Source organism: Dendrobates tinctorius, unplaced genomic scaffold (assembly GCF_039654945.1).
Source record: "Dendrobates tinctorius isolate UK_male_01 unplaced genomic scaffold, ASM3965494v1 ptg000274l, whole genome shotgun sequence".
Taxonomy (NCBI): domain Eukaryota; kingdom Metazoa; phylum Chordata; class Amphibia; order Anura; family Dendrobatidae; genus Dendrobates; species Dendrobates tinctorius.
In genome coordinates, this window is record NW_027361941.1 from 1,629,888 (window position 1) to 1,774,066 (window position 144,179).

The 144,179-nt window shown below is 45.3% G+C and overlaps 1 protein-coding gene and 1 pseudogene across 1 annotated transcript; one reads left to right on the forward strand and one right to left on the reverse strand.

The window, feature by feature from the left end:
• Window positions 1–16,642: 16,642 nt before the first annotated feature.
• LOC141072535 (uncharacterized) lies at window positions 16,643–24,239 on the reverse strand. The gene is made up of 6 exons (XM_073559806.1): window positions 23,738–24,239; window positions 23,434–23,613; window positions 23,228–23,351; window positions 23,047–23,144; window positions 20,971–21,061; window positions 16,643–18,218 (listed from the first exon to the last, which is right to left on the reverse strand). The coding sequence occupies exons 1-6, from the start codon at window positions 23,813–23,815 to the stop codon at window positions 16,696–16,698; spliced, it is 2,094 nt and encodes a 697-aa protein (XP_073415907.1). The 5' UTR covers window positions 23,816–24,239; the 3' UTR covers window positions 16,643–16,695.
• Window positions 24,240–51,673: 27,434 nt separating this feature from the next.
• Window positions 51,674–111,462, forward strand: LOC141072536 (uncharacterized; annotated as a pseudogene).
• The last annotated feature ends 32,717 nt before the right edge of the window (window positions 111,463–144,179 follow it).

Sequence of the window (144,179 nt, forward strand, 5' to 3'; positions counted from 1 at the left end):
AACTGCCCATAATAATATATGTTATTCACCATAAATACTGGACGTGAAGCACCATGTATCTTATCAATGGTATCTAGTGGAGCAGAAGCTATCCTCCAGGAACACAGACCAATATAGTATATCATTAATCTGCAGAGAGTTTATCACTATAGTCGGATGGTAGATATATATCTAGATGGGAAAAGATGGCTGGGGGGGAAAGGGGGAGGATGGAAGTAAGATGGGGAATTGTGGCCAGGGAGAGAGCACAGTAGGTGCTCATCCGCCTTGATTCTACCGGCAAGAATCTTCTTATGGGAGAGAAAGAAGGGGGAACGAACATATATTTGATCATATATGTTATATTTATACCTAATTTATAACCCACTTGCTGATTGTCTCTCTTAGGCCAGACACATCACACAATCACAGGGAGTGAGTGTGAGGACAAAATAGTATTGTGACCCGGTCACTGCTTCACATAGAGTCTATGGTGCCTGCAGTTTAGGTGCTTCCTATGTGGGCTACGGGATCTGGCAATAAAGGCTGGTTCCGTAGTGCCAATAGGACAAGCACCCCCTTTAGGACTGTGGGTTTCGGTAACTGTGGCCGGCTCGCGGCCTTGCAACATTGTTTTTCAGGGGTACTTTCTGCTCCCCATCCGGGTTCCAGCATTGTCAGCAGGTTCTTGGCAGTGCCATTTGCTCTTGTTCCTTCTGCTGCCCCTCCGGGTTCCAGCACCATCAGCTGGTTCTCGGCAGTGCCTTTGGCTTAGGTACCTCCATCTCGGTATCTGAGGTCCAGCAACATCTGCTGGTCCTTGGTAGTGCTTTCTAGCACAGGTACCTCCTGCTTAGTAACGGTGTTCCAGTACCCTCAGCTGGTCCTCGGTAGTGCCATTGGCTCTTGTTCCTTCTGCTGCCCCTCCGGGTTCCAGCACCGTCAGCTGGTTCTCAGCAGTGTCTTTGGCACGGGTACTCCCTCCTGCCCAGCCTGGTTCCAGCACGCCAGCTGTTTCCGGGAAGTGTCAACGTCACTTTGGCACCAATACATTGTCCTGTCATGTTGCGGTCGGGTTAGCCGAATCTATGGTGCCTGCAGTTTAGGTGCTTCCTATGTGGGCTGCGGGATCTGGCAATAAAGGCTGGTTCCGTAATGCCAATAGGACATGCACCCCCTGTAGGACTGTGGGTTTCGGTAACTGCGGCCGGCTCGCAGCCTTGCAACGTTGTTTTTCAGGGGTACTTTCTGCTCCCCATCCGGGTTCCAGCATTGTCAGCAGGTTCTTGGCAGTGCCATTGGCTCTTGTTCCTTCTGCTGCCCCTCCAGGTTCCAGCACCATCAGCTGGTTCTCGGCAGTGCCTTTGGCTTAGGTACCTCCATCCCGGTATCTGAGGTCCAGCAACATCTGCTGGTCCTTGGTAGTGCTTTCTAGCACAGGTACCTCCTGCTTAGTAACGGTGTTCCAGTACCCTCAGCTGGTCCTCGGTAGTGCCATTGGCTCTTGTTCCTTCTGCTGCCCCTCCGGGTTCCAGCACCGTCAGCTGGTTCTCAGCAGTGTCTTTGGCACGGGTACTCCCTCCTGCCCAGCCTGGTTCCAGCACGCCAGCTGTTTCCGGGAAGTGTCAACGTCACTTTGGCACCAATACATTGTCCTGTCATGTTGCGGTCGGGTTAGCCGAATCTATGGTGCCTGCAGTTTAGGTGCTTCCTATGTGGGCTGCGGGATCTGGCAATAAAGGCTGGTTCCGTAATGCCAATAGGACATGCACCCCCTGTAGGACTGTGGGTTTCGGTAACTGCGGCCGGCTCGCAGCCTTGCAACGTTGTTTTTCAGGGGTACCTTCTGCTGCCCCTCTGGGTTCCAGCACCGTCAGCAGGTTCTCGGCAGTGCCTTTGGCTTAGGTGCTTCTATCTCGGTATCCAAGTTACAGCAACATCTGCTGGTCCTTGGTAGTGCTTTCTAGCACAGGTACCTCCTGCTTAGTAACTGGGTTCCAGTACCGTCAGCTGGTCCTCGGTAGTGCCATTGGCTCTTGTTCCTTCTACTGCCCCTCCGGGTTCCAGCACCGTCAGCAGGTTCTCCGCAGTGCCTTTGGCTTAGGTGCTTCCATCTCGGTATCCGAGTTCCAGCAACGTCTGCTGGTCCTTGGTAGTGCTTTCTAGCACAGGTACCTCCTGATTAGTAACTGGGTTCCAGTACCGTCAGCTGGTCCTTGGTAGTGCCATTGGCTCTTGTTCTTTCTGCTGCCCCTCCGGGTTCCAGCACCGTCAGCTGGTTCTCGGCAGTGCCTTTGGCTTAGGTGCCTCCATCTCGGTATCCGAGTTCCAGCAACGTCTGCTGGTCCTTGGTAGTGCTTTCTAGCACAGGTACCTCCTGATTAGTAACTGGGTTCCAGTACCGTCAGCTGGTCCTTGGTAGTGCCATTGGCTCTTGTTCTTTCTGCTGCCCCTCCGGGTTCCAGCACCATCAGCTGGTTCTCGGCAGTGCCTTTGGCTTAGGTGCCTCCATCTCGGTATCCGAATTCCAGCAACGTCTGCTGGTCCTTGGTAGTGCTTTCTAGCACAGGTACCTCCTGCTTAGTAACTGGGGTCCAGTACCATCAGCTGGTCCTCTCTTGTTCCTTCTGCTGCCCCTCCGGGTTCCTGCACCGTCAGCTGGTTCTCGGCAGTGCCTTTGGCTTAGGTGCCTCCATCTCGGTATATGAGTTCCAGCAACGTCTGCTGGTCCTTGGTAGTTCTTTCTAGCACAGGTACCTCCTGCTTAGTAACCGGGTTCCAGTACCGTCAGCTGGTCCTCGGTAGTGCCGTTGGCTCTTGTTCCTTCTGCTGCCCTTCCGGGTTCCAGCACCGTCCCGTCAGCTGGTTCTCGGCAGTGCCTTTGGCTTAGGTGTCTCCATCTCGGTATCCGAGTTCCAGCAACGTCTGCTGGTCCTTGGTAATGCTTTCTAGCACAGGTACCTCCTGCTTAGTAACCAGGTTCCAGTACCGCCAGCTGGTCCTCGGTAGTGCCATTGGCTCTTGTTCCTTCTGCTGCCCATCCGGGTTCCAGTACCGTCAGCTGGTTCTCAGCCTTCTTGTACCTTCTGCTACATTTCCAAGTTCAAGCTTTTACCACCATAGAGTCTATGGTGCCTGCAGTTTAGGTGCTTCCTATGTGGGCTACGGGATCTGGCAATAAAGGCTGGTTCCGTAGTGCCAATAGGACAAGCACCCCCTGTAGGACTGTGGGTTTCGGTAACTGCGGCCGGCTCGCGGCCTTGCAACGTTGTTTTTCAGGGGTACTTTCTGCTCCCCATCCGGGTTCCAGCATTGTCAGCAGGTTCTTGGCAGTGCCATTGGCTCTTGTTCCTTCTGCTGCCCCTCCGGGTTCCAGCACCATCAGCTGGTTCTCGGCAGTGCCTTTGGCTTAGGTACCTCCATCTCGGTATCTGAGGTCCAGCAACATCTGCTGGTCCTTGGTAGTGCTTTCTAGCACAGGTACCTCCTGCTTAGTAACGGTGTTCCAGTACCCTCAGCTGGTCCTCGGTAGTGCCATTGGCTCTTGTTCCTTCTGCTGCCCCTCCGGGTTCCAGCACCGTCAGCTGGTTCTCAGCAGTGTCTTTGGCACGAGTACTCCCTCCTGCCCAGCCTGGTTCCAGCACGCCAGCTGTTTCCGGGAAGTGTCAACGTCACTTTGGCACCAATACATTGTCCTGTCATGTTGCGGTCGGGTTAGCCGAATCTATGGTGCCTGCAGTTTAGGTGCTTCCTATGTGGGCTGCGGGTTCTGGCAATAAAGGCTGGTTCCGTAATGCCAATAGGACATGCACCCCCTGTAGGACTGTGGGTTTCGGTAACTGCGGCCGGCTCGCAGCCTTGCAACGTTGTTTTTCAGGGGTACCTTCTGCTGCCCCTTCGGGTTCCAGCACCGTCAGCTGGTTCTCGGCAGTGCCTTTGGCTTAGGTGCTTCCATCTCGGTATCCGAGTTCCAGCAACGTCTGCTGGTCCTTGGTAGTGCTTTCTAGCACAGGTACCTCCTGCTTAGTAACTGGGTTCCAGTACCGTCAGCTGGTCCTCGGTAGTGCCATTGGCTCTTGTTCCTTCTACTGCCCCTCCGGGTTCCAGCACCGTCAGCAGGTTCTCGGCAGTGCCTTTGGCTTAGGTGCTTCCATCTCGGTATCCGAGTTCCAGCAACGTCTGCTGGTCCTTGGTAGTGCTTTCTAGCACAGGTACCTCCTGATTAGTAACTGGGTTCCAGTACCGTCAGCTGGTCCTTGGTAGTGCCATTGGCTCTTGTTCTTTCTGCTGCCCCTCCGGGTTCCAGCACCGTCAGCTGGTTCTCGGCAGTGCCTTTGGCTTAGGTGCCTCCATCTCGGTATCCGAGTTCCAGCAACGTCTGCTGGTCCTTGGTAGTGTTTTCTAGCACAGGTACCTCCTGATTAGTAACTGGGTTCCAGTGCCGTCAGCTGGTCCTTGGTAGTGCCATTGGCTCTTGTTCTTTCTGCTGCCCCTCCGGGTTCCAGCACCATCAGCTGGTTCTCGGCAGTGCCTTTGGCTTAGGTGCCTCCATCTCGGTATCCGAGTTCCAGCAACATCTGCTGGTCCTTGGTAGTGCTTTCTAGCACAGGTACCTCCTGCTTAGTAACTGGGGTCCAGTACCGTCAGCTGGTCCTCTCTTGTTCCTTCTGCTGCCCCTCCGGGTTCCTGCACCGTCAGCTGGTTCTTGGCAGTGCCTTTGGCTTAGGTGCTTCCATCTCGGTATATGAGTTCCAGCAACGTCTGCTGGTCCTTGGTAGTGCTTTCTAGCACAGGTACCTCCTGCTTAGTAACCGGGTTCCAGTACCGTCAGCTGGTCCTCGGTAGTGCCGTTGGCTCTTGTTCCTTCTGCTGCCCTTCCGGGTTCCAGCACCGTCCCGTCAGCTGGTTCTCGGCAGTGCCTTTGGCTTAGGTGTCTCCATCTCGGTATCCGAGTTCCAGCAACGTCTGCTGGTCCTTGGTAGTGCTTTCTAGCACAGGTACCTCCTGCTTAGTAACCAGGTTCCAGTACCGCCAGCTGATCCTCGGTAGTGCCATTGGCTCTTGTTCCTTCTGCTGCCCATCCGGGTTCCAGTACCGTCAGCTGGTTCTCAGCCTTCTTGTACCTTCTGCTACATTTCCAAGTTCAAGCTTTTTGAAATGGTTTTTGGTAATCACTCTGGATCTCCCTGACGACGACCCTGAAGACCACCCCAAAGAAGACCAAAAAGATGACCCTGAAGAAGATGACCAAGAGGACAAAGAACATGAAGACAACCACCAAGATACAGAACAACAAGAGACAGAAGACCAAGAAGCAGAAGAAAAAAAAGCAGAAGAACATTAAGCATAAGACTAAAAATCAGAGCAAAAGATATTATCTAAATTATAAGCAGAAGAAGACTAAACAGTGTATGGGGGTGAGTCCATTCTTCCTCGTGGTGCCCCTGGAAAATGCATGCTGCTGCAGGCCAAATTGAACGCGGACAAATCCTGTTGTAAATCTTTTGTGACAGGCAGAATGGAAGGTGTAATCTTCAAACTTTTATAGATAACAACTACAGGAATGCCTGTCACAAATAAGAATATGATGAAGAAGAAAAATAGGAAGAAGATGAAGAAATAGAAAATGAAGAAGAATAATAGTTGAATAAGAAGAATATGAAGAATGTAAAAAAAAGAATAATTGGAAAAAGGTGAAGAAGAAGAAGAAGATGAATAAGGTGAAGAAGAAGTTGATGAAAACGATGAAGAGAGAAGGAAGATCCGGCACTGGAGACTTGATAAAATCCACGATAAGTTTTATTCACATAATTTCATGATAAAACCATAAAGGGGAAAACAGACCCCCCACGCCTGATGCGTTTCGAACCTTACACCAGGTTCTTCCTCAGAGACATGTCTCTGAGGAAGAATAAAACTTATCGTGGATTTTATCAAGTCTCCAGTGCCGGATCTTCCTTCTCTCTTCATGTTTGCAACACATGGTGGTCAGCCATTTGATCCCTAGGCACGACCGGCTTACAGGACTATTTTGGTGAGCACAAATTTCCCTTTCCCCTTCCTAATTTTCCAAATATGATGAAAACGATGCTGCTGCTGCTGCTGCTGCTGAGGATCATGAAGGAGAAAGTGTGGGAGAGTAAAAAAGAAGGTGAAGAGCATGGAAGTAGTGAAACATACATATCTGACAAAATATAAAAAAGGTTAACATAGTCAATATCTTTGTAACTCCGAACGTCTTAAAAAAAAAAATTATTTCTGCTATTCCATTTGATTGGGCTAAACCTCTATGCCTTTAATGTCTCCTCCACCTCCCCCAATACATTCTACATTATTCTTAGTTGTTTTTCTTTATGTAGAATTAACCTACAAGGAAGGAAAGGGTTTATTTTAATTCCGATATTTCTGTCCCATTGACTTGCATTGGTTTCCTGTATCGGAATCGGCGATATACGATACTTTTTGGGTATCGGTCCGATCTAATCCGATCCGATATTTCACGATATCGGAAGGTATCGCTCAACACTACCAACTACTACAGACAATTCATTCCTAACTTTTCCACCTGAGTGGCGCCCATCTCAGCCCTGACCCGGAAAGGTAAAATTCCCAAGGATTGGCCTCCTGATGCAGAGGAGGCTTTTGTTTCTCTCAAGAAGGCCTTTGCTGTCGCACCTGTCCTCCATCGTCCTAAATCTAATGAGCAATTTTTTCTTGAGGATGATGCTTCCTCCGTCGGTGCGGGAGCAGTACTTACCCTGAAATCGTCCACTGGTCGAATGAACTCATGTGTTTTTTTTCCAAGGTTTTTTCTTCCGCAGAGAGGAATTATTCCGTTGGAGATCGGGAATTGCTGGCTATCAAATTGGCTCTGCAGGAGTGGAGGCATCTTCTTGAAGGAGCTCTTCATCAGGTAGTCATATACACCGATGACAAAAGCCTTGCTTACCTTCAAACTGCACAGAGGCTGAAACTACATCAAGCCCGCTTGGCTTTGTTTTTTGCTTGATTTAATTTTGTTCTTCATTTTCGTCCAGCTGACAAAAATGTCAAGGCAGACACACTTTCCAGAGCCTTTTTGCCTCCTGATCAAGAGGAAGAACCTCAGCACATCACTGAACTCTCAAGGTTAGTTGCTGTCGCTTCTGCTGATCTTACCCGGCTACCCCCTGGGAAAACTTTCGTGTCTGCTCCTGAACGTACTCGTGTCTTTCGGTGGGGTCACGCTTCCAAGTCGGCTGATCATGCCGGTCAGAGGAAGACTCTGCAACTAATCACCCGATACTACTGGTGGCCTGCTATGGCTAAGGATATCCAGGAGTACGTCGTAGCCTGTCCTTCCTGTGCCCGTAACAAGACTGTCAAACGTCTACCTGCTGGTAGGCTTCAGCCTCTACCAATTCCATCCGCCCCCTGGCAGCACATCGCAATGGACTTCATCACCATCCCAGATCTTCCAATCTCATCTGGCTGTTCTGTGGTGTGGGTAGTGGTGGACCGCTTTTCTAAGATGGCTCACTTCATTCCGCTACCCGGTCTTCCTACTGCTTCTGAACTGGCAGATCTGTTCATCCGACACATCTTCGGTCTCCATGGTTTCCCTTTCCACATTGTGTCCGACAGAGGAGTCCATTTCGCCTCAAAATTCTGGAGAGCAGTTTGTAAACTGGTAAGAATTGAACGGGATTTTTCCTCGGCATACTATCCCAAATCCAATGGTCAAGTGGAGAGGACTAATCAGATCCTGGCTGGATTCCTGCGTCATTTCGTCAACGAGCTTCACGACGACTGTGTAGACTTACTGTCCTGGGCTGAATTTTCCTACAACAACCAAGTAAGTGAATCTTCTGGAAAGTCTCCCTTTCAGATTGTCTTTGGACTGCAACCCGGAATACCTCTTCCCATCTCCGGATCATCTGGTGTTCCGGCTGCCAATCCTTTCTCTGAAGACTTTTCTAAGGTTTGGAATGACACCAAAACTGCTCTGGAGAAAACCTCCCTGTGCATGAAGAGGCATGCGGACAAGAGACGTTTGGATGCGCCTATCTTTTGCCCCGGAGATGAGGTATGGCTCTCCTCCAAGTATATCCGTCCGAAGTTGCCATCCTACAAATTGGGTCCCCCGTTGATTGGACCATTTCAAGTCTTGAAACAAATCAATCCAGTCTCTTATAAGCTGAAGTTGCCTTCTTCTTTACGTGTGCCTAACTCCATTCATGTTTCTCTCCTCAAACCAGTAGTTTTGAGCCCCTTCTTTAAGGATCCGGGTACCACTCCTGACCCTGTCTCGGAGGATAATGTTTTTGAGGTAAAACATATTCTGGCCATTAAGAAAGTAAGGGGTAAGATATATTACCTGGTGGACTGGAAGGGCTTTGGTCCTGAGGAGAGATCTTGGGAGTCTAGGGAGAACATCCAGGCTCCTCTTCTTAAAAGATTTCACACAGGCTTGAAAAAGAGGAGGCGTAAAGAGGGGGATACTGTTACACCCGGTCCCTGTCCTGGCTCTGCTCCCCGGTCTGCCGCTGCTCCCCATTCAGGGCACTCACCTCATGCCTTCCACGCTGTCCCTGTGCAGCAGCCAACTCCCTGTATGTCCCATCCTGCTTCTCAGCGTTCAGTTCTCTCCCCTTCCCCCACCTCCTGGCGTCCCGTCGGCAGATCTTCAGCCAGAGCTATTAGGGCAAGCGCACACGCCCCCCTGGCTTCTTAAAGGGACAGCGTGCATTTTTCAAAATTTGTAATTATCCAATGGCAATGCACTGGCTGCTATTTCTGGCCTCTCCTTCATAGGGAGAGCGCCAGCGCAACGAGTATCAGTCATTTCTACATCCGGTTCTGTTGCTAACCTGTCTGTGCTGCGTTAGCAGTCTCTGTGCATTTTCTCATGCTATCTGTCTCCACAGAAATATCCGTATCCTGATAACCCTGGTTATATCTGCAACCATCTGAGCGAAAGCCATCCCGTTCCTCCAACAGCCATCCGAGTCCAAGGACTGTGTCAAGGTTAGCGGAGCCAGCTATTCACCAACTACCCGGATCCAGGACCCGTCTCATTATGGACTCTGCTGTCACTTGTTATCCCTTTTGGTCCCGCTGGGAGAGCTGCCACGTGTCCGGGGTCTAACTGGAGGTAGCACCTGTGTCCTCCGGGTATTCCATTCTGGTCCTGTCTGAGGGGCTTTACTACAGGTACCCGGGGCTCACTAGTTACGCCCCCTTTGGAGCCCCCCGGTCTGTGGTCCCGAGATTCCACTTTAAAAATAAATCTCTGCCTCCGCTTCCATTTGTTACAGCTATTTACCATACGGCAGAGACCTTACACCTGAGATATGTAACGATATAGGATGATATGCTATATACAGTGCCTTGCAAAAGTATTCAGCTCCCTGGAACTTTTCAACCTTTTCCCACATATCATGCTTCAAACATAAAGATACCAAATGTTAATTTTTGGTGAAGAATCAACAACAAGTGGGACACAATTGTGAAGCTGAACGAAATTTATTGGTTATTTTAAATTTTTGTGGAAATACAAAAACTGAAAAGTGGGACGTGCAATGTTATTCAGCCCCTTTAACTTAATACCTTGTTGCGCCACCTTTTGCTGCGATTACTCTGCAAGTGGCTTGGGGTATGTCTCTATCAGTTTTGCTCATTGAGAGACTGAAATTCTTGCCCATTCTTCCTTGGCAAACAGCTCGAGCTCAGTGAGGTTGGATGGAGATCGTTTGTGAATAGCAGTTTTCATCTCTTTCCACAGATTCTCGATTGGATTCAGATCTGGACTTTGACTTGGCCATTCTAACACCTGGATACATTTATTTGTGAACCATTCCATTGTAGATTTTTCTTTATGTTTGGGATCATTGTCTTGTTGGAAGACTAATCTCCATCCCAGTCTCAGGTCTTTTGCAAACTTCAACAGGTTTTCTTCAAGAATGGTCCCATATTTGACTCCATCCATCGTCCCATCAATTTTAACCATCTTCCCTGTCCCTGCTGAAGAAAAGCAGGCCCAAACCATGATGCTGCCACCACCATGTTTGACAGTTGGGATCGTGTGTTCATGGTGATGAGTTGTGTTGCCTTTACGCCAAACATATCGTTTGGCATTATTGCCAAAAAGTTCGATTTTGGTTTTATATGACCAGAGCACCTTCTTCCACATGTTTGGTGTGTCTCCCAGGTGGCTTGTTGCAAACTTTAAACGACACTTTTTATGGATAACTTTGAGAAATGGCTTTCTTCTTGCCACTCTTCCATAAAGGCCAGATTTGTGCAGGGTACGACTGATTGTTGTCCAATGGACAGACTATCCCACCTCAGCTGTAGATCTCTGCAGTTCATCCAGAGTGATCATGGGCATCTTGGCTGCATCTCTGATCAGTCTTCTCTTTGCTTGAGATGAAAGTTTAGAGAGACGGCCGGGTCTTGGTAGATTTGCAGTGGTATGATACTCCTTCTATTTCAATATGATTGCTTGCACAGTGCTCCTTGGGATGTTTAAAGGGAACCTGTCACCCCCCAGGCGTTTTTAAGTAAAAGAGCCACCTTGTGCAGCACTAATGCTGCATTCTGTCAAGGTGGCTCTTTTATTTAACGTCCCTTCCACCGCAGAAATAATTGTTTTAAAAATTGGTCAGACATACCTGATATTTGACAGAGGGGCAGGTCTTTCCCCTCTGGACACAGACGCCTCACATAAGTCATAAGAGAAAAAAGGAACAGCATCCAATCCAGGTGATAGCCGTATCAAAGGTTTATTCTGCCAGTATAAAATACAATGTTTTGGCCATATTGTGGCCTTCTTATTCATCTGGGTTCATGAACTTTGAGCTTGCATCCACTTAGTCCCTGCTGTGCAGTCGGCTGCTTTTTTGCCTCACATAAGTCAGTCATGTCATGCTTTTGAATTTGGCGCCAACTCCTCAGCGTATTCTGACGTCACCACACGTCTTGCTGCACTGCTGCCCTGCTCAGCTCTGCCCCTACAGGTCACATGGTGCTGACATCATCACAGGTCCTGCTGCACCACTGCTTTGCTGAGCTCCGCCCCTATTGGTCACATGGGGCTGACGTCATCACAGGTCCTGCTGCACCACTGCTCTGGTGAGCTCCGCCCCTACTGGTCACATGGTGCTGATGTCATCACAGGTCCTGCTGCACCACTGCTCTGGTGAGCTCCGCTCCTACTGGTCACATGGTGCTGATGTCATCACAGGTCCTGCTGCACCACTGAAAGAATATTACAGCGTAGGCTTGAAAAAAAGAAATGAATGCTGAGGAGGCTGCGCCAAATTCAAAAGCTGGACATGACTGACGTATGTGAGGCGTCTGTGTCCAGGGGGGAAAGACCTGCTCCCCTGTCAAATATCAGGTATGTCTGACCAATTTTAAAAACGATTATTTCAGCGGTGGAAGGGACGCTAAATAAAAGCGCCACCTTGACAGAATGCAGCATTAGTGCTGCACAAGGTGGCTCTTTTACTTAAAAATGCCTGGGAGGTGACAGGTTCCCTTTAAAGTTTTGGAAATCATTTTGTATCCAAATCCGGCTTTAAACTTCTCCACAACAGTATCACAGACCTGCCTGTTATGTTCCTTGGTCTTCATGATGCTCTCTGTGCTTCAAACAGAACCCTGAGACTATCACAGAGCAGGTGCATTTATACGGAGACTGGATTACACACAGGTGGATTATATTTATCATCATTAGTCATTTGGGACAACATTGGATCATTCAGAGATCCTCAATGAACTTCTGGAGTGAGTTTGCTGCACTGAAAGTAAAGGGGCCAAATAATATTGTATGTCTCACTTTTTAGTAAATTTCATTCAACTTCACAATTGTCTCCTACTTGTTGTTGATTCTTCACCAAAAATTTACATTTGGTATCTTTATGTTTGAAGCATGATATGTGGGAAAAGGTTGAAAAGTTCCAGGGAGCTGAATACTTTCGTGAGGCCCTGTAATTGTTATACTTCTTCCATATGGTCTTTCAACTTATATACAGTATATATATATACTGTATATACTGTAGAATCATAGAATCGTAGAGTTGGAAGGGACCTCCTGGGCCATCTGGTCCAACCCCCTGCTCAAAGCAGGATTCGCTAAATCATCCCAGTCAGATGTCTGTCCAGCCTCTGTTTGAAGACTTCCATTGAAGGAGAACTCACCACTTCTCGTGGCAGCCTGTTCCACTCATTGATCACTCTAACTGTCAAAAAGTTTTTTCTAATATCTAATCTGTGTCTCCTCCCATTCAGTTTCATCCCATTGCTTCTAGTCTTTCCTTGTGCAAATGAGAATAAAGTTGATCCTTCTACAATGTGACAGCCCTTTAGATATTTGTAGACAGCTATTAAGTCTCCTCTCAGTCTTCTCTTTTGCAAACTAAACATTCCCAAATCCTGCAACCTTTCCTCATAAGACAGGGTTTGCAGACCGGTCACCATTCTGGTCGCTCTTTTCTGAACTTGCTCCAGTTTGTTGATGTCTTTTTTAAAATGTGGTGCCCAAAACTGGACACAATATTCCAGATGAGGTCTGACCAAAGAGGAGTAGAGGGAAATAATGACTTCACGTGATCTAGACTGTATGCTTCTGTTAATACATCCTAGAATTGCATTTGCCTTTTTTGCTGCTGCATCACACTGTTGACTCATATTCAGTCTGTGATCTATTAGTATACCCAAGTCTTTTTCACATGTGCTGTCACTTAGCCCTATTCCTCCCATTCTATATATGTTTTTTCCATTTTTATTGCCCAGATGTAGTACTTTGCATTTCTCCCTGTTAAAAACCATTCTGTTAGTTGCTGCCCACTTCTCCAGTTTATTTAAATCTTTTTGAATCCTCTCTCTCTCTTCTCTAGTATTAGCTATCCCTCCTAGCTTTGTGTCATCAGCAAATTTAATCAGTTTACCCTCAATTCCTTCATCTAAATCGTTGATAAAGATGTTGAACAATACAGGGCCCAGGACAGAGCCCTGTGGTACCCCACTTGAGACATTCTTCCAACTGGATGTGCAGCCATTTACGACCACTCTTTGGGTCCGATCACTAAGCCAGTTATGAATCCACCTAACAGTTGCCTTGTCCATTCCATACTTAATCATTTTTTCAATAAGGATTGTATGAGAGACTTTGTCAAATGCTTTGCTGAAGTCAAGATATACTATATCTACAGCATTTCCTTGATCCACCCAATCAGTGATACCGTCATAGAAGGAAATTAAGTTAGTCTGACATGACTTATTAGTTACAAACCCATGCTGACTCTGTTTAATCACTTCATTCTTATCCAGGTATTGACATACATGTTGTTTAATAATTTGTTCAAAGATCTTTCCTGGTATAGAAGTCAGACTCACCGGCCTATAGTTACCTGGGTCCACCTTCTTCCCCTTTTTGAAGATAGGAACAACATTTGCTCTTCTCCAGTCTTCTGGCACTTCTCCTGTTCTCCAAGAATTTTCAAAGATTATAGAGAGGGGTTCAAAAATTTCTTCTGCTATCTCCTTCAGTACTCTGGGGTGTAATTCATCTGGACCTGGAGACTTGAATTCATTTAGGCTAGCTAAGTGTTTCCTCACTATCTTTCTGTTTATAGATATCCTGGATTCTTCTATTCCCTTAATAGGACAGTGAATAACAGTTGATGTTACATTTCCTTTCTGAGAGAAAACAGATGCAAAATAGGAATTTAAAAGTTCAGCCTTCTCAACATCCTGTCTTACCATTTCATCATTTTCATCCTGTAAAAATCCTATAGCATCTTTGACTTTTCTTTTACTTTTGACATATCCCCAAAATCCTTTATTATTGCTTTTGACATCTCTTGCAAGCCTCAATTCATTTTCAGCTTTAGTTAATCTGATTTGTGCCCTGCAGGTTCTGCAGACAGCATTATATTCTTCTTTAGATATGCCTCCCTCTTTCCATTTTATAAACATTTTTTTCTTCCTTTTTAGCATGTGCTTAAGTTCTGTGTTCATCCATCCTGGTTTCCTTAACTGCTTCCTATTCTTCCCTCTTTTCGGAATTGTTAACAACTGTGCTTTGAGAATTTCATTTTTCAAGATTTCCCATCCTTCCTGGACATTTTTGTCTTTAAGGATATCCAGCCATTGGATCCCTCCAATTCTCTTTCTGAATCCCTTAAAATCTGCCTTTCTGAAATCTAACCTTGATGTCTGAGTCTTCACAGGTCTTCCGCCTCTAGTTATCCAAAATTCTAAAATAGCATGGTCGCTACCTCCTAGGGTCCCAGCCACTTTTACCTCCTCAACCATTTCCTCCCTGTTTATAAGGATTAGATCCAAGGTAGCAGTTCCCCTTGTTTTCTCCCTTACCTTTTGGAAGATAAAGTTGTCAGCAAGAGAGGATAAGAATTTCCTTGACCTGATAGTTTTGCCTGAGAGAGATTCCCAACAAATGTCTGGATAGTTGAAATCTCCCATGACAACTATGTCATATTTTTTGGAGAACTTGGCCATTTGATGCATAAAGAGTTCATCCATAGCTTCAGCTTGCACAGGCGGCCTGTAGTAAATGCCTACAATGGTGTCCTTTCCATTGTTCTGTCCTTGTATTCTTACCCAAACAGTTTCCACAGAACTCCCAGTCTCTGAAGCTTCAATCTCTGTGCAGATATACGCGTTTCTAACATACAATGCGACACCCCCTCCTCGTTTATCAAGTCTGTTTCTTGCAAATAAGTTGTATCCTTCTAGTCTTGTATTCCAATCATGTGTATTGTCCCACCAAGTTTCAGTGATTCCAATGACATCATATTTCTTTTCCTGTGTTAGTAGTTCCAATTCTCCTTGTTTGTTGCCCATGCTTTGTGCATTAGTATAGAAACATTTTAGTTTGTGATTGGTTTCTCTTTCTCCAATATTTTTATTAATTAGATTCTTTCGTCTTTGTTCTTCCTTTCCACTTCTAATAGCAGAGTTCTCAATAGCATTTGTCAGGTGTATGGCTTTTTCTGGTCTTTTGCTTCCCTTCCCATGTTGTTCTAGTTTAAAGCTCTCCTTACAAGTGTAGCAAGGCGACTTCCAAATACATGTTTTCCAGTCTTCGTAAGGTGCACCCCATCTCTAGCAAGTAGTCCATCGTATAAGTAGTTCACTCCGTGATCCAGAAATCCAAATCGTTGCTGACGGCACCATCGACGTAGCCAGTTATTCACCTGCAGAATCTTATTCCACCTCCTTGGTCCATGGCCATCCACTGGGAGGATGGAAGAGAAGACCACCTGCGCTCCCAGTTCTTTCACTTTCTTGCCTAAGTCTTCAAAGTCTCTGCAGATGGTTTCCAGGTCGTTTCTTGCGGTGTCATTTACTGTATGTAAAGGATTTTTCTAAACTATATTTTGGGACAGATTTAGATATGTTTTATATACATACCTGATGATTTCTCTCTACATAATCTCTTGTCTTTACATTTTTTTATGTGTTTTGTTGAAATAAATATTTATTTCATACTGAAATGTTGTTTATGGGAGTAATGTTTGTAGGCTGTGTTGTTGATTTCTACTTCTGAATATATAGAGGACCTCATTTGGGCTTTTTATATATATGGTTAGACAAACGAAGTACATAGAGCGGTAAAAGGTGTATACATGATAACCTCATACTGCAGGGAAAGACATGTATTCTAGAATACTAAAGAAAGTGATAATACAAAATGACAATATTTAGGAGTATTTCACCAAACTCCATTACAGTCCACAAATCCCCATGTCCCTTTTATCTAATGTCATTACTCACATAACTCTTCACATATTGACTACTGTATTGTCCTCATCACAGACACTACTTACTACCATGTGACACCATTATTTACTCTCACAATGCCCTGCAGCTACTCCTATTAACCTTTGTGTATGCCAACCATACCTGATAATTAGGGATGAGCGACTTTGCCTTTTTTAGGGTCGAGTCAGGTTTCATGAAACCCGACATTCTCAAAAGTCGAGTCGAACTAAATTGGCCGACTATCGTGAAACACGAAACCCAATGCAACTCAATGGGGAATAAAAGTCAGCAGTGAGTGGAGGACAGTAAACACACCTACATGCCGAACCGCTTTTTTAAAGTGCGCATGCCCGGAAGATTTTCGCCGGCATGAATTTTAACCCTAGAGGCGGTGAAATCTCTCTCTCTCCCCCCGGATGCTGCACATGTCATCTCATTGCCCACAGTTTACGTCCTTGCTCATTGGCTGAAAAAAGTCACATGCTGGCATTCTGGGAAAACCGACTTTGGCGCTTGGGTTGACGACCGCATGGCCAACTTTTGCATAAGTCGGCGACTTATGAATCTGGTCGACCTGTTTCGCTCAACTCTACTGCTAATGGCTCTGATGTCATTTTATGTCTAAATTCTGGCTAGAGCTCCCATAAGGTCATCTCATTAGCTGCAATGTTTAGTTGGCAAAAGTTTTTCTAACATGGCAGCTCAGTCTGACATGGCTGTTCAATATATTTAGTACTGATCATTCTCGCACAATGAGTGTTTTTATTTTAACATTGCCAAACATGAGTAATGACAAGGGGTTGTCCTAGTAGTGGTCAACACCTTTAAGAACATACAATTTTGAGTTAAAATATTTCCAACATTTTGAACATGAAAAAAGCTTCTCCCCGTATGACTTCCCTGACGTTTATTAAGAGTTGATTTAGATAGAAAACATTTCCCACATTAAGGACATGAAAAAGGTTTCTCCCCTGTGTGAGTTTTTTGGTGACTAAGAAGAGATGATTTCCTCACAAAACATTTCCCACATTCTGAACAGGAAAAAGGCTTCTCCCCTGTGTGAGTTCTTAGGTGCTTAATCAAATATGATTTCTGGGTAAAACATTTCCCACATTCTGAACAGGAAAAAGGCTTCTCCCCTGTGTGAGTTGTTTGGTGCTTAACCATATCTGATTTCTTTGTAAAACATTTCCCACATTCTGAACAGGAAAAAGGCTTCTCCCCTGTGTGAGTTTTATGGTGAGTAACGAAATGTGATTTATCTGCAAAGCATTTCCCACATTCTGAACAGGAAAAAGGCTTCTCCCCTGTATGAATTTTTTGGTGCCTAACCAAATCTGACTTCTTTGTAAAACATTTCCCACATTCTGAACAGGAAAAAGGCTTCTCCCCTGTGTGAGTTCTATGGTGAGTAACAAAATGTGATTTATGTGCAAAACAGTTCCCACATTCTGAACAGGAAAAAGGCTTCTCCCCCGTGTGAGTTCTTTGGTGCTTAAACAAATCTGATTTCCAGTTAAAACTTTTCCCACATTCTGAACAGGAAAAAGGCTTCTCCCCCGTGTGAGTTCTATGGTGATAAACCAATTGTGATTTCCAGTTAAAACATTTCCCACATTCTGAACAGGAAAAAGGGTTCTCCCCTGTGTGAGTTCGTTGGTGCTTAACCAAATCTGATTTCTTCATAAAACATTTCCCACATTCTGAACAGGAAAAAAGCTTCTCCCCTGTGTGGATTCTCTGGTGCTTAACACAATCTGATTTATTGCTAAAACATTTCCCACATTCTGAACAGGAAAAAGGCTTCTCCCCTCTGTGAGTTCTCTGGTGCTTAACACAATTTGATTTTTTGCTAAAACATTTCCCACATTGTGAACAGGAAAAAGGCTTCTCCCCAGTGTGAGTTCTATGGTGCTTAACCAAATCTGATTTCTGGCTAAAACATTTCCCACATTCTGAACATGAATATGGCTTCTCCCCTGTGTGAATTCTCTCATGTGCAACAAGATGTGAATTCTGAGTAAAACATTTCCCACATTCTGAGCATGAATATGGCTTCATTGCTGTGTGAATTCTCTCATGTGTAACAAGATGTGAATTCTGAGTAAAATATTTCCCACATTCTGAACAGGAAAATCTATTCTCTGTTATATGAATTTTTTCATGTTTAAGAACAGTCTTTTCAAGAAAACTATTTCCATATTCTGAGTATGAAAATGTCTCCTTTCCTTTAGAATCAATTAATTTTTTAATGCCTATATTGTGACTTTGATTTTCCTTAGTAGTTGGTAATGAACCAAAAGATGGGACCTGTTTCATAGGATCAGATGACAGATCTTTGCTATGAAGGGATGATGGTATATCTGGAGTAATGTCATTAACTTCAATTGGGTCCTGTGAGATCTCAAGATCATCAGATATAAAAATTGAAGATGTCAGCGTTCCCTCTGATCTCCTGGTGCAGTCATCTGCTAAAAATAAAACCAATTAATAATTTTGAATAAAATATCTTCACATTTTATACTTTTGAACATTTCTACTTAAGCTGTCCATAAAAAATAGAAGCTTTTTATAAATATTGAATTATTCTCCAAGACAATGACAGTTCACAGTCTAATCGAAAGCCTCATAGCATGACCAGTGCATCATGGTGTTCAGTGGTTTGTTCATTCTGCCTCCCAAACATGGAATAAAAAGCCACCAAACAATGTTATATAGGTAAAAATTATACCAATAAAACTTCTACTCATCTCACGGAAACACAAGACACCACTAAGGTCCATCATCTGTCAGAGGAAAACCAAAAGGTTTCCACAATATTTGTGGCTCAAAAGCTCTTGAAAAGCAACATGGCTTCCATAAACCAATCCAGCAACATCCGCTCTCCCAAAGTCAAATATCCACTCTCTTCTGAGCCTTGTAGTGCGCCCAAACCATATTTCGCATCCATATATTTGGCATTACTATAGTGAGAAGAACCCACTGAATTTACGGTGTGTGTTTCCTGGAGCACAATCTGGGCATTATGTGTTGGATAATAAAATGGCAAATGTGCAATTTTCATGTTGCAACATCCAGTGCGAGCTAATTTCCGTAAAGTGTCACTACTCCCATAGATTAATTCACTGAGGGTTATAATTTCCATAATGGAGCCACTTTATGGGGATTTCTACTGCTTTAGTTTCCTGTAATTGTGTTATATTAGGGCATCTGCAGATGGTGTGTCCCCTCTCCACTGGAATCTGCTCCTGTGATGTTTGATTCCATCACCAAGCAGCGCCTTATTTATTGTGCAGGCGTTGCTGGTAATAGAAGATACGTCGAAACCAGAAGCTCTGGGTGGCGCTGGCTCTGTCCAGCCAATAAGATTAGGGAGCCTGAGACCAGTAGTTTCATCCAGCCTGGCAGTATGGGTTTGTGTGCTGTCCAGCAATCTGGTAGTAATCTGCTACCTGCTTAAGCCAATTAGAAAGCACCAAACCCTACTAAAGCTTGAAGCCTATTCCCGGAATCTGCCAGATACAGCCTTGTTCTCCTCTGCTTCAGTCCTCTGTGCTCAGCTGGTGTATTTGTTTCCTGGTGTAATCCCAGCCCGCTTACTGACTACACTTGTGTCTTCTGATTTTGTACTTTCTCTGCCCTCCTGGTTATGACCAGCTACCTGACTATTCTTCTTGCCATCTCACTCCACAGAATAGCAGGTAACACCTTGGCCCAAGCCTAGGGGTCTCTGTGTAAGTCCAGATCCATGAAGAGGGGTTAAAGGATGATGAGCAAGGCAATCACTGGGATCTGGAAAATAGAGTAGATAGAGCCAAGCCTTCTCGTGGTGGCCATCTTTTCATCTGCCAGGTGATCACTAACAGTGCTCCCAATACATTGTGTCTGCAAAGTATTCCATCAAGATCTGGGTACGAATAGCTAAATGGCGCTCCTTCCTTTCTTACCCTACCATGTGCCCAGAGAGTAGTGTACAAACATATATAGGGGATTGTTGGATTCAAGAGACATTGGGAAATCATTTGTAAGGTCCATTTGTTTCCTATTATCCTGGTGAACACTCTCTGGGTAATTAGAGTATGGGGCTCGGTGGCTCTTGGCAATCTAAACCATCGTAAGGGCCAATATTTTCTGTCAGATGAGTTTCAAGAAATATTAGACATTTACGGATAACTTCTTATAATAGTGCAGAGCTGATGTGTCTTAAATTTAGATCTCAGGCATTTGGCAGAGGTAATGGAGACCTTATTTTAAAGGCTACCAGGTAGTTGCAGACTCACATAAGTGAGGCAGGCCGATCCCACCATCATCAGACTACCATACAAAATGAACCTGTACAAAAAGAACTAGAATAAAAAAACATGTTACCGTATTTTTTGGATTATAAGACGCTCCGAATTATAAGACACACCCCAAATTCTGAGGAGAAAAATAGGAAAAATTATTTTTAATAACACGGTGGTGCTTCTTATAATCCATGCGTCTTATTGCTGTGGTGAAGTGGGGTCCCATAGTTGCTGCTGGAGGAGGCAGGAGTGGGGTGATGCTGCAGGCCACAGGGTGGGATGAGGGGGTGTCCGATGAGTAGTGCGCCACTGAGAGAGTTTGGTGCTGCTGGAGTGCCTGGCACTGCTGCCCAGGGTGTCCGCTGCTGCTGCCTGGTGTGTCCGCCGCTGATGGGGGCTCTGCTGACATTTTGTGAAAGGCCAGAGCCCCCCGCATATCCGTGGTTTCCTCCTGTGCGGAAGACTCCGTGAACATGGCAGCCTGGGGGCGACACATGCGCAGATGGAGATCTCGGTATCAAGATCTCGGGAGATGAGATTTCAGCTCTGAAATTAGATCTTGGGATTCTAGGAAGACAACAGCATCATTACCCTCCGCTTTCTCTTAGAGGCCCATCATAATATTTTTCTTCAAGTGATTTTCTATCTTGTCAGCACATTCTACGTACGCTGTCATTTGGCTTTATAGTTACAGAACTGGGCAGGTAACGGTCAGCATTTTGAGGTGGATGGATCCTCCAGGTTCTAAGTTCTATAGAAAAGGGCTTTCAATGCCCAAAGTCATTTGAACAGTTTTGGGTGGAGGAGAATGTTGTGGTCTAGAGGCAAAATGGTGACCATGGTAATACGGCCGGACTACACCACCGATAAAACAGCCACAGCCGGTGACTGAGAGGAATCTGTGACTTCTCTGCATTCAGTGGTTACTACTCACCTGGGTAGTCATATGTGGGAATCTCCTCTTTACACCGCTCATCACCCCTCACATATGTCTCTGTAGTATTAATATGGGTCAGATCTTCACCCTGAAACAAATATTGTAAAAGTCACCGACAGATGGAGAAGTACCATCTATGATCAGCTCTAATCCTACCATCTCCACCGTTCTCATTACACAAGTTGTTGAAATATGTTTAGTGCAACAACTCCATTCCTGTCAATGAGTGTTTTGTTTCTAGATTTGTATGCTGTTTATAAAGTTTAAAAAAAAAACTCCCAGAGGCTCACACGGGAAGAGCATGTGACTGTATTTCCTGTTTACCTGCTGGATGTAGAAGGACATAGATCTGGGGATTTATTCTGACGGAATATAGGCTGAACTGGATGGACACATGGCTTTTTTCGGCCTTGCTAACTATGTTATTATGTTTAAGAGCACCTTGTTTGTAAAATGCAAAAATCTCTCTATGGACTTAAGCAGTCGGCAAGAGCTTGGAACTCGAAAATGAACAAGGATTTGAGGGATGAAGGATTTAAGAGATCTCAAGCTGATCCATGTTTGTATACGAAAAATGTAGCGAAGGAGTGGATGTATGTTCTCCTATATGTAGACGATGTAATCATGTCTTATCAAGATGAAAAGGAAATTGCAAAGCTAGGAGAAATTCTCAACCAGCACTTCTGAGACTAAGGACCTTAGAAATATGACGTATTATTTGGGAATCCAAATCCATAGAGATGAAGATGGGAGTTTTCTTCTTGACCAAAGTTCTAAAATTTCCGCAATCCTAAACCAGTTTGGAATGTCAGAAAGCAAAGGTGCGTCAACACCAATGGATCCATCCTACTTAAAGTTAGAAGGAGATCTGCTACCCAGCAATGAGAGTTAAAGACAAGCAGTGGGGGCGCTTCTGTACATAGCAACCGCAACTCGTTCGGATATCACAGCCACAGACGGAATTATCTGTCGTCGTGTAAGCAAGCCACGCCAAAGAGAGTGGAATGCAATTAGGAGAATTCTTCAATATCTTAAAGAAACTCAAAGGCTAAATCTTAGGATTTCTGTATCAGGAGATCTCACTCTCAGAGGTTATGTGGATGCAGATTGGGCTGGAGATTCAAGCGATCGGAAATCAACAAGTGGTTACTTGTTCTAATCAGGAGAAAATTTAATTTCTTGGTCCAACAGAAGAAAAGTGCCAGTCGCATTATCTTCTACAGAAGCAGAATATATGTCTGCTTCTTATGCAAGTCAAGAAATAATTTGGTTGAAACAACTTTTGGAAGATTTCGGCAAGCCATTAGCTCAACCAACAGTTACCTTGCCAGCAGTAAGATGATTAGTGCAAGGACTAAGCACATTGATGTAAAACATCACCACTTACGTGACTTAGTAGAACGTGGTTTACTCCAGTTTGTTTATTGCGAGTCTGACAAGATGATAGCTGATGGTATGACAAAGCCATTATCAAGAGCCAAGTTTGTGGACTTCAGAACCGCAATGGGACTAACAGGGTAAGTCGTTGTTGCGTGGGGTGTATGAATGTTTAGTTGACAGTTTTGTATGATGTTTTAAAAGTTAAAAAAAACCTCCCAGAGGCTCACACAGGGAAAGCATGTGATTGTATTTCTTGTTTTCCTGTGTTTGTGTATGAGAGAAGCAGCCTGCTGTAGATGCTGCATAGATAGAGACACACAAATGATTTATTCCTGATCTATTAAGCTGATCATATATTGTTCCTGATTGTTCTCGAATAAACAAGTTCTGTTGTCACACGCTTGGAGAGAATCATGGGTAATCCGCTGCCAACATAAGTTCTGTGACGTATTTAGAGAAGTATAGAGTCTACATCACGTCAAATAATTATTCTCGTCTACTCCTTCTTGGTCAGATCTCTTCTGAAACACTGTGTCCAGTTCTGGGCACCACATTTTAAAAAAGCATTGAAAAGCGAGATCAAGTTCAGAGAAGAGCTACCAGGATGGTGAGATAAAACAAGACTGAGCACAAGACCTTCACAGCCGTCTACACATCATAGGGGGGATCTCCTGACACCTTATCTCCACCTACCTGATGATCCTGAGGAACATTAGGATCTTCTTGGTTACAGTCCTGTGGAAGAAGAGGACGGGGACATCTCTCTGGTGTTGTCCTCTTACTGGATAGATCTGGAGGAAACACATACAGGGACTGAATTCATTCTCTACATACAGATAATTATAGGCCGTGTGTATTTAGTCCTGTCTATTACCTGGAGATGTGAGGGGCTGGGGAACCTCCATTATGACGTCCTTGTACAGATCTCTGTGTCCTTCTAAATACTCCCACTCCTCCATGGAGAAATAGACAGCGACATCCTGACACCTTATAGGAACCTGACACATACAATGATACCGTCATCCCCCGATCCCTTCATAGTGTTACTGTATAATGTCCCAGCATTCCCAGCAGTGTCACCTCTCCAGTCAGCAGCTCAATCATCTTGTGGATGAGTTCTAGGACCTTCTGGTCATTCATGTCCTCATGGATCAGGGGGTGAGGTGGAGGCCCCGTGATTGGGCTCAGGGGTCTTCCCCATCCCTCAGACACAGGGTCCTGACAGCGATCACTAGAGGTCTTCTTCACCACTGTGTAATCCTGGTTATGGAGACACATTAATAAATCTCACTACAGACATTTCCAGAGTCCTCACCTCTCCAGTTCTGTCCATCTGTTATTCCCATAGATAATGATGTAATGTGACGTCATCAGAATCTCTCACCTCTCCAGTGAGACGGAAGAGGATCTCTAGGGTGAGGTGTAACATCCTCTCCGCCATCTTGTCTCTGTCCATATCCATCCTTGATGGGTAAATCAGGAAAACTTTCTTTTGTAGAAGATCTTCACTGAGAGGAAGATATGGAGGTTTCCCGTCTTCCCCGCACTGGAATCTTCTCTCCCGTTAGATCTCAGCTCTGAGTCACACACAGAAGTTTGAGGCTTTTCTGGAAGAACAGGACAGGAGAGATCTGAGGCCGATGTCTCCATGTACAGGGTTTCCCCTCGGGATAAGAGGCTTTTCTATCCCTTTCCCCCAATTAGAGGGGACACCTGTGGATATCGGGGTCTTTACCGGCTGCAGTCCTGGGGGGATTTACTCGGTAACGTGGACGTTGGACAATCGTCACCATCAATTCCCATCAGAGTGAAGGAACATCGCTCCTCTATTCAGCTCTATGGATCCCGGATGAAATCCACTGCGGCCCCTGAAAGAAAAGAGCGAAGTCTGGTGAGACCCCCGAGGCCGGAGATTTCTACAGCTGCTCTGTGCGCACAGGACCTGTGATGAGGTCACAGGAGGGGAGGAGTCAGGAGTCACATGATCAGGGGCCTCAGTGTGTGCAGGACTCTGCTGTGCTGGTTGTCATGGTGCTGGATGAGGGGAAGTTTCTGTGTGGAGTCACGAGGGGTTTATAGGGTGGATGTAGCAGAGCCGTGTGTGTACAAGGTGTACGGAGCGGAGCCCTGTGTGTACGAGGTGTACGGAGCGGAGCCGTGTATGTACGAGGTGTACGGAGCAGAGCCGCGTGTGTACGAGGTGTACGGAGCATAGCCGCGTGTGTACAAGGTGTACGGAGCGGAGCCGCGTGTGTACGAGGTGTACGGAGCGGGGCCACATGTGTACGGAGCGGGGCCACATGTGTACGAGGTGTACGGAGCGGAGCCGTGTGTGTACGGGGTGTACGGAGCGGGGCCGTGTGTGTACAAGGTGTACAGAGCGGAGGCGTGTGTGTATGAGGTGTATGGAACGGAGCCGTGTGTGTACAAGGTGTACAGAGCGGAGCCACATGTGTACGAGGTGTACGGAGTGGGGCCACATGTGTACGGAGCAGAGCCGCATGTGTACGAGGTGTACGGAGTGGAGCCGCGTGTGTACGAGGTGTACGGAGCGGAGCCGTGTTTGTACGAGGTGTACGGAGCAGAGCTGTGTGTGTACGAGGTGTACGGAGCGGAGCCCTGTGTTTACGAGGTGTACAGAGCAGAATCGCTTGTGTACGAGGTGTACAGAGCAGAACCGTGTGTATGAGGTGTACGGAGTGGAGAAGTGTGTGTGCGAGGTGTACGGAGCGGAGCTGCGTGTGTACGAGGTATACGGAGCGGAGCCCTGTGTGTATGAGGTGTACAGAGCAGAATCGCTTGTGTACGAGGTGTACGGAGCAGAACCGTGTGTATGAGGTGTGCGGAGCAGGGCCGTGCGTACAAGGTGTATGGAGCGGAGCCGTGTGTACGAGGTGTACAGAGCGGAGTCCTGTTTGTACAGGGTGTATGGAGCAGAGCCGTGTGTGTACGAGGTGTACGGAGCGGAGCCGCGTGTGTACGAGGTGTACGGTGCGGAGCCGCATGTGTGTGAGATGTACAGAGCGGAGCCTCATCTGTACGAAGTGTACGGAGCGGAGCCCTGTGTACAGGGTGTATGGAGCGGAGCCGCATTTGTGCCGACCCATCTGTGTACTCTGTATACCCCATCTTCAGTCACAGACCCATCTGTGTATGCTGTATACACCCGTATACCCCAAGCTTTGGTCACAGACCCCTCTGTGTATGCTGTATACACCCAAATACCCCAGCTTTGGTTGCAGACCCCCCTGTGTACACTGTATACACCCGTATATCCCCAGCTTCAGTTGGAGACCCTTCTGTGTATGCTGTATACACCTGTATTCCCCCAGCTTCAGTTGCAGACCCCTCTGTGTACTCTGTATACACCCGCATACCCCCAGGTTCGGTTCCAGACCCCTGTGTGTAAGCTGTTGTGAATTCGCTTTCTGGCCTACCTCTGGTTACTACTGAACATAGTGGAGCTGGTCAAATTGACAGAGGGGTTGTGAGTTCTCTTTCTGGGCTCCCTCTGGTGGTTACTGGAGGTAATGGAGCTGATCTGATTAACAGAGGCTTGCCACCTGATAATGAGGACGACGATTGGAGATCTGGGGTTTCAGACTGAATTTAAGACAGCCAACTCCCTCTATCCCTGCTGGTGATTTTTTCCTGCCTCCTGAGGTCTTATTTTCCAGCTCAGTCCCTGCATGTTCAGCTAAGTGTTCTTTTGCTATTCTGTTCACATTTGATCTGGTTTTGTCTATTTCAGTTTTGTGTGGGTCAGCCAGCTCCGGCTGGGGCTGTGCTGAATCTCCATCCATATGTTACTGCTTGTGCCAGTTTGTTTTCGTCCCTTATTAGATTGGCCTCTTTTTGCTCTGCTTTCAGAATATACCAGAGTGCTGATATAGTGGGTGAAGTCATGCAACTTCAGTATTTTTTGCATCAGACGTGTTGGATTTTTTGGCAGGGTTTTTTGCGTGATCACAGACAGTGTCTTTCCTTTCCTCTCCTGTCTAGTTAGTGTGGGCCCCATCATTTGGTCAGTCTATTTTCCTGCCTACGTTTGTGTTTTCATCTTGTCTCACTGACAATATGTTTGGGGGCTATCTTTCTTTGGGGTCTACTTCGGGGCAGTTTAGATTTCCCCTTTCTTCCTTTAGGCTTAGTTAGCTCTCCGGCTGTGCCAAGGCGTCTAGGATCATCGCAGGCACCCTCCACGGCTACTGCTAGTTGTGTGGATAGGATCAGGGGTCTGCAATCTGTCTAGTTACCAACCTCTCTGGTTTTCTGTGGCTTAGCTTGGGCTTGCTCTCCTCCTCGGTGACCCAATCATAACAGTATGCTGTATTCAACCATATACCCCCAGGTTTGGTTGCAGACCCCTGTGTGTATGCTGTATACATCCGTATGCCCCCAGCTTCGGTCGCAGACCCCTGTGTACACTGTATACACACATATACCCACAGCTTCTGTCGCAGACCCCTGTGTACACTGTATACACCCATATACCCCCAGCTTCGGTCATAAACCCCTCTGTGTATGCTGTATACACCTGTATACCCCCAGCTTTGGACGCAGACACCTGTGTACGCTGTATACACCCGTATACCCCCAGCTTCGGTAGCAGACCCCTCAGTGTACACTGTTTACACCTGTATATCCCCAGCTTCGGTCACAGACCCTGCATATCTCACACTGTAGAACTGACGCCGGACACACACGGTAAAACTGCGGTCGTCGGTCTCTCGTCTCTCGCACTTATACCGATAACATAAGATGGAGTCAGACGAACCCTCCTACAAAACTTGAGAACAAAGTCATTACTATAGGACTGTGTGAGAAAGGGATTTATTCTACAAGAAATGCTGGGGCCACAAATGAGAGAATCCGGGCCCCGTGGCTGGATACTCCGGGCCCCCAGCGTGTTAGGACCAGACGGGGTCTTTGTCTCTGGAGCTTCTCTACTCGGGATAATGAGACTCTGATCTTGGTCATCCGTATGGATAATGGAATTACAAAGCTTCTCATATAATTTCCGTGTTAAACACGAATGGCACATGGACGGCACATGTACAGCACACGGATGGCACACAGACAGCACACGGATGGCACACGTATGGCACATGTACAGCACACGGACGGCACATCTACAGCACACAAACGGCTCATGTACAGCACAGGGACATAACATGTATGGCATATGGATGGCACATGTACAGCACACGGACGGCTCATGTACAGCACACGTACGGCACGTACAGCACACGGACGGCTCATGTACAGCACACGGACAGCACATGTACAGCACACGGACGGCTCATGTACAGCACAGGGACATAACATGTATGGCATATGGATGGCACATGTACAGCACACTGACGGCTCATGTACAGCACACGTACGGCACATGTACAGCACACGGATGACACATGTACGGCACACGGACGGCATGTTTACACGGACTCATAGACTTGTATTGGCCCTTTGTCATCTGTGCTGCTGGGAAAACATGGACATGAGAGCAGCACCATAGGTCAAAAAGGGGACACGTGGCATCTGTGAAAAACATGACAGGTCGTGTGAAGGGGCCGTACAGTCACATAATAGAAAACATTAGCAGAATTACCGTCTTTTTGTACATCCTACCTCACAAACAGCAGAATAAAAAGCGATTAATAACAAGTCCTACATGTCCCCCAAACTACTCTGCTAAATCCCCTCTGGCTCTGTGGATGATGGTTGGAAAAATAAGAATTGAGGGTGAAAAGATCATTTTTGAGGAAAAAATTTCATTTTTTAATTGTACGACTGTACGTTATAAACTTCTGTGAAGCCCATGGCGGATCAAAGTTCTCACCACACATCTACAATTGTGGCCAAAAATATTGACACCCCTGCAATTCTGTCAGATAATACTCAGTTTCTTCCTGAAAATGATTGCAAACACAAATTCTTTGGTATTATCTTCATTTAATTTGTCTTAAATGAAAAAACACAAAAGAGAATGAAGCAAAAAGCAAAACATTGATCATTTCACACAAAACTCCAAAAATGGGCCAGACAAAAGTATTGGCACCCTCAGACTAATACTTGGTTGCACAACCTTTAGCCAAAATAACTGCGACCAACCGCTTCCGGTAACCATCAATGAGTTTCTTACAATGCTCTACTGGAATTTTAGACCATTCTTCTTTGGCAAACTGCTCCAGGTCCCTGATATTTGAAGGATGCCTTCTCCAAACTGCCATTTTTAGATCTCTCCACAGGTATTCTATGGGATTCAGGTCTGGACTCATTGCTGGCCACCTTAGAAGTCTCCAGTGCTTTCTCTCAAACCATTTTCTAGTGCTTTTTGAAATGTGTTTTGGGTCATTGTCCTGCTGGAAGACCCATGACCTCTGAGGGAGACCCAGCTTTCTCACACTGGGCCCTACATTATGCTGCAAAATTTGTTGGTAGTCTTCTGACTTCATAATGCCATGCACACGGTCAAGCAGTCCAGTGCCAGAGGCAGCAAAGCAACCTCAAAACATCAGGGAACCTCTGCCATGTTTGACTGTAGGGACCGTGTTCTTTACTTTGAATGCCTTTGCCAAAAAAGCTCTACTTTTGTCTCATCTGACCAGAGAACATTCTTCCAAAACGTTTTAGGCTTTTTCAGGTAAGTTTTGGCAAACTCCAGCCTGGCTTTTTTATGTCTCGGGGTAAGAAGTGGGGTCTTCCTGGGTCTCCTACCATACAGTAACTTTTCATTCAGACACCGATGGATAGTACGGGTTGACACTGTTGTACCCTCGGACTGCAGGGCAGCTTGAACTTGTTTGGATGTTAGTCGAGGTTCTTTATCCGACATCCACACAATCTTGCGTTGAAATCTCTTGTCAATTTTTCTTTTCCGTCCACATCTAGGGAGGTTAGCCACAGTGCCATGGGCTTTAAACTTCTTGATGACACTGCGCACGGTAGACACGGGAACATTCAGGTCTTTGGAGATGGACTTGTAGCCTTGAGATTGCTCATGCTTCCTCACAATTTGGTTTCTCAAGTCCTCAGACAGTTCTTTGGTCTTCTATCTTTTCTCCATGCTCAATGTGGTGCACACAAGGACACAGGACAGAGGTTGAGTCAACTTTAATCCATGTCAACTGGCTGCAAGTGTGATTTAGTTATTGCCAACACCTGTTAGGTGCCACAGGTAAGTTACAGGTGCTGTTAATTACACAAATTAGAGAAGCATCACATGATTTTTCAAACAGTGCCAATACTTTTGTCCACCCTCTTTTTTATGTTTGGTGTGGAATTATATCCCATTTTGGCTTTAGGACAATTCTTTTTGTGTTTTTTCATTTAAGACAAATTAAATGAAGATAATATACCAAAGAATTTGTGTTTGCAATCATTTTCAGGAAGAAACGGAGTATTATCTGACAGAATTGCAGGGGTGTCAATACTTTTGGCCACAAGTTCCTTGGGGGGGTCTAGTTTCCAAAATGGGGTCACTTGTAGGGGGATTCCACTGTTTAGGTACATCAGGGGCTCTCCAAACGTGACATGGCGTCCAATCTGAATTCCAGCCAATTTTGCAATGAAAAAGTCAAACGGCGCTTCTTCCCTTCTGAGCTCTGCCATGAGTCGAAACAGTGGTTCCCCCCACATATCAGGTATCAGCGTACTCAGGACAAATAGCACAATAACTTTTGCAGTCTAATTTCTCCTTTCACACTTGGTAAAATAAAAAAAATTGAACCTGAAGTTTTTTTTTGTGAAAAAGTTAAATGTTCATTTTTTTTAAATATTCAAAAAATTCCTGTGAAGCACCTGAAGGGTTAATAAACTTATTGAATGTGGTTTTGAGCACCTTAAGGGGTGCAGTTTTTAGAATGGTGTCACTTTTGGGTATTTTCTATCATATAGACCCCTCAAAGTGACTTCAAATGTGATGTGGTCCGTAAAAATAAAATGGTGTAAAAATGAGAAATCGCTGGTCAACTTTTAACCCTTATAACTTCCTAACAAAAAAAAATTTGGTTCCAAAATTGTGCTGATGTAAACATGTGGGAAATGTTACTTATTAAGTTTTTTGTGTGACATATCTGTGATTTAAGGGCATAAAAATTCAAAGTTGGAAAATTGCGAAATTTTCAAAATTTTCACCAAATTTCCATTTTTTTCACAAATAAACTCAAGTTATATGAATGAAATTTTAACACTAACATGAAGTACAATATGTCACGAGAAAACCATGTCAGAATCACCGGGATCCATGGAAGCGTTTCAGAGTTATTACCTCATAAAGGGACAGTGGTCAGAATTCTAAAAATTGGCCCGGGCATGAACGTACAAACCACCTTTGGGGGTTAAGGGGTTAAAACATTTGCTTTTCCCACATCGCTCTCTATGATTTCACCCTCATTGTTCTTTAAAGGGCCGACACCATCAATTTTAATCATTTTACTGTTTATATAATTAAAGAATAGTTTGGGGTTTGTTTTACTTTCCTTAGCAATGAGTCTCTCAGTTTCCACTTTTGCTAAATGTATTTGTTTTTTACACATTTTATTTTTTCTCTATAAGTTTTTAATGCTTCTTCATTGCCTTCTTGTTTAGCTTCCTAAATGCCTTGTTCTTGTTATTTATTGCCCTTTTTACATCCTTATTTAGCCACATTGGTGTTCTCCTGCTCCTAGCCCTTTTATTTCTGTACGGTATGGCTAGCTCGCAGTGGGTGTGTAAAACTGATGTAAATATTTCCCATTTATTTTCTGTGCTCCTATTTTTGAGGACATTGTCCCAATCAATTCGGTGAAGGTCCTCTCTAAGCTGATCAAACTTTGCTTTCCTGAAATTCAGCGTTTTGGTAACCCCCTTCCAGGGCACCTTACTGAAGGACAAGTGGAATTGTGTTATATTGTGGTCACTGTTCCCTCGGTGCCATCGACTCGGACTTCTGTTATTCTATCTGGCCTGTGGCTTAACATTTAGTCCAGAAGGGCCGTCCCTCTAGTTGGGCCCTGCACAAGTGGGGACAGATAATTATCCTTAGTCACTGACAGAAATTGGTTTCCTCTCTGAGATACGGAGGTTTCCGTTTCCCGGTCTATGTCGGGGTAGTTGAAGTCCCCCATAATAATCACCTCATTGGGATTTGCTGCTTTGTCTATTTGTTTCAATAATACATTTTCAGTGGTTTCTGTTATATTTGGTGACTTATAACAAACCCCTATGAGGATTTTATTACTTTTCCCTCCTTGTATCTCCACCCATAGAGACTCCACCTCTTCATTTCCCTCCTGTATATCTTCTCTTAGTGTGGGCTTTAAAGTGGACTTTATATATAGACAGACTCCACCCCCTTTCCTTTTTTTACGATCTCTCCTAAACAAATCATATCTTTGCAAGTTAGCCGCCCAGTCATAGCTGTCGTCTAACCATGTCTGTTATTCCTACTAGGTCGTATTTTTCCTCATACATTACCAACTCCAGATCTTCACTCTTATTGGTCAGGCTTCTTGCGTTGGTCAGCATGCAGGAAAGAAGTTTTGCTTCTTTTTTCTTAGCTTCCTTCTGAGTACCCTGTCTTGGGTCCTCTTTACCACATCTAGTATCCTTGATTAGTTTGTCTATATTCAAGCGAGAATAGACGAAGAAAACCCAAAAATCATGTATCATGTTAACCGAAACAGTCAGAAAACTAGCCACATATTGGCAGATCCCAGACCTCAGACTATATACTGTGTAAGTTTATAAGCCCCTCCAGTGTCAGGAATAGATAGTATGTGATAATCCCGTATATACCGCTCAGGGAACACTTACCTTTCAGAGATAATTTCCATATTCATACTAATTAATGGCACAGATCTCCCAGACATTATGACTGCACATATCCCTAGTCTGTATAACGATATTGCACTCATTCCCTGACAGACCGCAGCATGGCCATTAGTTAGAAGCTGCTAATGATCTTTGGAGCAGGTAAGTTTTCCCTGAGTGGTACGTATTGGGCCGTCTGAAGACTGAGTTTAGTCTAGGACAATTTGTCTGCACTACTAATTAACAGCAGTTACATTACCAAACTAGGGCAGTCCCTATAGGAGAAAACACAAGAATTATACTGTATTGTCACATACTATCTATTCCTGACACTGGAGGGGCTTATAAACTTACACAGTATATAGTCTGAGGTCTGGGATCTGCCAATATGGGGCTAGTTTTCTGTTTCGGATAATATGATACATGATTATAGTTTTTTTTTCGTTTAGTCTCACTTGAATATAGGTCAATATTAAATAGTCTTCTGATGAGTCATCTTTGGTGAGGACGATGAAGCCTGCAGAAATAAGAGGCTTGGACAGTGACTGTCTATACGTCACCTCACACTATATACTGAACTGTGGGGCACATGTTTTTTCTATTAGTCACCTATTGACTAACCTTCAGGGGGTGAATTATGGGTATAGTTTTACATTTGGAATTAATAAAGTTTAGTTTTATCCTTTTGTCAGCAAACATGAGGAATGACAAGAGACAACCCATTTAAAAAGATTCAGTTTTGGTTAAAACTACTCCAACAGTATGAACATAAAAAAGGCTTCTCCCCTATGTGACAGCTCTGATGTTTATTAACAGTTGATTTCCAAGTAAAATATTTCCCACATTAAGAAAATGAAAAAGGCTTCTCTCCTGTGTGAGTTCTTTGGTGTCTAACAAGAAGCGCTTTCCGGTTAAAACATTTCCCACATTCTGAACATGAAAATGGCTTCTCCCCTGTGTGAGTTCTTTGGTGAGTAACAAAATTCCCTTTATGGTTAAAACATTTCCCACATTCTGAACAGGAAAAAAGCTTCTTCCCTGTGTGGGTTCTTTGATGGTGATCAAGATCTATTTTCCATTTAAAACATTTCCCACATTTTGAACATGAATATGGCCTCTCTCCTGGGTGAATTCTCTCATGTCTAACAAGATGTGAATTCTGAGTAAAACATTTGCCACATTCTGAACATGAAAAAGGCTTCTCCCCTGTGTGAGTTCTATGATGTTCATTAAGACACCCTTTCTGGTTAAAACATTTCCCACATTCTGAACAGGAAAAAGGCTTCTCCCCTGTGTGAGTTCTCTGGTGTGTTACAAAATGTGATTTCTTGTTAAAACATTTCCCACATTCTGAACATGAAAATGACTTCTTTGCTTTAGGAGCAGTTTGTTTTTTATTGCCTCTTTTGTGACTTTGATTTTCCTTAGTAGTCGGTAATGAATCAGAAGATGGGACCTGTTTCATATAATCAGATGACAGATCTTTGCTGTGAATGGATGATGATATATCTGGAGTAATAGCAATCACTTCTGTTGTATCTTGTAGGATCTCAAGATCATCAGATTTAAAAATTGAAGATGTCGGCTGTCCCTCTGATCTCCTGGTACGGTCATCTGCTAAGATAAAAAACAATTATTATTTATTAATAAAATATCCTTGAGTTTTATATTTTTGAACATTTCTACTTAAACTGTCCATAAAAATGGCAAGCTATGTAAAAAACTTTATTTACCAAAACAATGACAGTTCACAGTCTAATAGAAAACCTTGCTGGATGAGCCAGTAGTGTGCGGTGTTCAACTGTTTGTTCTTTCTGCCTCCCAAATATCAAATATAAAGAAACCAATCAATGTTATGTAGGCGAAAATAATACCAATTCTCATCTCATAAAAAACAAGTCCCCACTCAGGTCCATCATCTGTCAACGGAAAAACAGATAAGGCAGGTTACAGTTAATGCTATAGTTAGAGTTAGTGTTACTGTTAGGCTAAAGAATTAGGCTTTTCTCAATTGTCTCCCCAATAATTGGGTCCCATCAGTCACGTCAGAGTTTTCTTTTTTCCGAAAAAAAAACAAAAACGAATAAAATGGCCCTTAAATTTTATAGTACAGAGGAGGCTTATGCACTTTTATGTTCTGACAGTGAAGAAAGTGCAGTGTCAGATGGTGATGTGGATTTCGAGGGCTTTAGTAGCAGTGACAGTGATAGCTCAGAAATGAGCAGTGATTCTGGTCCATCCTCACACACAAGGACCAGTACAACAAGAAGGACAAATAGCGCTTCTGGAGAAATGTCTCCAACTCAGAGAACAATGCCCGGTACTAGCGCTGTCCCTAGTGCTCGTGAATTGGCGCACACCAATGTCCAAGGGGCTTTGCCTCTTGATGTAGTATTTCCCAGATGGAAAGATTCGGATTCGGCTACTCCATTCATCCATAATTTTAATGCCATTCCTGGTATAAATGTGGAGGTGGAAAATTTTGCACCAATTAATTTTTTTAATTTGTTTCTGACAGATAGCTTGCTAGAGCATATTGTCCTACAAATTTATATGTGTCCCAATTCATCAGCCAGAATCCACGATCCTATTATGCTAGATCAGATTTATGTCCTAGAAATGAAAACATTTTTAGGACTTACATTCACTATGAGGCTTGTTAAAAAAAATGACCATTCTGTCCTATTGGTCCAACGGCCTTGTTCAAGCCACCCCTATGTTTTCTGCCGTTCTTCCTAGCACCTGCTATGAGATGCTCATGAGATTTTGGCATTTTAACGACAATAGTCAATGCCTGCCCAGAAATGTCCCAGAACATGACAGACTATTCAAAATCAGACCCATCATCGAAGACTTGACAGAAAAGTTCTTAAAGCTCTACACCCCAACAGAAAACATTTCCTTTGATGAGTCCCTTGTAAAATTCAAAGGAAGACTGCACCTCAAGCAATTTATTCCTTCTAAGAGGGCAAGTTTCGGAATAAAGCTCTATAAAATGTGCGAGCGTTCCACCAGATACACATCAGCTTTTCACATTTATGAGGGGAAAGACAGCGAACTAAACCCACCAGGATGCCCCTCTTATCTGGGGACATCTGGAAAAATCGTTTGGGAGCTGATAACTCCATTTTTACAAAAAGGCTACAATCTGTATGTTGACAACTACTACACCAGCATATCTCGATTTATAAGTCTGTTTGAACATTAGGGGCTTCTGGGACCATTCGAAAAAAACATCAGGGGTTTCCAGAATCATTGGTCAGCAAAAAGTTCTGAAAGGGGCAGTCAGGGGCTTCACACAATGGAGAGCTGCTTGTCCTCAAGTATAAGGATAAAAAAGATATATCCTGAGCTCAATCCACACAGATGCCACAAGGGCCATTGCAGACCAACAGGGATCCACCACTCCAAAACCTGTGTCTGTCATTGACTACAACAAATATATGGGGGTGTGGACCTTGCAGATCAGGTTCTACAGCCATACCAGGTATCAAGAAAATCACATACCTGGTATAAAAAGTTAGTCATGTATTGGTTTCAGGTGGCCACATAGAATTCTTTTGTGTTATACAAAAAATCCAGAAATGCAGATACTTTCCTTGATTATTATGAGAAGGTCATGTAAATCTTGTTTTTGAGAATTTTGTCCCCTCCAATCCTTTATAAGCTGAAGATGTCAGAAGACTCACTGAGCGACATTTTATTGCACTCATCCCAGTAACTGAAACAAGAAAGAACCCCCAGAGAAGATGTCGTGTATGCTCCTAGAGAGGAATGAGGCATGATCCCCGCTATTATTACCCACAATGCCCATCATTGCCAGCCTTATGCCTCCATGACTGCTTTATAATCCTCCACACAGAACCACGTTTTTGAACTGTTTTGACATTCAAGCATTTGGTTTATTTAGTGACAGACACATTTGAGTAGAGCTGACTTAACAATTTCCGGGGGTAGGTGGGGGGAGGTCTCCAGAGACACAAGCTGGGCACAATATATTGGGCACTACAATGACATTTTTGCAATTTTTGCTCTAAAACTTCCACTACGTGTTTCTGGAAATCATCCTTGTAGTGAAAATGGTCACTATATCCATAGATTAATTCGCAGAGGGGTGTCATTTCCAAAATGGGGTCACTTCAGGGGGATTCTGTTGTTCTGGCACTTAGTGGCTCTCCAAAGTGCCACAACAGCAGAATCCTCCTGAAGTGACCCCATTTTAGAAATGACACCCCTCTGGGAATTAGAAATGACCCCCCCTCTGTGAATTCATCTATGGGTGTAGTGACCATTTACCTATCTACCTAATTTCCAATGTAATATCTGGGGTTAAAACAACATTTTAGTGATAAAAATGTACCATATTTTTCAGACTATAAGACGCACTTTTTGCCAAAAAATTTAGTGAGGAAATGGGGGTGCGTCTTATAGTAGGAATTTACTTACAAATGCTGTGGCGGCGGCGCTCTGTGCTGCGTGGAGGGCTCCACTGGAATTTTGTCAAAGTCCAGAGACCCCTGCAGTTTCATTGCTACGATGCGGTGGTCTCCAGAAAAATGGCCGCTGTGAACGGCGCATGCTCAGATTCAGATCTCACCCCGAGATCTCGTTGCCGAGATCTAAATCTGAGCATGTGCCGCCCCCACCTGCCATTCTCCCGGAGGCCATCGCATCACAGCAATGGAGCTGCAGGGGCTTTGACAAAATGGCGGCAAAGCCCCCCACGCAGCACAGAGTGCCACTGCCCCAGCACAGAGCGCTGCCGCCGCCACAGGTGGAGCGCTGCCGACCCAACGCAGAGCACTTCCACCCAAGCACAGAGCACCACTGCCACACCAGCCTGGAATGGGAGCTTCCGGAGGCCACCGCACCAGCCTGGACCACCGAACAACGTCTGTGACCACTCTTGCACCTGTGCTGATTCCACCCCCCCGGTAAGCTGAATTCGGATGTAAGATGGACCCCCATTTTGCACATTTTTCTCCCCTATTTTCCTTTTGAAAATTTGGGGTGCGTCTTATAGTCCAAAAAATACAGTAATTATTTTTTCTTCACTGTCAATGGTATAATTTTCTATGGAACAGCTGTGGTGTCAGTATGCTCACTGCACCACTAGAAGAATTCATTCAGGGTAGTATTTTGTAAAATGCAGTCACTTTTGGGGCTTATGCTGTTCTGGCACCTCAGGGGCTCTGACAATGTGACATGTCACCCACAAACACTTCCAGCAAAATCTGCTCTCCAATACAGCGCTCCTTCCCTTCCAAGCCCTGCCATGCGCCCAAACAGTAGTATTCTCCCACATGTGGGGTATCGGCGAGCTCAGGAGAAATTGCACAACAAATTGTATGGAGTAATTTCTCCTGTTACCCTTATGAAAATGCAAAATATGGAGCTAAAAAGATTTGTGAAAAATCGTATTTTTTTTATTTGCATGGCGCCATGTTATAAACTTCTGTGAAGCACCTGTGGGTTGAAGGTGCTCAATACACATCTGGATAAGTTCCCTAAGGGGTCTAGTTTCTAAAATGGTGTCACTTGTTGGTGGTTTCCACTGTTTAGGCACATCAGGGGCTCTCCAAACGAGACATGGCAACCACTAATTATTACAGTATATTTTACATTCATAAAGTCAAATGGCGCGCCTTCCCTTCCGAGCCCTGCCGTGCACCCAAACAGTAGATTTCCCCAACATATGGGGTATCGGCATGCTCAGGAGAAATTGCACAACAAAACATATAGTCCATTTTCTCCTGTTACCCTGGCGAAAGTAAAAAAAAAAATAGGTCTAAAGGAAAATTTTTGTGAAAGAAAATTAAAGTAAATGTTTATTTTTTCCTTCCACATTCCATTCATTCCAGTGAAGCACCTGAAGGGTTAAGTAACTTCTTGAATGTAGTTTTGAGCACCTGGAGGGGTGCAGTTTTTAGAATGGTGTCACTTTTGGGTATTTTCTGTCATATTGACCCCCAAACTCATTTCAAATGTGAGGTGGTCCCTAAAAAAATGGTTTTGTAAATTTTGTTGTAAAAATGAAAAATCGCTGTTTAACTTTTAACCCTTATAACTTCCTAACCAAAAAAATTTGATATAGTTGATATAGAGGCTACTGCGCAGGCGCCGCCATCACCGGTGACATTGTGCTGGATGTAATTTCTTTCTAAGCCTCACAATAGCCACAATATTATAGGCATTATCACCAATAATATCAATGCTATTATATGCATTATGTAATAATGGGGGCAGGTCAGTGAGGGGTCAGCGACCTGTCATAAGCCAATACAGATGAATATGTAATCAGAGCACCACATAAAGCCCCGCCTACAGTCCATCCAAGCCCCACCCACAGCCCCGCCCACAGCCCCGCCTCAGAGCACGAGAATCTCATTAACTGAAAACTACAAATACAGATTACACAACAGTAAACCAGAGTTGCCCTCATTTATGGTGGACCATTGGAGCTACTATGGATCCTGAGCAGAAGATTAGAGAAAATAATATTGCTCCCCATTTCAGGAGAGATTGTGCAGTAATCTGAATTCCTTAGGATCAGAAACAATGTAATTGGTTGTAAGTTCTATAGAAAAGGGCTTTCAATGCCCAAAGTCATTTGAACAGTTTTGGGTGGAGGAGAATGTTGTGGTCTAGAGGCAAAATGGTGATCATGGTAATACGGCCGGACTACACCACCGATAAAGCAGCCACAGCCGGTGACAGAGGAATCTGTGACTTCTCTGCATTCAGTGGTTACTACTCACCTGGGTAGTCATATGTGGGAATCTCCTCTTTACACCACTCATCACCCCTCACATATGTCTCTGTAGTATTAATATGGGTCAGATCTTCACCCTGAAACAAATATTGTAAAGGTCACAGACAGATGGAGAAGTCCCATCTATGATCAGCTCTAATCCTGCCATCTCCACCGTTCTCATCACACAAGTATAAAACATATAATACTGGTGGATAAAACAAGACTGAGCACAAGACCTTCACAGCCGTCTACACATCATAGGGGAGATCTCCTGACACCTTCTCTCCATCTACCTGATGATCCTGAGGAGCACTGGGATCTTCTTGGTTACAGTCCTGTGTAGGAAGAGGACGGGGACATCTCTCTGGTGTTGTCCTCTTACTGGATAGATCTGGAGGAAACACATACAGGGACTGAATTCATTCTCTACATACAGATAATTATAGGCCGTGTGTATTTAGTCCTGTCTATTACCTGGTGATGTGAGGGGCTGGGGAACCTCCATTATGACGTTCTTGTACAGATCTCTGTGTCCTTCTAAATACTCCCACTCCTCCATGGAGAAATAGACAGCGACATCCTGACACCTTATAGGAACCTGACACATACAATGATATCATCATCCCCCCGATCCCTTCATAGTGTTACTGTATAATGTCCCAGCATTCCCAGCAGTGTCACCTCTCCAGTCAGCAGCTCAATCATCTTGTAGATGAGTTCTAGGATCTTCTGGTCATTGATGTCCTCATGGATCAGGGGGTGAGGTGGAGGCCCTGTGATTGGGCTCAGGGGTCTTCCCCATCCCTCAGACACAGGGTCCTGACAGCGATCACTAGAGGTCTTCTTCACCACTGTGTAATCCTGGTTATGGAGAGACACATTAATAAATCTCACTACAGACATTTCCAGAGTCCTCACCTCTCCAGTTCTGTCCATCTGTTATTCCCATAGATAAGAATGATGTAATGTGACGTCATCAGAATCTCTCACCTCTCCAGTGAGACGGAAGAGGATCGCTAGGGTGAGGTGTAACATCCTCTCCGCCATCTTGTCTCTGTCCATATCCATCCTTGGTGGGGAAATCAGGAAAATTCTTTTCTGTAGAAGATCTTCACTGAGAGGATCCGATATTGTAGAGACCTGAATGAGAAGAAGATGATCCGATGTAACATCATAAGAATCCTGTGTAATAATACAATTACTGGAGACAATAAGGGAAACATATGAGGAGATTTATTATCTTACAGGGTTTAGTTTTCTCCCCTGACATCTACTAATAAAACCTATATATTTAGGCCACAGACAACAAGCAGTTTCCTCCTCGGAGTCGGCAGCTGAACACGTTCCTCATAGACTCATCTTCCATAACGCTAATTCTCGTCTCATTACCGACACTGGAATCGGCATTAGCAATACTGCAGGAGATATTCATTACACGCGACATGAGAAATAACTCCTTCATGATGAGGACGACATCTTCATCTTCTACTACGGCTCTAGAGACAGATGTGGCCAGAGTCGGTCACTGCCTCCATCCCCACCGGCCGTCTATATGAAGGTTTCCCGTCTTCCCCGCACTGGAATCTTCTCTCACGTTAGATCTCAGCTCTGAGTCACACACAGAAGTTTGAGGCTTTTCTGGAAGAACAGGACAGGAGAGATCTGAGGCCATGTCTCCATGTACAGGGTTTCCCCTCGGGATAAGAGGCTTTTCTATCCCTTTCCCCCAATTAGAGGGGACACCTGTGGATATCAGGGTCTTTACCGGCTGCAGTCTTGGGGGGATTTACTCGGTAACGTGGACGTTGGACAAACGTCACCATCAATTACCATCAGAGTGAAGGAACATCGCTCCTCTATTCAGCTCTATGGATCCAGGATGAAATCCACTGCGGCCCCTGCAAGAAAGTCTGGTGAGACCCCCGAGGCCGGAGATTTCTACAGCTGCTCTGTGCACACAGGACCTGTGATGAGGTCACAGGAGGGGAGGAGTCAGGGGGTCACATGATCAGGGGCCTCAGTGTGTGCAGGACTCTGCTGTGCTGGTTGTCATGGTGCTGGATGAGGGGAAGTTTCTGTGTGGGGTCAGGAGGGGTTTACAGGGGGGATGTAGCAGAGCCGTGTGTGTACGAGGTGTACGGAGCGGAGCCGTGTGTGTACGAGGTGTACGGAGCGGAGCCGTGTGTGTACGAGGTGTACGGAGCGGAGCCGTGTGTGTACGAGGTGTACGGAGCGGAGCCGTGTGTGTACGAGGTGTACGGAGCGGAGCCGTGTGTGTACGAGGTGTACGGAGCGGAGCCGCGTGTGTACGAGGTGTACGGAGCGGAGCCGTGTGTGTACGAGGTGTACGGAGCGGAGCCGTGTGTGTACGAGGTGTACGGAGCGGAGCCGTGTGTGTACGAGGTGTATGGAGCGGAGCCGTGTGTGTACGAGGTGTACGGAGAGGAGCCGTGTGTGTACAAGGTGTGATATACAATGTCTGCAAAATATGTTTTCTGTTGGACTGTGCTAGAAATCCTCCATCCTAGGACATTGTAAACTGTCAGTAGTAGGAATTCCTTAACCCCAGGTTTTATCAACCCTGCCACTTCCTCTGGCAGAGCAGGAATGTTAATTAGCTAGTACACTTCCTGTCACAACATTTGGCTTCTCTCAGCCTCAGCTGAAAGAGACAAAAAGTGCGGGGAAAAATAAACTCTTTGTTTGAAATCAGGAGTTAGAAGTAAACCTTTAAGAGCCTGCCCTGCGAAAGCCCTATAACATAGAGATATAATAACCATATCTCTGTGATCCGAGCGGTCCCAGCTCCTCTACAGTGTCACTTCCGAAGTCCTAACATGTCGAGAACCTGAGATATGATTTGCGCCCAAATGGACGGTCATATCGCATAGATGTTTGATGTTTTCTTGATGGGCTCATTACGCTGGGAAACATGATACCACTGATGAGTCCATACCAGCTTCTCCCATAAAGTTATAGCTAATGTAAGTTTTGTAGCCAAAACATAACTTGGATGAGAGAGGTGGGATCAACCCAGAATGCATCTCTCCGTGATGTCACAAAGCAAAGCCTATAAGGCATTCCCTTGGCAAAACCAGCTCAGAAGAGCTCCAATCCTCTTGCTGACAAGAACTCCAGATGAGTGGAGATATGTGGCTCTGCCTTCTTTCTCAGCCGCATGGGTTTGCCTAACGAGTCATGAACAACCGTGAGTGTACCTCTGTTTTTAACCCCTTTATTTTATATCTGTACTGTACATAATTAATGTCTCAATTTTATAGCAACTTTTATCTGTAATCACTGTCCTCTTTCGGAAAATAAATGATTTAATATTTAGCCTGTCTCCATGCTCTAAGAATCGAACTATACGCCTTTGATTGATAATCGCTAATAATTCAAGGGGTTTGCCACGGACCCTCTTAATTTAACACTGTGAATTAAGTAACCGTGACTGGTGGCAGCGCGTTGTGTATGGCTATTGCGGCTTGCTGGCAGTACAGAAGAGTCTTATATTGCTGAATAAGGGGCTGCAGCCACAGCATTGATAATTCCCTTACTGCAGAAGCCTAATTGCCGGTTCACAACAGGCAGTCCGTCCGGCGACTAATTATCCTAGGTGCAGTTCCCTGACTGACCTGAGGGTAAGGGGGGCGCCGGAGAGCTGCGAGTTCCAAAGTGGAACTGAGAAAGTGGGATATACATAAATCCCAGCAGTACTTGGAAGATTGATAGCAGTGGTGGGGCATCCAAATTAAACTCCCCCTGCGGCAAATTGTAGAGTGAGATTAGCTTGCTGGATTTTTTTGGTCACATGGTGCCAGTGGTGGGATAACTAAGATAAGCCCCCACTGCGCCTGTGATAGCCGTGTGCCGGCATTGTGTCACGTCCCTCCGTCCGCTGATACACCGGTGTCAGTGGTGGGATTGTGACATAGTGGTGACACAGGGTCCGCTGTCCGTCGCATTTTGGTGGCAGCGGGACCCCCATTAGTCGCCCCGTATTTGGACGAACGGCAATGGGCCGTTCGTCACACGAGGTGTACGGAGCGGAGCCGTGTGTGTATGAGGTATACGGAGCGGTGCCGCATGTGTACGAGGTGTACGGAGCGGAGCCCTGTGTGTACGAGGTGTACGGAGCGGAGACGTGTGTGTACGAGGTGTACGGAGCGGAGCCGTGTGTGTATGAAGTGTACGGAGTGGAGCCGTGTGTGTACAAGGTGTATGGAGCGGAGCCGTGTGTGTATGAGGTGTATGGAGCAGAGCAGCGTGTGTGCGAAGTGTATGGAGCGGAGCCGTGTGTGCGAGGTGTACGGAGCGGAGCCACTGTGTACGGAGCGGAGCCGTGTGTGTACGAGGTGTACGGAACGGAGCCGCGTGTGTACGAGGTGTACGGAGCGGAGCCGTGTGTGTACGAGGTGTACGGAGCGGAGCCGTGTGTGTACGAGGTGTACGGAGCGGAGCCGTGTGTGTACGAGGTGTACGGAGCGGAGCCGTGTGTGTACGAGGTGTACGGAGCGGAGCCGTGTGTGTGCGAGGTGTACGGAGCGGAGCCGTGTGTGTGCGAGGTGTACGGAGCGGAGCCGTGTGTGTGCGAGGTGTACGGAGCGGAGCCGTGTGTGTGCGAGGTGTACGGAGCGGAGCCGTGTGTGTGCGAGGTGTAAGGAGCGGAGCCGTGTGTGTACGAGGTGTATGGAGCGGAGCCGCGTGTTTGAGGTGTACGGAGCGGAGCCCTGTGTGTACGAGGTGTACGGAGCAGAGCCGCGTGTACGAGGTGTACGGAGCGGAGCCGCGTGTGTTTGAGGTGTACGAAGCGGAGCCGCATGCGTACAAGGTGTACGGAGCGGAGCCCTGTGTGTACGAGGTGTACGGACCAGAGCTGCATGTACGAGGTGTAATGTTTTAGAATCCAATTTTTCAATTTCACAGAGTAAAATGGAGGTGTACGGAGCGGAGCCGTGTGTGTACGGAGCGGAGCCGTGTGTGCACGAAGTGTACAGAGCGGAGCCGCGTGTGCACAAGATGTACGGAGAGGAGCTGCGTGTGTACGAGGTGTACGGAGTGGAGCCATGTGTGTATGAGGTGTACGGAGCGGAGCCGTGTGTGTACTCTGTATACCACCATCTTCAGTCACAGACCTCTCCGTGTACACTGTATACACCTATAATCCCCCAGCTTCAGGCGCAGACCCCTCTGTGTACACTGTATATACCCGTATACTCCCACCTTTGGTTGCACACTCCTCTGTGTATGCTTTGTACACCTGTATACCCCCAGCTTCGGTCATAGACCCCTCTATGTACTCTGTGTACACCCGTATACTCCCAGCATCGGCTGCAGACTACTCTGTGTACGCTGTATACCCCTGTATTCCCCCAGCTTCGGTCGCAGACCCCTCAGTGTACGCTGTATACACCCGTATACCCCCAGCTTCGGTCACAGACCCTGCATCTCTCACACAGTAGAACTGACGCCGGACACACACGGTAAAACTGCGGTCGTCAGCCTCTCGTCTCTCGCACTTATACTGATAACATAAGATGGAGTCAGACGAACCCTCCTACAAAACGTGAGAACAAAGTCATAACTACAGGACTGTGTGAGAAAGGGATTTATTCTACAAGAAACGCTGGGGCCACAAATTAGAGAATCCGGGCCCCGTGGCTGGATACTCCGGGCCCCCAGCGTGTTAGGACCAGACGGGGTCTTTGTCCCTGGAGCTTCTCTACTCGGGATAATGAGACTCTGATGTTGGTCATCCATATGGATAATGGAAATGGAATTACAAAGCTTCTCATATACTTTCCATGTTAGACATGGACGGCACATGTACAGCACATGGACGGCACATGTACGGCACACAGACAGCACACGGACGGCACATCTACAGCACATGGACGACACATGTACAACACATGTACAGCACACGGACGACACATGTACAGCACACAGACGGCACATCTACAGCACACGGACAGCACGTTTGCACGGACCCATAGACTTGTATTGGCCCTTTGTCATCTGTGCTGCTGGGAAAACACGGACATGAGAGGAGCACCGTAGGTCAAATAGGGGACACGTGGCATCTGTGAAAAACATGACAGGTCGTGTGAAGGGGCCGTACAGTCACATAATAGAAAACATTAGCAGAATTGCCGTCTTTTTCTACATCCTACCTCACAAACAGCAGAATAAAAAGCGATTAAAAACAAGTCCTACATGACCCCCAAACTACTCTGCTAAATCCCCTCTGGCTCCGTGGCCGATGGTTCGGGGGCCCTGATGGTTATTATTCACTTTGCTGCTATAATATAAGGTGAAGCCACAAGACCCCTGCAGACCAGTGCTGAGGCTGACGGAGACCCCCCGGAGCCACAACACCCCTACAGCCCAGTGCTGAGACTGACGGAGACCACTGCAGCCCAGCGCTGAGACTGGCGGAGAAGCCCAGAGCCACAAGACCACTGCAGCCCAGTGATAAGACTGGCAGAGACTCCTGGAGACACAAGACCCCTACAGCCTAGTGCTGAGACTGATGGAGACCCACCGAGCCACAAGACCACTGCAGCCCAGTGCTGAGACTGGCAGAGACCCCCGGAGCCACAAGACCACTGCAGCCCAGTGCTGAGACTGACGGAGACCCACCAAGCCACAAGACCACTGCAGCCCAGTGCTGAGACTGGCAGAGACCCCCGGAGCCAAAAGACCACTGCAGGCCAGTGCTGAGACTGACGGAGACCCCTTGAGCCGCAAGACCACTGCAGCCCAGCGCTGAGTCTGGCGGAGACCCCCAGAGCCACAAGACCATTACAGCCCAGTGGTAAGACTGGCAGAGACCCCTGGAGGCAAAAGACCACTGCAACCCAGTGCTAAGACTGGCAGAGACCCCCGGAGCCACAAGACCACTGGAGCCCAGTGCTGAGACTGACGGAAACCCCCGGAGCCACAAGACCATTGCAGCCCAGTGCTAAGACTGACGGAGACCCCCGGGAGACATAAGACTATTGCAGTCTAGTGCTCAGACTGGCAGAGACCCCCGGAGCCACAAGACCACTGCACTCCAGTGCTGAGAATAACAGAGACCCCAGGAGCCACAAGACCTCGGCAGCCTAGTGCTAAGACTGACAGAGACCCCCCGGAGCCACAAGACCACTGCAGCCCAGTGATAAGACTGGCAGAGACCCCAGGAGACACAAGACCTCTGCAGCCCAGTGCTGAGACAGACGGAGACCCACCGAGCCACAAGACCACTGCAGCCCAGTGCTGAGACTGGCAGAGACCCCCGGAGCTAAAAGACCACTGCAGCCCAGTGCTGAGACTGATGGAGACCCCTTGAGCCACAAGACCACTGCAACCTAGCGCTGAGTCTGACAGAGAAGCCTGGAGCCACAAGACCATTGCAGTCCAGTGCAAAGACTGGCAGAGACCCCTGGAGCCACAAGACCACTGCAGCCCAGTGCTGAGACTGAGGGAGACCCCAGGAGCCACAAGACCCCTGCAGCCCAGTGCTGAGACTGGCAGAGACCCCCCGGACCCACAAGACCACTGCAGCCCAGTGCTGAGACTGAGGGAGACCCCAGGAGCCACAAGACCCCTGCAGCCCAGTGCTGAGACTGGCAGAGACCCCCCGGACCCACAAGACCACTGCAGCCCAGTGCTGAGACTGAGGGAGACCCCAGGAGCCACAAGACCCCAGCAGCCTCGTGCTAAGACTGAAAGAGACCACCCGGAGCCACAAGACCACTGCAGCCCAGTGATAAGACTGGCATAGACCACCGGAGACACAAGACCTCTGCAGCCCAGTGCTGAGACTGACAGAGACCCCCCCGGAGCCACAAGACCACTGCAGCCCAGTGCTAAGACTGGCAGAGACTTCCAGAGCCACAAGACCACTGGAGCCCAGTGCTGAGACTGACGGAGACCCCCGGGAGACATAAGACCATTGCAGTCTAGTGCTGAGAATAACAGAGACCCCAGGAGCCACAAGACCCCAGCAGCCTAGTGCTAAGACTGACAGAGACCCCCCGGAGACACAAGACCTCTGCAGCCCAGTGCTGAGACAGACGGAGATCCACCGAGCAACAAGAACACTGCAGCCCAGTGCTGAGACTGGCAGAGACCCCCGGAGCCAAAAGACCACTGCAGCCCAGTGCTGAGACTGACAGAGACCCCTTGAGCCACAAGACCACTGAAACCTAGCGCTGAGTCTGACAGAGAAGCCTGGAGCCACAAGACCATTGCAGTCCAGTGCAAAGACTGGCAGAGACCCCTGGAGCCAAAAGACCACTGCAGCCCAGTGCTGAGACTGAGGGAGACCCCAGGAGCAACAAGACCCCTGCAGCCCAGTGCTGAGACTGGCAGAGACCCCCCAGGACCCACAAGACCACTGCAGCCCAGTGCTGAGACTGGCAGAGACCCCCGGAGCCACAAGACCCCTACAGCCCAGTGCTGAGACTGGCAGAGACCCCCAGAGCCACAAGACCCCAACAGCCCAGTGCTAAGACTGGCAGAGACCTCCAGAGCCACAAGACCATTGCAGCCCAGTGCTGAGACTGGCAGAGACCCCCGGAGCCACAAGACCATTGCAGCCCTGTGCTGAGACTGGCAGAGACCCCCAGAGCCACAAGACCACTGGAGCCCAGTGCTGAGACTGACGGAGACCCTCGGGAGACATAAGACCATTGCAGTCTAGTGCTCAGACTGGCAGAAACCTCCGGAGCCACAAGACCACTGCAGTCCAGTGCTGAGACTGAGAGAGACCCCAGAAGCCACAAGACCTCTGCAGCCCAGTGCTGAGACAGACGGAGACCCACCGAGCCACAAGACCACTGCAGCCCAGTGCTGAGACTGTTAGAGACCCCCGGAGCTAAAAGACCACTGCAGCCCAGTGCTGAGACTGACGGAGACCCCTTGAGCCACAAGATCACTGCAACCTAGCGCTGAGTCTGACAGAGAAGCCTGGAGCCACAAGACCTTTGCAGTCCAGTGCAAAGACTGGCAGAGACCCCTGGAGCCACAAGACCACTGCAGCCCAGTGCTGAGACTGAGGGAGACCCCCGGAGACACAAGACCTCTGCAGCCCAGTGCCGAGACAGACGGAGACCCACCGAGCCACAAGACCACTGCAGCCCAGTGCTGAGACTGGCAGAGACCCCCTGAGCCAAAAGACGACTGCAGCCCAGTGCTGAGACTGACGGAGACCCCTTGAGCCACAAGACCACTGCAGCCCAGTGCTGAGACTGGCAGAGACCCCCGGAGCCACAAGACCCCTACAGCCCAGTGCTGAGACTGGCAGAGACCCCCGGAGACACAAGACCACTGCAGCCCAGTGCTGAGACTGGCAGAGATCCCCGGAGCCACAAGACCACTGCAGCCCAGTGCTGAGACTGGCAGAGATCCCTGGAGCCACAAGACCCCTGCAGCCTAGTGCTGAGACTGGCAGAGACCCCCGGAGCCACAAGACCACTGCAGCCCAGTGCTGAGACTGGCTGAGACCCCCAGAGCCACAAGAACACTGCAGCCCAGTGCTGAGAGTAGCAGAGAACCCCAGAGCATCGGTGCTGGAGCCACGGGGAATGTATCAGTTCATGCTAACTAATTTTTACATTCTCAGAAATCCCCTGTAGTGTCTGTTCACACCCACCATTTTTGCTGTGGATTGATCTACAGTGTTGGCAGGAAATATTCTGCTTTTTTGCAGCCTTTTCACTTGCATTTTTGTGTCCCATTCATTTGAACAGGGAAAAAAACGCTGCAGAAATGCTGAATGATGATGTGCAACGGATTTCTAAAAAAAGTATCTTCTGGCCAGTGTCCGTGTCTGCCCGCTGTCCGTGTCTGCCCGCTGTCCGTGTCTGCCCGCTGTCCATGTCTGCCCACTGTCTGTGTCTGGCCGGTGTCCGTGTCTGGATGCTGTCCGTGTCTGGATGCTGTCCATGTCTGGCCGGTGTCCGTGTTTGCCCGGGGTCCGTGTCTGGATGCTGTCCATGTCTGGCCGGTGTCCGTGTTTGCCCGGGGTCCGTGTCTGGATGCTGTCCGTGTCTCGATGCTGTCCGTGTCTGGATGCTGTCCGTGTCTGAATGCTGTCCGTGTCTGGCCGCTGTCCGTGTCTGGCCGCTGTCCGTGTCTGGCCGCTGTCCGTGTCTGGCCGCTGTCCGTGTCTGGCCGCTGTCCGTGTCTGGCCGCTGTCCGTGTCTGGCCGCTGTCCGTGTCTGGCTGCTGTCCGTGTCTGGATGCTGTCCGTGTCTGGATGCTGTCCGTGTCTGGATGCTGTCCGTTTTTGGCCGCTGTCCGTGTCTGCCTGCTGTCTGTGTCCGTGTCTGGCCGCTGCACTGGGACAGGCCGGAATAGTATAGTAGACGGCATTATTCCACACAATAGGATATTAAGCCCTGTTCACACTGCGCTTCTGCAGTGCGTCCGGGGGCTCTGCCTGAATCCCTCTAAAATAGGATTCACATAAATCCCCTGTTGGGGCCACAGACGGCACTGACACCAGCAGAGGTCAAAGGAATTTGCTTTTATCTGAAATTGACTGATTTATTTCCTTAGGCCGGTGCACACGATCAGGAATTGACAGCGCTTTGGATGCAGCACATGTCCGCTGCCGGCTATCGAACGCATGTGACTCCACATGTGATCACTGAACCGTGCGGATTCACTGCATACAATACATTGTACGGTGAGATTTATCGCGTCTCCACAAGATAAATAGACGTGTTGTGATCTGGAAAAACGCGCCGCATGTCCATCTCTAAAGATAGGGAATGTAGATTGTGAGCCTCATTGGGGACAATGCCACTAATGTCTGTAAAGCGCTGTGGAATTAATAGCGCTATATAAATGAGCAAAAATAAATATATAAACTGCGGGGGTTCTGGCCTTTCACAAAATGTCAGCAGAGCCCCCGCAGCACTGCACACCTGCAGGGACACTACACCTATTATGGCGACACTACAATTACAGAACTATACAGTTGTGGCCAAAAGTATTGACACCCCTGCAATTCTGTCAGATAATACTCAGTTTCTTCCTGAAAATGATTGCAAACACAAATTCTTTGGTATTATTATCTTCATTTAATTTGTCTTAAATGAAAAAACACAAAATGAGAATGAAGCAAAACATTGATCATTTCACACAAAACTCCAAAAATGGGCCAGACAAAAGTATTGGCACCCTCAGCCTAATACTTGGTTGCACAACCTTTAGCCAAAATAACTGCGACCAACCGCTTCCGGTAACCATCAATGAGTTTCTTACAATGCTCTGCTGGAATTTTAGACCATTCTTCTTTGGCAAACTGCTCCGGGTCCCTGATATTTGAAGGGTGCCTTCTCCAAACTGCCATTTTTAGATCTCTCCACAGGTGTTCTATGGGATTCAGGTCTGGACTCATTGCTGGCCACCTTAGAAGTCTCCAGTGCTTTCTCTCAAACCATTTTCTAGTGCTTTTTGAAGTGTGCTTTGGGTCATTGTCCTGCTGGAAGACCCATGACCTCTGAGGGAGACCCAGCTTTCTCACTCTGGGCCCTACATTATGTTGCAAAATTTGTTGGTAGTCTTCAGACTTCATAATGCCATGCACATGGTCAAGCAGTCCAGTGCCAGAGGCAGCAAAGCAACCCCAAAACATCAGGGAACCTCCACCATGTTTGACTGTAGGGACCGTGTTTTTTCTTTGAATGCCTCTTTTTTTTCTCCTGTAAACACTATGTTGATGCCTTTGCCCAAAAAGCTCTACTTTTGTCTCATTTGACCAGAGAACATTCTTCCAAAACGTTTTAGGCTTTTTCAGGTAAGTTTTGGCAAACTCCAGCCTGGCTTTTTTATGTCTCGGGGTAAGAAGTGGGGTCTTCCTGGGTCTCCTACCATACAGTCCCTTTTCATTCAGATGTCGACGGATAGTACGGCTTGACACTATTGTACCATCGGACTGCAGGGCAGCTTGAACTTGTTTAGATGTTAGTCGCGATTCTTTATCCAACATCTGCACAATCTTGCGTTGAAATCTCTTGTCAATTTTTCTTTTCCGTTCACATCTAGGGAGGTTAGCCACAGTGCCATGGGCTTTAAACTTCTTGATGACACTGTGCACGGTAGACACAGTAACATTCAAATTGCTTCCTCACAATAGCCCCCTTCCCACTCACTCTCAACTTCTAACCTGACTGTAGGGAGAAAGAGAGAGAAGGGGGGCTGGAGGGGGGTTTGGGAGAGACGCTCCGGGACTAGAGAGGATGCACAGCCTTATTCACTGCTGTACACCCTCTTCCTGGGTCTCCTACCATACAGTCCCTTTAAATTCAGATGCCGACGGATAGTACGGCTTGACACTGTTGTACCATCGGACTGCAGGGCAGCTTGAACTTGTTTGGATGTTAGTCGAGGTTCTTTATCCAACATCTGCACAATCTTGCGTTGAAATCTCTTGTCAATTTTTCTTTTCCATCCACATCTAGGGAGGTTAGCCACAGTGCCATGGGCTTTAAACTTCTTGATGACACGGCTCACGGTAGACACAGGAACATTCAAATTGCTTCCTCACAATTGGCCCCTTCCCACTCACTCTCAACTTCTAACCTGATTGTAGGGAGAAAGAGAGAGAGAAGGGGGCTGGAGGGGGGTTTGGGAGAGACGCTCCGGGACTACAGAGGATGCACAGCCTTATTCACTACTGTACACCCTCTACTATAGAGCAAAATTGGGATTTATATCATTGTAACCGGTTGTTGTATTGTTTACTGGTTTTTATTTTTTTATTGTTTTCTCACAATGTTTGTCCAAGAAAAACAAAATGTTAGTAATTCTTTGTTTTGTTCAATAAAAATGATCTGATTGAAAAAAGAAAGGCGATAAAGTTGCTAATAGATGAAACGTATAGAAAATACCAAGATCACATGAGAAGGTGCTCGTACGAATTCACAGATAAATGTGGTCGCTCATTGGCAAGGAGGTTATATCCATGCATGCAAGGGACATATGTATCCAAAATAAAAGGGGCACCCGGGCCAGAAATGCATAACCCCTCTGACATAGCTGAGGCATGTTGTTGCTATTATAGCTCGCTCTATAATATCCATGGATAATACCACGACATGCCACCTAATATTCTGGAAAGAAAAAATGACAAATATATTATGGACGCTGCTCTTCCTTCCTTACAGACCCCTGAGCAGGAGGAACTAGACAAAGCTGTCACTGAGCAAGAGATCGGAGAGGCCATTACATCATTCCCTATCGGGAAGAGCCCTGGGCCAGATGGAGGCAATAATAGATGTTATAAGATGTTTGCACCCCAGTTATTACCATTTTAGGAAAAGTGTTCAGTAATATCTCAGAAGACTCCCTCTCTGCCCCTTAATTACTTGTGGCTGACATAACATTGTTACTGAAAGCCTGGAGAAGAACCAAATGTCCGCCCTAATTTTCATCCAATATCACTAATTACTGTAGAGGTGAAAATATTCTCTACAGTGATTACAGCCCGGCTCTCCCACTACCTGCCCCCAATTGTTACCAACCATCAGGTTGGCTTTATTAAGGACAGAGAAGCTTGTGAGAAAACATTGTTATTAATGTCATATGCGGAAACCCCGGGGATCCCAATGTGCCTTGTTTCTGCCGACACTGAAGAAGCGTTGGACATAGAGCCCGGACTTTCTTGAAGATCACCCTACGACATATTGGGTTGGGCCTTTTCTTGTTATCTATCATTCTCTCCTTATACACTGACCCTAAACTGATAATTAGGGGAGACGGCCTTCTATCTGACACATCATCTATTAATAATGGGACGAGGAAAAACAGCTCTATACACTCGCTCTATACACAGGTGACTTGTGGCTCTATGTTTCACCCTCAATGGTCTCATTTCCCTCTGTAATAAAGGAATTCGGAGAATTCGGCCATGGAAGGAATTTTATAGTCAACTCCTCTAAATCAGAAGCCATGAACATAACGCTGACCTGACAACTAATTTCTAACTTTCCCTGTAAGTGGCAGAAAGACGCAATTAACCCCTTCATGCTGCGGGACATTTTCGTTCTTTTGTTTCTGTTTTTTCCTTCCCTTCTTCCCAGAGCCATAACTCTTTTCTCTCTGGCCACATAGACATATGAGGCTTGATGTTTGCGGGGCGAGTTGTACTTTTCAATGACTCCCTTAATTTTACCACATAGTGTACTCAAAAATGAGGGAAAAATTCCAAGTGCAGTGAAATTGTGTAAAAAACAATTCTGACATTGTTTATTGTGAATTGTTTTTGTACATTTTGTGGTATAATTGACCGTGTAATATGATTCTCCTCATCACTATGATTACGGCGACACCGAACATGTCCAGTTTTTATTATTTTAATGGAGAAAAAAAATCTGAGGTTTGGAAAGAAACATTTTTGGAGCAGTTTCTCCATTTTCCGAGACCCGTAACATTGTTATTTTCCTCCGGTGGAGCTGTATGATGGATTATTTTTTGCAGGACGAGATAACGTTTTTATTAGTACAATTGTGATCGCTCGTTACAGCATTTTTGGTGGAATTGTGCCATCCATAAATACGTAATTTTGGCAATTCTCACATTTTTTCTATTTCCGGTGTTTACTGATCGGGTTAATTGTTTTTATGTTTTTTTACAGAGGGGTAAAAGACACACAGGCCGTGCTGTACAAAAACAACAGATAATGTAACAAAAAAGAACAGCGAGCACTGAAGGAGATAAAAACTGCCAAGATCCTGTTATTAGAGAAGCCGATAAAGGCAATAATGTAGTGTTAGTAGTAATGGACAATATAGTAAGGAGCAGAAAGACAGCGATCAGAGAGCAGCACAGAGAAAAACAAGCGCTGATCCCACAAATAACGAGAAGGAACAACTAAGATCTTCTCTGAGATTTCACATAGAGAAGGGACGATTGTCTAAGGAATATCAGAGAAACTCTTCCCTGAATTTCCACACAAGCCGCATTGGTGTTATATTCCTAAAGTCCACAAAGACGCAGCGCCCCCACCAGGCCGCCCGATAGTGTGCGGGGTCGGATCAGTAACAGAATCTTTATCTACATTTATAGACCGGTGTCTGAAACCATTACTGATAATAGCACCTGCTCACATCAAGGACACCGGAGATTTATAGAGAATTGTGTCCGGTATAGATTGGCAGGAGGGTTATAAATTGGCTTTGATCGACGTCGGGAGCTTGTACGCACGAATTCCACAAATCACAGGACTGGAAGCAATAAAAAATCTATGAAAAACACTGCTGAAACAGATGACTATATTGGATTCATCCTGGAAAGCCTGAATGTTATATTGTCCCATAAGGCCTTCTCTTTTGGGGGCAGCTGGTACACCCAGATGACGGGGACAGCGATGGGGGCGCCGGATGCTGCAGTCTCACTACTTTGTTCTTGTCAGACTTTGAAAATAAATATATTTATAGTGTAAACCCCCACCTGATACCTCTGTGCGGACCACCGGTATGTGGATGATGTGTTTCTGGTGTGGGCTGGGACAGAAAGGGGTTAATGATTTCATTAAATATATAACAAGGAGAATAAGGTTAATATGAGATTTATTCACAATTTGCACAGAATAACTTAGATTTCTTAGGTGTGAATATTATCTGCCATGGTCTCTCTGAATTCACCCTTATTTCTACTGGTGAAATTTTCCTGATCAAAACTCCCATGTCATGTTCCACCAGTTATGTTACACACGTGATTATATGCTCATACCAGAAATTATATGTGGGAAGGACGACCCAACCCCCCCACAAAAGGCTGAACTCACACCGTCCCAATACTCCATAGGGTTTTCTCCAACATGGGCTTTCACGTCACTGCACCATCAAACACCAGAAAGATTCCACACAACTGAGAATATTCCCCACAGAGGAGATTCCCCCACAGGGTCAGAATCGCATTGGACAAGTACATCGGGAAGAAATCTTCTGGATTTATAAACTAAACCCCCTTACTCCAAATGGCCTCAGTGAGATTACAGATGTTACAGAGGCTCCTGCTGCACCAGCCTGGGATAAGTCAGATCATCACCGGATCACCGAACACCTCCTGTGACCCAGCTCCACCAGCGCTGTCGATCCCCCCCGGGTTTACTGAATTCAGACTGTGGGACAGACCCCCATTTGACACATTAACTTTTGCCCCATTATCCTTCTGAAAATTTGGGGTGCGTCTTATGGTCCAGTGCGGCTTATAGTCCAAACCAATGAAGCGACTGCTGGGACCGTAACGGGGTCCATCTGAGACCCCAATGCAGAAGCCTAATGTCCTGAGAACTGGACCTGCTGGACCACAAATTGTCATTTCTCCAGGTTACCAAATAAATAGTTGTCACGTAGAACCTGGAGAACCTGTCTGACATGCTCAGCATGCTCCTCCAGAGGACGGGAGTAACTCACTATATCATCCAGGAAAATTACCACAAATCTACCAATCAGTGAGAAAAAATATAATTACTGACATTGTCACAGACTGCCGGAGCATTGGTTACCCCGAATGGCAGCATCAGGTTGGGTTTTCTTACAATGAATATTGGATTTATGTTGGGGCCCCCTGTCCCTGACAGCCTGTGTCGTTTCCCCTACAGAGGCTAATCCACAAGGGCACTGAGGAGCGAGACTCGGGCGAGTTTCTCCCAAGTGTGACCCCGACCTCAGCCGGACTCTGGAAGGGGGGAAATAACCGAGATTTGGGCATTTTAGCTCCTGGTGTGGAGTCGATAGCACAATCATATGCCGCCATATAGTAGACGGCCGGTAACTGGTGAGAATTCCCTCCTGTGTGGGGTCTATTTCCCTCCAGAGAAATCACACGTTACATTCCACACATAACACTGTGTAGAGAAGGCGGCGCGGGGTAATTGTGCCAGTAGTGAGGGGCGAATAATGGCGGGAATGTCACTGACTGAGGAGAAGGCTCCATGGAGGTCTGCACTCGGGAGATCATGTGACCCCTGACTCCTCCCCTCCTGTGACCTCATCACAGGTCCTGTGCACAGAGCAGCCATATATGTGGAGTGCGGCTCTGCAGGTTAGTGATGGGCAGTCAGGCTCTTCTGGCTCCTTTCCCCACTTTTCTCCCTCCTGTCCCTTCACTATAAAGCCTGGGCCTCCTTATACAGCTGTACAGGGGTCTAGTGAAGGCTTTTTAGCCCTTTCCTCAGACTGTAACTCCTGGGAACAGGCCCTCACTCCTGTCCCTTCACTATAAAGCCTGGGCCTCATTATACAGCTGTACAGGGGTCTAGTGAAGGCTTTTTAGTCCTTTCCTCAGACTGTAGCTCCTGGGATCAGGCCCTCACTCCTTCCCTTCACTATAAAGCCTTTGCCTCATTATACAGCTGTACAGGGGTCTAGTGAAGGCTTTTTAGCTCTTTCCTCAGACTGTAGCTCCTGGGAACAGGCCCTCACTCCTGTCCCTTCACTATAAAGCCTGGGCCTCATTATACAGCTGTACAGGGGTCTAGTGAAGGCTTTTTAGCCCTTTCCTCAGACTGTAGCTCCTGGGATCAGGCCCTCACTCCTGTCCCTTCACTATAAAGCCTGGGCCTCATTATACAGCTGTACAGGGGTCTAGTGAAGGCTTTTTAGTCCTTTCCTCAGACTGTAGCTCCTGGGATTAGGCCCTCACTCCTGTCCCTTCACTATAAAGCCTGGGCCTCATTATACAGCTGTACAGGGGTCTAGTGAAGGCTTTTTAGCCCTTTCCTCAGACTGTAGCTCCTGGGCACAGACCCTCACTCCTGTTCCTTCACTATAAAGCCTGGGCCTCATTATACAGCTGTACAGGGGTCTAGTGAAGGCTTTTTAGCCCGTTCCTCAGACTGTAGCTCCTGGGCACAGGCCCTCACTCCTGTTCCTTCACTATAAAGCCTGGGCCTCATTATACAGCTGTACAGGAGTCTAGTGAAGGCTTTTTAGTCCTTTCCTCAGACTGTAGCTCCTGGGATCAGGCCCTCACTCCTGTCCCTTCACTATAAAGCCTGAGTCTCATTATACAGCTGTACAGGGGTCTAGTGAAGGCTTTTTAGCCCTTTCCTCAGACTGTAGCTCCTGCGCACAGGCCCTCACTCCTGTTCCTTCACTATAAAGCCTGGGCCTCATTATACAGCTGTACAGGAGTCTCGTGAAGGCTTTTTAGTCCTTTCCTCAGACTGTAGCTCCTGGGCACAGGCCCTCACTCCTGTCCCTTCACTATAAAGCCTGGGCCTCATTATACAGCTGTACAGGGGTCTAGTGAAGGCTTTTTAGCCCGTTCCTCAGACTGTAGCTCCTGGGCACAGGCCCTCACTCCTGTTCCTTCACTATAAAGCCTGGGCCTCATTATACAGCTGTACAGGAGTCTAGTGAAGGCTTTTTAGTCCTTTCCTCAGACTGTAGCTCCTGGGATCAGGCCCTCACTCCTGTCCCTTCACTATAAAGCCTGAGTCTCATTATACAGCTGTACAGGGGTCTAGTGAAGGCTTTTTAGCCCTTTCCTCAGACTGTAGCTCCTGGGCACAGGCCCTCACTCCTGTTCCTTCACTATAAAGCCTGGGCCTCATTATACAGCTGTACAGGAGTCTAGTGAAGGCTTTTTAGTCCTTTCCTCAGACTGTAGCTCCTGGGCACAGGCCCTCACTCCTGTCCCTTCACTATAAAGCCTGGGCCTCATTATACAGCTGTACAGGGGTCTAGTGAAGGCTTTTTAGCTCTTTCCTCAGATTTTAGCTCCTGGGAACAGGCCCTCACTCCAGTCCCTTCACTATAAAGCCTGGGCCTCATTATACAGCTGTACAGGGGTCTAGTGAAGGCTTTTTAGCCCTTTCCTCAGGCTGTTGCTCCTGGGCACAGGCCCTCACTCCTGTCCCTTCACTATAAAGCCTGGGCCTCATTATACAGCTGTACCGGGGTCTAGTGAAGGCTTTTTAGCCCTTTCCTCAGTCTGCAGCTCCTGGGAACAGGCCCTCACTCCTGTCCCTTCACTATAAAGCCTGGGCCTCATTATACAGCTGTACAGGGGTCTAGTGAAGGCTTTTTAGCCCTTTCCTCAGACTGTAGCTCCTGGGCACAGGCCCTCACTCCTGTCCCTTCACTATAAAGCCTGGGCCTCATTATACAGCTGTACAGGGGTCTAGTGAAGGCTTTTAAGCCCTTTCCACTGAAGGTCCTGTCACACTTAGCGATGCACCAGCGATCCCGACCAGCGATATGACGCGGTCAGGATCGCTGGTGCATCGCTAAGTGGTCGCTAGTGAGCTGCCACACAGGCAGATCTCACTAGCGACATTGCTGGGGACGGGGTCACTACTTACCTGTCACACCAAGTGATCCTGTGTCCTCCCGCCCGCATCCACACTCGTCGCTCGTCATCACAGCAGGAAGCGCCGCAGGAAGCAGACGACAAGAAACATTCCAGCCTGTTCTCGCGCGATCAGCGATAACCAGCGGGGGAGCGGGTTGTAGATAAGTATCAGACACAGCGATATCGCTAGCAATATCGCTATAACGTCACAAGTTATAGCGATATTGCTAGCGATATCTCTTAGTGTGACATGCCCTTGACTGTAGCTCCTGGGCACAGGTCCTCACTCCTGTCCCTTCACTATAAAGCCTGGGCCTCATTATACAGCTGTACAGGGGTCTAGTGAAGGCTTTTTAGCCCTTTCCTCAGACTGTAGCTCCAGGGTACAGGCCCTCACTCCTGTTCCTTCACTATAAAGCCTGGGCCTCATTATACAGCTGTACAGGGGTCTAGTGAAGGCTTTTTAGCCCTTTCCTCAGACTGTAGCTCCTGGGAACAGGCCCTCACTCCTGTCCCTTCACTATAAAGCCAGGGCCTCATTATACAGCTGTACAGGGGTCTAGTGAAGGCTTTTTAGCCCTTTCCTTAGACTGTAGCTCCTGGGAACAGGCCCTCACTCCTGTCCCTTCACTTTAAAGCCTGGCCTCATTATTCAGCTGTACAGGGGTCTACTGAAGGCTTTTTAGCCCTTTCCTCAGTCTGTAGCTCCTGGGCACAGGCCCTCTCTCCTGTCCCTTCACTATAAAGCCTGTGCCTCATTATACAGCTGTACAGGGGTCTAGTGAAGGCTTTTTAGCCCTTTCCTCAGACTGTAGCTCCTGGGAACAGGCCCTCTCTCCTGTCCCTTCACTATAAAGCCTGTGCCTCATTATACAGCTGTACAGGGGTCTGTTGTGAATTCACTTTCTGGCCTACCTCTGGTTGCTGGTGAAGGTAGTGGAGATGGTTGTATTGACAGAGGGGTTGCGAATTCTCTTTCGGGCTCCCTCTGGTGGTTACAGAAGGTAATGGAGCTGATCTAATTAACAGAGGCCTGCCACCTGATAATGAGGAGGACAATTGGACATTGGGAGTTTCTGACTGGATTTAAGACAGCCGACTCCCTCTATCCCTGCTGATGATTTTTTCCTGCCTCCTGAGGTCTTAGTTTCCAGCTCAGTCCCTGCATGCTCAATCTAAGTGTTCTTTTGCTATTGTTCACATTTGATTTGGTTTTGTCTATTTCAGTTCTGTTTGGTCAGCTAGCCCCGCCTGGGACTGTGCTGAATTTCCATCCTTATGTTACTGTTTGTGCCAGTTTGTTTTTGTCCCTTATTAGATTGGCCTCTCTTTGCTCTGTTTTCAGAATATACCAGAGTGCTGATATAGTGGGCGAAGTCTAGTGACTCCAGGATTTTTTCTATCAGATGTGTTGGGCATTTTTTGCAGGGTTTTTTGCATGATTGCAGACAGTGTATTTCCTTTCCTGTCCTGTCTAGTTAGTTTCGGCCCCATCGTTTGCTCAGTCTATTTTCCTACCTGTGTTTGTGCTTTCATCTTGTCTCACCGACAATATATGTTTGAGGGCTATCTATTCCTTTGGGGTCTGCTCTGGGGCAGTTTAGATTTCCCCTTTCTTGCTTTAGGCTTATTTAGTTCTCCGGCTGTGTCGAGGCATCTAGAATCATTGTAGGTACGCTCCACGGCTACTGCTAGTTGTGTGGATAGGATCAGGGGTCTGCAATCCGCTTATTTACCAACCTCTCTAGTTTTCTGTGGCTTAGCTTGGTCTTGCTTTCCTCCTCGATGGCCCAATCATAACAGGGGTCTAGTGAAGGCTTTTTAGCCCTTTCCTCAGACTGTAGCTCCTGGGATCAGGCCCTTTAGTCCCTTCGCTATAAAGCCTGGGCCTCATTATACAGCTGTACAGGGGTCTACTGAAGGCTTTTTAGCCCTTTCCTCAGACTGTAGCTCCTGGGAACAGGCTCTCACTCCTGTCTCTTCACTATAAAGCCTGGGCCTCATTATACAGCTGTACAGGGGTCTAGTGAAGGCTTTTTAGCCCTTTCCTCAGACTGTAGCTCCTGGTCACCATGTGATCTCACCATAACCCTAACAAGCTAATTAACGTGTGAAATCTTGGTCAAAATTATCTCAGTACACAAATCTCCCAGGATGCCCAAAGTTTTGCATCGCCCCTTTTTCCTTTTTGCAATTATGAAATTGTAAAAAAGTCTATATATATATATTTTTTTTATTATTGTTGCCTAAAATACAAAGGCCATGTGTCATCTTAGAGGTTCGGCCTTTTAGAGATCATTTCATCTTCATCTTACTACTGCTCACAATAACGGTCATTTTGACCCGGGGCGCCCACACTTTTACATGCCGCTGTCAATGCTTCATCCCGCCGGTGCTCAATATTTAATAGGGTCTTGCTATTAAACTTAATGAAAAGTTTGGTGAATTTCTTTGAGCTGTTATTACTAGAGATGAGCGAATATCGTCGGAGAAGTTGCTATTGGCTAATATCACTTACCGAATAGCTGCATCGGGACCCCGGATCCCTGGAGCGCTCCCGATAATCAGCTGCATGTGTCACCCTCCATGCAGGTGCTGTGACTATCACACAGTGCGACACACGCAGCTGATTATCGGGAGCGCTCCAGCACACTGAGTCCTGCACACACTGAGGCCCCTGATCATGTGACCCCTGACTCCTCCTCTCCTGTGATCTCATCACAGGTCCTGTGTGCACAGAGCGGTCATATATGTGGCAGACACTCCTGGACCTTCTGCTTTCTGGGCCGCTTCCTCCTGTGAGTCCTATTAACCCTTCCGCTCCCTGTATTCTCCTTTCTCGCAGGACAATATCTGAATTCGGATAGTGTGACAGGAATTTAAGCAATGTGGAAGGAAAAAATGACAATTTTACTTTTTTCCTCACAACAATGTGACTTTAGCCCCAAAATTGGCAGCGTAACAAATCCTTATTTCCCCACTGTAGTTTGTAGTCTCCATATACAGATCCCTTAAGTGTGAAAAGAGTTGAATTCCCAACTTAAGTTATTGCATTTTGGAAATTGCCCCCCACTGGGAATTTATCTCCAGGTAAAGGCACAATTGTGTCTCCATGGGGGTTGTGCTCACAGCCCAACATCGTGCGGCCTCCAAAGAAATGCCACCCCACACCATTACTGACCACTGCCAAACCGGTGATGCTGAAGGGTGTTGCAGGCAGCAGATCGCTCTCCACGGCGTCTCCAGACTCTGTCACGGCTGTCACATGTGCTCAGTGTGAACCTGCTTTCATCTAAGAGCACAGGGCGCCAGTGGCAAATTTGCCAATCCTGGTGTTTTGTGGCAAATGCCAAGCATCCTGTACGGTGTTGGGCTGTGAGCGCAACCCCCATCTGTGGATGTCAGGCACTCATACCATCCTCATGGAGTCAGTTTCTAACCGTTTGTGCAGACACATGAACATTTGTGGCCTGCTGAAGATCATTTTGCAGGGCTCTGGCAGTGCTCCTCCTGTTCCTCCTTGCACAAAGGTGGAGGTAGCGATGCTGCTGCTGGGTTGTTACCCTCATACGGCCCCCTCCACATGTCCTGATGTACTGGCCTGTCTCCTGGTAGCACCACCAGCCTCTGGACACTACACTGTCAGACACAGTAAACCTTCTTGCTACAGCTCGCATTGATGTGCCATCCTGGATGAGCTGCACTACCTGAGCCACTTGTGTGGGTTGTAGAAGTCCGTCTCATGCTACCACAAGTGTGAAAGCACAACCAACATTCAAAAGTGACCAAAACATCAGCCAGAAGCATTGTTACTGAGATGTGGTCTGTGGTCCCCACCAGCAGAACCACTCCTTTACTGAGGGTGTCTTGATAATTGCCAATAATTTCCATCTGTTGTCTATTCCATTTGCACAACAGCATGTGAAATTGATTGTCAATCAGTGTTGCTGCCTAAGTGGACAGTTTGATTTCACAGAAGTTTGATTTACTTGGAGTTATATTCTGTTGTTTAAGTGTTCCCTTTATTTTTTGAACAGTGTATATAGATAGAGATATTTTTTTTTCTTTGCGTTGGAGGGTCCAATTCCAGCTATTGCTGTGGGATCTGTGATTTCTATCTACTCCACTGTGTACAGGATAATAGAGTATAATAAAGCAGTTATGGACGTGACGTAACTAACATTGTGCAGTGACTCTGCTTTCCATATAGTGATGGATATTTCTTGTTGCTGAAACTGTGATATTTTCCCCCCTTTAAACCTTTTTTAAACCCCTCTGATCAGTGCGATCATACAACATACAAGCCTCTGATGGCTCCGGTGATGCCCTGTACTACTGTAGTGCCGTGTATCATCACTGCCTGTCAGTGTAATACTAACGGCCCCATACACATGAGATCAGAGTTGGCTGAACGGTCATTTGGCAGACGGCGATCTCTCCCGACTCCCCCATACACACAAATATTCCAGCTTTCCTGTGGTCTGTATGAGAGAGTCGCCTCCAGACTCCTCTAGAGGAGGATTATCTACAGGAAGAACAAACGGATTATCCTTTGAAATTCAGGATGCCGGATCCTTCTCTGCCCTGACATCATCTGTCGGGAGGCCCCCAAATACATTGTATGGTCGGCCAAACCCCCCGAAATCAGTGCTTTCATGGAACTTTAGTCTAATGTGTATGGGGGCGTTATAAGGTAACTTATTGGACGCTGCCTCTGGCCCGGCCTAATAGACCTTCATACATTGCAGCCCAGACCCCATTATTAGGCATGTAAGTATCGGAGTAACTAGGCCGCCCCATACTATCGAGTACTTGGAGGCGGGGGGCATTCAGCCGAACTCTGTCACACCTTCTTAGATGCCATGTTTGCTTTTCACAGCAGCAAGTGGTTAAACTGTCAGGGTTTTTGTTGCAGCCTCATCTGTGCCGTCCCTGCGGTGTACATCTATGTTCTGGGGCCCAAACAGATTAATTTATTTTTAATAAATGTTCAACATGTTAAAAATTATAAAATGTGTCTTCTGCTTTTTTGTTATTTTTTTCTTCTTACAAGAATTGTTGGAGCCAATTTTCTTTAGAAACATTTTAATGTCGGCTTTTTCTGGAGTTTTTCTTGTAATATAGGAAAGTTTAAGGCCAGAAATAAACCCCATAAATCACTGTACATGGAGACTTAGGGATCAGATCATTTCTGTCCGTTGTGTTTGTGGAAACAAAAAATCTTTTCTAAAAGCCTCAAACTTCTGTGTGTGACTCAGAGCTGAGATCTAACGTGATAGAAGATTCCAGTGCGGGGAAGACGGGAAACCTTCATATAGACGGCCAGTGGGGATGGAGGCAGTGACCGACTCTGGCCAAATCTGTCTCTAGAGCCGCAGTAGAAGATGAAGATGTCGTCCTCATCATGAAGGAGTTATTTCTCATGTCGCGTGTAATGAATATCTCCTGCAGTATTGCTAATGCCGATTCCAGTGTCGGTAATGAGACGAGAATTAGCGTTATGGAAGATGAGTCTATGAGGAACGTGTTCAGCTGCCGACTCCGAGGAGGAAACTGCTTGTTGTCTGTGGCCTAAATATATAGGTTTTATTAGTAGATGTCAGGGAAGAAAACTAAACCCTGTAAGATAATAAATCTCCTCATATGTTTCCCTTATTATCTCCAGTAATTGTATTATTACACAGGATTCTTATGATGTTACATCGGCTCATCTTCTTCTCATTCAGGTCTCTACAGTATCGGATCCTCTCAGTGAAGATCTTCTACAGAAGAGAATTTTCCTGATTTACCCATCAAGGATGGATATGGAGAGAGACAAGATGGCGGAGAGGATGTTACACCTCACCCTAGAGATCCTCTTCCGTCTCACTGGAGAGGTGAGAGATTCTGATGATGTCACATTACATCATTCTCATCTATGGGAATAACAGATGGACAGAACTGGAGAGGTGAGGACTCTGGAAATGTCTGTAGTGAGATTTATTAATGTGTCTCTCCATAACCAGGATTACACAGTGGTGAAGAAGACCTCTAGTGATCGCTGTCAGGACCCTGTGTCTGAGGGATGGGGAAGACCCCTGAGCCCAATCACGGGGCCTCCACCTAACCCCCTGATCCATGAGGACATCAACGACCAGAAGATCCTAGAACTCATCTACAAGATGATTGAGCTGCTAACTGGAGAGGTGACACTGCTGGGACTGCTGGGACATTATTACTATTTATTTATAAAGCACCATTGGTTCCATGGTGCTGTACATGAGAAGGGGTTACATAGAGTTACAGATATCATTGACAGTAAGCAAACTAACAATGACAGACTGATACAGAGGGTAGAAAGGACCCTGCCCTTTCGGGCTTACATGCTACAGGATGGTGGGGAAGGAGACAGTAGGTTGGGGGGGTTGCAGCAGTTCCGGTGTTGGTTGAAGTGATATCTCCGGTAGTGGTGAGGAGGTAATGGAGTCATTGCAGGCTGTAGGCTTTTTTGAAGAGGTGGGTTTTCAGGTTCCGTCTGAAGGATCCGAGTGTGGTTGATAGCCGGACGTGTTGGGGCAAAGAATTCCAGAGAATAGGGGCACTTCGGGAGAAGTCTTGGAGGCGGTTGGGTGAGGAGCGAATAAGTGTGGAGGAGAGAAGGAGGTCTTGGGAGGACCAGAAATTACATGAGGGAAGGTATGGGGAGATTAGTTCAGAGACACATGGGGGAGACAGGTTATAGATGGCCTTGTAGGTCAGTATTAGTAATTTAAATTGGATACACTGAGGGAATGGGAGCCAGTGAAGAGATTTGCAGAGGGGAGAAGCGGAGGAGTAGCAAGGAGAGAGATGAATTAATCAGGCGGCAGAGTTGAGGATGGACTGGAGAGGTGCAAGGATGTTAGCAGGGAGGCCATAGAAAAGGATGTTGCAATAGTCGAGGTGGGAGAAGATGAGGGCATGTACAAGCATTTTAGTAGAATGAGGGTTGAGGAAGGGACGGATTCTGGAAATATTGTTGAGCTGGAGGCGGCAGGAGGTGGAGAGAGCTTGAATGTGCGTTTTAAAGGACACGGCAGAGTCAAGGGTTACTCCCAGGCAGCGGACCTTCGGTAGGGGGGAAAGCATGATGTCAATTGTTATAGAAAGGTCGGGTAAGGAAGATCTGTGAGATGGGGGAAAGATGATGAGTTCAGATTTGTCTACATTGAGTTTGAGTAAGCGAGAGGTGAAGAAGGAGGATATGGCTGATAGACACTCTGGGATTCTGGAGAGCAGAGAAGTGACGTCTGGGCCAGAGAGGTAGATCTGAGTATCATCGGCATAAAGGTGGTACTGGAATCCGTGGGACTTTATGAGTTGCCCCTGGCCAAGTGTATAGATTGAGAAGAGTAGGGGTCCTAGAACAGAGCCTTGGGGGACTCCAACAGAGAGAGGGTGGGATGAGGAGGTAGTGTGGGAGTGGGAGACGCTGAATGTGCGGTTGGAAAGGTATGAGGAAATCCAGGATAGGGCAAGATCTTTGATGCCGAAGGAGGAGAGAGGATGTGTAATAGGAGGCAGTGGTCAACTGTGTTGAAAGCAGAGGACAGGTCTAGAAGGAGGAGTATAGAGTGTTGTCCCGTAGATTTGGCTGTAAGTAGGTCATTGGTAATTTTGGTCAGGGCTGTCTCAGTGGAATGATGGGGGCGGAAACCAGATTGTAGATTGTCAAAGAGCAAGTTAGATGAGAGGTGGAAGGAAAGTTCAGCGTGGGAGTGCTGCTCCAGGAGTTTAGAAGCGAATGGGAGCAGCGATATTGGGCGATAGCTGGACGTGGCTGTTAGGTCGAGGGTTGGCTTTTTAAGGATAGGCGTGATTGTGGCATGTTTGAAAGCAGAAGGGAAGGTACCAGAAGTAAATGATAGGTTGAAGAGGTGGTTTAGGGATGGAATAAGAGTGGTGGCGAGGTTGTGGAGGAGGTGGGATGGCATAGGATCAAGTGCACAAGTGGTGAGGTGTGATTTGGAGAGATGAGCAAGCTCCCCTTCAGTGATGTTACATAGGGAGGTTATGGGGTTTGGGCTTTGGTCTGGTGTGTAAAGGGGTTGTGGTGGTTGAGCAATAAAGACATGCCGTGTTTGGGCCATCTTGTTTTTGAAGTGTGCGCAAAGTCCTCGGCAGAGATGAGAGAGGTTGGAGGGGGAAGTGGTGGGTGGAGGAGAGAGTTAAAAGTACTGAACAACTGTTTGGGGTTGTGGGATAAGGAAGATACAAGGGATGTAAAGTAGGCCTGTTTAGCAGAGGTGAGGGCAGATTTGAATGCAAGTGTTGCTTGTTTGAGTGCAGTGAAGTCGTCTTGCGAATGCGTTTTCTTCCAGCGCCGTTCTGCAATTCTGAATGCTTACCGAAGCTTTTTAGTGGTGTTATTGTGCCAGGGTTGTCTATTAATTCGTCGCCGCACTCTGTTATGCATGACAGGGGCGACCGAGTCGATGGCTGATGCAAGAGTGGCAAGTGGCATTGTAGAAACTAGTGGCAGTGTCTGTGTCGTGGAGTGAAGATATGGAGGACAGTGGTAGAATAGAGTCAGAGAGTGTGCGAGTGTCTAGATGTGTGAGGTTTCTGCGGGGGTGCGCATGCTGCTGGCCATGGGTGACAGGTGAGGAGGACAGGGATGAGAAAGTGCGTAGATGGTGGTCAGATAGAGGGGAGGTGGTGAAGTTAGAAAGACAGCAGAGGCAGGTGAAAACCATGTCTAATGTATGTCCGTCTGTCTGGGTGGCTGAGGAGGACCACAGAGTAAGTCCAAAAGATGATGTAAGGGAAAGGAGTATGGAGGCTGCTGAATGGTGGGTGTCAATGGGGATGTTCAAATCACCCATGATCATGGTGGGAATGTCAGCAGAGAGAAAGTGAAGGAACCAGGTGGAGAATTGGTCAATGAAGGCAGTGGTCGGACCTGGAGGTCGGTATAGGACGGCCACTTGGAGGTTGGAGGGAGAGTAGATGCGGACAGAGTGGACTTCAAAAGAGGGGAGGATAAGGGAGGGTAGAGGTTGGATTGGGTTGAAGGTGCAATTGGAAGAAAGGAGAAGGCCCACTCCTCCGCCATGTCTGTTGCCAGGGCGAGGAGTGTAGGTGAAGTGGAGGCCGCCGTAACCTAGCACAGCAGGGGAGGCAGTGTCGGAGGGTGTCAGCCATGTTTCGATGAGGCCAAGGAAGGAAAAATTACGAGAGGTAAAGAGGTCATGAATCACATGGAGTTTATTGCAGACGGAGCTGGCATTCCAGAGTGAGCCAAAGAGTGGGAGCAGGGTGGTGGGTGTTAAGGGCATGGATTTGAGGTGGGAAAGATTTCTGGTGTTTGTGTTGGTTTGGGAATGATAGAAGGGGCAACAATGGGAGGTATGGGCTGTGTGGGTCCAGGGTTGAGAGATATGTCGCCAGCAGTGAGGAGAAGCAGAGAGAGGGAGAGCGTGTGGGAGAAGGAGGGTGGGTGGCTTGTTTTGAATTTTATTAGGAGAGCTCTGAGGTCAAGGAGCAGGTCAGCAGTGGAGGTCAGGTGGGGAGGCAAGAGGAAAGGAGAGATTATTATTTGGTTAGCGGGCGCTGGGGTTTGCGGATAGCGAAGAAGAGTGAGGAGTAGTGGAGCCAAAACTGTTAGAGCGTATGTCAGCATAGTGAGAGTAATTTAGAAGGCAAAAGAAATTTAGTACATGTAAATGCAGCGGTTAGTCGTACCTTCTGGTCACTTCAGGCTCATTTCAGATGTTATCCTTAGAAGACATCCTTGCAATGACGGACCGTGGTCAGACAGATCTCTTAGTCTGAATTTATACTAACTTAACAGCACATGAAAGGGCCCAGGTGTGATCAGAAAGGGAGGAGCAGCAGGGAGACTGGATGCAGACACAGGAGACGATTAATTAAAGTCACAAGAGGAAATGCAAAGGGAGATAGTATTGCAGCCATAATATATACCAGTGATAGCAGACAGATACAGGGGTGATTGGGGTTCAGGAAAGCTGGGTGATGATGGTATTGCAGCCTGAACACATACCAGTGATAGCAGACAGATACAGGGGTGATTGGGGTTCAGGAAAGATGGGTGATGATGGTATTGCAGCCGGGATACATACCATTGATAGCAGACAGATACAGGGGTGATTGGGGGTCAGGAAAGATGGGTGATGATGGTATTGCAGCCAGAACACATACCTGTGGATGAAGCAGATCGATTGTCAGAGTGATAGTAATAGTGAAGCATAGCAATAATAATAATGAAGCATCTATAGCAGGGAGTCATTTTCAGGCATATTTCAGATGTTATCCTTAGAATGACATCCTTGGAATGACAGACCGACATCATACAGTAACACTATGAAGGGATCGGGGGATGACGGTATCATTGTATGTGTCAGGTTCCTATAAGGTGTCAGGATGTCGCTGTCTATTTCTCCATGGAAGAGTGGGAGTATTTAGAAGGACACAGAGATCTGTACAAGAACGTCATAATGGAGGTTCCCCAGCCCCTCACATCACCAGGTAATAGACAGGACTAAATACACACAGCCTATAATTATCTGTATGTAGAGAATGAATTCAGTCCCTGTGTGTGTTTCATCCAGATCTATCCAGTAAGAGGACAACACCAGAGAGATGTCCCCGTCCTCTTCTTCCACAGGACTGTAAACAAGAAGATCCCAGTGCTCCTCAGGATCATCAGGTAGATGGAGAGAAGGTGTCAGGAGATCTCCCCTATGATGTGTAGACGGCTGTGAAGGTCTTGTGCTCAGTCTTGTTTTATCCACCAGTATTATGTGTTTTATACTTGTGTAATGAGAACGGTGGAGATGGCAGGATTACAGCTGACACCAGTGACCGGAGATAAACTTTTTACCTCCAATCACAGCTGGGTGGTCATGCTGTGTTCTGACAGTGTGGGAACCACGGCTCTGTGACCGACGGGGATGATTTTACCGCCAATCAGAAGCACTACACCAGTGTTTACCACACTGCCATACAGCTTGGGAAACTCCGGCTTTTGTGCTGTGCATGTTCGGCTATATTCTGCTATTAAATCAGCAAAAGTGTTGTGCCTGCCATCTGATGTATATACTTCTCATCAAGTTCTTATTAAGTGAAGGAAAGTCTATTTTTTAACTTTGGTCTCCCTCATTCATCTCCATACCATCTGGTCTGGGCGTACAACGACAGCATGCCATCTGCGGAGTCGGGAGATATGACTCTGCTATAATGTGTGTGTATATATAATTATCCTATACTAGATGGTGAAACACAAACAGAAAGCACAGAATGACAAATGTGCAGAAATACCTTGCAGTAAGACATATAACAGTAGTCAGCAAGTGCTGATAAAAAGATGACAACAAATACAGGGTATTTAGTCAATACTTTTTTTGCAAAAAAATGTATCCCAAGCTGCTCCACCTCGTCAAGGTAACCCTTATTGAAGCAGTCCCTATCTAATGTATTTAAAATCTGAACATATGAACAGTGTCTAAATGACACTAGATGGTGGCCCGATTCTAACGCATCGGGTATTCTAGAATATGTATGTAGTTTATTTATGAAGATTTAAGAATAATGCAATGAATGTTCGGGTGGTGTAGAAAATTGCTTTGGAAAGGCTTCTGGGATCGACTTTGGGATTGCCCCTTGCAGACCTGGGGGGCTGGACCCTCATCTGACCTTGTTTTCCCTGGGCACACCGCTGGTAAAGGTTCCCTCTCTGCCTGCTGCACGCGCCATCTTCCTCCTTTGTGGTGACATCACCGCTACCCGGTGTTCGGGCGGTGTGGAGATTTCCTTCTGAACAGCATCTGCGTCCTGCCTTAGGCTTGCCCCTTGCTGACCGGGGTTTTTTCGCCCTCCTCTGCTCAAGTTAAGGCAGGGCACATCGTTGGTGAAGTTCCTGTGGAGGACTGCTGCGGGTGCCATTTTCCTCCACCTTCAGTGTTGTCCCCGGGCGCGACCAATCAGCGACGCGGGATTTCCGTTACAGACAGAATTAGACGATTATATATATGTACACTAGATGGTGGCCCAATTATAACGCATCGGGTATTCTAGAATATGGCCAAATTCGCATGCGTTTTGCCGCAGAAAACATTTTTCACTCGTTTTTCACGTGCGGAATTCAAGCGCATACCAAACGATTTGAAGCATCGCTTGGAATGTGATTGACAGGTTGGTCACACTTGTGAAGCATAGTGTTTTTGACAATTGTGATCAACTTTTTACTATTGATTGAAACCACAATTTTTTGCAAGTATTTAAATAGGCACTTCAACACATGAATCCACACTTGCGGGCAAAAAAGAATATTACTCCTTCTTATCCAAAATGAAGCGAACCACAATTATATTACAAACATGTAACTTTATTAAACAAAATAAAGACATTTAAAATTGGCTACATACTCATTGTTTCCTGATAACCTACCCCAAAAGGGGAAAAAAACAGCAGACAATTATCTCTGTTTTGTTTAATAAAGTTACATGTTTTTAATATAATTGTGGTTCGCTTCATTTTGGATAAGAAGGAGTAATATTCTTTTGTCCGCAAGTGTGGATTTTTACTATTGATGATGCCTATGCAGCATCATTAGTAAAAGATAGCATGTAAAAAAGAATTAAAAAAATTAAAAAAAGGTTATTCTCACCTTCAGACGGTCCCCGGACTCATTCCTTCCTCTCCACGCTCCCGGCATCTTCCGTCACCAGTAATGCTTAGCGCGAATTACCGGAGATGACGTCACTCTCGCGAGAGCGCGATGCTTGCGAGATTGCGACGTCATCAGCGGTCTTTCACGCAAATCATTACTGGGAACGGAAGATGCCGGCTGCGTGGTTAGAGGCGGGAGAGCTCCGGGGGCCGTCGGAGGGTGAGTATATCACTATTTTTTATTTTAATTCTATTTTTACAGGTTTATGGTACCCAAGGTCCGGAGGAGTCTCCCGACTCCTAGCGCCGCTGATCTCCCGACGGTAGCGGTGGCGTGTGTCCTTCAAATTCCGGACTGCGCCTGTCGCTGATTGGTCGCGGCCTGCCGGCCACGACCAATCAGCGACGCGGGATTTCCGTTACAGACAGACAGAGTTAGCCGATTATATAAATAGATATATATATGTTATATATAGCTGACCCGTGGAAGCGCTGTTAGGCCGTCGTTAGAGTTTACTCACTCCTTTCTTCCGCCTCCCGGCCATGAAGTTTTAAACTTTTGCTACAAATAAACTACAGACTTTCAATATGGATCAGTGAGTGCTGCAGTCCTTACTTTCTTTGATGGTGAAATTATATAAATATAGATATATTCTGTATATATGTGTGTGTATGTATATATATCTGTTTGGCAGAGTCATATCTCCCGACTCTGCAAATTGCATGCTGTCATTGTATTATTACACAGGATTCTTATGATGTTACATCGGATCTTCTTCTTTTCATTCAGGTCTCTACAATATCGGATCCTCTCAGTGAAGATCTTCTACAGAAGAGAATTTTCCTGATTTACCCATCAAGGATGGATATGGACAGAGACAAGATGGCGGAGAGGATGTTACACCTCGCCCTAGAGATCCTCTTCCGTCTCACTGGAGAGGTGAGAGATTCTGATGACGTCACATTACATCATTCTTTTCTATGGGAATAACAGATGGACAGAACTGGAGAGGTGAGGACTCTGGAAATGTCTGTAGTGAGATTTATTACTGTGTCTCTCCATAACCAGGATTACACAGTGGTGAAGAAGACCTCTAGTGATCGCTGTCAGGACCCTGTGTCTGAGGGATGGGGAAGAACCCTGAGCCCAATCACGGGGCCTCCACCTCACCCCCTGATCCATGAGGACATCAATGACCAGAAGATCCTAGAACTCATCTACAAGATGATTGAGCTGCTGACTGGAGAGGTGACACTGCTGGGAATGCTGGGACATTATACAGTAACACTATGAAGGGATCGGGGGATGACGGTATCATTGTATGTGTCAGGTTCCTATAAGGTGTCAGGATGTCGCTGTCTATTTCTCCATGGAGGAGTGGGAGTATTTAGAAGGACACAGCGATCTGTACAAGAACGTCATAATGGAGGTTCCCCAGCCCCTCACATCTCCAGGTAATAGACAGGACTAAATACACACGGCCTATAATTATCTGTATGTAGAGAATGAACTCAGTCCCTGTATGTGTTTCCTCCAGATCTATCCAGTAAGAGGACAACACCAGAGAGATGTCCCCGTCCTCTTCTTCCACAGGACTGTAAACAAGAAGATCCCAGTGCTCCTCAGGATCATCAGGTAGATGGAGAGAAGGTGTCAGGAGATCTCCCCTATGATGTGTAGACGGCTGTGAAGGTCTTGTGCTCAGTCTTGTTTTATCCACCAGTATTATATGTTTTATACTTGTGTAATGAGAACGGTGGAGATGGCAGGATTAGAGCTGATCATAGATGGGACTTCTCCATCTGTTGGTGACTTTTACAATATTTGTTTCAGGGTGAAGATCTGACCCATATTAATACTACAGAGACATATGTGAGGGGTGATGAGTGGTGTAAAGAGGAGATTCCCACATATGACTACCCAGGTGAGTAGTAACCACTGAATGCAGAGAAGTCACAGATTCCTCTCAGTCACCGGCTGTGGCTGCTTTATCGGTAGTGTAGTTCGGCCGTATTACCATGATTACCATTTTGCCTCTAGACCACAACATTCTCCTCCACCCAAAACTGTTCAAATGACTTTGGGCAGTGAAAGCCCTTTTCTATAGGACTTACGACCTGGAGGATCCACCTACCCCCTGGGATTAGTGTGAAGGTGATCCCTTAAAGCGAGATCTATATGATTGCTTCCACCTGACCCAATATAGGCCAAGTGAGCGCTTAGAGTCACATGGAACACAGAGTTAGATGTCTACTCCTTTCTCAGCAAAGGCTTGCACACAACTGAAGTTTATTCTCAAGACAAAGAGACAGGAGATGGGTGTCACACAATCTTCTGAGTAGCCAGTGTCAGTCTATGATAGGTCCATTCAGCTTCACTTCCATATATGGTATCCAGTATCTCAGCTTCTGCATTCCAAGGATTCCTTCCAAGGTGTTGTCTGAAGACACAGACGCCATCTTGGTACACCATATCTGAACTGACTTATATAAGGTTTAACCCCTTCATGACCCAGCCTATTTTGACCTTAATGACCTGGCCATTTTTAGCCGTTCTGGCCAGTGTCCCTTTATGAGGTTATAACTCAGGAACGCTTCAACGGATCCTAGCGATTCTGAGACTGTTTTTTCATCACATATTGGGCTTCATGTTAGTGGTAAATTTAGGTCAATAGTTTTTGCGTTTATTTGTGAAAAAATTGGAAATTTCACAATTTTCAAATTTTGAATTTTTATTCTATTAAATCAGAGAGTTATGTGACACAAAATAGTTTAATAAATAAACATTTCCCACATGTCTACTTTACATCAACACAATTTTGGGAAAAAAAAAAATTTTTGTTAGGAAGTTATAAGGGTTAAAAGTTGACCAGCGGTTTCTCATTTTTACAAAAAAATTTACAAAACCATTTTTTTAGCGACCACCTCACATTTGAAGTCATTTTGAGGGTTCAATATGACAGAAAACACCCAAAAGTTACACCATTCCAAAAACTGCACCCCTCAAGGTGCTCAAAACTACATTTAAGAAGATTATTAACCCTTCAGTTGCTTCACAGGACCTAAAGCAATGTGGAAGGAAAAAAATAGACATTTTAATTTTTCCAACAAAAATGTTGTTTTAGCCTCAATTTTTTCATTTTCACATGGGTAACAGGATAAAATGGATCCTAAAATTTGTTGGGCAATTTCTCCTGAGTGCACCGATACCTCATATGTGGTCATAAACCACTGTTTGGGCGCACGGAAGGGAAGGAGCGCCATTTGACTTTTTGAAGGGAAAATTAGCTCCAATCGTTAGCGGACACCATGTCGCGTATGGAAAGTATGTAGTGTATGTTAGATTGGTGTGTGTGGTGTAGTATACGTCAGGTTGGTGTGTGGTATTTACTACACCACACACATCAACCTGACGTACACTACACCACACCACACACCAGCCTAACATACACTACGTCAGGTTGGTGTGTGGTGTAGTGTATGTCAGGTTGGTGTGTGGTGTGGTGTAGTGTACGTCAGATTGGTGTATGGTGTGTTGTAGTGTATGTCAGGTTGGTGTGTGGTGTGCTGTAGTGTACGTCAGGTTGGTGTGTGTGTGTGGTGCAGTATACACCACACACACACACACACAACAACCTGACGTACACTACAACACACACACGAACCTGACGTATACTATACCACACCATACACCAATCTGACGTACACTACGCCACAGACACTATCCTGACATACACTACACCACACACACCAACCTGACGTACTGTATGTTAGGTTGGTGTGTGGTGTGGTGTAGTGTACGTCAGGTTGGTGTGTGTGGTGTTTTGTATGTCAGGTCTGTGTGTGGTGTAGTGTATGTCAGGTTGGTGTGTGTGGTGTTGTGTATGTCAGCCTGGTGTGGGTGAGTTCTGTAGGGGAGTGTCAGGATGTGTTTAGTACACGGACATGTGATGAATTCTGAAGCATTCATTCATACACAGTCCAGGTTTGTCAGGAAATGTTTCCCCCTTTTATAGCATGTTGTCCTGGTACCATATGGGAAACTTGAGTTCCAGGGGGGTTGGGGCATGCTCTGTCCTCCTCTCCAAAAATCAGGGCCTTTATCACCGCCTCCTGGAACTGAAGGAAAGTGTTGTTGGTCTGGCCTGCACATCGTGATAGCACGCATGCGTTATACTGTGCCATTTGTATGATGTGCACAGCCAGTTTTCACAGCCAGTTTTTTATACCACACTTTCGCCTTCCGCATAGCACTATAGGGTTGGAGGACTTGATCACAAAGATCAACTCCCCCATGTGTTTGTTGTACCCCAGGGCACAGTCCGGTTTGTGGGCCTGTGGACCTGGTCTGGGGTACCTCGAACGTTGGTGGCCGTGGTGCCAGTGTGGGGAAGGTGACCTGATGGACGGACTTGGCTGGAGGTAGAAGGGATGGTAGTAATGACAGAAGGGAGACAGCTGGGAAAGATACAAAAGGGAGTGCAATACCTAGTTTTGACCACAAGATGGCAGGGGGAGTGTAGTTCAGGACTTGACATCAGCTTAGGGCTTAGGAAACCGCTTAGTCATGGGGGGCGGGGAGATAGGAACCCAGGAGGGAAATTCCCAGTGAGAGAGGGGATAAATAGGACAGGACAGGGTTCCAGGCTAGACTAGTCCCGGGAGGAGCTCAGGAGGAGAAGACTCAGGACAGAAGACTGACAACGGTGGAGAGCTCGGCCAGGGGACTAACAGGAAGAGACAGTCAGGGGGGTGGCCCTGACACAACGGACCGCAGGACAGACGAGGCCCCGGGGCACCAATTGGACGACGACCTCAGGCAGGTGAAGCGCTGGTGGTAGATTGGTCTAGGACAGCCCCAGCAAAAGATCAGCGAGGAACGTCACTACGACTGAAGGAAAGGTGAAGGTACCCGGGCCTGGATATGGAGAGCTGTTGGGTCGCCCTCCCAGGGCCGTGGGGTACTCGGTACCAGGCCGGTGTCAGGGGGATGTGCTGCGGTGGCGGCGACCCGGTCCGTGGCCCTGGGCGCCCAAATAAAATGGTGGTAGTGGTTAATGAAATAGTTTGTGACGCCACCTGTGGTGTTTGGCAAGTGTGATGTTAAGCCAACGCTGCGTGCAGATCCGCTGGGACTGATGGCATGGTGCAGCAAAGATGGTGTAGCTCCCCACAGGTGGAGCTGTAGTCCCAGGGCAGTGTAGATGCGATGTTAGAGGAGAGGCACGAGCAGTGTGGATGTTGGTACTCAGATGTAGCGGTACTGATGCAAGAATGAATGGAGGACACCAGGGCTTGCAGTTTCAAAGCTTTACTCACAGTTCGTAGTGCACACAGGTGCCTTCCTCAGTACTGTGTCCTCCGGGGTAGAGGCCCAGCCAACCTCCAGGCAAGATAGGACTCTCCCTGCCAACACTCCACCAACATGTGCCTCTCTGAACGACTCCTCCAATGCGCTTGTAATGGTGAAGCACTCCAGTACTTAGTTACCCTGGAATGCCTCCTACAGATGTTCCTAGAACCTCACTTGTATGACAGACAGCTGTAGCCTGCTCGGGGACCTCCTGGATCCCGGCTCTCTAGCAGTTTGCTGTTGTGTCCCAAGTCTTAGATGGGAGTAGTGCATTTACAGCCAACTACTCCACCGGTGTCTGCTGCAGAACCATAAGTGTCCACACAGCCTCGGGGACCGGGCCCCAGCCTTGCACTGAGAACTTATAGGCAGGGTTCCTCTTCCAACCCACAACTCCTCTCTGTTCTCTTCTCCTTCGTTCCATACTTGTCTTTCTCTTACTTATGGAAGTGCAGGTTACAGTTCTACGTCTCTCTCTCTTTCTCTCTCCTTCTTTCCCGTGCCAGCTGGCTCAGATCACTGAGGCAGCTGCAGCACTCCTTTTCCTCAGACCAGTCCTCAGACTCTCCTGACTGACTGTCTTCCTTGTCTCCCCTCCTGAAACTCTCTGAACTCTAAATCCTATCTTTCCCCTTCTTTTATATCTAACTCCACCCACCTCCCAGCACATCTCGTGTTTCGAAGCAAGGAACCACCAGAGGTGCTCTGCTACTCTCTAAGCACTGAGCCGCAGTGTGGCCCTGCTGAACTATCCTGTGTGTGGGGTGCAGGTGGTGGAGTTTGGCAAGGAGTTCCCACCTTACCTGGATGGTGGGGCACCGCACCTCAGGAGAAGGGGCAGTACCTCTGTGGCGACTGAGCCTCAGGGGCGCCACACTGTAAAGGTGCTGTGGTGTATGGCTACGGTCATCAGGAGGATGGCCAATAAACTCGGACCTGTTACAATTGAAATCTGCCTCCGTCTCGTCTTTGCATCGTCTGGCCGCGGTAAGCAGTGGACCACCCCCCAATCTGGGCCCCTACTACACCGGGACCATGGAATGTCAAGAGAAAGATGTCTCTTTTGTCTTTGAGCTTGACCACAACCATGTTGCCGCTACATTGAGCTTGGCTCTCACCCTTTGGGAGAGGCTGCTCAATTAGTGGCAAAGGGAGACCCCTCTGTTTTCTGCGCACGATACCGCAAGCGACGGTAGCTCTAGCAGAAAGGGAGTGAAAGAGTGGGATGCTTATATAAAAGTTATCAACGTACAGGTGGTAACCTTTATCAAACAGAGGGTGGACGAAATCCCACACTATTTTCCCACTCACCCCCAGAGCAGGTGGACATTCTGGGGGCTGGTGTCCTTCCCATGGTAAACTCTAAAGCTGAGCGTGTACCGTGAGGTACTCTCACACAGCTTATAGAGTATTATCCCGTACCTCGCCCTTTTGCTGGGCAGATACTGACAGAACTGAAGTCTCCCTTTGAAGTGGATGAGGGATTCATCCACACAAATTTCCCTTTGAGGAATGTACACTTCAATAAAACTTGTTGCTGAAGTGTTCGATGACCGGCCGAATTTTGAACAGTCTCTCAAAATTGGGGTCATTGCGGGGAAGGCTGTCAGTGTTGTCCCTAAAATGGAGAAACTTATGAATCGCCTCAAAACGTCTGCGACTCATAACCATGCCAAATACTGGAGTTTGATATAAAATTACAGTACTCCAGTATTGACGAATTTCTGGTTTCTTCACAATCCCCATGTAAAGGACCAGTACCCAATATTTCATAATTTCTGCAGAGTCAATGGGACTCCAAGTAGAGCATTTAGGGTTTTCAGCCAAAAATTGCTGGGCGTACAAGTTTGTTTGCTCCACCATAAGACTGACAATGGACTCCGAGAAATAGACTTTGAAAAAGTCTATTTCCCTGAAGTTGGCAGTCTCAAACTGGATTCCTGATTGGGGAATGAAATCAGGAATCCGTGGAGCAAAATTCTCAGGGACAGGGGTCCAGGAGGGGGCACTAGTGCTAGGTTGGGCGTGACTAGCGCTAGGTTAGGGGTTACTCACATTTGGCTGTGGGTCTTCTCCCCCCGGCCTCCGTCTCTTCCTCCCTGGGCTCCAGACGATTTCTCATCCTGCGACATCTTGTGGTGGTAAGTCTGTGTCGCTGGAGGAGGAAGAGTGGGAGGAATAGAGAAAAGTGGGGTCCTCCCCCTCACTATCCGCTTCGGAGGCAGTGAAGGCATATGCCTCCTCAGCTGAGTACACCCTTTGAGACTGGGATGACTGTGACGAGTGGGACATTGTGTGTGTGGTGTGTATGTGTAAAAAAAGATAAACTTTTAGTGTACTTGTGTATGTGCGAGTGCTTGAAACTTTCTACTACAGGAGGGGGCTGTCAGGCGCGGGGGGGCAGGAGGGGGCTGTCAGGCGCGGTGGGTCAGGAGGTAGTAGCAGCAGGGTGGTGATCACCGGGGGTGATGACCGGGGCAGGGGGGCGATCACAGGGCCAGGGGGGGTGGAATCAGGCAGCAGAAGAGAGATCTGCGGCGGCAGCAGCAGGGCGTGATCACTGGGGCAGGGGGGCAATCACAGGGCCGGGGGGTAGAATCAGGCAGCAGAGGGGAGCGGAGGACAGCACAGAGGAGAGATCAGCGGCGGCAGCAGCAGGGGCTGATTACTGGGGCAGGGGGTGATTACAGGGCTGAGGGGTGATCACAGGGGCAGGGGGACGAATTCTGTTGCAGGGGGGTGAACACAGGGCCGGATGGAGTGGAATTGGGCAGCAGAGGGGAGTGGAGGACAGCACAGAGGGGAGATCAGTGGTGGCAGCAGCAGGGGGGTAATTACTGGGCAGGGGGGTGCGATCACCTGGGCGGGGGGGCGATCACCTCGGCAGGGGGGGGTGATCACAGGGGCGGGGGTGTAACCAGGCAACAGAGGGGAGCAGAGCACAGTACCAGAGGGAAGATCGGCGGCAGTGGCAGCAGGCACGGTGACCGGCGACAGCAGCAGCATGCAGAGACCTGTCACGTGTCAGGACAGCTGGCAGCACCTTGCTCTTCACCTTCCACGGACAGGATGAGGCTGAAGAGCGAGGGCAGTCATACCTGACACCCGCCCCACATCTGATTGGAGGGATAGCGTCACGTGGATCTTGGGAGTGACACAGAGGTCACCTAGCTCCAGCCAATGGCTGATGCTATTGCAGCATCAGCCATTGTTGGATTGTAATATTTCACCAAGTTTCATTGGTGAAATATTACAATCGCTCTGATTGGCTGTTTCACTTTCAACAGCCAATCAGAGTGATCGTAACCACGAGGGGGGACAAAGCCACCCCCCTAGGGTTAACTACAGGTCCACCAATACCTGTGGGTTGGGTGTCATTTCGGTGACCTCGGTTACCTGACCCGCAGGAACTCGATTTATACCATGACGCCTACGTAGGCGTCATGGGTCGGGAAGGGGTTAATAATTAATTTCATTAGCCATTCTCTCCTTCACATTAGGAGACGCTGACCGTTACCTGCCCAGATCTGTAACTATAAAGCCAAATGACAGCGTACGTAGAATGTGCTGACAAGATAGAAAATCCCTTGAAGAAAAATCTTATGCTGGGCCTGTAAGAGAAAGCGGAGGGTAATGATGCTGTTGGCTTCCTAGATCCCTGAGATCTTATCGGATGAATCTTCTCTCCCTTCTGTGCTGCTGAATGTCTCATGGTCCCTACAAGACCAGGTCCAGTCTTTCTGGCCAAACTTCCCTTTTATGAGCGACAACAGTAAATGTGCAGTGAGGCCGAGTGTGAATTTCTGTCCAATAACAGCAGAGTTTCCCTTTATCCTGACTTTTCAATTTGTATTAAAACCAACTAACTTCAAGGAGGATTGTGATAATCTCCAGGACAAACATTCCACCTGTGCCATGATAGATCTCTAAGCTGTGCGTGGCTGAGGGCTGTAATATACATTTATTCCCGCCTGCAGGAGATGTGTTGGCTCCAGCCCTGGTGTCATGGAGTCACTCCACGTCATACATTACATTGTTTCTGATCCTAAGGAATTCAGATTACTGCACAATCTCTCCTGAAATGGGGAGCAATATTATTTTCTCTAATCTTCTGCTCAGGATTCATAGTAGCTCCAATGGTCCACCATAAATGAGGGCTACTCTGGTTTACTGTTTAACCCCTTAACGTCCAAGGATGGACACAGTCCGTCATGGCAGGATGTCAGTTCCCGCACCATGGCAGACTGTGTCCGTCCTGCGTTTAAACTGTCACTGCGTGTAAAAAAAAAAAAAAATTAAAAAAATAATAAAAATAATTTAAAAAAAATCCCCTAATACACATTTTTATGTAAAAAATAAACAAAAAAGTACACACGTTTGGTATCGCCACGTCCGTAAAAATCCCATGTATAAAAGTGTCAAAAAAACACAAAAAACTTGCAAATTATACTTTTTCCAAGCGATTTCATCACATTGCTTGGAAAAATTGGAATAAAACGCGATCAGAAAAGCGAATGGTAATAAAAATATCACTGAATGTGCCATCTTGTCCCGCAAAAAATGAGCTGCCATACAGCTCTGCCAGCGGAAAAATATAAAAGTTACAGCTGTCAGAATAAAATGATGCAAAAATAATTATTTTTTCTCTGAAAGTTTTTATTGTGTAAAAAAACGCCAAAACATAAAAAATGATATAAGTGAGGTATCGCTGTAATCGTAGCATAAAACTGCCATACTAATTTTACCACACACGGAACTGAGAAAAAAAAACAATTCCTGAATTGCTAGTTTTTGTTGATTGTGCCCCCACAAAAAGCAGAATAGAAAGCGATCAAAAAATGTTATGTGCCCGAAAATGGTACCAATAAAAACGTCAGCTCGCCCCGCAAAAATCAAAAAACCTCACTTAACTCTGTCGGCCGAAATATGGAAAAATCATAGCTCTCAAAATACGGCGATGCAAAAAATTCTTACAAAACATTCTTTAAAAAAAAGCATCTTTTAGTGTGTGACAGAAGCTAAACACGAAAAAAGGATATAAATCTGATATCGCTGTAATCGCACCGGCCTGAGGAATAAAGTCGCCGAATCACTATTACCGCACAAGGAACGGCGTAAAAAATAACAACAATTCTACACCGTTTGTGGATGTGTGCATTCTGCCTCCCAAAAATCGCAGTAAGGTGATCACAGTGATTTACCCCCACATATGGGGTATTAGCGTACTCAGGACAAATTGCACAACAACTTTTGAGGTCCTATTTCTCCTGTTACCCTTGTGAAAATAAAAATTTGGGGGCAAAAAGATCATTTTTGTGGAAAAAAAATATGATTTTTGATTTTACAGCTCTACGTTATAAACTTCTGTGAAGCCCTTAGGGGTTCAAAGTGCTCACCACACAACTAGATAAGTTCCTTGGAGGGTCTAGTTTCCAAAATGGGGTCACTTGTGGGGGGTTTCCACTGTTTAGGCACATCAGGGGCTCTCCAAACGTGACATGGTGTCCGATCTCAATTCCACTCAATTTTGCGTTGAAAAAGTCAAATGGTGCTACTTCCCTTCCAAGCTCTGCCATGCACCGAAACAGTGATTTATCCCCACATATGGGGTGTCAGCGTACTCAGGACAAATTGCACAATAACTTTTATTTGTCCGGTTACCCTTGGGAAAATAAAAATTGGGGGCAAAAAGGTCATTTTTGTGGAAAAAATATATTTTTTTAATTTTACGGCTCTACGTTATAACCTTCTGTGAAGCCCTTGGGGGTTCAAAGTGCTCAACACACATTTAAATAAGTTTCTTGGGGCTTCTAGTTTCCAAAATGGGGTCACTTATGGGGGGTTTCCACTGTTTAGGTACATCAGGGGCTCTCTAAATGCGACATGGCGTCCAATCTCGATTCCAGTCAATTTGACATTCAAAATCTCAAATTATTATTATTATTAATATTTATTTATAAAGCACCATTGGTTCCATGGTGCTGTACATGACAAGGGGTTACATACAAATTACAGATATCACTTACAGTAAACAAACTAACAATCACAGACTGATAAAGAGGGGAGAGAGGACCCTGCCCTTTCGGGCTTACATAATACAGGATGGTGGGGAAGGAGACAGGAGGTTGGGGGGTTGCAGCAGCTCCAGTGATGGTGAGGCGGTAGCTCCAGTAGTGGTGAGGAGGCAGCGGGGATCATTGTAGGCTGTAGGCTTTCCTGAAGAGGTGGGTTTTCGGGTTCCATCTGAAGGATCCGAGTGTGGTTGATAGCCGGACGTGTTGGGGCAGGGAATTCCAGAGGATGGGGGCTATTCGGAAGAAGTCTTGGAGGCGGTTGGGTGAGGAGCCAATAAGTGTGGAGGAGAGAAAGAGGTCTTGGGAGGACCGGAGTTTACGTGAGGGAAGGTATCGGGAGATTAGTTCAGAGATGTATGGAGGAGACAGGTTGTAGATGGCCTTGTAGGTCAGTATTAGTAATTTAAATTGGATACACTGAGGGAATGGGAGCCAGTGAAGAGATTTGCAGAGGGGAGAAGCGGAGGAGTAGCAAGGAGAGAGATGAATTAATCAGGCGGCAGAGTTGAGGATGGACTGGAGAGGTGCAAGGATGTTAGCAGGGAGGCCACAGAAAAGGATCTTGCAATAGTTGAGGTGGGAGAAGATGAGGGCATGTACAAGCATTTTAGTAGAATGAGGGTTGAGGAAGGGACAGATTCTGGAAATATTTTTGAGCTGGAGGCGACAGGAGGTGGAGAGAGCTTGGATGTGTGGTTTGAAGGACAGGGCAGAGTCAAGGGTTACTCCCAGGCAGTGGACCTCCGATACGGGGGAAAGCGTGATGTTGTCAATTGTTATAGAAAGGTCGGGTAAGGAAGATCTGTGAGATGGGGGAAAGATGATCAGTTCAGATTTGTCCACATTGAGTTTGAAGAAGCGAGAGGAGAAGGAGGATATGGCTGATAGACACTCTGGGATTCTGGAGAGCAGAGAGGTGATGTCTGGGCCAGAGAGGTAGACCTGAGTATCATCGGCATAAAGGTGGTACTGGAATCCGTGGGACTTTAGGAGTTGCCCCAGGCCAAGTGTGTAGATCGAGAAGAGTAGGGGTCCTAGAACAGAGCCTTGGGGGACTCCAACAGAGAGAGGGTGGGAGATGCTGAATGTGCGGTTGGAAAGGTATGAGGAGATCCAGGATAGGGCGAGGTCTTTGATGCCAATGGAGGAGAGGATCTGTAGTAGGAGGCAGTGGTCAACTGTGTCGAAAGCAGAGGATAGGTCTAGAAGCAGGAGTATAGAGTATTGTCCGTTAGCTTTGGCTGTAAGTAGGTCATTGGTAATTTTGGTCAGGGCTGTCTCAGTGGAATGATGGGGCAGAAGCCAGATTGTAGATTTTCAAAGAGCAAGTTAGATGAGAGGTGGGAGGAAAGTTCAGGGGGACATGCTGCTCCAGGAGTTTAGAAGTGAATGGGAACAGCGATATTGGGCGAAAGCTGGACGTGGCTGTTGGATCGAGGGTTGGCTTTTTAAGGATAGGTGTGATTGTGGCATGTTTGAAAGCAGAAGGGAAGGTACCAGAAGTTAGTGATAGGTTAAAGAGGTGGGTTAGGGATGGTATAAGGGTGGTGGTGATGTTGGGGAGGAAGTGGGATGGGATAGGGTCAAGTGCACAAGTGGTGAGGTGTGATTTGGAGAGAAGATGAGCAAGCTCCCCTTCAGTGATGTTAGATAAGGAGGTTATGGGGTTTGGGCATTGGTCTGGTATACAAAGGGGTTGTGGTGGTTGAGCAATAAAGACTTGCCGTGTTTGGTCTATCTTGTTTTTGAAGTGTGCGGCAAAGTCCTCGGCAGAGATAAGGGAAGTCGGAGGGGGCAGTGGTGGGTGGAGGAGGGAGTTAAAAGTATTGAACAACTGTTTGGGGTTGTGGGGTAAGGAAGATACAAGGGATGTAAAGTAGGCCTGTTTAGCAAAGGTGAAGGCAGATTTGAATGGGAGTGTTGCTTGTTTGAGTGCAGTGAAGTCGTCTTGCGAATGTGTTTTCTTCCAGCGCCGTTCTGCAATTCTGGATGCTTGCCGAAGCTTTTTAGTGGTGTTATTGTGCCAGGGTTGTCTATTGATTTGTCGCACTTTGCTATGCATGACAGGGGCGACTGAGTCGATGGCTGATGCAGAGTGGCATTGTAGAAACTAGTGGCTGTGTCTGTGTCGTGGAGTGAAGTTATGGAGGACAATGGTAGAATAGAGTCAGAGAGTGTGCAAGTGTCTAGATGTGCGAGATTTCTGCGGGGGTGCACATGCTGCTGGACATGGGTGACAGGTGAGGAGGACAGGGATGAGAAATGCGTAGATGGTGGTCAGATAGAGGGGAGGTGGTGAAGTTAGAAACAGAGCAGAGGCGGGTGAAGATCTGGTCTAGTGTATGTCCTTCTGCGTGGGTGGCTGAGGAGGACCACTGAGTAATTCCAAAGGATGAAGTAAGGGACAGGAGTTTGGAGGCTGCCAACTGGTGGGTGTCAATGGGGATGTTGAAGTCACCCATGATGATGGTGGGAATGTCAGCAGAGAGAAAGTGAAGGAGCCAGGTAGAGAATTGGTAAATGAAGGCAGTGGTCGGGCCCGGAGGTCGGTATATGACGGCCACTTGGAGGTTGGAGGGAGAATAGATGCGGACGGAATGGACTTCAAAAGAGGGGAGGATAAGGGGGGGTAAGAGGTGGGATTGGGTTGAAGGTGCAGTTGGAAGAAAGGAGAAGGCCCACTTCTCCGCCATGTCTGTTGCCAGGGCGAGTAGTGTGGGTGAAGTGGAGGCCGCCGTAACATAGCGCAGCAGTGGAGGCAGTGTCGGAGGATGTCAGCCATGTTTTGGTGAGGCCAAGGAAGGAAAAGTTACAAGAGGTAAAGAGTTCGTGGATCACATGGAGTTTATTGCAGACGGAGTGAGCATTCCAGAGTGATCCAGAGAGTGGGAGCCAGGTGGTGGTTGTCAGTGGCACAGATTTGAGGTGGGAAAGATTTCTGGTGTTTGTGTTGGTTTGGGAACGATAGAAGGGTGTAGTAATGGGAGGTATGAGCTGTGGGAGTCCAGGGTTGGGAGATGTGTCACCAGCAGTGAGGAAATGCAGAGAGAGGGAGAGCATGTGGGAGAAGGAGAGTGGGTGGCTTGTTTTGCATTTTATTAGGAGTACTGTTATGAATGAGTCACCAAGGAGGAAAAACAAAAAGCAAGCTAAGCCCAGAAAACCAGAGAGGTTGGTAACTAGCGGATTTCAGAACCCTGATCTTATCCACAACAACTAGCAGTAGCCGTGGAGCGTGCCTACGGTCGTCCTAGATGCCTCGACACGGCTGGAGAACTAAATAAGCCTAAAAAAAAGAAAAGGGAAAATCTAAACTGCCCCAAAGCAGACCCAAAAGCAATAGACAACCCCCAACATGTATTGTCGGTGAAACAAGATGAAAACATAAACACAGATAGAAAGATAGGCTGAGCAAACGGTGGGGCCCACACTAACTAGAAAGAATAGGAAAGGAAAGCTGCTGTCTGCAATCCGAAAAAACCCTGCCAAAAAGATGTCCAACACGTCTGATAAGAAAAAAGCCCTGAAGCCGCTAGACTTCAAATCCCTATATCAGCACTCAGGTATATTCTGAAGACAGAGCAAAAGAGATCAACTGATCAGGGACAAAAACAAACTGAAATAATCAGAGACAAAAATGGGAATTCAGCACAGCCCCAGCCCCAGTAACGAGACCAAAACTCATATGAACAATAGCAGAGCAAACTTAGCTTTGAGAAGTCAGGAACAGAACTGGAAACCAGAAGCCACAGGCAGGAGAAATCACCAGCAAGAAAATAGTAAGTCGGCTGCCTTAAATCCAATCGAAGACTCCCGATGTCCAATCGCAGTCCTCCTCCTCAAGTGGCAGGTCTCTGCCATTTAGATCAACTTCATTACCTCCTTTCACCAACAGAGGGAGTCCAGATAGAGAATTCACTACTCCACTGTCAGCATAGCCAGCTCCATCACCCTCACCAGAAGCCAGAGGTGAACCAGAAAATGCATTCACAACAGTACCCCCCTTGAGGAGGGGTCACCGAACCCTCATCCACGCCACCAGGCCGATCAGGATGGGCCCGATGAAAAGCACGAACCAATCTTTCGGCATGAATATCAGAGGCAGAGACCCAAGAATTGTCCTCCTGGCCATAACCCTTCCACTTGACCAAATACTGGAGTCTCCGTCTAGCCAGATGAGAATCCAGTATTTTCTCTGCCTCATATTCCACATTACCTTTAACCAATACAGGGTCAGGAGGTGCCGCAATAGGAACTACTGGCTCAACAAACCTCTTCAACAGCGACTTATGAAACACGTTATGGATCTTAAACGTAACAGGAAGAGCCAATCGAAAAGAAACTGAATTAAGAATCTCCAAAATCTTGTAAGGTCCAATAAATCTTGGCTTGAACTTTGGAGAAGCCACCTTCATGGAGATATTCTTTGATGATAACCAAACCATATCACCCACTTTAAACCGGGGACCAATGGTCCTATGCCGGTTGGAAAACCGCTGGGCCTTTTCCTGGGAGAGAGACAACTTATCCACCACTTGGTCCCAAATCTGCTGCATTCTCTCTACAACAGTGTCAACACCTGGGCAGGCTGAAGATTCCACTTGCCCTGAAGAAAATCGAGGATGAAACCCAAAGTTACAGAAAAAGGGCGACATCAAGGTGGCAGAACTAGCTCTATTATTTAAAGCGAATTCGGCCAAGGGCAAAAATGAGACCCAATCATCCTGATCAGCAGATATAAAACATCTCAAATAGGACTCCAAAGTCTGGTTTGTACTCTCTGTCTGCCCATTAGTCTGAGGGTGAAACGCAGAGGAGAAGGACAACTGAATTTCCAGCTTGGAGCAAAAAGCTTTCCAGAATCTGGAAACAAACTGAACTCCTCTGTCCGATACAATGTTCTCAGGAATCCCATGCAACCGAACCACCTGTTGTAAAAACAAGGGTACCAACTCTGAGGAAGATGGCAACTTTGGGAGTGGTACAAGATGGACCATCTTAAAGAATCTATCACAAATCACCCAGATAGCAGTCATTCTCTGAGAGACAGGAAGATCAGAAATAAAATCCATTGAAATATGGGTCCATGGCCTCTTGGGCACCGGCAAGGGCATCAACAACCCACTAGAGCGAGAACAGGGTTTAGACCGGGAACAAGTCCCACAGGACTGCACAAAATTCCTTACATCACGAGATAAAGCGGGCCACCAAAAAGACCGACTCACCAAATCTCTGGTACCAAAAATACCTGGATGACCAGCCAATGCGGAGCAATGAACTTCAGACATCACTCTCTTCCTCCACTGGTCAGGAACATACAACTTTCCCATAGGACAACGCTCAGGTTTGTCCTCCTGAAATTCTTCCAGAGCACGTCTCAAATCGGGCGAGATGGCAGAAAGAACTACCCCCTCACCTAGGATGGTAGTAGGCTTGGTCACAATAGGAGAATCAGCAAAGAAACTCCTAGAAAGGGCATCTGCCTTAGCATTCTTAGTGTCTGGAAGAAAGGAGACCACAAAATCAAAACGCGTAAAAAACAAGGCCCACCTAGCCTGTCTAGGATTCAAGCGCTTGGCCGACTCAAGGTAAATCAAATTCTTGTGGTCATTGAGGACCAAAACTTGATGTATAGCTCCCTCCAACCAATGTCTCCACTTCTCAAATGCCGATTTCATGGCTAACAATTCCTGATTCCCCACATCATAGTTGCGTTCAGATGGGGAGAACTTTCGGGAAAAGAAGGCACAGGGATTCATTTTAGACGTCACCGGATCTTTTGGGCACAAAACAGCTCCTGCACCAATCTCTGAAGCATCTACCTCCACCTGAAAAGGAAGTGAGACATCAGGTTGCCATAAAACCGGAGCAGAAGTGAACCTCCGCTTCAGCTCCTGAAAGGCTGAAACAGCCTCTGAAGACCAATTCAGCACATCAGCACCCTTCTTAGTTAAATCAGTCAGTGGTTTGGCAATACCAGAAAAATCAGCTATAAATTTACGATAAAAATTAGCAAAACCCAAAAACTTCTGGAGAGCCTTCAAAGAAGTGGGCTGAACCCAATCATATATGGCCTGCACCTTGGCCGGGTCCATTTCAATAGTTGACAGAGACAAAATAAATCCCAAAAATGAAATCCTCTGTACACCAAAAAAGCACTTCGATCCCTTAACATACAGGGAATTCTCCCTCAAAATCCGGAACACAGTCCGTACATGTTCCACATGAGAATCCCAATCACTAGAAAAGATCAAAATATCATCCAAATAGATGATCAAAAACTTATCCACAAAGTGCCGGAAAATATCATTCATAAAGGATTGGAAGACAGAAGGGGCATTAGTGAGCCCAAAAAGCATCACCAAGTACTCAAAATGTCCCTCCGGAGTATTAAGCGCCGTCTTTCACTCATCCCCATGCTTAATGCGAATAAGATTATACGCTCCCCCTGAGGTCAAGCTTAGTAAAGCAGCAAGCACCTTTAACTCTGGAGAATAAATCAGAAATCAGGGGTAACGGATACTGATATTTAACTGTAATTTTGTTGAGGGAACGATAATCAATACAAGGCCTTAATGAACCATCTTTCTTGGCCACAAAAAAAAACAGCACCTAAGGGTGAAGAGGATGGTCTAATATGACCCTTCTCCAACGACTCCTTAATATAAGATCGCATAGCCTCGTGTTCGGGTACAGATAAATTGAAAAGTCGACCCTTGGGAAATTTACACCCAGGCCTCAATTGCACAGTCATAACTCCTATGAGGAGGCAAAGACGCAGACTTACTCTCACTAAATACATCATAAAAATCAGCCAAATAGTTAGGAACATCATGCGACTGGGGAGAGGTGAAGAAAACAGGAGTGTCGCCAAGAGCACACCGACAACCCCAACTCACCACAGACACAGATTTCCAATCCAAAACTGGATTATGAATTTGCAACCAGGGAAAACCCAGAACAATGGTATCATGCAAATTATGCAACACCAAAAATCTGCAATTTTCTTGGTAGTCTGGGGCGACCCACATTATCACCTGGGTCCAAAACTGAGGTTTATTCTTCGCCAAAGGAGTAGCATCAATACCCCTCAAAGGAATAGGCGTCCACAGAGGTGTCATAGGAAAACCACAACGTTTAGCAAAATCCAAGTCCATCAGGTTCAGAGCCGCTCCTGAATCCACAAAAGCCTTAGCGGAAAATGTGGATAAGGAGCAGATCAGAGTAATTGCCAAAAGAAACTTAGGTTGTACACCGCCCACAGCAAATGTGTGTGCAAAACGTTTCTCTTGTTTAGGGCAGACAGAAATACTATGAGAGGCATCTCCACAGAAAAAACACAGCTTATTACGCCTTCTAAACTCCTGACGTTGCGCCCTAGACAAAACTCTATCACATTGCATAGGTTCAGACATTTGTCCAAAAGGTGGCAACACCTCTCGTGTAGTTTTGCGTTCACATAAACGCCGATCAACTTGAATGGCTAATGACATAGAATCGTCAAGAGCAGAGGGAACAGGAAATCCCACCATAGTATCTTTTATGGTTTCTGACAAACCCTTCCGAAAGAGAGCTGCCAAGGCACCATCATTCCATGTGGTAAGGACTGCCCACTTTCGGAATTTTTGACAGTATAACTGCAGGATCCTGACCCTGGTTCAATGCCAATAGGGCTTTCTCAGCTTGATCAATAGCATTAAGTTCATCATATAACAACCCCAAGGCTTGAAAAAATGCATCCACATTAGTCAGAATAGGATTTTCAGGTGTCAGAGAAAAGGCCCAATCCTGGGGATCGCCGTGCAGCAAGGATATGACAATTTTAACCTGCTGCGCAGAGCTCCCCGAAGAATTACGCTTCAAAGCAAGAAATAATTTACAATTATTCTTAAAATTCAAACAAAAATTTAGACCGATCCCCAAAAAACACATCAGGAGTAGGGATCTTTGGTTCAACAGCATGTGAATGAGCGAGATGAGCGGAAATTCCCCACACTTCAGCAGTGAGCTGCTCCACATGATCAGACAATTGCTTAATCTCCATTAAGAAAAAAAGAATCCTCCTACGGCCTCAGAGAAAAAGAGGAAAAAAATATACATATAAAAAAAAATTCTGACACTTTTTTTTTACAATTATTTCCTGCTTTTGAGTACCCTAGAATATGCGGTATGGCTGGTTATTCTGTTATGAATGAGTCACCGAGGAGGAAAAAAAAAAAGCAAGCTAAGCCCAGAAAACCGGAGAGGTTGGTGACTAGCGGATTGCAGACCCCTGATCTTATCCACAACAACTAGTAGTAGCCGTGGAGCGTGCCTACGGTGGTCCTAGATGCCTCGTCACGGCCGGAGAACTAAATAAGCCTAAAGAAAGAAAAGGGAAAATCTAAACTGCCCCAGAGCAGACCCCAAAGAAATAGACAGCCCCCAACATGTATTGTCGGTGAAACAAGATGAAAACACAAACACAGATAGAAAGATAGGCTGAGCAAACGGTGGGGCCCACACTAACTAGAAAGCATAGGAAAGGAAAGCTGCTGTCTGCAATCCGAAAAAACCCTGCCAAAAAGATGTCCAACACGTCTGATAAGAAAAAAGCCCTGTATCAGCACTCAGGTATATTCTGAAGACAGAGCAAAAGAGATCAACTGATCAGGGACAAAAACAAACTGAAATAATCAGAGACAAAAATGGGAATTCAGCACAGCCCCAGCCGGGGCTGGCTGAACACAAAAAACTAAGTAACCAGACCAAAACTCATATGAACAATAGCAGAGCAAACTTAGCTTTGAGAAGGCTTGAACAGAACTGGAAACCAGAAGCCACAGGCAGGAGAAATCACCAGCAAGAAAATAGGGAGTCGGCTGCCTTAAATCCAATCGAAGACTCCCGATGTCCAATCGCAGTCCTCCTCCTCAAGTGGCAGGTCTCTGCCATTAGATCAACTTCATTACCTCATTTCACCAACAGAGGGGGCCAAATAGAGAACTCACTACTCCTCTGTCAGCACAGCCAGCTCCATCACCCTCACCAGAAGCCAGAGGTGAACCAGAAAATGCATTCACAACAGAGTACTCTGAGGTTGAGGAGCAGGTCAGCAGAGGAGGTCAGGTGGGGAGGCAAGAGGGAAGAAGAGATTATTATTTGGTTAGCGGGTGCTGGGGTTTGCAGATAGTGAAGGAGAGTGAGGATTAAAGGACCCAAAACTGTTAGAGCATATGTCAGCATGGTGAGAGTAATTTAGAAGGCAAAAGAAATTTAGTGAATTTAAACGCAGTGGTTAGTCGTACCTTCTGGTTGCTTCAGGCTCATTTCAGATGTTATCCTTAGAAGACATCCTTGGAATGACAGCCAGACCGAGGTCAGACAGACCTCCGAGTCTGAATTTATAATAAGTCTATTGCACATCAAACAAGCCAGGTGTGATCAAAAGGAGGGAGGAGGAGAAGGGAGACTGGACAGACACAGGAGACGATTAATTAGAACTCAGAAAAAAAAACACAAATGCAAATGGTCAGATCTAAAAGGACAAATAAAGCATTGATAGCAGACAGATACAGGGGTGATTGGGGGTTTAGGAAAGATGGGTGATGATGGTATTGCAGCCGGGACACATACCAGTGATAGCAGACAGATACAGGGGTGATTGGGGGTTCAGGAAAGATGGGTGATGATGGTATTGCAGCCAGAACACATACCTGTGATAGCAGACAGATACAGGGGTGATTGGGGGTTCAGGAAAGATGGGTGATGATGGTATTGCAGCCAGAACACATACCTGTGATAGCAGACAGATACAGGGGTGATTGGGAGTTCAGGAAAGATGGGTGATGATGGTATTGCAGCCGGGACACATACCAGTGATAGCAGACAGATACAGGGTGATTGGTGGTTCAGGAAAGATGGGTGATGATGGTATTGCAGCCAGAACACATACCTGTGATAGCAGACAGATACAGGGGTGATTGGGGTTCAGGAACTCAAATGATGCTCCTTCCCTTCTGAGCACCTAAATATTGGTCTTCCTCCACACATGGGGTATCAGTGTACTCAGGAGAAATTACACAACAAATATTGTGGTTCATATTCTCCTGAAACCCTTGACAAAATAAAAAAAAATTGTGTCCGAAGTAAAATCTTTGGGAAAAAAAGTTAAATGTTCATTTTCTCCTCCTCATTGCCTCAATTCTTGTGAAGCACCTGAAGGGTTAATAACCTTCTTGAATGTGGTTTTGAGCCCCTTGAGGGGTGCAGTTTTTACAATGGTGTCCCTTTTGGGTATTTTCTGTCATATTGACCCCCCAAACTCACTTCATATGTGAGGTGGTCCCTAAAAAAATGGTTTTGTATATTTTGTTGTAAAAATGAGAAATCGCTGGTCAACTTTTAACCCTTATAACTTCCTAACCAAAAAAATGTTTCCAAAATTGTGGTGATGTAAAGTAGACATGTGGGAAATGTTAATTATTAACTATTTTGTGTGAAATATCTCTGTGATTTAAGGGCATGAAAATTAAGAGCTTGGAAATTGCAAAATTTTCAAAACTTTTGACAAATCTGTTATTTTCATAAATAAACGCAAGTCATATCGAACAAATTTTACCACTAACATGAAGTACAATATGTCACGAAAAAGCAATGTCCGAATCAGCAGGATCCGTTGAAGCGTTCCAGAGTTATAAACAGTTGTCCGATTTTCAAGATTAAGGCCTGGTGATTAACCTACAAAATGGCTTGGTCCCTAAGGGGTCAATCTTGTAGTTTTCAGTTAATGAGATTCTCGTGCTCTGGGGCGGAGCTGTGAGTGGGCTGTGGGCGGGGCTTTATGTGGTGCTCTGATTACATATTCCTCTGTATTGGGTTATGACAGGTCGTTGATCCCTCACTGACCTGCCCCCATTATTACATAATGCATATAATAGCATTGATGTTATTGGTGATAATGCCTATAATATTGTGGCTATTGTGAGGCTCAGAAAAAAATTACATCCAGTAAAATGACACCAGCGGCGCCTGTCCAGTAGCCTCTGTCTCTTACTTATAGATGCTACTGCGCAGGCGCCGCCATCACCGGTGACATTTTGCTGGATGTAATTTTTTTCTAAGCCTCACAATAGCCACAATATTATAGGCATTATCACCAATAATATCAACACTATTACAGTATATACTCGTGTACAAGCCAAGATTTTCAGCACATTTTTTTTGTGCTGAAAATGCCCCCTCAGTTTACGCATTAGTCATTGCACAGAAACCAGCGGGGGAGGGGAAGCGGCGGCAGGAGCCAGTGGCTGGGAAATTATACTCGCCCTCCTGTGCAATCGCTGAACGTCCCCTGCATCCTCCGTTGTGCCAGGGCTGACAGCTTCTTCCTGTGTTGAGTGGTCACATGGTACCGCTCATTAAGGTCATGATTATGGATGCAACTCCACTCCCACAGGCATGGCGTCCATATTCATGACCTTTATTAGCGGTGCCACGTGACCTCTCAACACAGGAAGAAGCTGCCAGCCCTGAGACAATGTAGGATGCAGGGGACGTTCAGCGATTGCACAGGAGGGTGAGTATGACTGAGGAGGACGAGGGAGCATGGGGGAGGACAGGGAGCTGAGCCATTCATAGAAGAATGGGAAAGGGGAGCTTAGCCATACATACTGGGAGGGGGGAGAACCACACAGAGCAGGACAGGGATGAGGGGACAATGTATACCCGGCTTATACTCGAGTCAATAAGCATACCCAGTTTTCCATGGCAAAATTAGGGGCCTCGGCTTGTACTCGGGTCGGCTTATACTCGAGTATATATGGTATATGCATTATGTAAAAATGGGGGGCAGGTCAGTGAGGGATCAGCGACCTGTCATAAGCCAATACAGATGAATATGAAATCAGTGCACCACATAAAGCCCCACCCACAGCCCCGCCAACAGCCCCGCCCCAGAGCACGAGAATCTCATTAACTGAAAACTACAAATACAGATTAACCCCTTTACCCCCAAGGGTGGTTTGCACGTTAATGACCGGGCCAATTTTTACAATTCTGACCACTGTCCATTTATGAGATCATGACTCTGGAGCGCTTCCATGGATCCTGGTGATTCTGACATTATTTTTCTCGTGACATATTGTACTTCATAATAGTGGTAACATTTCATTCATATAACGCGTTTATTTGTGAAAAAAATGGAAATTTGGCAAAAATGTTGAAAATTTTGCAATTTTCCCAATTTGAATTTTTATGTCCTTAAATCACAGAGATATGGCACACAAAAAACTTAATAAGTAACATTTCCCACATGTTTACTTTACATCAGCACAATTTTGGAACCAACATTTTTTTTGTTAGGAAGTTATAAGGGATAAAAGTTGACCAGCGATTTCTCATTTTTACAACACCATTTTATTTTTATGGATCACATCACATTTGAAGTCACTTTGATGGGTCATATGTAGTGTTGAGCATTCCGATACCGCAAGTATCGGGTATCGGGTATCGGCCGATACTTGCTGTATCGGAATTCCGATACCGACTTCCGATATTTTTTCAATATCGGAAGTCGGCATCGGAATCGGAAGTTCAAAGTTGATTGACAGCCGAAATGACGTCATCATGATGCGCGGTGTGTGCGCATCATGATGCGCCGTCATTTCGGGCCTTCCGGGGGTCTCTGCCGGCCTGCCGGGGGGCTGTGTGGACTGCCCGGGGTATGTACCGGCCTGCCGGGGGGGCTGTGCCGGCCTGCCGGTGGTCTGTGCACCCTGTGGGGGTCTGTACCGGCCTGCCGGGGGGCTGTGCTGATGTCCGGGGGTCTGTGCAAGCATCGTCCGATGGGACTACAAGTCCCATCTGGCGATGCCTGCTACCATGACAGTGATTGACACATTAGCCAATGATGGGACAGTAGTAGTCCCATCATCCGGCTAATGTGTTGAATGTAAAAAAAAAAAAAAAAAAAAGGATACCTACCTTCCGTCATTGGATTCCTGCAGCCCGTAGAGAGCGGCAGCATCAGCTGATGCTGCAGTTCTCTACCCAAGATCGTCGTGGGACACACTCGTGGACTGCTTCGGATCATGGGTGAGTATTTTTGTGGTTTGTTATGTTAATATTTATTCCGTAAAAGACAATGGCTTCGGGGAACAATGTGACAAGTATTGGTAAGTATGTTACTCTATGTTATATGTACTGTATGTCTATGTATGTATTGTATGAATGTATTGTATGTAGCATGCATGTAGTATGTATGTAGTATGTATGTAGCATGTAGTATGTATGTAGCATGCATGTAGTATGTATGTAGCATGCATGCAGTATGTATGTAGTATATATGTAGCATGTAGTATGTATGTAGCATGCATGTAGTATGTATGTAGTATGTATGTAGCATGTAGTATGTATGTAGCATGCATGTAGTATATATGTAGTATGTATGTAGTATGTATGTAGCATGTAGTATATATGTAGCATGCATGTAGTATGTATGTAGCATGCATGTAGCATGCATGTAGTATGTATGTAGCATGCATGTAGTATGTATGTATCATGCATGTAGTATGTAGCATGTATGTAGTATGCATGTAGTATATATGTAGTATGTATGTTACATGTAGTATATATGTAGTATGCATGTTGCATGCATGTAGTATATATGTTGTATGTATGTTGCATGCATGTAGTATATATGTAGTATGTATGTTGCATGCATGTAGTATATATGTAGTATGTATGTTGCATGCATGTAGTATGAATGTAGCATGTATGTAGTATGTAGCATGTATGTAGCATGCATGTAGTATGCATGTTGCATGTAGTATATATGTAGTATGTATGTTACATGTAGTATATATGTAGTATGCATGTTGTATGTATGTAGCATGTATGTAGCATGTAATTTTTTTTTTTTTTTTTTACATTCAACACATTAGCCGGATGATGGGACTACTACTGTCCCATCATTGGCTAATGTGTCAATCACTGTCATGGTAGCAGGCATCGCCCGATGGGACTTGTAGTCCCATCGGACGATGCCTGCACAGACCCCCGAAGCCTGCACAGACCACCGGCAGGCCGGCACAGCCCCCCGGCAGGCCGGCACAGCCCCCCGGAGCCTGCACAGACCACCGGCAGGCCGGCACAGCCCCCCGGCAGGCCGGCACAGCCCACCGGAGCCTGCACAGACCACCGGCAGGCCGTCACAGCCCCCCGGCAGGCCGGCACAGACCACCGGAGCCTGCACAGACCCCCTGGCAGGCCGGCACAGCCCCCCGAAAGGCCCGTACAGACCCCAGAGAGGCTGTACAAGGCAATAATAGGGTTTTTCTTATTCCTATACCGGAAGTCCCATAGACTTGAATGGGACTTCCGGTATCGGAATCGGCGATACCGATACTTTTTTTTAAGATCGTCCGATCCATTCCGATCCGATACTTTGAAGTATCGGACGGTATCGCTCAACTCTAGTCATATGATAGAAAATACCCAAAAGTGACACCATTCTAAAAACTGCAACCCCCAAGGTGCTCAAAACCACATTCAAGAAGTTTACTAACCCTTCAGGTGCTTCACAGGAATTTTTTAAATGTTTAAAAAAAAAAATAGCGCCGTTTTACTTTTTCAATGCAAAATTGTCTGGAATTGAGATCAGACGCCATGTCACAATTGGAGAACCCCTGATGTGCCTAAACAGTGCAAACCCCCCACAAGTGACCCCATTTTGGAAATTAGACAGCCCCCAAGGAACTTATCTAGATGTTTGGTGAGAACCTTGAACCCCCAAGGGCTTCACAGAAGTTTATAACGTACAGTCTTACAATTAAAAATCATATTTTTTCCACAAAATTGATCTTTTCACCCCCATTTTTTATTTTCTCAAGGGTAACAGGACCCTAAAAGTTACTGTGCAATTTGTCCTGAGTACACCGATACCCCATATGTGGGGGTATTGGGCACATGTCAGAGCTCGGAAGGGAGAATTAGCTGGAATTGACATTGGGCACCATATCACATTTGGAGAGCCCCTGATATGCCTGAACAGTAGAAACCCCCCTCAAGTGACCCCATTTTGGAACTATACCTCACAAGGAACTTATCTAGATGTGTGGAGAGCACTTTGAACCCCCAAGGGCTTCACAGAAGTTTATAACACCCGGGCGTGAAAATAAAGAAATCATATTTTTTCCACAAACCTGATATATTAGTCCCCAATTTTTTTATTTTCCTAAGGGTAACAGGACAAATTGTACAACAACTTTTGGGGTCCAATTTGTCCTGAGTATGATGATACCCGATATGTGGGAGAAAACTACTGTATGGGCACACATCGGGGCTCGGAAGGAAAGTAGTGACGTTTTGGAATGCAGACTTTGATGGAATGGTCTGCGTTTTGAGAGCCCCTGATGTGCCTAAACTGTGCAAACCCCCCACAAGTGACCCCATTTTGGAAACTAGACCCCCCAAGGAACTTACCTAGATGTGTGGTGGGCACTTTGAACCCCAAAGTGCTTCACAGAAGTTTATAACATAGAACCATAAAAATAAAAAAATCAAATTTTTTTTCACAAAAATGATATTTTTGCCCCCAATTTTTTATTTTCCCAAGGGTAACAGGAGAAATTGGAACCCAAAAATTGTTGTGCAATTTGTACTGAGTAGGTTGATACCCCATATGTGGGGGTAAACTACTGTTTGGGCACATGGCAGAGCTTGAATTGGCTGAATTGAGATCAGATGCCATGTTGCATTTGGAGAGCACCTGATGTGCCCAAACAGTGGAAACCCCCAATTCTAACTCTAACCCTAACCCCAACACACCCCTAACCCTAATCTCAGCCCTAACCCTAATGGGAATATAGAAATAAAAATACATTTTTTTTTAATTTTATTATTTTTCCCTAAGTAAGGGGGTGATAACAGGGGGTTTGATTTACTATTTATGGCGGTTTTTATGTTTGGCAGCAGTCACACGCTAAAAGACGATTTTTATTGTGAAAATAGTTTTTGCATCACCACATATTGAGAGCTATAATTTTTACATTATTTGACCCACTGAGTCATGTGAGGACTTATGTTTTTTGCGGGACGAGTTGACGTTTTTCTTGGTACCATTTTCAGGCACGTGACATTTTTTGATCTCCTTTTATTCCGATTTTTGGGACGCAGAATGAACAAAAACCAGCGTTTCATGAATTTACCGTTCTGCGTGCGGTAAAATTGATAGAGGTTTTATTCTTCGGGTCAGTACGGTTACATCGATACCTCATTTATGTCTTTTTTTATGTTTTGCAGCTTTCATGCAATGAAAACAATTTTATATAAAAAATAATTATTTTTTCATTGCTTTATTCTGCGAGCTATAACTTTTTTATTTTTTTGCTGATGACGCTGTGTGGCGGCTCGTTTTTTGTGGGACAAGATGATGTTTTCAGCGGTACCATGGTTATTTCTGTCTTTTTGATCGCGTGTTTTTGCACTTTTTGATTGGTGGTATGTTGATAAAGCATTGTTTTTGCTTTGTTCACTTTGCAGAGCACTATGTCAGATCAGCGATCTGACAGGCACTGCACATGCTTTCTAAGCGCCTGCTGTCAGCAGGCACTGAGAAAGCCGCCTCCCTGCAGGACCCTGAAGGCCCCCGCGGCCATATTGGATCCTGGGGCCTGCATGGAGGCGACTCTCGGAGCAGCGCGAGCACATTGCGCTACTCCGAGGGTCTCAGGGAACCACATAGGGAGCCCCCTACCTGTGCAATCTTTCCATATGCCCCTGGTACACTGCGATCATGTTTGATCGCAGTGTGCCAGGGGTTAATGTGCCGGGTGTCAGCTGTGATGATCAGCGGCGCTCCCCCCGAGAGCGCCGCTGATCGCGATGATGTACTATACTGTTGATGGGTATACGGACCAAGGTCACATGGACGGTATAGTACGTCAAATGTCAGAAAGGGGTTAAACAACAGCCACAAGCCGGATTTCATCACCAGGTATCATTATAAAAAGTATTACTGCACCGACCTGACAGTGTCTGTAGGTTACTGAGCACAATCCTGCTGACAGGTTCCCTTTAAGATATCTCAGCTCTGCACTATTATACACAGTTCCCTATAAATGTGTAATATTTCTCCATGAAACTCATCTGACAGAAAATATTGGAGCTTACGATAGATTAGATTGTGACGTCACCGAGCCCCATACTCTAATTACCCCAGAGAGGTTTCACCACTAGCTGCTCATTTATTACTGATGGAGACTGTGGAGTTTGATCATTTCAGTAGATGTTATTGTCTATAGTCACAGTGTTTGATTACAGTAGTGTCCAAAATCCTCTGATTTAACCTCTTCCTGCAGCCAGTTTTGTGTTCCTAACAGGCCCCATTATTAATATCTGACGTGTGTCACTTTATGTGGTGGTAAATGATTCACAAAGGATAATAGAAAACAAATGGATCTTACAAATTATTTTCCAGTTTTGCACTATACCCTACATACGGTTGTACACTACTGTCTGGGCACATGGCAGTGTTCAGAAGGGAAGGAGCGCCATTTAGCTATTTGAATGCAGATCTAGCTGGAATAGTTTGCAGACACAATGTATTGGGAGCACTGTTCATGGTCACCTGGCAGCTCAAAAGATGTCCACCATGAACATGCTTGGCTCTATCTTCTCTGCTTTCCATATCCCAAGGATTGCCTTGCTCATCGCCCTTTAACACCATTCCATGGAATCTGGACTTACACTGGGACCCCTAGGCTTGGACCATGGTGTTACCTGCTATTCTGTGGTGTTAGATGGCGAGAAGAATAGTCAGGTAGCTGGGTCAGAACCAGAAGGACAGAATCAGAAGACACAACAGTCAGTAAACGGGCCACGGTCACAGCAGGAAACAAATACACAAGCCGCAAGCTGAGCACAGAGATTAAAAACACATGTGACATGCACAAATGTGAACAAGTCGGTCGGACAATGTTCACACCACTCACTGACTGAAACACAAACAGAAAGCACAGAACGACAAATGTGCAGAAATACCTTGCAGTAAGACATATGACAGTAGTCAGGTTTTAAATACATTAGATAGGGACTGATTCAATAAGGGTTACCTTGACGAGGTAGAGCAGCTTGGTATACATTTTTTTGCAAAAAAACGTATCGACTAAATACCCTGTATTTGTTGTCATCTTTTTATCAGCACTTGCTGACTACTGTCATATGTCTTACTGCAAGGTATTTCTGCACATTTGTCATTCTGTGCTTTCTGTTTGTGTTTAAGCTGAGCACAGAGGACTGAACCAGAGGAGAACAGCGCTGTATCTGGCAGATTCCGGCCATGTGCTTTGAGCTTTAGTAGGGTGTGGTACTTTCCAATTGGCTGAAGTAGGGAGCAGATTACTCCAGCTGGACAGCAGGAACAGATCCCAGATGAGATTGGACACACCATATGCAGAAGCCCTAATATAACTAAGTGACAGAAAACCAGAATAGTCGAATTCCCCATAAAGTGATTCCATTTTCTAAATTAATTCACTGAGGGCTATAATCTATACATATGTGGTCAAAATTGTTGGTACCCCTCGTTTAATCACAGAAATAACTTGAATCTGACAAAAGTAATAAATAAAACATTTATGAAAATGAACAAATGAAAGTCAGACATTGCTTTTCAGCCATGCTTCCACAGAATTTAAAAAAAATGAAACTCATAAAATAGGCCTGGACAGAAATGATGGCGCCCCTGAAAATAATGTTACAAAAGTGACATGATAAATCGAGGTGTGTCCACTAATTGTCATCACAGGTGTCTACAATCCTGGAATCAGTGAGTGGGCCTGTATAGAGGCTACAGATACTCATTGTGCTGTGTGGTGACATGGTGTGTTTCACACTCAACATGGACCAGAGGAAGCGAAGGAAAGAGTTGTCTCAGGAGATTAGAAAGAAAATTATAGACAAACATGTTACAGGTATAAGTTATAAGACCATCTCCACGCAGCTTGATGTTCCTGTGACTACAGTTGCACATATTCAGAAAATTAAGATCCATGGGACTGTAGCCAATCTCCCTGGATGCGGCCCCAGGAGGAAAATTCATGGGAAATCAAAGAGACGGATAATACGAATGGTAAGAAAAGAGCCCAGAAAAACTTCTAAACAGATTAAAGGTGAACTTCAAGCTCAAGGAACATCAGTGTCAGATCCCACCATCTGTTGTATGAGCCAAAGTGGACTTCATGGGAGGCGACCGAGGAGGACACCATTGTTGAAAAAAAATAAAAAAGCCAGACTGGAATTTGTCAAACTACATGTTGACAAGCCACAAAGCTTCTGGGAGAATGTCCTATGGACAGATGAGACAAAAATGGAACTTTTTGGCATGGCACATCAGCTCTATTTTCACAGATGGAAAAATGAAGCATATCACGAAAAGAACACTGTTCCTACTGTGAAACATGGAGGAGGCTCTGTTATGTTCTCGGGCTGCTTTGCTGCATCTGGCACATGGTGTCTAGAATCTGTGCAGGGTACAATGAAATCTCAAGACTATCAAGGGATTCTAGAGAGAAATGTGCTGCCAGTGTCAGAAAGCTTGGTCTCAGTCGCAGGTCATAGGTCTTGCAACAGGATAATGATCCAAAATACACAGCTAAAAATACCCAAGAATGGCTAAGAGGAAAACATTGGACTACTCTGAAGTGGCCTTCTCTGAGCCCTGACCTAAATCCTACTGAGGAGCATCTTTGAAAAGAGCTGAAATATGCCATCTTGAACCTTCAAACATGAGACAACTGGAGCAGTTTGCTCTTGAGGAGTAGCCAAAATACCTGGTGAGAGGTGCAGAAGTCTAATTGACAGCTACAGGAATCATTTGATTGCAGTGATTGCCTCAAAAGGTTGTGCAACAAAATATTAACCCTTTTGCGCCAGATCCTGTTTTTGCCTTTGTGACGGGCCAATTTTTTCAATTCTGACCAGTGTCACTTTATAAGGTTATAACTCTAAAATGCTTCAACGAATCCTAGAGATTCTGAGTAGAGTTGAACGAAACGGGTTGAAAAAATTCAGAAGTCGCTGACTTTTGGCCAAGTCGGGTTTCATGAAACGAAACCCGACCTTGGGGTCAGGTCGGCCATGTGGTCGGCGACCCTAGAGCCAAAGTCGAGTTTCGCTGAACTGAAGAAGGAGAAGAAGGAGGAGAAGAAGAAGAAGATGAAGTAGAAGTAGTAGAAGATGATGGAGACGATGAAAAAGAAGAAGATGATGAAGGAGAAGAAGGTGGAGAAGAAGATGATGAAGAAGATGGAGAAGATGATGAAGAAGATGAAGAAGAAGATGGAGAAGAAGATGATGAAGATGATGGAGAAGAAGATGAAGAAGATGGAGAAGAAGATGAAGATGATGAAGAAGATGAAGAAGATGGAGAAGAAGATGAAGAAGATGGAGAAGAAGATGAAGAAGATGATGAAGGAGATGGAGAAGATGGAGAAGAAGATGAAGATGGAGAAGAAGAAGATGATGAAGAAGATGGAGAAGAAGATGAAGATGATGAAGATGGAGAAGATGATGAAGAAGATGAAGACGATGGAGAAGTAGATGATGAAGGAGATGGAGAAGATGGAGAAGAAGATGAAGAAGATGGAGAAGAAGATGATGAAGAAGATGGAGAAGATGGAGAAGAAGATGATGAAGAAGATGGAGAAGATGGAGAAGAAGATGATGAAGATGGAGAAGATGAAGAAGAAGATGAGGAAGAAGATGGAGAAGATGATGAAGAAGATGGCGAAGATGATGAAGAAGATGGAAAAGAAGGAGAAGAAGAAGAAGAAGATGAAGAAGATGATGAAGAAGATGGAGAAGATGATGAAGAAGAAGATGAAGAAGGAGAAGAAGATGATGGAGAATATGAAGAAGATGAAGAAGGAGAAGATGATGGAGAAGATGAAGAAGAAGGAGAAGGCTTTTTCATCTTCTTATTCATCTTCTCCATTATCATCTTCTTCATCTTCTCCATCTTCTTCATCATCTTCTTCATCTTCTCCATCTTCATCATCTTCTTCATCTTCTTCTTCTTCATCATCTTCTTCTTCTTATGCCAGGTGTGTTTACAGTCCTGCCGACTTTTCTTCTCCATTGACTTGCATTGGGTTTCGTGTTTCACAACTTGTTTCACCGACTTTTCATGAAAGTCGGCCGATTTTGGTCGAACCGACTATTGAGAAAGTCAGGTTTCATGAAACCCGACTCGACCCTAAAAAGGGAAAAGTCGCTCATCTCTAATTCTGAGAATATTTTTACAACAAAATTTACAAAACCATTTTTTTAGGGACCACCTCACATTTGAAGTGAGTTTGGGGGGTCAATAGGACCGAAAATACCCAAAAGTGACACCATTCTAAAAACTGCACCCCTAAAGGGACTCAAAACCACATTCAAGAAGTTTATTAACCCTTCAGGTGCTTCACAAGAATGAGTGGAATGTGGAAAGAAAAAATAAACATTTACTTTTCTTTCACAAAAATTTTCCTTTAGACCTAATTTTTTTTCACTTTCGCAAGGGTAACATGAGAAAATGGACTATAAATTTTGTTTTGCAATTTCTCCTGAGCATTCCAATACCCCATATGTGGGGGAAATCTACTGTTTGGGCGCACGGAAGGGCTCGGAAGGAAAGGCGCGCCATTTGATTTTTTTAATGTAAAATATGCTGAAATAATTAGCTGTTGCCATGTCATGTTTCAAGAGCCCCTGATGTGCCTATACAGTGGAAACCCCCCAACAAGGGACCCCATTTTAGAAACTAGACCCCTTAGGGAACTTATCCAGATTTGTATTGAGCACCTTGAACCCACAGGTGCTTCACAGAAGTTTATAACGTAGAGCCGTGGAAATAAAAAAATAAAATTTTTCACAAATCTTTTTAGCTCCATATTTTGCATTTTCATAAGGGTAAAAGGAGAAATTTCTCCATACAATTTATTGTGCAATTTCTCCTGAGCACGCCGATACCCCATATGTGGGTGAATACCACTGTTTGGGCGCATGGCAGAGCTTGGAAGGGAAGGAGTGCCATATTGGAGAGTGGATTTTGCTGGAATTGTTTGTAGGTGACATTTCACATTGTCATAGCCCCTGAGGTGCCAGAACAGCATAAGCCCCCAAAAGTGACTGCATTTTACCAAATACTTCCCTGAATGAATTCTTCTTGTGGTGCAGTGAGCATACTGACCCCACAGCTGTTCCATAGACAATTATACCATTGGCCAGTGAAGACAAAATAATTACATTTTTACCACTAAGATGTTGTTTTAACACTAGATTTTACATTGGAAAATAGGTAGATAGGTAAATGGTCACTACACCCATAGGTCAATTCGCAGAGGGGGTCATTTCCAATTCCCAGAGGGGTGTCATTTCCAAAATTAGGTTACTTCAGGGGGGATTCTGCTGTTATGGCACTTTGGAGAGCCGCTAAGTGCCAGAGCAACAGAATCCCCCTGAAGTGACCCCATTTTCATAATGACACCCCTCTAGGAATTCATCAATGAATATAGTGACCATTTTCACTACATGGATGATATCCGTAAACACGTAGTGAAAGTTTTAGAGCAAAATATCATTGTAGTGCCCAATATGTTATGCCCAGCTTGTGTCTCTGGAGACCTCCCCCCACCTTCCCCCGGAAATTAAGTCAGCTCTACTCAAATGTGTCAAATGCTTGAATGTCAAAACAGTTCAAAAACGTGGTTCTGTGTGGAAGATTGTAAAGCAGTCATGGAGGCATGAGGCTGACAATGATGGGCATTGTGGGTAATAATAGCGGATATCATGCCTCATTCCTCTCTCATACACGACATCTTCTCTGGGGGTTCTTTCTTGATTCAGTTATTAGGATGAGTGCAATAAAATGTCGCTCAGTGAGTCTTCTGACATCTTCAGATTCTAAAGGATTGGCGGGGACAAAATTTTCAAAATAAGATTTTCAGTGACCTTTTCCTGATATTTAAGGCAAGTATCTGCATTTCCGGCTCTTTTGTATGACACAAAAGAATTATATGTGTCAGCCTGAAACAAATAAACGACTAACTTTTTATACCAAAACGACAAAAATCTTGGCACTCAATGTGTGAAATATTCAGATACTTTTTATTTCGTGCATCCAAACAGAAAAGGTTAAACGTTTTCGGTCCACTATAGGACCTTCATCAGAACAATCTTGTTTACTGAAACAGATTTAAATGCTAGCCAAAGAGGACAAAGTAGAGAGTCTGGATAGCCTGTGACTGTGTTAAGAAGCTGGCGTCTGGGAAGAGTATATGGACAGAATTGATAATTATCAATTATCCTCCTGATATTCCTCCAGGGCACATCTCAAATCGTGAGAGATGGTGGAAAAAACTACACACTCATTTAGAATGGTAGTAGGCTCGGTCACATCAAGAGAATCCGCAAAGAAACTCCTAGAAAGGGCGTCCGCCTTAACATTCTTAGTGCCCGGAAGAAAGGAGACCACAAAATCAAAACGTGTGAAAAACAAGGCCCACCTAGCCTGTCTAGGATTCAAGCGCTTGGCTGTTTCAAGATAAATCAAATTCTTGTGATCGGTGAGGACCACAACTTGATGTCTAGCTCCCTCCAACCAATGTATCCACTCTTCAAATGCCCACTTCATGGCCAACAATTCCCGATTCCCCACATCATAGTTACGTTCAGATGGAGAAAATTTTCGAGAAAAGAAGGCACAGGGATTCATCTTAGAGGTTACCAGATCTCTTTGAGACAAAACGGCTCCTGCAACAATCTCAGAAGCATCTATCTGCACCTGAAATGGGAGTGAAACATCAGGTTGCTGTAGAACCGGAGCAGAAGTGAATCTCTGCTTAAGCTCCTGAAATGCCGAGACAGCCTCAGGAGACCAATTCAGCACATCAGCGCCCTTTTTGGTCAAATCCGTCAGAGATTTAACAATACCAGAAAAATTTCTTATAAATTTAAGGTTGAAATTAGCAAAACCCAAAAACTTCTGATGAGCCTTCAGAGAAGTGGGCTGAACCCAATCATAAATGGCCTGGACCTTGGCCGGGTCTATTTCAATAGTAGACGGGGACAAAATGAAACCCAAAAACGAAATCCCCTGTACACCAAAAAGACATTTCGATCCCTTAACATACAGAGTATTTCCATTCAAAATCCGGAACACAGTCCGGACATGTTCCACATGAGAATCCCAATCACTGGAAAAATTCAAAATATCATCCAGATAAATGATCAAAAACTTATCCACAAGATCCCGGAAAATATCGTTCATAAAAGATTGGAAGACGGAAGGGGCATTAGTGAGCCCAAAAGGCATCGCCAGGTACTCAAAATGTCCCTCCGGAGTATTAAATGCCGTCTTCCATTCATCCATGTGCTTGATGCGAATAAGATTATACGCCACTCTGAGGTCAAGTTTGGTAAACCAACAGGCACTTTTAACTCTGGAAAATAAATCAGAAATCAGGGGTAACGGGTACTGATATTTAACAGTGATTTTGTTAACGGAACGATAGTCAATACATGGCCTTAATGAGCCATCTTTTTTGGCCACAAAAAAAACCCAGCACCTAAAGGTGAAGAGGATGGTCTAATATGACAATTCTCCAATGATTCCTTGATATAAGATCGCATAGCATCATGTTCAGGTACCAATAAGTTGAAAAGCCGACCCTTGGGAAATTTACAATCGGGCAGTAACTCAATTGTGCAGTCATAACTCCTATGAGGAGGCAAGGATCCAGACTTACTCTCACTAAATACATCAGAAATATCAGCCAAATAGTCAGAAACATCTTGAGACTGGGGAGAGGTGGAGAAAACAGAAGTGTCACTAAGAACACATTGACAACCCCAACTCGCCACAGACACAGATTTCCAATCCAAAACAGGATTATGGGTTTGCAACCAAGGAAAACCCAGCACAATAATATCATGTAAATTGTGCAACACCAAAAATTTACAATTCTCTTGATGGTCCGGGGTGACCCGCATTATCACCTGGGTCCAAAACTGGGGTTTATTCTCCGCCAAAGGGGTAGCATCAATACCCCTCAAGGGAATAGGGGTCCGTAGGGGCACCATGGGGAAACCACAATGTTTGGCAAAGTCAAGATCCATCAGATTCAAAGCTGCTCCTGAATCCATAAAAGCCTTAGCAGAAAATGTAGGCAAGGAGCAGATCACGATAACCACCAACAGGAACTTAGGCTGTACACTGCCCACGGCAAATGAGTGGGCAAAATGTATTTCTCATTTAGGGCAGACAGAAAAAACATGAGAGGCGTCTCCACAAAAGAAGTATAACTTATTATGCCTTCTAAACTCTTGACTTTGCGCCATAGACAAAACCCTATCACATTGCATGGGTTCAGAAGTTTGTTCAAAAGGCAGCACTGCCTCTCGCGCACTTTTACATTCACGTAAACGTTGATCAATTTGAAAGGCTAATGACATGGAGTTGTTAAGACCAGAGGGGACAGGAAATCCCACCATAACATCCTTTACGGTTTCTGCCAGACCTTTCCGAAAGAGAGCTGCTAGGGCATCATCGTTCCATTTAGTAAGGACCGCCCACTTTCGGAATTTCTGGCAATATTACTCCGCAGCATCCTGACCCTGGATCAATGCCAATAAGGTTTTCTCAGCCTGATCAATAGCATTAGGTTCATCATACAACAACCCCAGGGCTTGAAAAAATGCATCCACATTAGCCAGAATAGGATCTCTAGGTGTCAGAGAAGAAGCCCAATCCTGGGGATTGCCACGCAGCAGGGAGATGACAATTTTAACCTGCTGCACCGAGCTCCCCAATGAGTTAGGTTTCAAAGCAAGAAGTAGTTTACAGTTATTCTTAAAATTCAAAAATTTTGATCGATCCCCAGAGTAAAAGAGGAAAAAATATATTACAAAATTCTGACACTTTTTTTTTTTTTTACAATTCTTTCCTTCTTTTGAGTTCCCCTTAGAGTCTACAGTTTTGGCTGGTGATTCTGTTCTGAATGGGTCACCGAGGAGGATGGCAGGAATAGGCTAAGCCACCAGGAAACCAGAGAGGTTGGTAACTTAGCGGATTGCAGACCCCTGATCCTAACAAAACAACTAGCAGTAGCCATGGAGTGTTCCTACAATGCCCTAGAAGCCTCGGTACAGCCGAAGAGCTAATTAAACCTAAAGCCAGAAAGGTGAAATCTAAACTGCCCCGAAGTAGATCCCCAAAGGAATAGATACAAACGCAGGCAGAAAATAGACTGAGCAAATGATGAAGCCCAAACTGTGTAGATAGGACAGGACAGAAAAGATACTGTCTGCAATCACACAAAAACCCTAAAAAATCCAATACATCTGATATACAAAAACACTAAGGCCACACGACCTCTCCCCCGCTAGATCAGCACTCTGGTGTGAACTGGAAGCAAAGCAAAAGATACTAATATAACAGGGGACTGAACTAACTGACACAAGCTGTAACATATGGCGCTGGGCCCAGCGCTGCCCCCAGAAGGGAGCACACTGAACCCTCGCAACAAAGCAAAAAGTAGAAAGCAACCAAATCAGATGCAAAGGAATATCAAAAGAATCGCTTAACTGAACCATGCAGATCAGGCAGGAGACAGAAGAACTCAAAATGCACAAGGAAAAATGATCACCAGCAACCACTAAGGAAAGCCTGCTCACTTATATGCTCCCAGCCAGTAATCCAAAGTTCCCAATCATCGTCGTCATGTGGCAAACTTCCATCAAACTGGCCAGCTCCACTACCCCAGTAACCACCAGAGGGAGCCCCGACTCAGAAGTCCGATCAAGACAATTCACAACAGGTTAAGTTAAGGGTACCATAATTTCTGTCCAGGCCTATTTCATGAGTTTTATTTTTTTAAAATTCTGTGGAAGCATGGTTGAAAAGCAATGTTTGACTTTCATTTGTTCATTTTCATAGATTTTTGATTTATTTTTACTTTTGTCAGATTCAAGTTATTTCTGTGACCATTGTGGGTTTTTCTGTCATTAAATGAAGGGTAACAACACTTTTGACCCACGTGTGTAGGAGGAGTGAATATTTTGACTCCACAGCTTCTTTCCAGAAATTAACACGCAGTGGATGTTGGAGAGTAAAAATTACACATTTGCCATTTTATTACCCAGCACATAGTGCCCAGATTGTGCTCCAGGAGACACACCGCAAATTAAGTGGGTTCTTCTCACTATAATGTTGCTAAATACAGGGATCCTAAATGTTGTTTGCGCACACTGCAAGACTCCGAAGTGAGAGCGGATTTTGCTGGATTGGTTTATGGAAACCTTGTTGCTTTTCAACAGCCTTTGAGCCACTAATAGTGTGGGAACCTATGTTTTTCCATTGACAGATGATGGACCTGAGTGGGGACTTGTTTTTTGTAAGATGAGAATTGGTTTTATTTTCGCCTACATAACATTGATTGGTTTCTTTTTATTCGATATTTGGGAGGCAGAATGAACAAACTGTTGAACACCACACACTACTGGCTCATCCAACAAGGTTTTCTATTAGACTGTGAACTGTCATTGTCTTGGTAAATAATTAAAGTTTTTTACATAGCTTGCCATTTTTATGGACAGTTTAACTAGAAACATTCAAAAATATAAAACTCAAGGATATTTTATTAAAAAAACTGTTTTTTATCTTCACAGATGACTGTACCAGGAGATCAGAGGGACAGTTGACATCTTCAGCTTTTAAATCTGATAATCTTGAGATCCTACAAGATACAACTGAAGTGAATGCCATTACTCCAGATACATCATCATCCATTCACAGCAAAGATCTGTCATCTGATCCTATGAAACAGGTCCCATCTTCTGATGCATTACTGACTACTAAGGAAAATCAAAGTCACAAAAGAGGCATTAAAAAACAGACTGCTCCTAAAGCAAAGAAGTCATTTTCATGTTCAGAATGTGGGAAATGTTTTAACCTGAAACAGAATCTTGTTAAGCACCATAGAACACACACAGGGGAGAAGCCTTTCTCCTGTTCAGAATGTGGGAAATGTTTTAATCAGAAAGGGAATCTTGTTACACACCAAATAACTCACACAGGAGAGAAGTCTTTTTCATGTTCAGAATGTGGGAAATGTTTTAACCAAAAATCATATTTGGTTGATCACCAGAGAAGTCACACAGGAGAGAAGCCTTTTTCCTGTTTAGAATGTTGGAAATGTTTTGCACGTAAATCACTGCTTGTTATTCACCATAGAACTCACACAGGGGAGAAGCTTTTTTCATGTTCAGAATGTGGAAAATGTTTTGCACTTAAATCACAATTTGTTATCCACCAGAGAGCTCACACAGGGGAGAAGCCTTTTTCATGTTCAGAATGTGGGAAATGTTTTAACCTGAAAGGGAATCTTGTTGCACACCAAATAACTCACACAGGAGAGAAGCCATTTTCCTGTTCAGAATGTGGGAAATGTTTTGCACGTAAATCACTGCTTGTTACTCACCATAGAACTCACTCAGGGGAGAAGCCTTTTTCATGTTCAGAATGTGGAAAATGTTTTGCACTTAAACCACACTTTGTTAACCACCAGAGAACTCACACAGGGGAGAAGCCTTTTTCCTGTTCAGAATGTGGGAAATGTTTTAACAATAAATCCAATTGTGTTAAGCACCAGATAATCCACACAGGAGAGAAGCCTTTTTCATGTTCAGAATGTGGGAAATGTTTTGCACGTAAATCACACTTTGTTAACCACCAGAGAGCTCACACAGGAGAGAAGCCTTTTTCATGTTCAGAATGTGGGAAATGTTTTACAAATAAATCAGTGCTTGTTACTCACCAGAGAACTCACACAGGAGAGAAGCCATATTCATGTTCAGAATGTGAGAAATGTTTTACCAAGAAATGGACTCTTGCGAAACACCAAAGAACTCACTCAGGAGAGAAGCCTTTTTGATGTTCAGAATGTGGGAAATGTTTTAAATGGGAAAATAAATCTTGATCGCCATCCAAAAACTCGCACAGGGGAGAAGCCTTTTTCCTGTTCAGAATGTGGGAAATATTTTAATCGGAAAACACTTCTTGATAGACATCAGAGACCTCACACAGAGGAGAAGATGTTTTCATTTTCTTAATGTGGGAAATATTTTACTTGGAAATCAACTGGTAATAAACATCAGAGACGTCACATAGAGGAGAAGCCTTTTTTATGTTCATAGTGTTGGAATAGTTTTAACCAAAATTGAATCTTCTTAAATGGGTTGTCTCTTGTCATTCCTCGTGTTTGCTGACAAAAGGATAAAACTAAACTTTATTAATTCCAAATGTAAAACTATACCCATAATTCAACCACTGAAGGTTAGTCGGAAAGTGACTAATAGAAAAAACATATACCCCACAGGTCAGTATATAGGGTGAGGTGACATATACACACTCACTCTCCAAGCCCTTCATTTCTACGGGCTTCATTGTCCTCACCGAAGGCGTCATCAGGAGACTAATACTAGATGTGTGCCCAATGCTATCACATCAGGAGGGCAGTAACATCACGATAGGGGCAGCTTTGTGGCGCTGGGGGTGGCGGCCCACCCACTTCGGTGCAGTCACAACTGGCAGGAAAGACGGCGTTTTGCTGCCTGTGCTGGAGATGGTGTGTGGCGCCACCAGAGGGTGGCCGCACCCAATCTCCACCACACGCCTCAAGCCGCGGTCTTTCCTGCCGGCTGTAACTGCATGGAGGTTGGTGGGCAGGCAGCGGCGGGATCCAGCACGTGTAGTCAGGTGGTGGGTGCTGGAGGGGTCCAGCGGTGGCATCCCTCATTACTCCCCACTCATTACACCCTCTTGTTACTCCCCTCTCACAGCAGGCTGGAAAGACTTTTTTGGCCTGTGCTGGAGATGGTGTGCGGCGCCACCAGAGAGTGATATAAGAAGGCAAGAAAAAGATCATGCCCATATGAAAAGGAGCACCTCAATTATATGCAAAGAATAATGACACTGTATTAGACAATAATAGTACAAACACCAAAAAAGAAAAAACACAATTCCTATTAAAAACATTTAAAATACAAAAAGGACTGTGATATACAATGTCTGTAAAGTATGATGTTTTTTTCTGTAAGATATGTTTCTAGAAATCTCCCAGTGCTACTCTTCGGATGACAATGTAGACTGCCAGCGTTTGCAGCAGCCCCCGCAACCCCCCTTCAGTCTTATCAGACCTGTGCTGCTGGAAACCTGAAACCGTCTATTTCTTGTGAGCTAGGAATGTTAATTAAGCTGAGTGGAAATAGTGTCTTTGTTCTGAAAACATGTGCTCAGCTACCCTCATAGGAAATAATGGAGATCTAATCATTTGGTCATAGAACGCGGCGCTTCTATGGTAGAAACACGAAACCCACATTTCTGCTAAGGGCACGAAGCCAGCTTTCTGATCCCCTAATTTTCATGAGCCTAATCCTTCCAGAAATTGAGATATGGAGTGTGCCCAAATGGAATGTCCTATTTCGTGCATTCTTGATGTTTTCTCGATGGGCTCATTACGCTGGGAAACATGATACCACCGGTGAGTTCATACGAGCTTCCCCCATTAAGATATGATTATCATAAGTTTTGTAGCCAAATCATAACTTGGAGAGAGGGAGGTTGGACCTCAGCGAACCACCCATTTCGTGAGGTCACAGACCCTAATCTATAAGATACTCCCTACCATTTTCCAGTCAGCTCAGCTCAAATCCTGGTGCCTGAGAGACGTGCCGATGAGTGGCGACGTTTGGTTAAGCGGCCCATCCCCCAACCTCAGCCACATGGTTTTGCCTAAAGAGTCATGAACAACTGTGAGTGTATTTTCTATGTTCATCCATTTTTTGCTTTATATTTGTAACTACATTTAGTGTCTCAATTTTATAACATCTTTTATCTGTATAACCACTGCCCTCATTTTGGGAATAAATGATTAAAAATCTATTAGTTCTGTCTACATGCTCTAAGAAAACAAACTTTATGCCTTGTTTAGATAATTACGCTACTGTGTGGGTTAGCTTCGAACCCCTCCCTTGAGTCTATAACTTAAGCGAGGAAACCAGGAGCTGGTGGCAGCACATTGTGCACGGTTGTTGCAGCTAGCTGGCAGTACAGAAGGGTCTTATATTGCTGAATGAGGGGCTGCGGCCACAGCATTGATAATTCCCTCACTGCAGTAGCCTAACTGCCGTTCACAACAAGCAGCCCGTCTGGCGACTAATTATCCTAGGTGCAGTTCCCTGACTAACATGAGGGTAAGGGGGCGCCGGAGAGCTGCGAGTTCCAAAGTGGAACTGAGAAAGTGGGATATACATAAATCCCCGCAGTTCGCAGAAGATTGTTAGCAGTGGTGAGGCATCCAAAATACCCCCCCTGCGGTAAATTGTTAGAGCGAGAATAGCTTGCTGGATATTTTTGTCACATGGCACCAGAGCGGTGGGATAACTAGAATCATAGAATCGTAGAGTTGGAAGGGACCTCCTGGGCCATATGGTCCAACCCCCTACTCAAAGCAGAATTCGCTAAATCATCCCAGTCAGATGTCTGTCCAGCCTCTGTTTGAAGACTTCCATTGAAGGAGAACTCACCACTTCTCGTGGCAGCTTGTTCCACTCATTGATCACTCTGTCAAAAAGTTTTTTCTAATATCTAATCTGTGTCTCCTCCCATTCAGTTTCATCCCATTGCTTCTAGTCTTTCCTTGTGCAAATGAGAATAAAGTTGATCCTTCTACAATGTGACAGCCCTTGAAATATTTGTAGACAGCTATTAAGTCTCCTCTCAGTCTTCTCTTTTGCAAACTAAACAATCCCAAATCCTGCAACCTTTCCTCATAAGACAGGGTTTGCAGACCGGTCACCATTCTGGTTGCTCTTTTCTGAACTTGCTCCAGTAAGTTGATGTCTTTTTTAAAATGTGATGCCCAAAACTGGACACAATATTCCAGATGAGGTCTGACCAAAGAGGAGTAGAGGGAAATAATGACTTCACGTGATCTAGACTGTATGCTTCTGTTAATACATCCTAGAATTGCATTTGCCTTTTTTGCTGCTGCATCACACTGTTGACTCATATTCAGTCTGTGATCTATTAGTATACCCAAGTCTTTTTCACATGTGCTGTTGCTTAGGCCTATTCCTCCCATTCTGTATATGCTTTTTTATTTTTATTGCCCAGATGTAGTACTTTGCATTTTTCCCTGTTAAAAACCATTCTGTTAGTTGCTGCCCACTTCTCCAGTTTATTTATATCTTTTTGAATCCTCTCTCTCTCTTCTCTAGTATTAGCTATCCCTCCTAGCTTTGTGTCATCAGCAAATTTAATCAGTTTACCCTCAATTCCTTCATCTAAATAGTTGATAAAGATGTTGAACAATACAGGGCCCAGGACAGAGCCCTGTGGTACCCCACTTGAGACATTCTTCCAACTGGATGTGCAGCCATTTACGACCACTCTTTGGGTCCGATCACTAAGCCAGTTATGAATCCATCTAACAGTTGCCTTGTCCATTCCATACTTAGTCATTTTTTCAATAAGGATTGTATGAGATACTTTGTCAAATGCTTTGCTGAAGTCAAGATATACTATAGCTACAGCATTTCCTTGATCCACCCAATCAGTGATTCCGTCATAGAAGGAAATTAAGTTAGTCTGACATGACTTATTAGTTACAAACCCATGCTGACTCTGTTTAATCACTTCATTCTTATCCAGGTACTGACATACATGTTGTTTAATAATTTGTTCAAAGATCTTTCCTGGTATAGAAGTCAGACTCACCTGCCTATAGTTGCCTGGGTCCACCTTCTTCCCCTTTTTGAAGATAGGAACAACATTTGCTCTTCTCCAGTCTTCTGGGATTTCTCCTGTTCTCCAAGAATTTTCAAAGATTATGGAGAGGGGTTCAAAAATTTCTTCTGCTATCTCCTTCAGTACTCTGGGGTGTAATTCATCTGGACCTGGAGACTTAAATTCATTTAGGTTAGCTAAGTGTTTCCTCACTATCTTTCTGTTTATAGATATCCTGGATTCTTCTATTCCCTTAATAGGACAGTGAAGAATAGTTGATGTTACATTTCCTTTCTGAGAGAAAACAGATGCAAAATAGGAATTTAAAAGTTCGGCCTTCTCAACATCCTGTCTTACCATTTCATCATTTTCATCCTGTAAAAATCCTATAGCATCTTTGACTTTTCTTTTACTCTTGACATATCCCCAAAATCCTTTTATTATTGCTTTTGACATCTCTTGCAAGCCTCAATTCATTGTCAGCTTTAGATAATCTGATTTGTGCCCTGCAAGTTCTGCAGACAGCATTATATTCTTCTTTAGATATGCCTCCCTCTTTCCATTTTATAAACATCTTTTTTTTCCTTTTTAGCATGTGCTTAAGTTCTGTGTTCATCCATCCTGGCTTCCTTAAATGCTTCCTATTCTTCCCTCTTTTCGGAATTGTTAACAATTGTGCTTTGAGAATTTCATTTTTCAAGATTTCCCATCCTTCCTGGACATTTTTGTCTTTAAGGATATCCAGCCATGGGATCCTTCCAATTCTCTTTCTGAATCCCTTAAAATCTGCCTTTCTGAAATCTAACCTTGACGTCTGAGTCTTCACAGGTCTTCCTCCTCTAGTTATCCAAAATTCTAAAATAGCATGGTCGCTACCTCCTAGGGTCCCAGACACTTTTACCTCCTCAACCATTTCCTCCCTGTTTATAAGGATTAGATCCAAGGTAGCAGTTCCCCTTGTTTTCTCCCCTACCTTTTGGAAGATAAAGTTGTCAGCAAGAGAGGATAAGAATTTCCTTGACCTGTTAGTTTTGCCTGAGAGAGATTCCCAACAAATGTCTGGATAGTTGAAATCTCCCTGTTATGCGAGGCTTAGGTCGAAGGAGGCTGACAAAACCCGGGCCCCTGCGGAGTCCCTCAAACTAGGGAAAACCCTGTCTGACCCTCAACCCAGGGTTTTTGCTAAAGGTGCAAATGCCTGAGCCTCCAGCCTCTCCTTATCTCCTGCTCAGCCCTAAGCTGAACCCTCCACCCTCCACCCAGTGAGTTGTCAAACCACCAAAACCCACACAGTAATGACAGACAGGGAGAACTCAAACCACACCGCGCCGCAACCACACAGGACAATACTATAATGTGAACAGGGCAAAACAAAGCACAAATATAGGAAGACGAAAAGGTAACAACGGATCATACGACACCAGCTATGAATTTCTCTCTCCAACACCTCCACTCCAGACCGGAACCACTTGGCACAAAACACAAGCTATAATCGGCGACGCCCACAGGCCAGCACGACTATTTAAAGACCGTGGGCGTGACCAAACATCCCACCTGATTTCCAGCTAGATTAACCCCAGATAACCTGAGTAAAATCAAGCCGGCGCCACTGAGGCTATAGTGGACGGAGATGGAACTACCGCTGCCTGCCGGACGCTGTGGTGTGAACAGCGTCCGACATGACAGTACCCCGTCTTCTACGAGGGACCCCAGGGCCCTCAAGACTCATAGGACCCGGCTTGTCCGGATGACGGCGGTGAAAGGAACTGACCAGCCGCTCCGCATGTATGTTTGAGGCTGGAACCCAAGACCTCTCCTCCGGACCATACCCCCGCCAGTGCACCAAATACTGAAGAGTACGGCGCAGTACTCGAGAGTCCACCACTTTGGAGACTTCAAACTCTAAATTGCCATCCACCATGACGAGGTGGCATCGGCGTCGTGTCCACAGAGCCTACCACCTTTTTCAATAAAGACCTGTGAAACACGTTGTGTATCTTGTATACCGCAGGAAGCTCCAACCGAAAAGCAACCGGGTTTATGATGGCAGCAACCTTAAAAAGGCCAATAAACCTTGGACCCAATTTCAATGATGGAATTTTGAGTTTTATGTTTTTAGTAGCTAACCACACCCAATCACCCACACACAGGTCCGGACCTGGCACGCGTCTAGAGTCAGCCACACATTTGTATCTTGCACTCATGCTCAGCAATCGCTGTTTCACACTCCTCCAGACCGATGATAGTTGAACTCCTAACCGGTCCTCCTCTGGGACGCCCCCAGAGCCCCCCTGATGCAAGGTACAAAATTGAGGATGGTGCCCATAAACCCAAAAGAACGGAGACTCTCCCGATGATTCTTGGCGGTGATTATTTAATGCGAACTCGGCCAAGGGAAGGAACGTCGACCACTCCTCTTGGTTGTCAGACACAAAACATCGCAAATACTGCTCCAGATTTTGGTTCATGCGCTCAGTTTGACCATTTGACTGCGGATGAAACGCCGACGAATGAGACAACTTGATCCCCAATCGTGAGCAAAAAGCTTTCCAAAACTTCGCCACAAACTGGGTACCCCTATCAGACACTATGTCCGACGGAACTCCGTGCAGTCTGACCACCTCCTGCACAAAGACCTGAGCCAACGTCTTCGCGTTGGGCAAGGAAGGCAACGACACAAAATGCGCCATCTTCGAAAATCGATCAACCACCACCAGGATGACCGTGTTCCCCGGCGAGGCAGGCAAGTCTGTGATAAAGTCCATGGAGATTTCTGTCCATGGCCTACTAGGTATCCCCAGAGGCTGTAGAGTGCCAGCAGGACGGGTTCTGGGCGACTTGGCCCTGGCGCACGTGATGCAAGCTGTCACGTAGGAAACCACATCCTGCCGGATTTTTGACCACCAGAAGCGGCGCGATACCAGTTCCAAGGTGCCCCTAACCCCTGGATGACCGGCCAGGACCGAGTCGTGGTGTTCCCCCAACACTTTAAGACGAAGATGAAGGGGTACGAACGACTTATTAGCGGGAAGTCCTGGTGGTACCTCCTCCTGGGCCTCGGCAATCTCCGCCTCTACCTCAGTCGTGAGAGCCGAAACCACTACACCTTCCTGGAGGATGGGTACCGGCTCTTCCCGAGGTTCTCCCCCCGGAAAACACCTGGACAAGGCATCCGCCTTGGTGTTTTTCGCCCCAGGATGGTAAGTCACCAGAAAGTTAAAACGTGTAAAAAACAATGCCCAGCGAGCCTGCCTGGGAGACAGACGCTTGGCCGACTCCAGATAGAGCAGGTTTTTATGGTCGGTGATGACTGTGACCTGGTGGGCCGCCCCCTCCAAGAAGTGTTGCCATTCCTCAAAAGCCAATTTGATGGCCAACAACTCCCTGTTGCCGATGTCGTAATTCCGTTCGGCCGGCGACAGCTTCTTGGAGAAGTAGGCGCATTGACGCAAATTGCTCAAGGACGAGCCCTGTGACAGTACTGCCCCCACTCCCACCTCAGACGCATCGACCTCCACCGTAAAAGGTTTAGATACGTCCGGTTGCACCAGAATGGGGGCTGAAGCAAAACGGTTCTTCAGAAGCTCAAATGCACGCACCGCATCCTCAGACCAGATAGCGAGATTGGTACCTTTTTTCGTCATGTCCGTGAGCGGTTTGGCTATAGTAGAGAAATTCTTAATAAACTTCCTATAATAGTTGGCAAACCCAAGGAACCGCTGGAGCGCCTTTAGATTACCAGGCCGTTCCCATCGCAGCACCGCTTGCACCTTCGCGGCATCCATTTTAAACCCTGCAGCGGACACAATATATCCCAAAAAAGGCAACTCTTGAACAAAAAACACGCATTTTTCAAGCTTAGCATAGAGCTTATTCTCACGGAGCAGCTGTAACACCTGCCTGACATGCTCTAAATGAGTGTCCTGGTCGCTCGAATAAATAAGGATATCATCCAGGTACACAATCACAAATTTCCCCAGCAAATGAGCAAATACATCATTTATGAAATGTTGGAACACAGCAGGCGCGGTTGTCAACCCAAGTGGCATAACTAGGCTTTCAAAATGACCCTCAGGGGTATTAAATGCCGTCTTCCACTCATCCCCCTGACGGACCCTTATGAGGTTATATGCCCCCCTGAGGTCAAGTTTGGAAAACCACTTCGCACCAGCCACCTGGTTGAACAAATCAGGGATCAGAGGCATCGGGTAGGGATCACGGACCGTAATCTGGTTTAACTCCCGGAAATCCAGACACGGGCGTAACCCCCCATCTTTCTTCTTAATAAAGAAAAACCCCGCTGCTACAGGTGAGGATGAAGGCCGGATGTGCCCTTTACTTAAACTCTCCGCAATGTAGTCCTTAAGAGCTTGTCTCTCCGGACCAGAAATACTAAACATCCTCGCCTTAGGCAATTTAGCCCCGGGTTTTAACCTAATTTGACAGTCATAGGCTCGATGTGGAGGTAGTTCTGAGCAACCCCTCTCAGAGAATACGTCCGCAAAATCCAGCAATGCCTCCGGAAGGCTGGACTTCACGGCGGACACACATTTGGCCAAGCAATTTTCCTGGCAGAAACTGCTCCACTGGACTATGTCCTGGGTTCTCCAGTCAATCACCGGGTTGTGCTTAGACAACCATGGGAAACCCAGGACTATTTGTGCTGGGAGATTATTGAGTACCTTACATGTAACCCACTCAGAATGTAGGACCCCAATGTGGAGTTTAACCTCAGCTACAAACTCAGTAATCTCCCCCTGTGGGAGGGGAGCTGCATTAATGGTAACCACGCGAATAGGATGAGGGAGTTTTTCGATCTTGAAACCTGCCATGCGTGCAAACTCCTCATCCATGAGATTGGTGGCGGAACCGCTATCCACAAACACTGATATTGGTAGCTCTCTGCCCGCAATAATAACCCTGGCAGGGAGCATACATTGAGATACCATCATGGAGGATATGCATACGCTCAGTTGGGCCTCCTCCATACCCTCTGAGCTTACCAGTTTTCCGCCGGTGCGACTTTCTTTGGTAGCACAGGACAAGCATTTACATAATGATCTCTTTTACCACAGTAAAAACATGCTCCTTGCTTCCTGAACCCAGGAACGCGACGCTTAACATGTGATACCCCAGCGATTTGCATAGGTTCCGTGGGCTCACCTGCAGCAACCACACTTGCACCCCTGCTTTCCCCCAGAGGCAGCGTCTCCTGCTCCCCTTGACGCAAACGGCGATCAATACGGATAACCAAACTCATGGCAGATTCTAACGAAGCAGGAGTCTCATACATCAGGAGGGCCTGTTTAACTCTTTGTGAGACCCCATGAATAAACTGACTCCGCAGCGCTGGGTCGTTCCACTGTGTGTCTACTGCCCAACGGCGAAATTCTGAACAATAGTCTTCCGCCATACGTTCCCCCTGACGGAGGGCGCGGATCTTAGATTCTGCTAAAGCCAATCTGTCGGGGTCATCATAAATGAGCCCGAGTGCTGAAAAAACATTCTCAACCGAATGAAATGTAGCAGAGTCGGCTGGTAAGGAAAACGCCCATGCTTGGGGGTCCCCACTCAGTAATGATAACACCAGACCCACCCGCTGAGCCTCATTACCTGAGGAGACCGGGCGCATGCGAAAGTATAACTTGCAGGCCTCCCGAAATATGACAAATTTGCTGCGTTCCCCAGAAAATCGTTCAGGCAGCGGAATCTTAGGCTCTGCACCTGCACCAGCAGAAGCCGCTTGTACATTAGCTACAACCAGGCCCTGCTGCTGAACTGCCCCCTTCAACTCGGTGACCTGTACGGACAGCGCCGCCAACTGGCGGTTTATGGAAGTCATGGAATCCATGGAAAAATGCTGGGCCGATTATAATGTTATGCGAGGCTTAGGTCGAAGGAGGCTGACAAAACCCGGGCCCCTGCGGAGTCCCTCAAACTAGGGAAAACCCTGTCTGACCCTCAACCCAGGGTTTTTGCTAAAGGTGCAAATGCCTGAGCCTCCAGCCTCTCCTTATCTCCTGCTCAGCCCTAAGCTGAACCCTCCACCCTCCACCCAGTGAGTTGTCAAACCACCAAAACCCACACAGTAATGACAGACAGGGAGAACTCAAACCACACCGCGCCGCAACCACACAGGACAATACTATAATGTGAACAGGGCAAAACAAAGCACAAATATAGGAAGACGAAAAGGTAACAACGGATCATACGACACCAGCTATGAATTTCTCTCTCCAACACCTCCACTCCAGACCGGAACCACTTGGCACAAAACACAAGCTATAATCGGCGACACCCACAGGCCAGCACGACTATTTAAAGACCGTGGGCGTGACCAAACATCCCACCTGATTTCCAGCTAGATTAACCCCAGATAACCTGAGTAAAATCAAGCCGGCGCCACTGAGGCTATAGTGGACGGAGATGGAACTACCGCTGCCTGCCGGACGCTGTGGTGTGAACAGCGTCCGACATGACACTCCCATGACAACTATGTCATATTTTTTGGAGAACTTGGCCATTTGATGCATAAAGAGTTCATCCATATCTTCAGCTTGCACAGGCGGCCTGTAGTAAATGCCTACAATGGTGTCCTTTCCATTGTTCTGTCCTTGTATTCTTACCCAAACAGTTTCCACAGAACTCCCGGTCTCTGAAGCTTCAATCTCTGTGCAGATATACGCGTTTCTAACATACAATGCGACACCCCCTCCTCTTTTATGAAGTCTGTTTCTTGCAAATAAGTTGTATCCTTCTAGTCTTGTATTCCAATCATGTGTATTGTCCCACCAAGTTTCAGTGATTCCAATTACATCATATTTCTTTTCCTGTGTTAGTAGTTCCAATTCTCCTTGTTTGTTGCCCATGCTTTGTGCATTAGTATAGAAACATTTTAGTTTGTGATTGGTTTCTCTTTCTCCAATATTTTTATTAATTAGATTCTTTCGTCTTTGTTCTTCCTTTCTAAGATAAGCCCTCACTGTGCCTGTGATAGCCGTGTGCCAGCAGTGTGTCGCATCCCTCCGTCCGCTGATACACCCGTGTCAGTGGTGGGATCGTGATGTACTGGTGACACAGGGTCCGCTGTCAGCCACGTTTTGGTGGCAGCGGCTCGTCGGTTCGTCACAAGGACCTATAATGAATCATGCCTTTTAATAAAAGCAATGATTTTCCAGACATAATAATCTCCCAATGGCACAAAATGAGTGCACACAAGCCAACATCAATGGTATTGCACATATAGACTGAATGTTATAAATAACCAAGAATAATTCCTGTGTTGAGAGAGAGCATATATATATCATACATATAGCAACATCAAATAGTTGCTCAATAGCTATGAAGTGCATACACAGTAAATACTTTCAAATGGGCCCAGAGGAACACAAAAAAAAGCATGAAGAGGAGAGTAATTAGCCTGTAAAATACAGGTCCCCCACAATGGCTAACATTGAAGGCTTGGATTGCCCAGATTTTTTAAAATTAGAATGGCAGGTTGCTCAGTAGTTATAAAGAGCATATAGGTAGTACCATATGGGCCCAGAAAGACACACAAAAGGGAGATATATATACAAAAGGGAAATAATAAGCCTGTTAAAATACAGGGCCCTCGCAATGGCCAAAGATAATCAACTGGTAGCACACAGAATTTAACAAGAATAAGAAACCCATCCCTAGGAGAGTGGCCGCACCCAATCTCCAGCACAGGCCTCAAGCTGCAGTCTTTCCTGCTAGCTGTGACTGTACAGAGGTGGGTGGGCAGGCAGCGGCAGGATCCCGCGCATGTAGTCAGGCGGTGGGTACTGGCGGGGGTCCAGTGGCGGCATCCCTCTCATTACTCCCCCCTCATTACACCCTCTCGTTACATCCCTCGCACAGCTGGCAGGAAAGATGGTGTTTTGCAGCCTGTGCTGGAGATAGTGTGCGGCGCCACCAGAGGGTGGCCACACCCAATCTCCAGCATAGGCCTCAAACCGTGGTCTTTCCTGCCAGCTGTGACTGCACGGAGGTTGGTGGACAGGCAGCGGTGGAATCCGGTGCGTGTAGTCAGGTGGTGGGTCCTAGTGGGGTCCGGCGGTGGCATTCCTCTCATTACTCCCCCCTCATTACACCCCCTCATTATTCCCCCTTCATTATACCTCCTCGTTACACCCCTTTCACAGCCTCGTGTTTGCAGCGGCAGCTGGGATCCAAGCAGCGGCCGGGATCCCACCGGTGGTTGGGATAGCAGCGGGGTTCGGGATTGCAGCGGCAGCTGGGATCCCAGCGGTGGTTGGGATCGCAGCGGTGGCCTGGATCCGAGTGGCAGCTGGGGTCCCAGCGGCGGTTGGGATTGCAGCGGTGGCCTGGATCCGAGTGGCAGCTGGGATCCCAGTGGCGGTCGGGATCGCAACAGCGTCCGGGATCGCAGCGGTGTCCTGGATCTGAGTGGCAGCTGGGATCCTAGCTGCAGCCGGGATCGCAGCGGCGTTCGGGATCCGAGCGGCAGCTGGGATCTCAGCGGTAGCCTGGATCCGAGCGGCGGTCGGGATCGTGGCGGCCTGGATCCCAGCGGCGGTTGAGATTGCAGCGTCATTCGGGATCGCAGCTGCATCCTGGATCCAAGTGGCATCTCTTGGGTGTTCCAAAATGGAGGTCGGTGTTCTTCCGGTGCAGCGCGGTGGATTGTGGGATTCGGGGACACCCAGACAGAAGTGGATGATGGACAATTTAAGGCAACTATATACTGTATATAGATGGCCATGCTGCGGTCTGTCAGGGAATGAGTGCAATATCGTTATAAAGATAAGGGATATGTGCAATCATAATGTCTGGGAGATCTGTGCCATTATTTAGTATGAATATGGAAATTATCTCTGAAAGGTAAGTGTTCCCTGAGCCGTATATACGGTATTTTCACATACTATCTATTCCTGACACTGGAGTGGCTTATAAACTTACAAACTATATAGTTTAAAGTCTGGGGTCGGCCAATATGTGGCTAGTTTTCTGACTGTTTCGGTTAACATGATACATGATTTTAGGGTTTTCTTCGTCTAGTCCCACTTGAATATACTTCAATATTAAATAGTCTCCTGATGAATGAATGAATCCAATGAATATTCATTTCTCTTAAGTAGCGGCACACGTGACTGCCAGCAGCAGCAGGAAGCCGGTGGCTGACACTGTGCGCTACTGAAGAGGAATGAATTTTTACCATGCTATCCGATGAACAGTCCCTGTGAGTACTCCGGCAGCTGTGCTCTGCTTGTGAGCAACGCATGACATCCCTGCCATGTGCTACTTACAATCATAAAGCAGATTAAAAACATATGTAACATGCACAAGTGTGAACAAGTCGGTAAGACAATGCTCACACCACCCAATGGCTGAGACACAACAAGAAAACACAAAATAACAAATTTGCAAAAATACTCTGCAGTAAAAAACATGACAGTAATCAGCAAGTGCTGTACTGTATAACAAATACAGGGTATTTAGGCGATACGTTTTTTGCAAAAAATATCTACCAAGCTGCTTCACCACGTCACAGTAACCCTTCACGAAGCAGTCCCTATCTAATGTATTTAAAACCTGAACTTGTGAACAGTGTCTAAATGAGCTGTCCTGCACCACAAGCCCATATACTAGGAAGCGCCTGTCTGTATCCTGTTCATTTAGACACTGTTCACATGTTCAGGTTTTAAATACATTAAATAGGGACTGCTTTGTGAAGGGTTACCGTGACGTGGTGAAGCAGCTTGGTATATGTTTTTTGCAAAAAATGTATCGACTAAATACCCTGTATTTGTTATACAGCACTTGCTGATTACTGTCATGTTTTTTACTGCAGAGTATTTTTGCAAATTTGTTATTTTGTGTTTTCTTGTTGTGTCTCTTACAATCATAAAGCAGTTGCTGACACCGGAGCAGGACGCAGTGTAGGAGCGCCAGATAGATAAGTGTAATTTTTTTTATGTTTCCTGATGGGGCCATGCATACCTGGATGGGGGCCAATTATAAGGATTGGGCCATGCATACCAGGACCGGGATGGGGGCCAATAATACCAGAATAGAGATGGTGCCCTGCATATTGGGATGAGATGGGGACCCTGCATACTATGACAAGATGGGGGCCCTGCATACTAGTATAGGGATGAGTGCGATCATTCCTGCCAGGATTAGGATGAGGGATCCATGCATACCAGGATAGGGATGAGAAGGCCTTGTTTATCAGGATGGGGATGAGGGAGCCATGCTGTTATGAGTGGCGGAAGACACTAAATAAAAAATATAAATAAAAGTGCCTTCGCCACTCGGGGTCCACCGTGCGGCAGATAGAAAAACCGCAGCTAGAAGACACAGAGCACTGTGGCGGTAATGTGCACGGGGTTCTATATCACCCAGGTGCAATCAAGCAGTCCCTTTTAAGTGCACAGAGCTGCTACAGAAAATACTAGAGAAGGAACGCTGAGCCTGTTAGTAACACAGGGACTCAGCGGCACACAGGCGGTAGGTAAAAACCGGAGTAGTTAGAAACGTCACTACGTCCGAAACCTACCGTGGTAGCCAGTGTGCTGGAGTCGCAACCGCGGACGCAGAAATAAGCTGCAACTGCAGCGCGGCAAGAACTGAGCCACTGGCGAGGCACTGCAAAAAACGCTGGCGCGATGCAGGACGCTAAGCTGCTGTAACAGATGGAGCATATGCGCGCTGGCGCAAGTGCTGCTACTGGCTGATTCCCAATCACACAGATGTATTATCAGAGGGAAGGGGTTTCTTAATGAGTCAGTCACCAGTCCAAGCATCCATCACCATACACACAGCAGCAAGTATGAAATACTAGCGCATGGCGGAACAGCCATGCGCACTTTTGTATAGCGTACGGGACCTTCCGGAAACCTCCATAATCCTGAGCTGGACCAATGGAATCAGGAGCAGGACCTGAGCACCTGACTCCTGAGCTCCAATGGGAGGTTGTCCCAGGAGCATGCTCAGAGTATGGCATGAAGGACCTAGCCTCTGGAGAAAGTTGCAAAAAAGCAATCTCCTCTGCAATCTCTCCTGCAGTGGACGGATAGCAGGAGACTGCAGGATGTAAGGGTCTAGATCTTTGCATAGCCAGAGCAGAAATCTGACTCCTAACACATGCATACCAGGATAGGGGATATTAAGTGAAGAATTAACCGTATTTTTTGCTTCAATTTTTTTTTCTAATTTCCTCTTCTAAACCTAGGTGCGTCTTATAGTCCAAAAAATACAGTATATATATATATCTTTTTTCTTTCTCAGTGAACTCATTCCTCACATTTGGTCTCATTAAAATAAAAACACTCACACTCTGCTGGCGTGCCGGCTCCACTTCAGCGGTGTCGAGACTCACTGTCCGGGGCCTATGTGAGGTTCTCACATCACACGAGCCCTGCACCCAATCACCGGCAACTTCACTGTGCTCAGTCCTAGGCCCCCTCCTCTTCTCTCTATACACTGCCCCTATTGGACAAACAATCAGCAGATTTGGGTTCCAGTATCATCTCTATGCTGATGACACCCAATTATACACTTCTTCCCCTGACATCACCCTTACCCTAATTCAAAATACCCAGGATTGTCTGCTGTCTCTAACATCATGTCCTCCCTCTATCTGAAACTAAGTCTCTCCAAAACTGAACTTCTTGTGTTTTTCCCCTCTACTAACCTCACTCTACCTAACATTGAAATAACCCTGGAGGGTTCAACCATAACTCCCAAGCAGCATGCCCGCTGTCTTGGGGTCATATTTGACACTGAACTTTCCTTTACTCCTTATATCCAATCACTCAGTCGCTCTTGTCACCTGCATCTTAAAAACATCTCCAGAATCCGACCTTTTCTCACCTTTGAAACTGCTAAGACTCTTACTGTCGCTCTTATTCATTCTCGTCTGGACTACTGCAACTCTCTTCTGATCGGACTCCCTCTTACCAAACTTTCTCCTCTCCAATCCATCTTGAATGCAGCAGCCAGGGTCATATTTCTGTCCAGCCGCTCCACCGATGCCTCCATCTTGTGTCAGTCATTACACTGGCTACCTATTCGCTACAGGGTCCAGTATAAACTCATCTCTCTCACCCACAAAGCTCTCCACTGTTCTGCACCGCCTTATATCTCCTCTCTCATCTCTGTCTATTGCCCTACACGTGCCCTCCGTTCTACAAATGACCTAAGACTAACATCCCCCGTAATCCGAACCTCGCACCTCCGTCTCCAAGACTTCTCTCGTGCTGCTCCAGCTCTCTGGAATGCACTTCCCTAGATGATCAGACTGATACCTAGCCCCGACCTATTCAAGTGCGCTTTGAAAACCCATCTCTTCAAACAAGCCTGCCACATCAACTACTCAGTAAACTAACTTTGCCCTGTTCCCTCCTTCCAAATATTCTGAATCTGCACCCTACTATTCATCTGTCTCCACACCCTCCATGCACATGATAACTGCACTTGATACTTGTCTATTGCACTTAAACACACGGGCTGATGACCGGATCATGCAGCTTTATATGAAAATCCCTATTTATTATAATTGCCAGACCTGAATTAACAAGCACTTCTCACCTACTGTGTCCCCCCATTTCCTTGTAGATTGTAAGCTTGCGAGCAGGGACCTCACTCCTAATGTCACTGTTTGAATTGTCTTAACTTGTATTGAATTTATTGTCTGTACATGTCCCCGCTTAATTGTAAAGTGCTGCGGAATATGTTGGCGCTATATAAATAAAAATTATTATTATTATTATCAACAGGAAGCCAGGGCTGCGGCTGCTCTCTGACGGCCTCATGATGCTTGATTTGTCTGAAGGTGGGGACAGTGACGTCAGCGCTGATTGGGAACAGGGCTCACATGACGTAACAACCTCAAAAGAACCCCAAGAACACAAGTGCCCACACCACTGAAACGGAGCCAGCATGGGAGGTTTGTGTAAGTGTTTTTATTTTTAACAGGACCAAACATGAGGAATGAGAAGGGGTTGTCCAACTAGTTGTCAACCTTTTTTATCAAAAATCCCACACAGAGAGAAGTCATTATTATACCGAGAGTGTGAGAAATGAATTACAGGAAAATCGTATTTTGTTGACCTTCAAAAATAACTCAGACGAGGAGAACCTATATATATTATTCACAAATTGTACAAAAACATGATGCACGTGGCGTGCGTTCAAGATGGAATATTATATGGGAGTTTTATAGGATAAATTCAAGGTGAGAATATTATATGGGAGTTTTATAGAATAAATTCAAGGTGAGAATATTATATGGGAGTTTTATAGGATAAATTCAAGGTGAGAATATTATATGGGAGTTTTATAGAATAAATTCAAGGTGAGAATATTATATGGGAGATTTATAGGATAAATTCAAGGTGAGAATATTATATGGGAGTTTTATAGGATAAATTCAAGGTGAGAATATTATATGGGAGTTTTATAGGATAAATTCAAGGTGAGAATATTATATGGGAGATTTATAGGATAAATTCAAGGTGAGAATATTATATGGGAGATTTATAGGATAAATTCAAGGTGAGAATATTATATGGGAGATTTATAGGATAAATTCAAGGTGAGAATATTATATGGGAGTTTTATAGAATAAATTCAAGGTGAGAATATTATATGGGAGTTTTATAGGATAAATTCAAGGATGGAATATTATATGGGAGTTTTATAGGATAAATTCAAGGTGAGAATATTATATGGGAGTTTTATAGGATAAATTCAAGGTGAGAATATTATATGGGAGTTTTATAGGATAAATTCAAGGTGAGAATATTATATGGGAGTTTTATAGGATAAATTCAAGGTGAGAATATTATATGGGAGATTTATAGGATAAATTCAAGGTGAGAATATTATATGGGAGTTTTATAGAATAAATTCAAGGTGAGAATATTATATGGGAGTTTTATAGGATAAATTCAAGGTGAGAATATTATATGGGAGTTTTATAGAATAAATTCAAGGTGAGAATATTATATGGGAGTTTTATAGAATAAATTCAAGGTGAGAATATTATGTGGGAGATTTATAGGATAAATTCAAGGTGAGAATATTATATGGGAGTTTTATAGGATAAATTCAAGGTGAGAATATTATATGGGAGTTTTATAGGATAAATTCAAGGTGAGAATATTATATGGGAGATTTATAGGATAAATTCAAGGTGAGAATATTATATGGGAGATTTATAGGATAAATTCAAGGTGAGAATATTATATGGGAGATTTATAGGATAAATTCAAGGTGAGAATATTATATGGGAGTTTTATAGAATAAATTTAAGGTGAGAATATTATATGGGAGTTTTATAGGATAAATTCAAGGATGGAATATTATATGGGAGTTTTATAGGATAAATTCAAGGTGAGAATATTATATGGGAGTTTTATAGGATAAATTCAAGGTGAGAATATTATATGGGAGTTTTATAGGATAAATTCAAGGTGAGAATATTATATGGGAGTTTTATAGGATAAATTCAAGGTGAGAATATTATATGGGAGATTTATAGGATAAATTCAAGGTGAGAATATTATATGGGAGATTTATAGGATAAATTCAAGGTGAGAATATTATATGGGAGTTTTATAGAATAAATTCAAGGTGAGAATATTATATGGGAGTTTTATAGGATAAATTCAAGGATGGAATATTATATGGGAGTTTTATAGGATAAATTCAAGGTGAGAATATTATATGGGAGTTTTATAGGATAAATTCAAGGTGAGAATATTATATGGGAGTTTTATAGGATAAATTCAAGGTGAGAATATTATATGGGAGTTTTATAGGATAAATTCAAGGTGAGAATATTATATGGGAGTTTTATAGGATAAATTCAAGGTGAGAATATTATATGGGAGTTTTATAGAATAAATTCAAGGTGAGAATATTATATGGGAGTTTTATAGAATAAATTCAAGGTGAGAATATTATATGGGAGTTTTATAGGATAAATTCAAGGTGAGAATATTATATGGGAGTTTTATAGAATAAATTCAAGGTGAGAATATTATATGGGAGTTTTATAGAATAAATTCAAGGTGAGAATATTATATGGGAGATTTATAGGATAAATTCAAGGTGAGAATATTATATGGGAGTTTTATAGGATAAAATCAAGGTGAGAATATTATATGGGAGTTTTATAGGATAAATTCAAGGTGAGAATATTATATGGGAGATTTATAGGATAAATTCAAGGTGAGAATATTATATGGGAGATTTATAGGATAAATTCAAGGTGAGAATATTATATGGGAGATTTATAGGATAAATTCAAGGTGAGAATATTATATGGGAGTTTTATAGAATAAATTCAAGGTGAGAATATTATATGGGAGTTTTATAGGATAAATTCAAGGATGGAATATTATATGGGAGTTTTATAGGATAAATTCAAGGTGAGAATATTATATGGGAGTTTTATAGGATAAATTCAAGGTGAGAATATTATATGGGAGTTTTATAGGATAAATTCAAGGTGAGAATATTATATGGGAGTTTTATAGGATAAATTCAAGGTGAGAATATTATATGGGAGATTTATAGGATAAATTCAAGGTGAGAATATTATATGGGAGATTTATAGGATAAATTCAAGGTGAGAATATTATATGGGAGTTTTATAGAATAAATTCAAGGTGAGAATATTATATGGGAGTTTTATAGGATAAATTCAAGGTGAGAATATTATATGGGAGTTTTATAGGATAAATTCAAGGTGAGAATATTATATGGGAGTTTTATAGGATAAATTCAAGGTGAGAATATTATATGGGAGTTTTATAGAATAAATTCAAGGTGAGAATATTATATGGGAGTTTTATAGAATAAATTCAAGGTGAGAATATTATATGGGAGTTTTATAGGATAAATTCAAGGTGAGAATATTATATGGGAGTTTTATAGAATAAATTCAAGGTGAGAATATTATATGGGAGTTTTATAGAATAAATTCAAGGTGAGAATATTATATGGGAGTTTTATAGGATAAATTCAAGGTGAGAATATTATATGGGAGTTTTATAGGATAAATTCAAGGTGAGAATATTATATGGGAGTTTTATAGGATAAATTCAAGGTGAGAATATTATATGGGAGATTTATAGGATAAATTCAAGGTGAGAATATTATATGGGAGATTTATAGGATAAATTCAAGGTGAGAATATTATATGGGAGATTTATAGGATAAATTCAAGGTGAGAATATTATATGGGAGTTTTATAGAATAAATTCAAGGTGAGAATATTATATGGGAGTTTTATAGGATAAATTCAAGGATGGAATATTATATGGGAGTTTTATAGGATAAATTCAAGGTGAGAATATTATATGGGAGTTTTATAGGATAAATTCAAGGTGAGAATATTATATGGGAGTTTTATAGGATAAATTCAAGGTGAGAATATTATATGGGAGTTTTATAGGATAAATTCAAGGTGAGAATATTATATGGGAGTTTTATAGGATAAATTCAAGGTGAGAATATTATATGGGAGTTTTATAGGATAAATTCAAGGTGAGAATATTATATGGGAGTTTTATAGGATAAATTCAAGGTGAGAATATTATATGGGAGTTTTATAGAATAAATTCAAGGTGAGAATATTATATGGGAGATTTATAGGATAAATTCAAGGTGAGAATATTATATGGGAGTTTTATAGGATAAATTCAAGGTGAGAATATTATATGGGAGTTTTATAGGATAAATTCAAGGTGAAAATATTATATGGGAGTTTTATAGGATAACTTCAAGGTGAGAATATTATATGGGAGTTTTATAGGATAAATTCAAGGTGAGAATATTATATGGGAGTTTTATAGGATAAATTCAAGGTGAGAATATTATATGGGAGATTTATAGGATAAATTCAAGGTGAGAATATTATATGGGAGATTTATAGGATAAATTCAAGGTGAGAATATTATATGGGAGATTTATAGGATAAATTCAAGGTGAGAATATTATATGGGAGTTTTATAGGATAAATTCAAGGTGAGAATATTATATGGGAGTTTTATAGGATAAATTCAAGGATGGAATATTATATGGGAGTTTTATAGGATAAATTCAAGGTGAGAATATTATATGGGAGTTTTATAGGATAAATTCAAGGTGAGAATATTATATGGGAGTTTTATAGGATAAATTCAAGGTGAGAATATTATATGGGAGTTTTATAGGATAAATTCAAGGTGAGAATATTATATGGGAGTTTTATAGGATAAATTCAAGGTGAGAATATTATATGGGAGTTTTATAGGATAAATTCAAGGTGAGAATATTATATGGGAGTTTTATAGAATAAATTCAAGGTGAGAATATTATATGGGAGTTTTATAGGATAAATTCAAGGTGAGAATATTATATGGGAGTTTTATAGGATAAATTCAAGGTGAGAATATTATATGGGAGTTTTATAGGATAAATTAAAGGTGAGAATATTATATGGGAGTTTTATAGGATAAATTCAAGGTGAGAATATTATATGGGAGTTTTATAGGATAAACCAAATACCAACAGAAAATAAATGACCCAAAACAAACATTTATCAGTAAAAATAACTCCTCTTTATTAGGTAAAGTATAAAAGAATTGCGCCATTTTCCGATACCCGTCGCATCTCCATTTTTCATGATCTTGGGTTGGGTGAGGGATTATTTTTTGTGTGCCGAGCTGACGTTTTTAATGGATACCATTTTGGTGCAGATACGATCTTTTGATCGCCCGTTATTGCATTTTAATGCAATGTTGCGGCGATCATAAAGACGTAATTCTGGCGTTTTGGATTTTTCTCCTTATGCCGTTTAGCGATCGAGTTAATTCTTTTTTTATATTGACAGATCAAGCGATTCTGAATGTGGCGATACCAAATATGTGTATGTTTTTTCTTTGTATTGTTTTGTTTTGAATGGGGTGAAAGGGGGGTGATTTGAACTTTTATATATTTTTTATATATTTTAAAAAACATTTATTTTTTTACTTTTGGCATTGTGAAGACTTACAGCATTGTATCTTAATTAACCAGATGACTATTTTTAGCAAATGAAGAATAAAATGTTATCTGTATATTGGCTTTAAATTTAAGTGTTGATTTCTAGTTGGTCAAGAAAACAGACTTTTGTTTGTGTAAGCCGGTAATATTGACTTTTATTGTGCGCTTATCCTTGATCACTAGTGATGTTTGCTGATATGCTAATTATGCATTGTGTTATGGAACCAGTTTGTTGACTTATAAAGCAAAGAGGGAAAAACATGTTGCATTTCGGCACGCACGGCGCACCGTCAAAAGTGCGCAGCACGCTACTTTCACACTGGCAGCGCATGATCTGCGCACCCTATGCTAAAGATAGGGTGCGCCGATCGCATGCATGCAAATGCGATAGTAGGCGGTGATCCCGGATGGGGCGGGCAGGGAGCCGGATCGGGGCGGGGATTACTGACACAGTGCGCAGCGTTGTTTCAACGCTAATGTGAAACCAGCCTAAGACATACAGCATTGTATATTAATTAACCAGACGACTATTTTTAGCAGACGAAGAATAATAGAATGTTACCTGTATGTTGGCTTTCAAATTTAAGTGCTGATTTCTGGTTGGTCAAGAAAACAGACTTTTGTTTCTGTAAGCCGGTAATAATGACTTTTATTGTGCGCTTATCCTTGATCACTAGTGATGTTTACTGATATGCTAATTATGCATTGTTTTATGGAGCCAGTTTGTTGGCTTCTAAAGCAGAGAGGGAAAAACTATGCAAATAGTTTAAATAATCAAATAATGCTATAATAATCTCATCTCTATTCTTACCCTTTATGTAAATACTGAATGAGGGACACTTGTTAAGTCTGAAAATAGGTTACAGGCCTCTGTATAAAGAGACTGAGAGAGAGAAACAGCCAGAGAGATTCTGCCAAGACATCCATACATCTCAATAGGACCAGAGACAGGACAGCAGCCATTTTACATCATGGCTACATTATGAGGGACACGGATCTATCATTCTATAGGAAATAACCTAGGGGTTTTCAGCCTCGGTTAGAAGAATACAGATCTGCTCCATTGACCATCATTGAACTATGGATACATTTGGAGAAGCCAGATTGTGATCCTCAGATCAATTGGCCTTGTACCTTGTATGGACTCATTGGACTGTCATCTTCCTACGCTTGTCGTTACCTCCTCTCTGTGTGTGACACAGCTGGGGTAGTGACCCTGGAAGATCTGTAGTCACAGCTGCTATTATCCAGGCAGGTCAGTGGAAGGGTGAGACTCTGTAATGTGCCCCATCTTGGGTCCTGTGCTGGGACTGTTCTATGTGTTATCTGCCTGTTTTGTGGTACAATAAAGCATTGCCACACTGTTTTACCCTCACCCTGTGTTGTCTGAGTAGCATTTTGACCACGTTAAAATGACAGCGGGAGTTTGGCAGGACGATCTTTGGTCCATGTGGTTTCGGCTAGCGGACCGGAGCACCCGCTACTCCCCCATGTCTCCACAGGTATGCTTCAATAGTGTCCATGGGAAACTAGAAGCTGCTCTATCCCTATTGGCTCTGCTAGATAGAGGTGATGACCAGATCTCCTGTGTGTAGCAGAGATGCTCACTTGCTATGAGCGCCGACCATATTGTCAGCACTCATAGGATCCAGCAATGGCAAAACCATAGAGGTCTTTTGGAGACCTCTAGCTGTCATGCCAACCCAATGGTGACCCGCGATCACGTGACAGGGTCACCGATGGGTGGAATTTCTGGCCCATCATGTGCCGGAAAAAAATGTGGGCTCAGCGCCGGAGCCCACATCAAAGGGAGGGAGTCCGACATCGGCGTATATTTACACCCAATGTCAGAAAGGGTTAAAGGGGATTGTTTTTACAGAGACAGAAGTGGTAGTCAATCATGTATACATACAAATAATTACAGAAATACACAGCTTCTAATGGTAAATAGTATAGAGTTAAGACAAGAAAATATAATTTGTGTAAACCATGTGTAGAGATAAAAATTCAGGCAAATGTCAAATGTAGCGCCATCTAGTGGCCATGTGCAAAAGTGCCATCATAGAGTAACATGTATCCTAAGAGAGCGTCACTATCAAGGTGCGGATGAGATAAGTGCACCGTATTTACTGAGTGTAAGATAAATCCATACATAGATATCTGTAACCGGATTGTAGATCTATCACTGGATATCAGTGTATAAGGGGAATAGATCCTGTGCACTTATAGATGAATAGCTTATATAATGAGAGGACACAGAGCAAAGGGTATAAATAGTGAGAGAATAAAGAGCTGACAGCACATTACATCCCTGGAGTACAGATAGGAGATATAAAGTGCAGCCAGTGCTATATGGGATATCCCAGGAATACAGCACAGCCCATATAGTGTAAAGGAGGAACCATCCTAACAAGAGATGGAGATTACAGATCCTACAGACGACATGCCGGGAGTGTACAGAGAAAGATGGCAGAGTCACCACTATCCCCTCTTACCGGCGTTTCACCCCATCAGCTTCCTCAGAGGGTACGGATAAGTGTTTCCAACACACCAAGGTCCTGCACTAATCCAGGCAAGGGGAGTAACTCTGGGGTAAAGTAGGGGTGCTCCTAAAGGAATTGGGGCTGTTCCCCGGTTACATCTTCCCCAGTGAAGCAGGAGGATCAGGATGAAAACCTGTTGGTAAGACCAAGATTAATAATGCTGCATAGAGCCATCTGGTAGCGATCAATCAGGTGAAGTGATAGTGAGGGGGGTCCGGAAACAGAACAATGCAGGTGAAAAGAGCCAAATGTGACCCCACCAAGTGACCAGTGAGAGTGCAACTGTGCAACGGGTAAGAAAAGAGAATAAAAAGTGATATGGTAAAGATATAAAGAGAAAAGCAGCTTAATAACAGTGATGGATAATAACATCTATGGGAAGTGTTTGTGGTGAAGTGTATACACTCCTAGAAATGTTTCCTCTACAATATAGAGATATAAATGATCAGTATTAGGACGTGTAACAAAGAGGAATCTGTTATTATATAGAGAGAATGTAACGAGCAATAAATGACGGGAATAATCGGGAAGGAAATTGTTATTAATAATATAATGAGATCCCAGCACCTGACACTTCCCGGGATATATGGGCTTATATTAGAATCCCAATTACCAACTGGAAAGATAACAACAAAGGGAAAAGGGCGGAACAAAAAACAAGCCCCAAACACCTCATAACCCACAATGTGAGGGCAGAAAAATACCGGAAATATAAGTGTCTATTCACACTGCAATATTAGTCACCTGTGATCTGTGTCTCTCCCAGAAGAGAAGTCATCACAGCGTTATTCCCCGTAATAACCGTATAGAGGAGGAAATGATCGCGGAGAGAGCGTCCATTGTTAGAATAGTGGGGAGACACAGATGGGATCCAATGCTCCTGACTGTCCGGATGTCTAGAGGATCGTCACCATCGGAGAGTAAAGTGCAGATCGGCGATCTTGTGACCGTTGTATTATGGGGAGATAAGAAACAAATAAGACACATTGAGATCAGAGAAAACTGTTCTATGTAATAAAGAGTGTAGAGAACGAATTCCACCAAACCCCCTATAGGAAAGGGGAGAAGCGGAGAACGTCATCTACACCATTGGGATGTAAGGGATTTAATCGCCGGATCCATTTAGTCTCTAATTGTGACCAGATCTTTTCCAGTCGCCCCCTATTGGTAACCAGGACCCTATCGGTGCCAGAGACACGGAGTAAGCTGGAATCACAGGTATGTGTTTTATAGTCAACTCCTCTAAATCAGAAGCCATGAACATAACGCTGACCTGACACAACTGATTTCTAACTTTCCCTGTAAGCGGCAGAAAGACGCAATTAACCCCTTCATGCTGCGGCCCATTTTCCTTTTGTTGCTTCTATTTTTTCCTTCCCTTCTTCCCAGAGCCATAACTCTTTATCTCTCTGTCCACATAGACATATGAGGCTTGATATTTGCGGGGCGAGTTGTACTTTTCAATGACTCCCTTAATTTTACCACATAGTGTACTCAAAAACGAGGAAAAAATTCCAAGTGCAGTGAAATTGTGAAAAAAGCAATTCTGACATTGTTTTTTGTGAATTGTTTTTGTACATTTTGTGGTATAATTGACCATGTAATATGATTCTCCTCATCACTATGATTACGGCAACATCGAACATGTCCAGTTTTTATTCTTCTTTTAGTGGAGAAAAAAAATCTGAGGTTTGGAAAGAAACATTTTTGGAGCAGTTCCTCTATTTCCCGAGCCCCGTAACATTGTCATTTTCCTCCGGTGGAGCTGTATGATGGATTATTTTCTGCAGGACGAGATAACGTTTTTATTAGTACAATTGTGATCGCTCGTTACAGCATTTTTTGTGGAATTGTGCCATCCATAAATACGTAATTTTGGCAATTCTCACATTTTTCTATTTCCGGTGTTTACTGATCGGGTTAATTGTTTTTATGTTTTTTACAGAGGGGTAAAAGACACACAGGCAGTGCTGTACAAAAACAACAGATAATGTAACAAAAAAGAACAGCGAGCACTGAAGGAGATAAAAACTGCCAAGATCCTGTTATTAGAGAAGCCGATAAAGGCAATAATGTAGTGTTAGTAGCAATGGACAATATAGTAAGGAGCAGAAAGACAGCGATCAGAGAGCAGCACAGAGAAAAACAAGCGCTGATCCCACAAATAACGAGAAGGAACAACTAAGGCTAGTTTCACACTAGCGTTTTTGAGCGCAGCGACGGCCTGCGCACAGCCGCCGCTAAGCCCCGCCCCCTGCGCCCTGCGTCCCCTATCTTTATCACTGGGAGCGCAGGCGGTGCGCAGTATGCGTTTGGCAGCGCATGCATCCTTTTGATGGTGCGCCGACTTGCGCCAAACGCAACCTGCTGCAGTTTGGTTGCGCCGCCGCACCGTCAAAAAGGCGCATGCGCCGCCAAACGCATACTGCGCACGGCCTGCGCCCCCAGTGATAAAGATAGGGGACGCAGGGCGCATGCAGCGTCATGCGCCGTAGGCGGAGCTACCGGTGGAGGCGCGGCAGGGGGCGGGGCTTAGCGGCGGCCGTGCGCAGGCCGTCGCTGCGCTCAAAAACGCTAGTGTGAAACTAGCCTAAGATCTTCTCTGAGATTTCAAATAGAGAAGGGACAATTGTCTAAGAAATATCAGAGAAACTCTTGTCTGAATTTCCACACAAGCCGCATTGGTGTTATATTCCTAAAGTCCACAAAGACGCAGTGCCCCCACCAGGCCACCCGATAGTGTGCGGGGTCGGATCAGTAACAGAATCTTTCTCTACATTTATAGACCGGTGTCTGAGACCATTACTGAGAATAGCACCTGCTCACATCAAGGACACCGGAGATTTATAGAGAATTGTGTCCGGTATAGATTGGCAGGAGGGTTATAAATTGGCTTTGATCGACGTCGGGAGCTTGTACGCACGAATTCCACAAATCACAGGACTGGAAGCAATAAAAAATCTATGGAAAAAACTGCTGAAACAGATGACTATATTGGATTCATCCTGGAAAGCCTGAATGTTATATTGTCCCATAAGGCCTTCTCTTTTGGGGGCAACTGGTCCACCCAGATGACGGGGACAGCGATGGGGGCGCCAGATGCAGATATATTTATAGTGTAAAACCCCCACCTGACACCTCCGTGCAGACCACCGGTACGTGGATGATGTGTTTCTGGTGTGGGCTGGGAAAAGGGGTTAATGATTTCATTACATATATGAACGAGGAGAATAAGGTTAATATGAGATTTATTCACAATTTGGACAGAATAACTTAGATTTCTCAGATGTGAATAATAAAATAGTGGATGGTAGAATAATAACCAGCACCTATAAAAACCTGCAGCCCCCAATATGTCCCTCCATTCTAATAATGCGCACCTGAAACATACTAACAGAGGCCGACCATACAGCCGGTATCTGGGGCTGAGAACAATGAATAGTAGAGAAGAAGGTTTCCTACAACAAGCGAATGACCCGACAGACAACTTATTGCACAGAGGTTATCCGCCAACATTATTACACTGTGCTAGAGCGATGGAGGAACCCATGTGGGTCTAGTTACAAGATCCAGGAGGAAGAGCAGAAAAAAGGACGAGATAATAAAAGGTTTATTGTTACTTTTACACCTAATCCCAATATGAATGTAATAAAATCAGCGATAAACAGGAATTGGCATTTGTGAGGAGATAAAGATTTAGCCGTAGCAGCAAAGAACAACCCTCGATTGCTTCTAGAAGAAGCGGTGACTTAGATGACTTATCGCTACAGGAAAGATTCCAGGAGAAGAACAAGAAAGTCACCTGGTTACATGGAAGACGCCCAAGAGGCCATTTCCATTGTGGGGATTGCTCCTTCTGTCATCTCCATCTTACAGGAGAAATCTGAGGATCGGGGCGATGACGGTAGATAAACTAATCACAGGCCGCACAGAGCAAGCGCTTTATGTCATATACTGCCCAGGACGATTATTATATTGCCCCGACTATTAGACCGCGGCACATCAGGCTCAGAGAACATTTCCATTCAGTCACACAGGAAAAGGATCTGTGACATTAATGATATAAGAGAGGTCCATAATGCGGACCCCAATGTGCTGAGATCTGCAGGAATTGAGCCCGCTGATTATCCCGTACAAGGCGGTGACCAGAATAGATTACTACTAACAAGAGAAGCAGCATGGATTGTGGATTGCGATGCACAAGTTCCCCTTGGCCTCAGTGATACATTGAATATGTCTGTGTGGCTATGATCTATGTTATATTTCTTTACATTTTTTATATTAATCATCTCACTGTACTCAGTGTAAATGTTTTACACTTCTCAGTTAACCATTCCCTAACCCTTGTTAAAAGGAAGTGGTGTAACCCCCTGACAAGCATGGACTGGTAGAAGTGCTAAGCAAGAGCGAAACGGCCGTAGTCTGTCAGGCTCTCTCATCTGTATAGCTCCCTGCTACCTGCACGCCGCACTCTAATATGGTTTGATGTCTCGTTTCACCATGGAATACAATTGCAAGAAGGATCTGGGTGACAAATCTTTCAATTCCTTATGATTACTCTTATACGTATACACAATGGTGATGAATGGAAGGCCGCATTCAATACACCGGAGGGGCATAATGAAAATTTGGTGATGCCATTCAGATTAAACAATGCTCCGGCAGTCTTTGAATATGTCATTTTTTTTCTCCTCGATGGGTAGATTTGCGGTAGTTTACCTGATGATATATTGAGTTACTCACGTCCTCTGCAGGAGCATCATGAGCATGTCAGACAGCTGGAGTGGGAAAAACATTACCCAGCAATCCCTTTTTGACATTTTGAAGACCTCCATCATTGAAAAATGTCCTGGCACCAAGAAACATAAAAGAGAAGAAGGAAGATTTGCTAAAAATCGCCTGTCTCCCGAATAAACTCATTACATGCAATCTGAAAACTTGCCTCTGTTGTGACTCGATCTGCCATGGTCTCTCTGAATTCACCCTTATTTCTACTGGTGAAATTTTCCCAATCAAAAGCCCCATGTCATGTTCCACCAGTTATGTTACACACGTGATTATATGCTCATACCAGAAATTATATGTGGGAAGGACGACCCAACCCCTCCACAAAAGGCTGAACTCACACCGTTCCAATACTCCATAGGGTTTTCTCCAACATGGGCTTTCACGTCACTGCACCATCAAACACAAGAAAGATTCCACACAACTGAGAATATTCCCCACAGAGGAGATTCCCCCACAGGATCAGAATCGCATTGGACAACTACATCGGGAAGAAATCTTCTGGATTTATAAACTAAACCCCCTTACTCCAAATGGCCTCAGTGAGATTACAGATGTTACAGAGGCTCCTGCTGCACCAGCCTGGGATAAGTCAGATCATCGCCGGATCACCGAACACCTCCTGTGACCCGGCTCCACCAGCGCTGCCGACACCCCCCCCGGGTTTACTGAATTCAGACTGTGGGACAGACCCCCATTTGACACATTAACTTTTGCCCTATTTTCCTCCTGAATATTTGGGGTGCGTCTTATGGTCCGGTGCGGCTTATAGTCCAAAGATACAGTATATCTTTATTCATTCTTTTAGGTGACCTCACTTCATTCATAGGCACTTTATAATATAATTATTGTATGTAAGTGTGTTCTGTTTTCTCATGAACTATAATTTATCTGTGTGTGACGGACTTTCTCATGAACTTTGACATTTTGTGCTTTGTTGGCGTTTTTTCATTCCAAAGACATACTGATAGGGAATTTAGATTGTGAGCCCCATCGGGGACAGCGATGATAATGTGTGCAAACTGTAAAGCGCTGCGGAATATGTTGGCGCTATATAAATAAAAAGATTATTATTATTATTATAAAGACTGCATATAAAACGTTCCAGGCTTGACATGTTTATCCGCTCTCAGGTTTCGTCCTGAGGAAGACGTCCTGCGTGACTGTGAAACGCGTTGACTTTGAAAACCTATTTGAATAAACGTTTTTAATGAAAATCTCCATCTCCGATCGTCTCCATCAGCAGCGCGGTACAGACACATTATACCCGGATCAGCTCTTCTGCTCGGTCTTTGGCCCCGGGTCCTGCAGCAGCTGATTTATGCATTGAGCATGGTGTAAAGGCGCCGCTGTCATGGAATGCCTAGGTTACTTTAGGCAAAAACCCCGGGACCCCTGTGATGTCCCTCAGACTAGGGGAACCCTGTCTGTCCCTCTACCCAGGGTTTACACTGAAGGTGTGCCTGCCTGAGCCTCCACCCTGTCCCTGTCTCCTGTCCAGCCCTAAGCTGAACCCACCTCCCTCCACCCAGTGAGGGGACCAGACACCAGACCCCACAAATACGTATGGACAGGGGTAAAAGAAAACACCACACAGTAAATACACAAGGGAATACAATAATGTGCAAGGGCAACCAAATATATATATAACAGATTGGAGAAAGAACCACTGAGGGATATACTGCACCAGATATCAGACGCTCCAACACCACCACTGCTGACCGGTATTGCTAGCACTAGGCTAAAGCTATAGTCGGCAACGCCCATAGTCAGGACGAACTATTTAAAGACCTAGGGCGTGGCCCAGCCCTCAGCCAGCATGACAACCTGGTTAACCCTATCCCGACTGGAACAGAATACCCAACAGGGTATTACCGCTGTCTGCCGGACACCCTGGTGTGAACAGTGTCCGACATGACAGTACCCCGCCTTCTACGAGGGACCTCCGGAACCTCACCATGTCGAGGACCTGGCTTGTCCAGATGGCGACGATGGAACATAGTAACCAGTCGATCAGCATGAATGTCAGAGGCCGGCACCCATGTCCTCTCCTCAGGACCATAGCCACGCCAGTGGACCAGGTACTGTAGAGTGCGACGCACAACCCTAGAGTCCACCACTTTGGACACCTCAAATTCCAACGCGCCATCCACCAAGACGGGAGGTGGTGGCCCGGGGGAACCATCCACCAAACCCACGACCTTCTTTAGCAATGCTTTGTGAAATACATTATGAATCTTATACACAGCCGGCAACTCCAAACGAAATGCCACGGGGTTGATCACTGCAGAGATTCTAAATGGGCCAATGAACCTGGGACCCAACTTAAGTGACGGTATCTTGAGCTTAATGTTCCTAGTAGATAACCACACCCAATCACCCACACACAGGTCCGGACCTGGCACACATCTGCAGTCAGCCACCCGTTTGTACCTGGAACCCACCTTCAACAAGCGCTGCTTGACTCTCCTCCAAACAGACGACAATTGAGCTCCCAACTGGTCCTCCTCAGGGACGCCAACTGAGCACCCCTGACGCAAGGTGCAAAATTGAGGATGTTGACCATACACACAAAAAAAAGGAGATTCCCCAGACGATTCCTGGCAATGGTTGTTTATTGCGAATTCTGCCAGAGGAAGAAACGCTGACCACTCTTCCTGATTGTCGGAAATAAAGCAGTGCAAGTATTGCTCCAGGTTTTGGTTCATCCGCTCAGTCTGTCCATTCGACTGAGGGTGGAAAGCCGATGAATGAGATAATTTGATTCCAAGGCGAGAACAAAAAGCTCTCCAAAACTTTGCCACAAACTGCGTACCTCGATCAGACACAATGTCAGACGGGACACCATGAAGTCTGACCACCTCGCGAATAAATATCTGAGCAAGAGTCTTAGCATTGGGCAAAGACGGTAAAGCAACGAAATGTGACATTTTGGAGAACCTATCAACAATAACCAAAATGACCGAGTTCCCTGCCGAGGCGGGCAAGTCAGTAATAAAATCCATGGAAATCTCAGTCCATGGCTTACTGGGCACCCCGAGAGGCTGCAAGCTACCAGCAGGACGGGAACGAGGAGTCTTGGCCCGTGCGCACGTGTTACAGGCAGCCACATATGAGGCCACATCCTGCCGGATTTTAGGCCACCAAAAACGACGCGATACCAGTTCCAGAGTGCTCTTAACCCCTGGATGACCTGCCAGTACCGTGTCGTGATGTTCGCCCAACACTCTAGAGCGTAGATGTAGCGGCACAAAAGATTTATTAGCAGGCAACCCCGGCGGTACCACCTCCTGAGCCTCCGCAATCTCTGCCTCAATCTCTGTCGTGATGGCAGATACCACCACACCCTTTTGGAGAATAGGCACCGGCTCTTCACATAACTCTCCACCAGGAAAACACCTGGATATAGCGTCTGCCTTAACATTCTTCGACCCAGGGCGATAGGTAACAATGAAGTTGAACCGGGTGAAGAATAATGCCCAGCGAGCCTGTCTGGAGGACAGGCGCTTAGCAGATTCTAAATAAAGCAAATTCTTATGGTTGGTTATCACAGTAATCTGATGAACAGCCCCCTCCAAGAAGTGTCGCCACTCCTCAAATGCCAATTTGATGGCCAATAGTTCCCTGTTGCCAATATCATAATTACGCTCCGCAGGCGACAGCTTCTTGGAGAAGAAGGCACACGGATGCAACTTGGCCCAAGAAGGGCCCTGAGACAGTACAGCCCCCACTCCAACCTCCGACG

Bases quoted from the DNA above. Each gene is read 5' to 3' on its own strand.
- LOC141072535 (XM_073559806.1), bottom strand. From the start codon at position 23,815: ATGGATATGGACAGAGACAAGATGGCGGAGAGGATGTTACACCTCACC. The intron at 23,145-23,227 runs GTAATAGACAGG...TGTTTCCTCCAG, and splicing joins CCAGCCCCTCACATCTCCAG to ATCTATCCAGTAAGAGGACA. The intron at 21,062-23,046 runs GTAGGTGGAGAT...TATTTGTTTCAG, and splicing joins ATGTTCCTCAGGATCATCAG to GGTGAAGATCTGACCCATAT.